The sequence below is a fragment of the Pongo abelii genome, chromosome 7 (assembly GCF_028885655.2).
Source record: "Pongo abelii isolate AG06213 chromosome 7, NHGRI_mPonAbe1-v2.0_pri, whole genome shotgun sequence".
In the NCBI taxonomy this organism is placed as follows: Eukaryota; Metazoa; Chordata; class Mammalia; order Primates; family Hominidae; genus Pongo; species Pongo abelii.
The window spans coordinates 152,875,392-153,019,570 of NC_071992.2; positions in this window are offsets into that span (position 1 = coordinate 152,875,392).

The window sequence follows — 144,179 nt, forward strand, 5'->3', positions numbered from 1 at the left end:
TGTTACACTCCAAGGCTAGCTCCCCCTACAAGTACCACTTCTTTCAAAAGCCACCCAGGTTTGTAGCTCCTGTCATCACGTTGTACTGCTCACTCTTCTTCTTTGACGTGGTCACCACTCTATCAACCAGGTCACTCCTCTCATTCTCTGAAGATTTCAGCACAAGGTTCTCTGCCACTCTTTTCCACACAGCTCTTACCTTAATTTTTGGAGATTCCAGTATCCACATAGGTAGTGTAGACCTGCCTTTTCATGAACTTCACCTCTTCATTTGCAACAAGGCAATGTCATGGTCATGCCCAAGCCCTATCATTATTTAACTTAACAATTTTCATAATCTCAATATCAAGCATCCCACTTTCTGAACATAGCCTCTATCCTTCCAACTCCCTTATGGTAATAACTAGTTGCAAAAGTGTTTGATCTCACCAGGTCTCAAAATTATTTATGCAATCACCTTTACTCTGTCCTTCACTCCTTTTATGTCCTGACTTTCCTCTCATCCAACATGAAGTAAATAGAATATCTTGCATATTCTCCATTTCATCACTTCTTGTTTTATTCATTGTATTGACTCAAAAATGCAATTACTTCTATGCTTTAACAACCATATTTTGAGAACCCAATGTCATAATATCATGGGCTGTGTATCTCCTGATATCATTATGCTACTTAATTTTAACGGCAACCTGAAGGCAGTTGGAGGTAGATATTGACATTTCCTTGAGCTCCCAAGACAACATGAAATTGCATTTGCTTCTTTACTTGCTCTTTCTTCGTCCTCTCCCCATTATAGCTTTCACCAACCTGAGATATATAAGCTCTTGAAAAGTAGTGACAACTCCTTTTATGTTTACATTCCAGTAACTAACAGATAGCCTGGAACATATTTAGTGTTTAAGTTTTCTTGAATGTGTTGGGTTCCAAAAAAGCAGGATTAATTTCTGTAGATCTACTAAATACACAAAATCATCCTCCATTGTTTTTCTACAAATTCCCAGAGTCATCTATCATAAAATTCTAGTACTTAAAGGGACTTCAAAAATAATCTAGCACAACCATTTTATTTCCCAAATCAGAACATGAGATACCATAGAAGAAACAGGAGAAAGTGAAATATTTTACACATTACATCTTTTGTTATTCTAATTAATTATATGTCTGTACTGTCAGAAAAATAATATTCGTACTAAAACAAGAGCTTATTTAATTTTGTTAAAATCATGCTGATCAGGTGAATTCTAAGTAGAATATCTGATTTCGAATTTTGACTATCTCTCATTCTGTATGATAATGAATTTACACCTTTGGAATCATTTTACTCATGTGTGAAATAAGAATGATGTTATTTGTATCATCAGTACCTTATCGAGCTATGCTACACATAATAAAGGTAAATAATTGAGAACAACTGGCTTGATTCATGTGGTCAACACATAACAGATCCTGTCTCCCCTTCCATTATCTCACCCTCATTCACTTTCTCCTTTCTCCTCTGTTTCTAATTCCCTCCCTTTATCAGACTTGCTAGCTTTCCCCAGGCTAACAAAAAGTCATTGTATATGATGTATTGAGATTATACAAGGAAAATAAAACCTCTAATAATCATGTCACATTCCAGCAAGTGACTTATTAAACAGATGCTGAGATTCAAGCTCAGAAAAATATTCAGCTGGCAAATGCAAAGAAAGAAAATGTAATATTGAGGTCAATAAATTCTGCTTTACAAATGAAAATATGCCTTTAAAACTCATTTAATATTTACAAAATTTGTTTATATAGGACTCAAATTCTGCCACACAATAATGAAGAATTCATTGATTTCCAATGTTGATTAAATAATATATATATAAAAGAATATGTGTATAATAAAGAGAAACGGCTGTTGCTATTCCTGAACTTGATCTTCAAGGAATGACAGTAACCCAGGGACTATACTAAGAATAGAAATAAATTGATGGCTCCCACTGTCTTGTAGAGAACTAAAGAAGTTGTATATCTGCATGTGTTTAGTGTATTCATTCTTGCTCTTTTTTCTTTTCATGGCATTGTCTAGCTACACTATACATTTTCCAATGATACATTGCTTAGCCCAAGTTTTGACACAGCTAATTTTGCAAGATTCTCATCAGTCCCTAATTAACAATATTTTTTTCTCTTTGCTTTTTCTTCCCAACATCTATTGCTCTTAAAGTTTCCATTAAGCAAAAAAGAAAATAATTTTGAAGTTGCTGCCAGGTATTTGTTCTCCAAAGCAAAGTCCTCCTGGAAATTTTTAGTCCTCTTCTTTCTTTTCCTTTATGGTCACATCCTTCAAGGACACCTTGCAAATTTCTTTTTTAGGGAGCTTGTTTCATAATCTTCCAACTGCTGTGGCCTTCATTTGATCTATTGAGGTGGTTATTTCCTTAAATGTTTTGATTTGGGTTGCAGAATTTAAATTCCTATGTAAATTGTCCTTGAATCACTAAGCTTTAGACACATATCTGGCATGCATACTTTTCCTTGAAGTCTTCCACTAATATTCAATTTGACTTTTATCTCCTCCTGTGTAAGAAATTTCTTGCAAAGGAAGACTTTATCATCTCCTCCTGTGTAAGAAATAATAACTCAGTTATTTCTAACTTACAGGATCTTTCTCATCCTAGCTTGTAGTAAATGTTTGCCTGTCTATTTTACATGTTTACGTTTGTATATCTAATTTGCACTAAACTTTAAGTTGTTTGAGAGGCGAACCAAGCCTTACAGACAGTAGCTTAGAGGGAAAAATGCAGCCAAACTAAAACCAGCAAACTCAATTTTGAGTTTTGATTCAGTCACTCAACATGATTCTAGACACTCACACTTTATTAGGGCCTTGTTTCCCTTTTTAGAAAATGAAGGTATTTCTATTAGTCTTGCTAAACCATGTCCCTTCACTAACACCTTCTGCCCTAGTGGAGAAGAGTAATGCTCTAAAGCTGGGCAAATTTCCTTCTGACCCAGGAGATTTGTACATAATGAATCCTTATTTCAGGAACACCATTTCCAGAACATTCTGTCCACAATATTTCAAGAACATTATTACCCGTTGGCCTAGTTATCAGTCTTATTCACCATTAAAAATCTCAATTCATGAAGAGCCTTTCCTAACTTCCTTCACTGGGTTAACAGGCCCTTTTATATAGGAATTTTAGCAGGTATAATTCTGTTTTACAGAACTTTTCCAGTTTATGTGAACATTTGATTTACGTTTTCTTTTAAAAAAAATACTGCATGTGTGTTCAACGTCATATCCTCAGAACCTAGCCCAACTCCAGGCACATAGTATTCACTTGATAAGTATTTATTAAGTGACTAGTTAAGAGTGAAATAGGACAGTTCATAAAATAACATATTATAAACTGGGAAAGTCCCTAAAATGTAAAATTTGTTATGATTCATTTTTGAATCATTTGCATTAAAAAGAGTATTTATCCAAGAATTCATACAAAATAAAATGCATATTTTCTATCCCTAAATTTTCTAATCTATAGGCTGTCTGGTAGCTAGAAGTTGGTCTTTCAGTTCATCCAAGTAACAGTTTGAGAATAGTCACTATGTTAGAAACAATATTAGATTCTAGGGTCACAAGGATTCTTACAGAAACAAGTCTCTCTTCAAGATTTTCACAGTCTGGTGAGGGTAGTGTATTAGTTTGTTCTCACACTGCTAATAAAGACATACCCAGGACTGGGTAATTCGTAAACGAAAGAGATTTAATTGACTCACAGTTCCACATGGCTGGGGAGGCCTCACAATCATGGCAGAAAGTGAAGGGGAAGCAAGACACGTCTTACACGGCAGCAGGCAAGAGAGAGCTTGTGCAAGGGAACTCCCATTTATAAAACCATCAAATCTCGTGAGACTCATTCACTACCACAAGAATAGTATAGGGGAAACTGCCCCATGATTCATTTATCTCTACCTGTCCCTACCCTTGATATGTGGGGATTATCATAATTCAAGGTGAGATTTTCCTGGGGACACAGACAAACCATATTAGGTAGCAAATATATAAAGAAGTTAGAGTTATTATAGGGGCTTAGGTGAAGTTAAGATATGTAAGCAAATCTGGACTTGAAGAAAAGGGAGTGTCTCTGTCTGTGTTAGATATAACTTTAGAGAAAATATGGCTTGAAATCTACTTTATAATAAAAATAATTTTGGCTTAACCAACATATAATATATTTGGTGAAGAATAGCAGAAAGAGAGGTTAAAGATATAGTCGTGGAGGTGAAGAAGGGCCATATCCTGAGAGATAATATGCCATTAATATGTTGTGGCTGGGGGCGGTGGCTCACGCCTGTAATCCCAGCACTTTGGGAGGCCGAGGCAGGCGGATCACCTGAGGTCGGGAGTTCAAGACCAGCCTGACCAATGTGGAGAAACCCTGCCTCTACTAAAAATATAAAGTTAGTCAGGCATGGTGGCGCATGCCTGTAATTCTAGCTACTCAGGAGGCTGAGGCAGGAGAATTGCTTGAACCTGGGAGTCAGAGGTTGCAGTGAGCCGAGATTGTGCCATTGCACTCCAGCCTGGGCAACAAGAGTGAAACACCATCTCAAAAAAAAAAAAAAATGTTAAGCACCATGAAGAGTTATTGGAGGAGACTGCAGTGGGCTCTCTTTATCTTCAGGTTCTGCATCCACACATTTAACCAATCACAGATCAAAAATATCTGGAGCAAACAGATATATGAAAAGGTGCTCAACATCATTGATCATCAGAGAAATGCAATTAAAAACTACAATGAAATAGCATCTCACCTCAGTTAAAATGGCTTTTATCCAAAATATCGGCAATAATGAGTGATGATGAGGATGTGGAGAAAGGTAAAACCTCACTTACTGCTAGTGAGAATGTAAATTAGTACAGCAACTATGGAGAACAGTTTGGAGGTTCCTCAAAATGCTAAAAATAGAGCTACCATATGATCCTGTAATCCCACTGATAGGTATATACCCAAAAGAAAGGAAATCAGTATGCTGAAAAGATATCTGCATTTCCATGTTTATTGGTTTATTGCAATACTATTCATAATAGCCACAATTTGGAAGCAACTTAAGCGCCCATCAACAGGCAAATGGATAAAGAAAATGTGGTACATATACACAATGGAGCACTACTCAGCCATTAAAAAAAGAATGAGATCCTGTCATTTGCAACAACATGGATGAAAATGGAGGACATGTTAAATGAGATAAGCCAGGCACAGAAAGATAAACTTCACTTGGTCTCACTCAGTTGTGGGAGCTAAAAATTGGAACAATTGTAGTCATGGAGGTGGAGAGTAGATTGATGATGGTTACCAGCGACTGGGAAGAATAGTGGGGTTGGTGGGGGGAAAAATGAAGATGATTAATAGGCACCAAAATATGATCAGATAGAATGAATAATATCTAGTATTTGATAGCACAATAGGGTTGTACAGTCATCAACAATTTGTTGTACATTTTAGAATAACTGAGGGGGTACAATTGGAATGTTTATAACACAAAGAAATGATAAATGCCTGAGGTGATGGATACCAGATTTACCTTGGTGTGATTATTACACACTGTATGCTCATATTAAAATATCTCATGTACCCAATAAATATATACACATACTATGTACCCAAAGAAATTAAAAATAAAATACTAAATGGAAAAAACAAAAAAGAAATAAAATTAAATTTTAAAATATGAAAAAATAAAAAATAACAATACAACAATAAAAGTAATACAAAATTTTAAAAATCATATGGTATAACAATTATTTACATAGAATTAACATTTTACTAGGTATTATAAGTGATCTAGAGATGATTTAAACTATGTGGGAGGATGTGCATAGTTATATGCAAATGCTAAGTGATTTTATATTTGGGACCTGAGCATTGTGGATTTTTGTATCTGTGAGGGGTCCTGAAACTAATGTTTCTCAAATATTAAAGGATGACTGTACATATAATCAGAATGCTTTTGGCTGCAAGTAACTGAAAGTTTAACTGTGAATGGCTTTAATGAAAGAGAGATACATATTGTTTATTATACTAGGGAGTCCAAAGTCATTAAAGGCTAAAGAAACAATATATTCAGATCTCTGCCTCTCTTCTTTGTGATTACCTTAGACCTGTGTCCTCCTTAGCATGTTCATTTACTAAGGATGTCGTCTTTTATAATCCCAATGTGCCTACCAGCAGCATTTAAAGCAAAATTCTTCCTGATTATGTCAAAAAAAAAAAAACACACACACACACAAAATATCTGGTTATCTGATCGATCTACCTTTACTTTATTGTTCCATCCTTGATTATACATACGTTCACTCCTGAGTCCGTACTCAGGACTAAAGGATAAGAATAGATGTATGTGTGTAGATCTTATTTCCTAAATGCAAATGTAATTACCTTCTTGTGGGCATTGTTGATGAGATTAAGCCAGTGTCCCTGGTCACATTATAGGCCACATCAATGGATTTGTGCTGTTTAGAATGATCGGAAATTGGGGAAGAGGTCTGCCTTCCCTGAGACATGTGGGACACAGAGGGTAAACACAGATATTTTAAAAATCATGATATTCTTAGGAAGATGACGAGAGATGGAAGTGGTAGGTGGGCAGACATCTTACTCAGCAAATTAGTGGCCAAGGTACCTCGGCTACTCACAGCTTCTAATTGCTTGGTGGAAAGTTGAATAAAAAATCTGTTTCTGCTAATGACTCAAACAACAAAAGAAGTCCTGTTTAAACTTAACGAAGAACAATTTTCTACCTCCTAACGAAATCCTGGATGCCTAATTCTCATTTGAGTATCAAAGAATGAAGAAATAAAAGTGTTGTTGGGATGTAAATAATCCATTGTATTTTAAAGATGTTGAGGCTGGGCATGGTGGCTCACGCCTGTGATCCCAGCACTTTGGGAGTTTAAGGTGAGCAGATCACCTGAGGTTAGGGGTTCAATACCAGCCTGGACAAAAGGTGAAACCCTTAAAAATTCGCTGGGTGTGGTTGTGCACACCTGTGAGCCCAGCTACTGGAGAGGCTAAGGCAGGAGAATCACTTGAACCCAGGAAGTGGAGGTTGTGGTCAGCCAAAATTGTGCCACTGCACTCCAGCCTAGGTGACAGAGCAAGACTCCATCTCAAAAAATAAAAAAAAAAAGATGTTGAGTTGCAAATTATAAGCACCTGAGAAGGTAGGACTAGCGGGCTTGTACTGACATATAGATGTAGGTCTTATCTCCAAAATATAGGCTATCATTAAGAGGTTCTTGAGTGGAGGCAACATATTATTAAATATTTAGAAGATAATATTAACAGAATGTAGATAGCAATTCAATGTTGAAATTTAGATTGTGGGATAATCTAGTAAAAAATAAAAATATAGTAAAATATAAGTAATGAAAACAGAAAGAAGGGAAAATACAAGACACTTTTGGCACACATATGATATCTAGATATAGACAAGATTATGAAAAAGAATATTAAACAATAGAATTTGAAGAAGACAAAGGAGAGGATGAAGAAAGAGAAGGTGAAAAAGAATGTGAAGGTGAAGGTGAAGGTGAAGACAAACAAGAAGAAAGAGAAAGGAATTATCTCAGCAGAAAATACAAGTTTCTCTTAGAAAAGAAAAACTCAGAACAGGACAAATTTTTAACATCTTGTTCCATAATAAAACCAGGAGACTGAGACGTATATAGCACTTTCGGTGGCATAAGGCCAGTTTGAATTCATTTTCTCAAACTTGCTAGAAAATTTGCCTTGTTCACTGAATTTTTTATTCCATTTGCTAATGTTAATTTGTCCATTAGCAACTGTGTTTTCTTTTTAGGACATGCAGCAAAAAGGAGCAAAGAAAGTGAGTGAAAATAATCTTTTTGACACTACCATTATATTGCCTGAAGTTCCAGGGAGTCAAGGAGATGTGAGCGATCTTCAGCACAGTCCTATAGAAGCATTCAATAATACAGAGGAATGGAATCACAGGGTCATATGCTCAGTGTACACTTAACTTTATAATAAATTGCCATTAGTTTGGTGCAAAAGTAATTGCGGTTTTCAACATTGCTTTTAATGGTGAAAACTGCAATTACTTTTACACCAGCCTAATAGTTTCTCAGGGTGGCTGTATTATTTATGTTAACAAAAAGCAATGTGTGAACATTGCAATTCTTCTACATCTTCATCAGCACTTGTATTGTTGGCCTTAACATTTTAGCCATTCTGGTGGATATACTGTGTTTTTTCATTGTAGTTTCAAGTTGCATTTCCCTGATGACCACTAATGCTACTTTTAAATATGATTATTGAACATTAGTATAGGTTTTGCTGCAGTGTATGTTTCTGCCTACTCCTTAGTTGGATTATTTGTCTTCTAATAATTGATTTGAAAGAGTTCTTTATTGATGGTTATGAATTTTTTGTTAGATATATGGATTGTATATGATTTTCTGTATTCTGCAGATTGCCTTCTAACCATGACTTTAGAAGGTCTAAATTTTTAAATTTTAATGAAATACAATTCACAAATTGTTATATGTGTTATGCTTTTACTTTTTCATTTACAGAATTGTTTCTCTCCACAAGATTGCAAACATTTTCTCCTATGTTTGCATCTGGAAGTTTTCTAATTGTATCTTTTATCTTAGGTCTATAATCCATTTCAATGTATTTTCTTTTTGCCTGCAATTCCAGCACTTTGGGAGACCAAAGTGGGAGGCTCACTTGAACCTAGGACTTTGAGATAAGTCTGCACAACACAGTAAGACCCTGTCTCTAAAAAAAAAAAAAAAATCAAAAAATTAGCCAGCTGTGATGGCATGTGTCTATGGTCCCACACTACTTGTGAGGCTGAGGTAGGAAGATTGCTTGAACCCAGGATTTCGAGGGTGCAGTGAACTGTGATCCACTGCACTCCAGCCTGGGTGACAGAGCTAGACACTATCTTAATTTTTTTAAATTGTTATTCTGTATGTTGTGAAGTTAAAAGCTTAAAATTTTCTTTCTCTGTGCAAATATTTAGTTTCTAAACATTTATTTTAAAAACCTCTTATTTCTGCTCTTACCATAGCAATTTTGTCAAAATCAATTGACCATGAATGTGTCTATTTCTGAAATTTCTATTCTGTTCTCTTGATCAATGTGCCTGTATTAACACCAGTATAGCATTATTATTATAATTTAGCTATATATAGTAAGTCTTGAAACCAGAGAGAGTGTTCTAACTTTATTCTTCTTTATCAAAATTTTATGTTAGTCTATGTTCTTTGCATTTCTACATACATTTTAAAAGCATCTTGTCCAATTTTATAGAACACTTTGAAAAACTCGACTAGTTTTGCATTGAAGCTATATAAAAAAGTGAGGAGAACTGACATTTTAATAACTTTTGAGTCTTCTAGTTCAAAACATGATCTATTTTCCATGTGCTTGGGTTTTATATACCTTCAGCAATGTTTTATAGTTTTGAGTTTCATGTCTTATGTATATTTTGTTAAATTTATCCCAAGTTTTCAAGAATAGACATTCTATTGTAAAGAGTTGTATTTTCCTTTTAATTCAGTTTTGCATTTTTTATTGCTAGTGTATAGGAATGCAATATTTTTAGTTTCACTTTGTATTCTGCAATCTTGCCACATTTACTTATTAGTGCTCACAACATTCTGTGTATATGCCTCAGGGGTTACTACGTACATAGTCATTTTTCCCACCAAGAAAACAAAACTGTTTTGTTATCTATCTGTCTGTCTGTCTATCTATCTATCTATCTATCTATCTATCTATCCATCCATCTATTTATCTATATATCTATCCATCTGTCTATATTGTGATAAGAACACTTAACATAGATCTACTATCTTAAAATTTTTGATATATAATACATTGTTGTTCACCGTATGCATAACATTATACAGGAGACCTCTAGAACTAAATTGTCTTGTATAATTTAACCTTGACACCCATTGAATGGCTATCTGACTCTTCTGAATTTGCATTTTGTGTTTTTTCTTGCTTCACTGCATTTGCCAGGACTATCAGTATAATATTAAATAAAAATAGTTAAAGATGACTTTTTATATCTAGCTTATAATGTTATTGGGGAGAAGTTTAATATCTTTCATCATAGATTATGTTATCTGTAGGTTTCTTATAAATATCCCTTATCAGGTTTATGAAGTTTCATTTTATTTCTAGTTTACTGAGGGCTTTTCTAATTTATGGGTGTTAAATTTTTTCAATACTTTTTCTGCATCTTTTGAAAATGCTATCTTATTTTGCTCATTTGTTCTGTTAAAAGAGCAAGTTACATTGATTGATTTTCAAGTCAAATAAACCTTACATTCCTATGAAAAACTCTTGCTATAGTTTGAATGTTCATCCCCTCCAAATCCCATGTTGAAATTTTATCCCTAGTATTGAAGGTGAAGCCTAATGGGAAATGTTTTGTTCATGGGGACAGATTTTTCATAAATAGATTACTTTCTCCTCTTGATGGTGGTATATGAGTGAGTTGTCACTCTATTAGTTCTCAAGATAGCTTGTTGTTAAAAATCACCCGGCACCTCCCCTGCTTCCACTGCTTCCTCTTTTGCTACATGAGGTCTGCACACCCTGGGTCCTCTTTGCCTTCCACCACTGGTGGACGCAGCCTGAAGCCTTAACTAGATACTCAATCTTACAGGTAGTGGAACTCTGAGCCAAATAAACCATTAAAAAATAAATTACACAGCCTCAGGTATTTCTTTATAGTAACGTAAAATGGACTAAGACACCCTATTGACCATGCAGAAGAAGTTAAATTTGTTATACATTGCTATGCTCAATGTGATAATGTTTGGGTAAGAATTTTTAGATATATGGTTATGACACATATTTGTTGATTTTTTTCTTGTAGTTTAAAAATTTTTTTTCATACTACGCAGAGGTATCTTGTAGTTTGTTTTTTGATTTTGTTAAAAGCATAATAATGGGCTCACTAGATGATTTGGGATATGTCTCTCTCCATCTGCTGCATCTCTACTTTCTGAAAATGATGCATAAGGATGTATTATCTCTTTCCTAAATGTTTCACAGAATTATCCAGTGAAGCACTCCATATCCAAAATTGAAATTTATGAAAATATTTTTAGTTACAAATTAATCTTAGTAATCATGGAATTGTATATATTTTTCTATTTCTTCTTGAGTCTGTTTGGTAATTTATGTTTTATTATCCTTTTTATGCCTGTAGTCCCTTTAGTGATTTCCTATTGATGCATCCTAGGATACTTGGAATATATTAATTGGGTAGACTCAGATGACACATGAATGGCAAGTTAGAAACATAAGCATTTTGGAACAAATAGAAATATATATGTGGTTTCTGAGCCAGAGGTTGGAAAATGATTAAAGTAGGTTAAACTCTGAAGGTTGGACGGATGAGAGAAAATATATTCTGAGACTGGTCCACATATTTTTAGGGAACTTCATCATACTCACAGTCATAGGAGACTGTATCAGTTATCTATTGCCATGATAATGCTAAGTAACAAGCATCCAGGGAATCTCAGAAGTTCAAAAAACATTTTCTATGGATCTGCATGTTGGCTGGAGTTCTCTGATTCAGGTTGTGCTCTGTTGAGCTAAATGGAAAAAACTTGGTCTGGTCAGCCTTTCTCATTTGCTTCCTTGTACCAGGAAGCATGGATGTGTTCTTACAGTTATTGTAGAAATACTAGTGGCCTTACTCAGGTACATGTCTATTTGTATACCACTGGCAAAGTAAGTTGCATGCTCAAACCCATCATCAATGGATAGAAAAACATGCTCTGCTCCTTTTGTGGGAGAAGATGAAAAATCAGTATTAAAAGCTACATAAAGGAAGAATTACGGACAGTAATGCCGTGCACCACACAGAGTATGGTGTCACAGGAGGGAGGAGCCACGATTTAGCTCTCACAAGTTCTTTGCTTCCAACATTGCATGAATGGGCTTGAAAACATCCCTATATTCTCAATGGATGTAAGAAAGAAGCTTTATCTATCAAGGAAATCTGCTAGAAAAATGGGGATGTGGGTCGCTGTAGAGAGGTGGTTGCTGTGGAGAGGTAGCTTGCAGGAATAAATTGAACCAAGGACAAAAGATGAAAGACATCCTGATTTCCCCAAGCTTAAGGGTAGTTACTCATCTTGCAACACCTAAAGTACCAAAAAGAGCTAAGGTGGCCTATAAATAGTATTCCAAAGATTTATACCACATTGCCATCCTGTTGGATACTATTTTCCCACTACCTGAGAATGTGATACTTACTGTATTGTGGGAGGGAAAACTATCTTACTAATAAGGTAACATAAATTAAGAGGTATTAAATGACAGGGTTGGAATTTGAACTGAGATTTTCTTGATACCATTGGTATTTTCATATGTTTGCATCACGATATTTTTGGTATTCATCTGTAAAGTGGAATATTTTGCTACATATACTATTTCCTGTGCTTATATTTTACTCTTAACCTAAGGAAAAGCCTGACATATCTTTGGGAAGTCTTACTTGACCCATCCAAATAATACAGACAAGAAATCACTTCTTTGTGGTATAAAACGGCATATGCTCCTCTTTTTGCATAAATAGCTCGGGCATGTCATTATTTATACAACTAATACTTTTAATAGAGTTCAATTTCTTTGCAAACAGTGATGGCTGCATATTTATTTTTATATGATGAAGACATAAAATGCTGACTTGAATATGGTAGAAAATAAAGGATAACTATATAGGTAAGTAAGTAGATAGATAAGTAGGTAGGTAGGTAGAGAGATAGATAAAGTGATTAAATGATTTATAATAGTCTTTCCATTTATATTTATAACATTTATTCCATTAGGAAATGAATGTTAGTGACTCTTCCTTTGGATTCAACTAGAATTGTTGCAAGTAGACAAGCTGTCCTAAGAAGTCATTGCAGTATTTAAAAAAATACTAAAAATTCTTAGATGGCAGTGTTCACAAGATTGGAATCCAATTTCATAGTCTTAGGAGGCTAAAATAACCTGTGGATGAAATTCTAGAGGCAAACTAGAAGGAATATAGTTTCAGAAGCAGGCTCAACCAAAATAAAAAGGGTATATACACACACACAGACACACACACCTGTGGAATGTTTTCTAACCAACAAATCTCTGATATAATTGACAGAACAACACTGTGAGGCAGGCATCATTCAAAGAAATGGTGTATAGTTGAAAAAATAGATTGTCTTCTCATAGAACCGTAGTAATCCCAGTGACTGAGGTCATGGTTGCTACAAAGTAAAGATAGATTATTTTCCTGCAGTCCAGTGGAACAACCAAGAACTACTGTTCTGGGAGATGGTTGCTGCAGAAATGCAATCTGGGGAACCAGGCAGTAGGTGACAGTAATCTTCCTCAAGGGAATGAACAAAATTATCCTTTTCCCTTTGTGAATGGCTCAACATTTGATTAATGATGCAGGAGTGCTAGTTAAGTGAGAGGGTGCTGAGTAAAGGGAGAGAATTCAACAGCTGCTTTTCCCTATGATGAAGAATGGGTTTGTGTTTTGTTCGTTTCATATTAATTCCCAATATGTGCTCATACATATTTTTATCGATATGGTTATTATCTGTAAACCCCATGGGAGCCCCATACCTTTTGCCTGTACTTGGGATTACTCATAGCTATTTCCTTGTTTAAGTTCTTGGAAATAGAAACTTAAATATGACAAAGCCGAATGCACTCTTAAGGGACCTGTGGTGCCAGCCTCATCAAATCACACTATTCCATTTTTTACAGAAGAAAAATGAGGACTAGAAAGTATAGTGAATAGTCTCAGGTTGCACAGCAGGTGAGTAAAAAGAAAGGATAAGAACTAATTTTACTGTCTTTAGATATTTCTGCTAGCACTCCCTGAACTCCTACCTTTACCCCACCTCAAATCCCACACACCTCTGCCATTGTCGAGGAGAGCTGTACTGCCATTAATGTGATAGTTCGCATTGAGCAGAGCAGGTGGCCCATAACAAGCTCTCAATAAATGTGAAATAATGTTATTAAAGCTATACATATTATTTATTAACATGCGAGCCATTTTCATTGCTTTTGAAGGTTTTTAATTTTTAGTTTCTTTGGTAGTGATGTGCTGATCAGTCTTTGATAACTTACTCTCTGTGTAAGTTTCCTATGGATGCCATAACAAACTAGTGCAGATGTGATGTGTTAAACAACAGATGGTTATTTTCTCACAATTCTGAAGGTGAGAAGTCTAAGGACCAAGGTGCCATCGAGGTTGGTTTCTTTGAGGGCTTTCTCCTTAGACGGTAGAGGGCTGTCTTCTCACTGCATCTTCACACGGTCTGTCCTCTGTATGTCTGTGTCCCTCCCCTTCTTAAACAAACATCAGTTACATTGAATTAGGGCCCACCCTAGTGACTTCATTTTAAATTAATTGCCTTTTGAAAGAGCCTGCTTTCAAATACAGTAATATTCTGAGGTACTGGGGGTTAAGACTTCAGTATATGAACTTTACGGAGACGTAAGTCAGCCTGCATCACTCTTAAAAAAACAGAAAAGAAAGAAAAGAAAAAGAAAGCTAAGATTCATGGCGCTCATTGATTTCTATGGTGGCAAATACTACTTAAAGACAATTTCAAGTCACCAGCGTGACATATCTAAACACAGCATCGGCAAAAGATGTGCACACTTGGCTTTTCTGAGCCAGTAAAAGCTCATTCCAGCACCACTGCTATTCAATCATTTTGCCCTCTGACTGATATTCCACTGTTATAAAAGCAACCCTTTTTACCTGAATCCCATTCTCAAGTTCTGTGTGAGCTTAGAAAGGCATCACTCAAGGGGGTCCCTGTGAAGGTTAGGAGTCTTGGAAACTGTCCTGAATTGAAAAGTGAAGCTAATTTAGAGGGCCTCAGGCAATAGTTCCATAATCATAATGAATATTGTGGTTATTCTGAGGAATTTATGTTGAGCCAAGAAGACAGAGTAAGGGGGGAGAGAGTATCTGGTCTGAATGGCCAGGTCATGTGTCAAATGTGAATCTCTCCCTCATTTATGGAACATTCTCTCTTTTTCTGTTAGCTTTTGTTTGCTTGTTTATTTGTTTATTTGGTAGCTTCTATGCCACCATTTTCTGCTGCTTACTGTTTTTCCTCTTAAAATTCTGATTGGAACTTCATAGAACTTTAAATGTTTCAATATGAATGCCTAATACTTAGGCAGGACCACAGTTCTTACATGCCATGCTCTCCCCTTAGAATTTCATCCAAATCGTCACGTAGAATGTCATTCATGCTCCAATAGCTTTATTGGTAGTCTTAAGCTCTTTTCTATACTTAAAACAGTATCTATATTTAGACGTCTCATTGTTACTTCCAGCTACATACCTGATATGTTTTGGCTGTGTCCCCACCAAAATATCAACTTGAATTGTATCTCCCAGAATTCTCACGTGTTTTGGGAGGGACTCAGCTGGAGGTAATTCAATCATGGGGACCAGTGTTTCCCTTGTTATTCTCATGACAGTGAATAAGTCTCATGAGATTTAATGGGTTTATCAGGGGTTTCCACTTTTGCTTCTTCCTCATTTTCTCTTGCTGTCACCATGTAAGAAGTGCCTTTTGCCTTCGGCCATGATTTTCTGAGGCCTCCCCAGCCATGTGAAACTGTAAGTCCAATTAAACCTCTTTTTCTTCCCAGTCTCAGGTGTGTCTTTATCAGCAGCATGAAAACAGACTAATACAATACTGCTAAAATTATGCACATGATTTATATATAACTCCTCTGCAAGTACAATTTGTCTCAGAAAATGATTTCATAATATCACTAATTACCCACTGAAGGTAGAACAATTTAAACTATGTGATTGAAAGAAAGAGAGAGAACAATAGTTTGAGAAAAAAAAATAAGCAGAATCTGAGTCATGTGTGATAATACCAAAAGTCTAAACTTTGTCCAGAAGAAGATAATATTGTCTGATGGGGTTTTCAACGCATGCAGGTGAAATACATGTGACAACCATAACACAAGAAGAGAAAGTAAAGGCACCTATACGGTGATAAGTCTTCTATCAGGAATAGTGAAGTATTGATTATAAGTAAACTGTGAAAAATTAAATATATAATGTAAACACTAGAAAATTCAATGAAAATTTTATTAAAAGATATAGTAGAAAATTAATAGATGGATTAAAATATAATACTAATAATTATTGAAAGCATTTAAAAGAAGGCAGAAAAGGAGAAACTGAGGAATTAAAATCAGAGGGAATCGACAGAAGCCAAATAGTAAAATGACAGGCACAAATGCAAACATGTAATTTACATTAAATATAAGCAAAAACTTCTATTAAAATTTAAACATTTTCAGGAAAAAAAACTTAAAAAAAACACAAACAAAGACATAAGACTAGAGGGTATGCTGTCTAAAAGAAACCCACTTCATATATTATTGTATGTGCTAGTTAAAAGTAAAAGACCAAAAACAATATACTATGCAAACACTAATCAGAAGAAACCTGGAAAGTTTAAATTAAGTCTATATTAAGTCTACATCAGACAATGTAGACTTCAGAGAAAGAAAAAATTACTAGACATAAAGATAAATGTTATATAATGTTTAAACAGTAAATTCACTGGGAACATACAACAATTCTAAATGTAAAGGCACCTAAAAATAAAAATATATAAAAATCAACTGATTTTACTGAAAGAAAAAAATAGAATTTCTAGTTAGAGGTTTCAGCATATTTATCTCAATAATTAATAAAAAAATTCACATAGATGTAAAATCAGCAAGCATATAGAAAATGGAACAAAACCATCAACAAATTGGATTTAGGGAACATTTATAAGTCATCCCACTAAACAATAGCAAAATACATATTCTTATAAAATGCACACGAAATATTTAAAAAGATAGACCATATTCAAAGTCATAAAACAAAACTAATTAAAACAATAAATGTATTTATTCTCATCATAGCAAACTTTAATACAAATCAATAACAGAAAGTTAATTATAAAACCTCTAAAATATGGTTTGGCTCAGTGTCCCCATCCAAATGTCATGTTGAAATCCCCAATTGTAATCCCCAGTGTTGAGAGAGGGACTTGGTAGAGATGATTGGATCACTGGGGTAGATTTCTCCCCTTGCTATTCTCATGATAGTGAGTGAATTCTCACCAGATCTGGTTGTTTGAATGTGTAGCACTTTCCCCTTAGCTCCTTCTCTCTCTCTCCTGCTGCCGTGTGAAAATGTGCTTGCTTCCTTTTTACCCTTCTGCCAATATTGTAGGTTTCCTGAGGCCTCCCCAGCCATGCCTCCTGTACAGCCTGTGGAACTATGAATCAATTAAAACTCTTTTGTCTATAAATTACCCCATCTCATATAGTTCTTTATAGCAGTGTGAGGATGGACTAATACACTCCAGAAACATGGAAATTAAATAACACAGTCTAAGTAATTTATAATTAAAAAATAAAATATTAATCAATTCATTAAAATAAAAAAAATTTGCCTTGTGAAAAACAGTGTTAAGAGAATGAAAACACAAGATACAGACTGAGAGAGAATATTTGCAAACCAAATACTCAAAAACTGATTCATGTGCAGAATTTGTAAAAAAAAAAAAATGCTCAAAACTCAACAATAAACAAACCACTCAATGAAAATTAAAATTAGTGAAATATGTAAACAAACATATCACCTAGGAAGACACAGAAATGACAAATATGCACAGGAAAATATGCTTATCTTCAGTAGACATTAGGGAAATGCAATGAAAAAATAAATAAAATACCGCTGCATACCTATAAGAATCACAAACAAAATAAAAACTAAAATTTTAAAATCACAGTATCAATTGCTGGCAAATATGTGAGGCAGCTAGAGCTCTTATTCAAACACTTCAATTAAAATTCTGACATTTTCTGGAAAAAAACTAAAATGCAAAGAAAAAGTACAAGATCAGAGGATATGCTGTCTGAAAGAAATCCACTTTGTATATTATCGTGTGTGCAGGTATGTCACTGGTAGGAATGTAAAATGGTAGAGTCACTTTGGAAAATAGTTTGACAGTTTCTTATAAATGTCAGCAAAGAGTTTTTGTATTACCAGCAACTTCACTTCTAGGTATTTACCTAAAATAAATAAAAGCTTATGTTTACAGAAAATCTTCTACAAAATGTTATAGCAGCTATATTCTTAACTGCAAAGCTGTAAACAACCCAAACATCTTTTAATGAGTGAATGGGTAAATTATGGTAGGCCTATGCAATTGAATACTGAATAATGATAAAAAGGAACAAGCTATTGATATACAGATGAATCTCAAAGACATATTGCAAAGGGAAATAAATAAGACTCAGTGACTACATACGTATGTTACATACTGTCATTACATTTAAATGACAGGGTTTTTTGGGGGTTGGGGTTCAAAGGGGTATGGTGTGAGGATTTGCAGTAATAGATGCAGCATGATGTAATTTCTTGGGGTGATTGAACCGTTCTGTATCCTCATTGGAGTTGTGTTTATACAAATTTATAAATATTTTATAATTCATACAACTGTCCACAAAATGTCAATTATACCATGTGTAAATTTGGTAAGTAATGACAAATCTAATTTAAATGGGTGTAAAAGAAAGCAGAAAATGGAGAGTTGAGGAGTTGAGTTGTACAGGTGGAGGAGAGAGAGTGGATTCGTATACTTCCTGGGGGTATGCATAAGACATACCCAGAGAGATCTATAGCAATATATTAAATAAATCAATCTGCAGCTTTTGGGATGATTCTGATCTATCTAAACAGATCTGTGAGTAATGGAATAAAAGTGGTCAGAGCATGAATGGTGTCTCCCGGGAAGAGTGTGTAGAGTTAGAAGAAAATGTGTTCAAACAGAAATACCAATATTTAAGAATTGTGCAGGGGTTGTGTATATCAGAAACATATAATCAAGCAAGCAAGATAATAAGGCAGAACGCAGTATAAAAGGCAGTCGAATGTTTCCAGATGATAAGTCTGCATCAAATGCAGCAAGTTGAAGAATAATCTGCCCATTGATATTTGTGATTAGCACTGAAATTTCAGTATCATGACACTTCACAGTAATTTCTCTTGAGGGGTAGAATGAAGGTTTGATCATTCTATAAAGTCTCAGGGTGTCTCAGATCTAGCCAGGGTGCTGAAGCAGCATATTGGAATATTAGGGAGAATGGAAGAACACAAAGCATGCATTTTTTGTATCCTCTCACATTTTTCTGTTATACTTTACCTTTCAGCCAATAAAGACACAGTTTTGCGGTGCTACAGAAACACATTTCAGTTAGCTTCCCAAAGAGGTTTTATGTTTAAGCCAAGAGAGAGAAATTTCATAAATTTATAAGTGGTACATAGAATCTTTACTTACTGAAAATTCCTTGATTTACAAAATGTTCTTCCAGTAGGATGAAGTTAATATTTTATTGAACTTCTACTGTGTGGCTGCCCCTTATTTATAGACATCATTCATTTACTCATCCAATCATTTATTCAATAATCATTCAATAACCATGCATTGAGCTCCTAATAGGAGCTGAAGAAGCAATGAGGAATGAGAGCATAATAGATTTTAAATTAAGGCTATTTTGTTTTGCAGCCAAAATGGGCTATTTATGACCCATAAGATAGTCAGTACTAGCAGAGTCACTTCTGTAGGTTTGACTCATCAGGAAACCAATGCTGTCATTCTCATGCTTAAAGTATAAGAAGAAATATTGTAGAAAAACATGGTATAGCAGAGGGAGAGTTTGGTATAAGAAAGTCATAACAATGACCTCAGCTGATTCCACAGGGAGCTTTGAAGCTGGATGTCCCTTAAGAACTGCTCTGCATTGAGGCAAAGAAACCAGGCTTGGGTACCCCTGCATGACCCAGTCATTTAAGGTGGGTAGCAGCTTCGCCCCTAGAGGGGCCATGACTTGGGCAAGGCAACTCTCTTTGGCTCCAGGCAATTTTTCAGGAGGGGTTTAGCTAAGATTCAGCGTCTTTCAATGCTCTGAGCAGGTGAGATAAGGAGTATTTCAATTCTGAATCAAGAGAACAAGTGTTATAGTATCCACCATTAGCACCAGTGTTGTCTTCAGTGTTTCTGAGTGCCTTGCACACATAGGTACTTAAATATTGGTCAGTACATAATCTCTACAACAAAATCTCACTGTTGAGAAAGAGAGAGAGAGAAACAGAGAGAGAGAAAGAAGTTTCACGCAAAATGCTGTAGTGAATGTATGAGCAAATCACTATCTTATGTAATCCTCATGTATCCTTAAGGCATAGAGTTGCGACATTTAGCAAATTAAAATTCAAGACACCCAGTTAAAATTTGAATTTCAGATAAGCAATGAATACTTTTTAGTGTAAATGTTTAATGCAGTATTTGGACTGTGTATATATGTACTTACTATGTATATATTATATATGTATAATACACAGATATATGCCATATTTTATGGATACTACTTATACTAAAACATTATTCATTGTTTACCTGAAATTGAAATTTAATTTAGCATTCTATATTTTTCTCGCAAATCTGGGATAGATGACTGAGATTCTCAGTATTGAACAAAAATTTTTAAAAAATAGTGATACCAAAAGGTACCAATGGTGCAAGGAATTAAACTAGCCTTGTTTAAACATTGTGATTATTATTAGTCTGTCATCTTTAGTTTCATTTGCATATTTTTATGTTTTCTGAATTTCAGCGAGCTAGAAGCCTTTTAATATTTTCTCCAGGTTCTGCCAATGGGACTAATTGATGGGAAGATAGAAGGCAGAGAGAGGAGGTTATTTCTCCCAGCTTCTGGTTGTGCCTTTGCTATCAGTAGCAACAGCTGGAGGCAGCTCCAGGCCTTTGCAGCAACTTTGGCATCAGCCGCAGCATCGCTGTTAGTGATTTCAGCAGCAATAGCATCCCTGTGGGTTCCTGGGACTCTGCTCAGCAGGAGTGTTTTGGTACCAGCAGCAGGAACAGCAGCAGAAGTACCACTGGCAGATTGGCTGTAAGCGTGGGTTCATAGACTCCAGCAATAGATATTCAGGGATGGGACTTTGGGATTGGTTATTTGACCAGATTGGGGAGCCTAGAGCTACCTTGAAATGCAGTAAGCAGCAAGAATGGAGGTAAAAGATGACGCTTGCTTTAAATTAGAAGAAAATGAGTCGCAACAAAAGCTCTGTGACCGCCTCTGGCGGAGAAGATGTTTATACAAGGCACGCCATTACTGATGTCTCCTGGGAAGGCACCAGGGAACAGCAAACAACAGCATTAGCAGTCACTTCTGTCTTTCTTAGGTTCTAGTGAAGGTCTGTTTTTACAACAAGTTTGAGTTATATCCCAGGGCTTGTTTCATCTCTCACATTTTATTCATCCTTGAACTGTATTTACTCCAACGGCAGTCACTCCCAGGGCAGCACCTGTCTCTGTGGTTCTAAAATCCGTGAATGCTGCCTTCACAGGCCCACTCGATTACCTGGGCACCAGTTCTACTCCTCAAATATTGGTACCTTTCAAATTTTCTCTAATCTCTTTGGAGTCGTGTATCTCTGGAGTTGAGAAGTCTCAGATGAGAAATAATAACTTTAACTAACCTCAGGTCAGGAATTCTGAGTTTGCAAATCTTGACTACGCTGTAAGCTGTTTTGAGTAGAATATGAGAACCTTGAGATTCCCACTTATAGACAAATCATGAAAAACATAACATAATTTCATTAATTCTCCATGAGTATTCAGTGAAATAGAATAAGTAATAGTTGTGTAGCTTAATTCTTGGAAAATAATATAGTCTCAATAAATATAATTTGAGTAATTTTTAAGTAAAAGTCCTGTCTTAGATGACCTGATGCTAAAAGACAATATTGGCAATATCATCGGTGATTATGAGAATTTAATAGGATAATAAATATAAAAATGCTCTTGAAATTATTTAATTGTAATGATTATTAGTCTTTATTATTGATTTGTTCACATGACAAATTTTTTTAGATGACTACTGATTTTGTCACTTTCTATTAAAGTAATTATTAACACGTATCCACTTAATTGTTTTAAATATGTGATTTTTCCAGTTCCGTTTCTCAATTAAGAAAGAAGAATAGAGAACCAGAGGGATTAAAGAAATAGTAAAGACATTTGAGGATTTCAGTCTTTCATTTATTGAGTACCTATTATGTGCCAGACATCCTGCTATATTCCAGGGATACAAAAATCTATACCATGCTGTAAATATCTTATTCTCCAGCAACAATAGCAATAGGTACAACTAATGTTTAAAGAGCACTTGTTCTGTGCCAACCCTGATTCTAAATGTTTCACATGATTTATATGATTTAATCCTCACATAATCACTCTACAATATAGCTACCATTTTTTTTTTCTGTACATAAAGACATGGAAACTTTTCAAATTTAAGTAAAAAGTCTAAGACTATATGATATGGTACAGTCAGATTCTAGCAGAATGAAGAGAGGAGTAATGTGACCAAATTATAAAGGCCAACGTGCTATGGAGGTAGCACTAATGACCATGTAGACCAATCTAATCTTCCATTCCAAGTGCTTTTTCTTCCTGACCAATCAGCAGCATTTGACAGTAAAGTCTCTCCTGCAGGCTTCCAGGATAAGGAATTGTCCTAATTTACCTCCTGCACCACTGGCTGTTCCTTCTAATTCCCCTCTGCTCCTTGGACCTCATCTCCCTGATCTGTTAATGTTGGAGCACCTGAACACTCAGTTTTTGGTCTCTTTTGCACTTCAGATTCCTTCCTTCAATTTTGTAGTTTGTATTCACAACTTAAAATACCATTATTATTGACTCAAATTCTTATCTCCATACTAGACTCTTATTCCAAAATGCATGCTCATATAGCCTACTGAATATCTCCAGTTGGACGTTAATCCGTCAACTCTTAGTATGTCCAAAAACAAGCCCTGGATATTTTGGTTCCAGCCTGCCCTTCCTTCCTGCACTCTGCTTTTTTATTTAATATAAACTGTATCCTGCTGCATGTTCAGGATAAAGCCTTGAAGCTTTCCTTGATTCCACTTTGTCTCATTGCCTTCACCTAATCTGTTAGCAAACTGGATGGAGTATATTTCAAAAATATTCAGAATTTGACCAATCCTTTCATTGCAAACACCCTGATCTAAACCATCATCATCTCTCAAATAATCTGATTGGAGATTGCTCAGGTTTGGAATATTAATTCAGTAGCAATCTGCCAGTTGTTCCTGATGCAGTCCTGTATCCACTTCGGACTGTACTCAACACTTCAGCCAGATTAAGGAAGCCTGGTCCTGTAAGCTCCTTCTTATAAATAGAAAAATATGTACATAAATACACAAATAACTCTTTACTCAGTAAGAATCAAAATTCTATTGACAATGAAGGAGGCTATGTATGTATGAGACAGGGTGTATATCAGAAATTTCTGTACCTTTCTCTCAATTGTACTATGAACTGAAAACTACTCTGCGAATATAGTCTATCCAAGAAAAAAATAAAAGGGCCCAAATCCTTGCAAAGGTCTGTCATGCCTGTCACGATCTATCACCACTCACTCTTTCCCTCACTCTAATTCAGCAATGCTGCCTTCTTGCTCTTCTGCAAAGAAATTCACTGTGATCCCACACCTGGGTTTTTGCAATTGTTTCCCACTTCCTGGAAACTTTTTACTCCATATACCCACATAGTTCAATCAATCCTAGGTCTTTGTTCAAATTATTATTTTAACTGTCACTCTTACTCACTTCCATATTTTAAACTGCAAGCCAGACCCAGCACTTCTCATTATCCTTCCCTATTTTAGTTTTTATATATTTATTTTTTGTAGAGATGGGGTCTCACTATATTGCCCAGGCTGGCCTCAAACTCCTGGCCTCAAGCAATCCCCCTCTTTTGGCCTCCTAAAGTACTGGGATTACAGGCATGAGCCACAATACTAGGCCCTGTTTTGTTTTTTCTGCATGCACTTTTCACCGTCTAATATACTACATATGCTATTTATTATTGTTTTTATTTTCTCTTTTTCTTCAGAAAATTATAAACACCTTTAGGGTTGTTATTTTTCTATATTTTTTCATTGTCTCACTCTCAGTGACTGGAAAAATATTAGGGAAATTGTACATGTTTGATAAATATTTATTAATGTAGTCATAAAGAGATGGACTATTTAAGACAAGTACATCTTGTGGCTTGGGAAAATCAGGGTACAATTTTACAGAGGAAATGTGGGGTAAAAAGTGAAAAGGCATTTCTCTCTCTTTTTTTTTTTTTTTCTGTGATAAAGTCTCACTCTGTTGCCCAGACTGGAGTACAATGGCGTGATCTCAGCTCACTGCAAACTTCGCCTCTCGGGTTCAAGTGATTCTCCTGCCTCAGCCTCCTGAGTAGCTGGGATTACAGGTGCTGCCACCATGCCCAGCTAATTTTTTTATTTTTATTTTTTTTAGTAGAGACGGGGTTTCACCAGGTTGGCCAGGCTGATCTCGAACTCCTGACCTCAGGTGATCCACCCTCCTTGGCTTCCCAAAGTGCTGGGATTACAGGCGTGAACCACCATGCCTGACCTCACAAAAACTAGGGTAGGAGCAAAGGTATGAGCCCATGCATGGATTTGTGTACAGATGAAATATAGTTTTTCATCAGAAAAAATTAAAAAGAATGGAAATTAGCAAATGAGATAGGATGCATCAAATGTTGACTTTTAAAATGTGCATTTCCTGCAAGTAATCATACTCCAACACCTGACAGATCTGAAACTAAGAAATTTCCAAAATATTGCTTCTCCAATGGTGAATATACAATGTGTTTCATTCCACTTCCTTACAGGGTTAAGCAATTGACTATCAATCAACAATCTTTTATGAAAGAAGAGATGGTACAGCACATGCATGCCCAATATTAAGAGACAGAAGACATTTATTGAGGCAAGCAGCTGGAGTGGACCTGCCTCCATCACCAGGCCAGCTTCCCACCTGCACCTGCAGCTCTTTCTTCTTTTGCAGGAGGCTTGCTCTGCTCATTAGACATGCAACAAAGAGCTGGCCTGTGGAGCACACATCCATATTCATAACTCAAGTCAGCTGGAAAGTTGTACATTTTTCTTTCTGGGAAATCATGGCGACAAAGACTGAAGACCCAGGCAGCACAAATGTGAATGATGGTTGAGTCCTTAATTCAACCTTCTCTCACCCTGACTGCAATCTCTGGTGGACTTTCTAGCAAGGAAATGGGACTGGGTCACTGCCCTGCTTAAAAACCTTTCAAAGGCCTCATCTTTTATAAAGTATAAATTTCTTTTATCTTATTATGTAAGGAACTGAGTTATCTCACTCCTGTTTAATTCTGATTCTTTTTCTTTATATTTTCTTAGATGCGTTTTTAACAAATGTAGTATAATTTACATACAACAAATTGCACATGTATAAACTGCACATTTTCATCTATGGATGTACTCATGAGAGCACCAGTACAATCAAAATAATAAATATTCCTCTATCATTCCTGAAATCGTACACCTGCCCCTTTGTTACTATTTCCTTCCTGCCCATGTGAAGCCAAAGGTCAGCCTTCTTTTGCTGTGGATTAGTTTATATTCCCTATAAATTTATAGAGATAAAATAATACAGTGTGTAATGAGAAGGAGTGGTCTGGCCTCTTTAACTCCGCATATTTAATTTGAGATTTTGTTGTTTGTATCAAGAGATCATTCTTTTATATTACTGACCCATATTCCACTGTATGAGTATATGACAGTTTAATTTAATGGCAGACATTGCTAATTTTATCTTATTAGGGGCTGGATATTTACACATTTATATAAATATCATTGAACTTTGTTTGGCATGTCATTAATTTATTTCTAAACAGTGTGATCTTTATCGGCCATTCTTCTAATATGTGGAAGATGGTAACAGAGGTATGTTTAGTCTAGGACTAATTATATCTCACTATGGAGCCAAGAATTCCTTGAATATTCCCTGCAATGTCCCATAAGTTATGAGGATTTCTAGTGCGGCTTGTGAAACCAACCACTATTTCTGGCTGTGAGAGTTCCAAGCCTTTTTCTGACTAATTAATTTAGATGATACTTTCCCCAGACTCATGCTGTTTCCTCAGACACATGCCCTAATCAATAGTCTGCTGAATCTCCAAGGGAGGCTCTCTGCAGTCTCTAGAAGATTTCTGTCTCTGCAGCTCTTTTATCTCTCATGCTCTGTCCTGTGAACTCTAACTGCCTCGATCTTCTCTGAGTTTCAGGTCTGTCTCAGCTCTGGGAGTTTGTTGTGCTCTGCCTGAAATTCCCCTTCTCTGTGCTACGGTCTTGAAACTACATGTAGTAAACTGGGTCAATAATCTGCTCACCTTGTTTGCTCTTCATTTCCACAATCATTCTCCTTTTATTGCCTGATATACAGTGTCTCAAAAATTGCCTTACATAAACTTTATTTGATTTTTAAATTGTTTTAGCTGAGAGGGTATTATCTGTTCCTTGTTACTTTACATTGTCAGGAAATAAAGTCTCTTTTTATTATTAAAAGATGTTTTCACGAGGAATAAAATTCTGGTTTGGCAGTATACTGCGTCCCCAACACCCCCATACACACACAGTTTGTTTTTCCTCTTACACATTTTAAAGATTTATTCCACTCTCCTCTGGTTTGTGTAATATCTGAAGAGAAGTCGGCTGTAATTCCATTATTTATTCTTTTGGATATAATGTGTCTTTTTGTTTCCCTGATTGACTTCAAATTTTTTTTTTGTCTTTTGTTCCCAATAATGTGAATGTAATACTCTAAGTGTTATGCAGCAGGGGTCCCCAACCTTAGGGCTGTGGACCAGTATCCATCTGTGGCCTGCTAGGAAGTGGGCCACACAGCAAGAGGTGCCTGCTGTCAGATCAGCAGTAGGCAGTAGATTCTCATAGGAGCGTGAACCCTATTGTGAACTGCACACTTGAGGGATCTGGGTTGCATACTTCTTATGAGAATCTAACTAATGCCTGATGATGTGAGATGGAAACTATTCATCCTGAAACCATCCCCCCTTTCTCCCAGGGAGTCTGTGGAAAAATTGTCTTCTACAAAACCAATCCCTGGTGCCAAAAATGTTGGGGACCTGTTATATATTATATTTCTCAATTACTATTTTCTTCAAATATTTCTTCTGACTTTCTTCTCTTTTCTCCTTTTGAAATTCCAATTATATCTTTATCACACTGAGAGAGATTGAGGAGGTCCCCATCTCTTAGATTATGTTATATGTTTTGTTGTTTTCTGGTATCCCAGCTACCCATCGTTTCATGCCTTGGGTTTCAGTTAGGACAAGTTCTTTTCATCCATTTTCAATTTTGCTGATTCTTTCTGTAGCTGATTGAATTGACTGATGAAGTCCATCAAAAGTATTTTTCACCTGTGTCATTGTGCCTTTTATTCCTAGAATTTTTGGGGCTTTTTTCTTTTTTTCTGAGACAGAGTCTTGCTCTGTCACCCAGGCTGGAGTGCAATGGCGTGTTCATGGCTCACTGCAATCTCCGCCTCAGCATCCCGAGTAGCTGCGACTACAGGCACACACAACCACACACAGCTATTTTTTTGTGTGTGAAGATAGGCTTTCACCATGTTGCCCAGGTTAGTCTTGAACCCCTGGGCTCAAGTGATCTGCCCTCCTTGGCCTCTCAAAGTGGGATTATGGGTATGAGCCACTGTACCCAGTCTTGCATTTTCCTTCTTTTTTTACTCACAATTTTATTACTCTGCTGAAGTTTCCAATCTAATTTTGAACAGTATCCACCTTCTCCACAACAACCTTTACCATATTAATTATACTTACTTTAAATTACCTTTTTGCTATTTCAACATTTAGATCAGTTTGTTATGTGGATAGCTTTTAATATGTGTGTCTGTGCAATTTTGTGATTATTTTGTTTTTACAATGTCTTATCATTTTTCATTGTTGTTGTTGAAATCTAGATCTCTCGGAAGAACAATAAAGACTGAAGCGAGTATATTTTACACTTGGAAATGAGCAAATCATTCCTTTTGACAGGCCATTAATGTTGGGGGAGAGTACCTGTCTATCACGAATTGAGCTAGATTTGAGATTTTTTCTTGTTATTGTTACTCTCGGTACTTCAGAAGCTTTAAATACTTTTAATATTCCCTGTTATAATAGCTGCTCTGCCAAAGAGTTTTTGTCCACATCTGCTCAACTCTTAGCTTTATGCTTTCCATTTGCTCAATGTCTCAGAGATTATCTTAACTCTCTTGCTTGTCTTTCAACATTGAAAGGCTATTACTGGCTACTTGATATTGGTTAGCCTGTTGTTGGAAGATGAAGTCTGTTCTTGTACTCTGATTAAGCCTCAGTTTTAGGCAGACACTTAATCTCAAACTCCGTGGAGAAAAGCCTTCTAAGTAATCCTGCTCCATCTTCCACCTGGAGTGCTAAGCTAAGCATGAATTCTTAATCATCCTCTAAGATTAGACAACTTTTTTTTTCTCCAATTGAAGTGAGTTTTTACTCAGACCCACTCAGTGGGTGACAGTGTTTGCAGCATTTTCCCCAGATCTTTAAGGTTGTATTCCATAAGAAAAAGAGCCCCTCTGGGATTTGTTACTTTCCCACAGTGGCTGCGATTTCCCCCCGCTGGACCTGAACTGCCAGGAAAGATTGCTCAAGACTTTTGTCAGTCTTTATTGTGAGGACAATACCTGGTGAGGTCCATGAAGAAGAGTCTGTTGAAGCCTTTAAATTTCTCTTGTCTCAGCCCCTAGAGGTTTTATAGTCTCTTTTGTGCTGACACTATGCCATTATCACTTGTTATACATTTTATCTGAATTCTTCTTATGGGTGTCTGGTGGTCCTTGCCCAGGTAAGCAGGTGCTTATGCACCATTTCTACTGAGTGGTGACTGACTTGTCTTAGATTTTCTGTTCAAGAAAACGTAGACATTTTCATATTATGCAGAATAGGTTCTGGGATCCAAGTGATGAAGTTTTAATTTTCTATCTTCTAAATAGGAGGTGGAAATTACACTTTTACTTTTAGAAACAGGTATGATTTGTTTTTTTGAATTGATATGTGTAGAGCACTAATATTTACTGTATTATATGATTTGGCTGAAATCTACAGTCTTATGAGTTGTTTTCTATTTTACTCCTTTTTAAGATTTTTTTTTCTTTTCTCTTCTTGTTTTACTAATCTTTTTTATTGAGATGACACTTATATAATATAAAATTAACCATTGTTTGAAGTAGATAACTCTGTGACATTTAGTCTGCTCACAATACTACGCAACCACTACTTTTATCTGGCTTTAAAAGCATTTTTGGGGCTTCAAAAGGAAACCCTATACCCTTTAAGCCATTGCCCTTCATTCCTCAAACCTCCTACTTTGCCCAAAGTAACCACCAGTGTATGTTCTGGCTGTATGTACTTTTGTATTTTGAACATCTCATACAAACAGCATCATGCAAGGTGCAGCCTATTGTGTCTGGCTTCTCTCACTCAGAATGTTCTGGAGGTTCATCCATGTCACAGTGTACATCAATACTTTATTACTTTTTATGACTGAGTAATATTCTATTTTATGTGTATATCATGATTTGTTTATCTGTTCATTCATTAATGAAAATTTCAACTGTTTTCACCTTTGGGATATTATAAATTGTGCTGCCATAAACATTCATATACGTGTACTTGTTTGTTAGCAGTTTCCGGTGCTATTGAGCTTGTACCAAAGATTTTCCTTGCATGATCATACACCAATTCTGTCTCACTTTTCGAGGAACCTGCAAACTGCTGTCCACAGTGCCTAAACTATTTTACATCTCTACCAGCAATATATGTGTTCCAACTAATCCACATGCTTGCAAACTCTTGAAATTCTTTCTCTCTCTCTTAGAGGTTGTAAGGTTCTAACTCATTATGGTTTTGATTTGCATTTCCCAATGACTGATTTTGAGTGTCTTTTCATGCATTCGTTAACCATTTGTATTCTTCTGTAGACAAATGTGTATTCAACTCTTTTACCTGCCCCCTGCCCCTTTTAAAATGGGGTAGTTTGTTTTGTGTTGTTAGTTGTAATAATTCTTTATATATTCTGACCACTAGACCCCTGTCAGATATATAATTTGGTAATATTATTTCCCATTGTGTAGGCTATCTTTTTATTTTCTTGACAATGTATTTCTATATATATATATTTATATGTTTTCATATATATTTATATATTTCCTATGTATTATACATAAATAAATATATGTATTTATTGATTTCTTTTTAATAAAGCCCCATTTATCCATTTTTGTTTTTCATGCTCACAGTGTTATATCTAAGAATCCATTGACAGATCTGAAGTCATAAAGACCTACCTCTAAGTTTTTTCCTCAAAGTTTGATGGTTTCAGCTCTTATATTTAGATTTTTGACACATTTCAGTATTTTCGAAATCAGACATTTATAAAAAAACATTAATTGAAAGGCTGAATTCTCCATATTACTAAGGCCAGAAAGAATACCTAAGACAAATAACAACTATGAGAGACACCACCATAAAAGGCACATAACAAAGAGGGCATAACGCTCCTCTTTGTTCACTATGGACTTGAATATTTCACAAAATGGATTAAATTTTAAAAAAGAAAAGAAAAGCCCTAGGTTGTTGGGTCATGCTAAGCTTTACTTCATAGCACCCATCCACAAACACGGGGGGAAGTTACAATGGAAATTATTTCGTTTCAAGCATAATAATTGCTGGTAGATATTTCCCTGAGTTTTTCATTTCTTCATTCACCACATATGTACAGAGCACCAACTCTACACCACGCCTGAGTTAAGACCTCATGGATGAGTGCCGCCGCTTGGCCTCTGCCACCTCAGGATCCAATTATTCCTATTGTATTTAAATATTGTAGTTGAGTGGCTGTAGTTCCCACTGTTGGATCTGACATACAGAGAAGAACAATTACAGAGCTCTTCAAAGATACAGGTTCTGTCCTCACAAATCTATTTCACAAGGCATTGGTCAAGAGTATATCTTCTGGACCCTCCCAGCTGGGATGAGTAGGTTTAAGGTGACTAAATGACTCCATCATCCCAATCTAAGCCTTTGGATCCCTTTCTCTACATTAAACCAAGGGAGGTTAGGTATTTCCAGCTCACTCACAGTGGTCCATCTTTTAATCCATGTTTCAGCTAACCAAGCAAATAAACTATGAGAACCCTTTTTAATTCCCTGGGCTGCAACATTAAATCTGAGTCCCTACTTAGTGGGCCCAAATCACTAAATTCAGCCTGATCCAACTCAATGTTCCTTCCACAATTATCCCATACCCTACTATCCATTCCCATCCCTGTCCTCCAGATTTCTGTTTATATAAATTAGAAAACTCAAGCAGTTCTTTTTAAGTGTAGTATGCCTCCTCGTGGTCATACTCTCAACCTCACCTCTAGGGGCCTGCAGGGACTTTAGTCTTGTTATAGATCTAGAAGCCAACAGGGGTGTTGGGGGTGGCTCCTGGGGAGAATCAACATTATCTTACTTGGTAACTGTCTCAGGGGAGGCCATCACTGTTGCCTCAGGCAGTGTAGGGTTTGTCTCCTCAGACAAAGGTGGAAAGGCTAATGGCAGCATGGGTTAGGGAGGAAATGTTGCCACTACAGGATATGGGGAAGCTGTTTCTTCTGGCAAAAAAATTTCATCAGAGTTTACAAACTTAGTGTGCCCAGCTTCATCAGGGTCTTCCTGAGCTGACGTTGATTCCAGGGGACCAAAACGTCATAGTGATCATCCAGTTAAAGTAGAGGCTTATGGAGGTTAGGTAATTAATGGAGTTTTAGCTCAGTTCCAACTTACAGTGGGTCCAGCGGGTAACCAGTCTTCCCACATGTCCCGATTTCAAGTTGCAGGTCTCATTCTTTTCCAATCAATGCCCTCATTTTAACAGTAGACACCTGGCGAGGCTGTGCATGCACCTTCCATTGCAGGTCAGTCACTCACATGATAAGAGCTTGTGTCTGTATTTCCACAACTTCAGCTCTTTCTTTATAGGAGATAAGACTCTCACTCAGGGCAACCTTAGCAGACTTGAGTCTTGGTATCTGCTTCTGATGCCGGGAGATAGAATCCCTGAGTTCATAATTTTCTTTCATCACTTTGCCCACTGAACTTAGGACCAACCAACTAGCTTCACTATTTTCCATTCTCTACATATGGTCAGAGTTATTATGTATAGGGTCACCAAACCCCTTGCCTCTCACAAGTAATGAATCAGGAGTGTCAAATGCATTTATTTTCCATAGCTCTCTAAACAGTTCACTTCAAGGACTATCAGTGTTCTCCATACTATTAGAAGTAGTGTCCTTAGCATTTTGGGGTCTAATCATTTTAAGCAGCCAACTCCAGAAACCCCCAAACCAGTGAAAGAACTCCATCCTCAATTCTGTTCCTCTAGAACCACTCCTGGCACCAAAATCTGTATTAGTCAGGGTTCTCTGGAGGGACAGAACTAATAGGAGATATATATATGTGTGTATATACACATATATATATCCTATTTTATATATATATATTTTATATATATATCCTATTTTATATATATATTATATATATCCTATTTTTTATATATATATTATATATATATCCTATTTTATATATATATATCTCCTTTTATATATAGGAGAGAGAGAGAGGAGATTATTAAGTATTAAGTTTAAGTATTAAGAGGAGTTTTTATTAAGTATTAACTCACATGATCACAGGTCCCACAATAGGACTTCTGCAGGCTGAGGGGCAAGGACTGCCAGTTCCAAAAACTGAAGGACTTGGAGTTTGATGTTTGAAGGCAGGAAGCATCCAGCACGGCAGAATGATGTAGACTGGGAGGCTAGGCCAGTCTCTCTTTTCACATTTTCCTGCCTGCTTATACTGTAGCCACACTGATAGCAGATTAGATTGTGCCCACCCAGATTAAGGGTGGGTCTGCCTTTCCCAGCCCACGACTCAAATGTTAATCTTCTTTGTCAACACCCTCACAGACATACCCAGGATCAGTACTTTGTATCCTTCAATTCAATCAAGTTGACACTCAGTATTAACCATCACAGAGCCTCTGCAGTATTTATATTTGACCAGGATTTCTCTTCCACTTCTTTGTCTAAATGATCAATCTCTGCTTCTGACCACCTTCTCAGGGTATACAATTGCCTCTCAGCTGCCTGAGGTTCTCCACTGCGGTGCCCTCATCCATGTCCTATCCCTCATTAAAACGATCATATTACATAGAAAAGAACTTAGTGGGACCTAGGAATAAAGTTCAGCAGAACATGAGTGGAGATAAATTCAGGAGAAGCCCTCATTATGGCCATTTCATTAACCTTACTGGCTACTCCAGCATGCATCCTTTACAGAAAAGAACTATATTGAAAGACTATTATATACTTGTTTCTGGGATATATTATTTTTAGAAGAAAGAAGGCACAAAACTCAGTGAAAAATATTTTAAAATATCTATCTCCAGAAATAACATAAATAAAGATGACAAAATGTCAAAAATAAATACTGTCACAAGCATATAATACACATATATGATATGCTTGTAGGCATGTGCATATTGAGTTAAGAAACAAAAACATCTTTCACTAAATATCAACCCCATCTTCTAACTATTTGACCTTGGAAAAAGAAACATCTCTCTTTTCTGAGCCTTGATATCCAATTACAGTCAGTATTGCCTATTTTCCAGGCTGGGAGGAAGTTTTAATGACAGCATGTATGTGGAAAGAATTTTTGTACTTGTTAGTTCCTCCTGGCTATTTCATACGCATCCTTTCTTTTCGTGTAAAAACATGACAGGGTGTAAGTTATTTAATTTTAAGTTGAGTAAGGTAGTTTGTATATTATGGACAGTATACACAGTCTACCATTGTGCTGGACCACTATGTGTTAATAAATCAAAATTCCTCTCTTTAATGACAAGATATTTTCACATCTCACTCTCACATTCACTCATGTTCCAAACCAGGCAAACAGCCACAGTTGCTGGGTAAAATGAAGGACTCCTGGACACAGCTAGAGTAGGGAGAAGAAGAGAGTGACTGCAGGCATTAATGAGCAATTGTTATTTCTCAGAAACTTTTCTAATAACTTGATATTAAATCTCCACAGAGACCTCATCAGACACTGTGTCAGTGACGTTCTAAAGGTAGTGAGGCTGGTGAGTGGTAGAACCAGGCAGTACGGCATGTTACTACTCTACATACAGATCTGCTATTCACCAGCCCTGAGAGCTCTGTTTGCCTCCTGCATGCACTCTCTAATTCATTTATGCATTCCCAAGGAGGGTTCCTATGTTTGGGAATTCATTTACAAATAAACTATGACCTCCTCTCTCAAACAGGTCACAATCCATTTGGAACAGGATACAATTTCCTTATCTGTAAAATGGGGAAAAATACTCTGCCAATCTTACAATGCTGTTGTGGGAGCTGAATTTACATATATGAACGCATTTGTAGATTGCAAATTACTCAACTAGTAGGAAGCATTACTGCTGTGGCTGAAATTCTTGGGCCAAACATTGAGATCTGTGCATTTGTCACGGGAAAGGAAAACAATGTCTTTGCCAAAAGCCCAAAGGAGCTCACAGCTTCCAAAACAAAAGAGGAGGTAGAGTCTGTCAATCAGCCCTTCTCAGTATAGGACGATGCCACACAGAATGCCAGTATGACATGGATTGGTAAACTCTGTGTGCTCTTTAATTACTTCGGCAATTAGTAGGCAAAACTAACATTAGAAGCCGTTCCATTTTTCCTCCTTTTTATATTTTTCACTTTTCTTTCTTGCATTTTAAGTGCACCCTGCTGTTTCCAGACACCCCTGCAGAGAACTGCAGTTTCATTCTATCTCAGGACCAGCGCAGAGGTAGGAGGCCCTGCAGGCTGCAGGAAAGACAAGGTGAGTCAGAGGCTGAAGAATAAGTCGTAAAAGAGGAACACGTAAAGATACAGGGAAATAGATAAAATTAATATTATTTAAATGTATATGACTCCTTTTTAGATACCATTTATTGAGCATTCACTCACTAGCACAAAGCTATAACAATGACTATTATCTCAATTAATTTTCACAATATCCCTATGAGGTAAATATTGTTAAAACCTCTGGTTTTCTGGTGAGGAATCAAATAAGAGAAGTAATGTGCCTAACCTGTGTAATATTTGTAGTTAGAAAATGATGAAGTGAAGAACCATTCTTAGAGAACCTAGTTCCTTACATTACACCTTTTCTTAGCTTCATCATACAACAGTCAGAAAAGTTTGTTTTGTACCCGTCTTAAAGAAGGAAACCAGTCTCAGGGGCACCTGTGTCTCTCATGGTCACTGCATGTGTTGATTTGCTCAGGCTGCATAACAAATGTCATAGACTAGGTGGCTTAAACAACATACGTTTATTGCTACCAGTTGTTCTGGAGGCTGGGAAGTCTAAGATCCTGGTGCCAGCAAGGTAAATTTATTCTGAAATCTCTTTCCTTGGCTCATAAGTTGTCACCATCTTTCTGTATATTCAATGACCTCTTCTTTGTGTAGAGTGGGGAGAGAGAAAGCAAGATCTCTGATGTTTCTTATAAGGGCAATAATCCCATTATAAAGACCACACCTTCATGATCTCATTTAATCCCAATCGCCTCCCAAAGGCCCTGTCTCCAAGTACCATTTCATTGGGGGTTAGGGCTTCAAAATATAAATGTTGGGGGAACACAAACATTCAGTCTATAATATTCTATCCCTAGGCTTCACAAAATTCATATCCTTATCACATGAAAAATATATTTGAAGTACTATGAATGAAAAATACTTTTGACTTTAGAGCTGATAATTGAAATCAGTTAAGACTTTTATGGCTCTTGGTACACACACACACACACACACACACACACACACACACAGATATGATAAGGAATTAGCTCATATGATTATGAAGGCTGAGAAGTCTAAGATCTGTAGTCAGCAAAGCTTGGAGATCCAGGAGAGCCAATGACATACTTCCAGCCTGAGTCTGCTGGCCAGATAACTAGGAGAGCCAATGGTGTAAATTCAACTTCAAGTTCAAATCCAAAAGCTGAAGAGAACTCTTGTTCCAGCTTGAAGATCATCAGGCAAAGAGATTGAACTGTTTCTTACTTAGCCTTATAGTCCATTCAGATGTTCAGTGGATTATATGAGGCTAACTCACAGGGTAGAACATTCTGTTTTACTGAATCTATTGACTGAAATGATAATTTCATCCAGCTACATCTTCACAGACATAACAATAAATATTATTAAATAAATATCTAGTAATCCCATGGCCCAGCCAAGTTGGCACATAAAATTAACCATCACACTACATTATTTGCAGACACCTAAGTCTGTAAGGTCCTACATGGCTCCTACCACACTTTTTATGAACCATAGCTATCTCATGGCAAGAATAAAACTAGAATATTTCCTGGCAGGTTCTACTTCTTGCTGCTGTCTCAGCCATCTCCTTCTGTGAATGGAAGCTTAACTTTGCTCAAGTCTGAGTGGGAAGATGGGCCACTTATTGTGATTCAGTTCATCTCTCACAGGAACTTGACTGGGTGGCGTCTATTCTGGCCTATAGACTTTAAGAGGAATTCTACTAGAAGCCTGTGCAAAATATTTCCTTTGCAGATTAATAGAGAAGACAGCCAAACAACAACAGCAACACAAAGTACCTTTACACTTTATTCCTGCCTTGGGAATGTTAATTAAATTAGTAAAAACAGACTTTATATTTATTTATTTATTTGTTTATTTTGAGACACGGTTTCACTCTATCACCCAGGCTGGAGTGCATTGGTGTGTTTACAGCTCACTGCAACTTCTGCCTCCCAGGCTCAGGCGATCCTCCCACCTCAGCCTCTAGAGTAGCTGGGACCACAAACGCACATCCCCACACTCAGCTAAATATTTTTTTTTTTTTTTTTGTAGAGACAGACTTTCACCATGTTGCCCAGGGTGGTCTTGAACTTGTGAGCTCAAGGGATCCACCCACCTCGGCCTCCCAATGTGTTGAGACTACAGACGTAAGCCACCACACTCAGTATCAGACTTTATTTTTAGAAGACTTTTAGGTTCACAGTAAAAGTCAGTGGAAAGTACAGAGAGTTCTCTTATACCTCTTGCCCCTACAAACACACAGCCTCTCCCACTATCGATATTTTACACCAAAGTATACATTTATTATCATTTATGAACCTACATTGACACATTGTTATCACCCAAATGCCATAGTTTACATTAGGATTCACTCTTGGTGTTATACATTTTATAGGTTTGGACAAATGTATAATAGCATCTATCTGTTATTACACTATTATATAGAATAGTCCCATGGCCATAAGAGTCCTCATGCTCCCCTTGTTCATACCACCTTCTCTCCAAACAACTGGCAACCACTGATCCTTTTACTGTTCCCATAATTTGCCATTCCAAGAATGTCATGTATTTGAAATCATACAGTATGTAGCTTTTTCTTATTGGCTTCTGTCATGAGGAATATGCACGTAAGCTTCCCCCATGTCTTTTCATGGTTTGATTGCTCATTTTTTTTTAGCACTGAATAATATTTAATTGTCTGGATGTACCACAGTTTATTTATCCATTCACCTACTGAAAGACATCTTTGTTGCTTTCAAGTTTTGGCAATTTTGAATAAAGCTACTATAAATATCTGTCTGTATGTTTTATGTGGACATAAGTTTTTAACTCATTTGGGTAACATGATTGCTGGATTGTATGATAAGAGTATGTTTAGTTTTGTAAGAAATTGCTGCCAAACTCTCTTCCAAAGTGGTTGTACCATTTGGGATTCCTACCAGAAATAAATAAGAATTTCTGTTGTTTCATGTTCTTGCCAGCATTTGCAGTTCTCAATGCTTTTTTAATTTTAGGCATTCTAATAGGTGTGAAATGTCATCTCATTGTTGTTTATTGATCTAATCAAACACGAATGAACTATTTCCAGATTTTCCTTTACATAACTGAAGTTAAAATCTTTATTCCTACCATTGTAACTCTTGCTTCAGCTCCATATGTATATAATATATATATACACACACACATATACACACACATATATATGCATACATATGTGTGTGTATATATATATGCATATATATGTGTGGGTATATATATATGCATATATGCAGCCAAATACATCCTAAATGACACACAGGTACTATGGCACGTTAATGATTGTAATTCACTCTGTTCTACTAATCACCTTCAAATTTATGAGCTCCTCTCAACAATTTCTGACACAAATGTATTAATACTATTATTAAGTCTCACCACCTTCATCAATATTTTACAGGGGATTAATTTGAAGATAATGCAGCTTACAGGAATTTATATGATTTCAAATTTTATCATTGCAGAGCAGATCTTGGAATTTTCCTGTTTAAATATTCTCCACCTGTGTATTAGATCTTATGTCTTCTTTTTAAGATATTAGTCCATGATTACATGTACACCTCTAATACATCACCATTTTCTCAACCTCACAACATGCTTCCTATTAGCCTAAAAATATATGCTATTCACCTGAGTTCACGTTCCCTTGAAAATAGGATCTGAAGTAAAGCAATTCTCTAATCCTTAATGGATGTTTTTTTTTGGTTACAGTTCCATGGAAAACAAGGAGGTGAACAAAAGGAAGAAATGCAGAGAAAAATATGGAATAGAAATATGAGGGAAGATATTAGCAAACTGGCTATATCTTTTATGACAAACTCAACTGATTACATCTTTTCCAAGAACATCTTCAGAGGTGTGCTATGAAGTATGCAGTCTCTGCAAATGGGCAGAATGTTTCTATGCAATAGACCTAGACCACCCTGAGGGCTGATGTCATAGTAAAGACTCAGATACTATGTTTGCTGCTAGCAGACTGTGCATTTAGCAGTGACATCCCCTAGGTCAGTCTTGGTGAGAAAAAGCTATGTTAAGAGCTGCCATAAAACCTCCATCCTGGCCACCATGGCCACTCTGTCTGTGTGTCAATTGAACAAGGCTTGAGTGGGGTAGAAGGGTGGCAGACTCATTGTTCTTCCTGCCCACCTCATTTGTCAGCCCCTCCATAGCAGCAGAAGCTCTCAAGTGGTGTGTTTACAAACCTTGAGCTAGATACAGAGTGCCGACTGGTGTATTTACAATCCCTTAGCTAGATATAAAGGTTCTCCACGTCCCCACCAGACTCAGGAGCCCAGCTGGCTTCACCCAGTGGATCCCGCACCGGGGCCGCAGGTGGAGCTGCCTGCCAGTCCCGCGCCGCCGTGCGCCCTCACTCCTCAGCCCTTGGGTGGTCGATGGGACTGGGCGCTGTGGAGCAGGGGGCGGCGCTAGTCGGGGAGGCTCCGGTCGCACAGGAGCCCATGGAGGTGGGGGGAGGCTCAGGCACGGCGGGCTGTAGGTCCCGAGCCCTGCCCCGCGGGAAGGCAGCTAAGGCCGGGCGAGAAATTGAGCACAGCAGCTGCTGACCCAGGTGCTCAGGCCGGGCGAGAAATTGAGCACAGCAGCTGCTGACCCAGGTGCTAAGCCCCTCACTGCCTGGGGCTGGCGGGGCCGGCAGGCGGCTCCGAGAGCGGGCCCGCCGAGCCTACGCCCACCCGGAACTCGCGCTGGCCCGCAAGCACCGCGCTCGGCCCCGGTTCCGGCCCGCGCCTCTCTCTCCACACCTCCCTACAAGCTGAGGGAGCGGAGCCGGCTGCGGCCTTGGCCAGCCCAGAAAGGGGCTCCTACAGTGCAGTGGCGGGCTGAAGGGCTCCTCAAGTGCCGCCAAAGTGGGAGCCCAGGCAGAGGAGGCGCCGAGAGCGAGCGAGGACTGTGAGGACTGCCAGCACGCTGTCACCTCTCACTAATATAGATTGCCAATCTATTTGTTGACCAGGTAGGCCTGAGTTCTTTTCCAATCTGTCAGCTGGTTGTATAGAAACCCCCACAAAGACAGAGGTTTCAGTGGAGAGAGAAGCGTCTGTGGAACCAAGAGAGGAAATGGGAGATTCTGAGCCATTTGTTTGTGTGTTTAGTTGTGCCATATGTTTGTCCCTGGCTCTATCCTCAAGGTATGTTGCCACAGTAAAATAATTGCTGTGCCTGGTCTAATTTGTGACTTAGCAGATTTGACAATATGCAGTTCTAGGGCAGGTTCCAGTCAGATTGGAGCTACATTTTCCAAATTTCAGTCTGTGCTGATTCTTTTAAAAGAGATGCTAGTTATTTCTAGGAGAAAGCATGGGCTTACCTCAGAAATCTGTGCAACTTTGTGTGACTTTCATGTCAGGACTTGCCAGAGATGCCATGTGGCATGCTTATTCACCTTGAAGACTTCTGGCTTCACCAGGTTCCTTGGTCAGTTTTCCCAAGTGTCAGAGGAGTTAATATGTGATCATAAATGTGTAGCAGAACACATTCTTCTAGTGCTGGGCCCAAAATGCAACTGTCAAACCAGTAAGTTACTTGGTAGAAGTATTACTAAATCTGATGTGTGCTGCCTCCGCATAGAAAGATGACCACGAATAGCTGTGCCCTATTTTATTGTTAGAAGGTATGAGATATACCATATTGCTCTTTATCTTAGGCTGTGCAAGCCAGCATACTCCAGAAAAGTTCATTAGTGTGATACGATTCATAATCTTTGAGTGGTTTATCTTTCACCCTATGGTGCATGTGTCTTACTGAAAGGGTCTAGGGTCTTTGACACTTTTTGATTAGTAGGTTCAATTGGCCTATTGCCTTCAATACACTGGACCAGTTTTACATTTTCCATAAAGTCCCGGAGGACTGCATTATGATAGAGAACAAGGAATTTGACATGGTCCTGTGGCAAGACTGTTAAGGGGTACTGCTATCTTTGCCCTGAAAAGGCAAAGCATTTTTACTTTCTCAACCAATGGGGCTTCAGATCATTAGCTGTATAGTAAGTATGAGAAGCAGTGTTGATCTTTTACAAAATGAAAGCACATTTAACCATGGAACTGCAATTAATGCTACTACTACTGGATTAATTTTTGAATATTCCATAAATACTTGTCAGGAACCATCTAATTTTATTATTATTAATTATTATAATTATTTTCAGAGTCTAGATGAGGGAATTAAATGGGAAAATGACATCATTTATCTTTCCACTTTTTGAGGATAGTGCTAATCTTTTAAATTTCTCTTCTGATGTATTTTTGCTTCTGGTTTGCTATATGTGGGGGGAGAGCTGTTTCAGGGATTACTTTCCGTATCCTACTATAATGCTCCTTACATTGAAGGTAAAGAAATAAAAGATGATTCTGTCAGATGCTAAGTACCTCTATCTCAATATGTATTTGCATACTACAGAAATTAAGTACAGTGAATGTGTACAGAATAATTTAACTCACTGTAAAATAGTTGGGTAATAACACTCCCCAAATAGTTCATCTGAGCAGCAGTAAAGGTTTCATATTCTATCATAGTCAAAGTTCATCTCACAAATATTCTCTGAACTTCAGTGTGCTTTCACCTTCAACAAAAGAAGCCAAATAAGTTTTTGCATATGTTGTGCTTTCTGGATCTGAAGTAACCCTAGAATTGGAAATCTAAGTGGAAGCCTTAGGCAGCAAAAACTACTTGAGATGTCCCTTGTGGCACAGCTGGGTGGTATCTGTGTAATGTTAATCTGTATGGCCAGGGGGCAAAGCAAGCAGCCAGGGTCCCCAGAGATAGGTAAGACTGAGGGTATCTGAGGCAGGATATAAATGGTATCTGATAATGTTGTTCTTCTATTATAAGATAATTTTCGTTATCTTGTCTTTACCTTTGTCCCTCAGTTTGTCTTTTGCCTACCCAGTTCACAGAAAAACATTTTCAAAACGTATGTAAATGTGTTCTGTTTTCTGCTCTTTTGCTACTATATCCTCTTAAATCTGTATCATTCACTCTTCAGACCACTCCACTGAAACAACTCAATTGCCTTCACCTTTCTAAATACAATGACTATTGTAAATTCTAATCTAAGTTGACTTACCAACATCATTTGACACAGCTGATTACCCTTTGCTTGTTAAAATTCTTTTATCACTTGACTTCCAAGGCACCATATTCATCTAGTTTTCAGTTCAGCATACTGGAAATTCCTTTATTTCTTTGAGTGGTTTATTTTGTTTACAGTGAATTCTGAATTCTGGAGAGCCCTAAGGCATTATCCCTTGAACATCTAGTCTTCTATGAGTTTCATTTCTATGATGATTTCCCTGGTATCATACTTTTAAGAAAATATATATATATATATATGGCGATTATCCCAAATTTCTATTTCTGTCTTTGAATTGACCACAGAACTGCCAATATCTTCAAATCTTCACTTAACAAACACTTAAAACTCCATATGTCCAAAACTAAATTCCAGATTCATTCTTTTCAAATATAGTATTCACCAACTCAATAAATGCAATTGAGTTTTCTCAATTTTTCCCATTTTCCCGTGGTTTATTATTCTGTTTTCATGCTGCTGATAAAGGCATACCAGAGACTGGGAAGAAAAAGAGGTTTAATTGGACTTAGAGTTCCACGTGGCTGGAGAGGCCTCAGAATCATGGCGGGAGGTGAAAGGCACTTCTTACATGGTGGCAGCAAGAGAAAATGAGGAAAAAGCAAAAGCAAAAACCCCTGAAAAACCCATAAGATCTCATGAGACTTATTCACTAACACAAGAATAGCACTGGAAAGACCAGCCCCCATGATTCAACTACCTCCCACTGGGTCCCTCCCACAGCACATGGGAATTCTGTGAGATCCAATTCAAGTTGAGATTTGGGTGGGGACACAGCCAAACCATATCACATGGTCACTCAAATTATTACATCATTCAAATTGTCGACATGTCTTCTTTTTCTTACAAACGCTGTATTTAATGCCTGTAACCATTTTTGCTCCTCACTATTTATTTCTTATCATCTCTACTGATATTATAAAGTCACTATTGTATACCAAAAATGAAATTCCAAGTCTCCCACCCAATTGCATGAACCCCTTCTTGGCTAAGGGCATTCCTAAATTAACCTGAAAAACTAGTTTAGCCATAATGGGAAATGGGGGTCAGACATGCCTCATTATACTCTCTTTCCTTTGGAGTTCAGGCACAGTTGACTAGCATTTAACATTAAAACAGAAACCTTAAGATTGACAAACTAGACTGTTTGTAGCAATAAGATGCCAACATGACAGGTAGCAAGCCCTAGAAGAAATAAAAATATTTTCCCCAAAATATATTTTTTGACATCTTTTGAAATAATCGTGCAAAGTTTTTTCTTGTGGAAAAAAATCTACAATCTTTGGAGAATCCCCTTACATTTATAGGTATTTTTTAATGACGCAGAAGAGAATTAACTAAGAGTCTGGCAATTTTTTTTTTTTTTTTGAGATGGAATCTTGCTCTGTTGCCCAGGCTGGAGTGCAGTGGCATGATCTCAGCTCACTGCAACCTCTGCCTCCTGGGTTCACACCATTCTCCTGCCTCAGCCTCCAGAGTAGCTGGGACTACAGGTGCATGCCACCACACCCAGCTAATTTTTGTATTTTTAGTAGAGACAGGGCTTCACCATGTTGGTCAGGCTGGTCTCAAACTCCTGACCTCATGATCCACCCGCCTTGGCCTCCCAAAGTTTTGGGATTACAGACGTGAGCCACCACACCCAGCCACTTGCGGGTTTTTAAGTCTGATAAAAAAACATTTACATTATGTTCCCTCAGAAGCCTGCTACCTGGATACTTCATCTGCATAATAAAAACCTTTATCTCCACAACCCCTTATCGTAACCCAGACACTTCCTTCTATTGATTCTAGGTATTTAGTCATCTCTTTCAAGCAATTGACAATCAGATAAGTCTTTGAATCCACCTATGACCTGGAAGCTCTCCACCCCCAGCCATTCCCACCCCACTTTGAGTTGTCTTGCATTTCTGGACTGAACAAATGTACATGTATTCATTGATGTCTTAAGTCCTCCTAAAATGTATAAAACCAAGCTCTAGCCTAACCACCTTGAGCGCACATTCTCAGGGTCATCTGACACTTTGTCACAGGCATGTCCTTAACCTTGGCAAAACAAACTTCTAAACTGATTGAGACCTGTCTCAGATACTTTTTGATTTACACCATCACATCTCTTCTAAATTATTGTAATACTTCCTAACTGGTATCTATTTTTCCTCTCTTCCAGAATTTCCATGGTCTATTATTGACATAACATTCAAATAATTTTTTAAGGGGATTTTGTTGTTGTTGGAAACCTACCACTGTATCTCTTTTTGTGCAAAGCAAAAGCTAAACTTTTTAGAGGTTTCTAAAATGTCCTATATAATCTATCAAGCTTATTCATTATTTCTCTGGCCTCATTTTTACTGCTTCTCATTCTGAGCCACTAAGCCATTTTGTAATATGTCATGTGAATTAATACTGTCTCTAGATAGCTATGTAGTTTTCTTCCTCATCCTCTCCACACTTTTGCTGAAATGCTATCTCCTCAATGAGATGAAGCCTGATCATCTCCAATTGCAATCCTCCTTTTGCTGATACATGATATTATTTTTCTCCTGATTTATTTTTTCTCCATGTTATTAAAACATTTTAAGATACTGTGATAATTCATTTTATGTGTCAACTTGACTGGGCTGAGGGATACTGAGGAATAAGCTCTTATTTTTTTTTTTATCTTGCCCAAATTCCTATGTAAGGGATCTGGGGAGTCATGCCCTACAAACCATAAATTCTCATCAGATGGTTTTTATTTAACCCTATATAGCATGTCTTACTTTCTAATCTGACTCTGGCATAACATTATGTGACAAAGAAGAAAGTCAAAATATTTTAGCCCAAAACATGTTTCTTTGCCATATTTTGAAACGGTCTTGCAAAGCTGTCCTTTATGGGGGAAAATGTACATCTGTAAAGAATCTCCATTAACATAGCTAGATCTTTTTCTTCTAGTCCCCACCAATCCTGAAAATATTGAGAGTCTAGTGTCTTTTAAAGGTGTAAAGAGGAAACATTTTTCATCCATTGTCTCTAAGGGCAGCCACTATAAGACTTCAAAAGAACCCTGGTCTCCACAGTCTTTCATCTTAACCTGAACATTTCCTTTCTATTGATCCCAGGACTTTAAACAAACACAGCCAATTGCCAATCAGAAAATGTTTAAATTTACCTGTTGCCTGGAAGTCCCCCACTTTGAGTGGTCCTGCCTTTCTGAAGTGAACCAATGTATTTCTTAAATGTATTTCATTGATGTCTCATGCCTCCCTAAAATGTATAAAACCAAGCTGCACTCTGATCACCTTGGGCACGTGTTCTCAGGACTTCCAGAGGGCTGTGTCAAGGGCCATGGTCATTCATCTTTGGCTCAGAATAAATCTCTTAAAATATTTTACAGAGTTTGACTCATTTTGTCAACAGTACCAAAATAGCTGGTAAAACATGATTTCTGGATATGTCTATGAGGGCATTTCAAATGAGATTAGTATTTGAATCAGTAGACTGAATACAGATTATTCTCTCCAAAGTAAGTGGGCATTATTCAATCCATTGAGGGCAAAGATAAAACAAACGTAGATGAAGGGCAAATTTGCTCTCTCTGCTTGAGATGGGGCATTCATTTTCTCCTACCCTCGGCCATCAATGCTCCTGGTTTTTCGGCCTTCAGACTCAGTTCTGTCCCTCTAGAGAACCGTAACTAATACCTTAGATATGGCTGTTTTGTACTTAATAAATGTTTTTCTATATAAAAGTCACTTTACAAATGTTATTTTTCTGGCTACAGAACATCCCATTGTGTACATGTACCATGATATTCTTAGATATATCATTGTTTCCAGTGTCTCTCTATTATAAATAATGTTATGATGAAGTTTTACATGTTTTTAGGTTTGCTGGAGTTTGGATTTACTACCAAGTCATATTTGGAGCATGCTGGAATCTTACAACTGAGATTACTGAGTCAGAAACTATAAGTGTTTTTAAAACCTTTTTGACGCCCTACATTAATGTTTGCAAAGCTGTTGCATATAGGCAATATAGATATGTTATTGTGCCACAACTTTTCCTTTCTCTAATTTTTAAAAATATACATCTGGGAAACTGGGAAAATCTGATGACCCTTTGCCTGAATCCCTTAACACGTTTAACTTTTGACAAATTTTTAAAACCTGGTTCTTAGGACTTCAGACTCAGACTGAATTACAAAACGGGCTTTTCTGGTTTTCCAGCTTGCAGATGGCAGCTCATGAGGCTTCTTATGCTCCATGATTTTTCTAAGAAATCTCTGTCTCTTTGCCTCTCTTCATATATGTATGCCTGACTTATTTTGGTGGTGGTTGTTTAGTCTTCTGTCTTCGTGTATATTAAATAAGGATGTAGCAATACATATCTACGTATCATTTTTCTCATTTAATCATTTTTGTTTCAGTGATTCATTACTTGTGTATTCATAGAAACAATAAGGTCATATGTTTTAAATTGTAACCATGTGCCTTATAGTAGAATAGTGTTCCTCAAATATTTTGGCCCAAAATTCTTTACTGAATACCCAAGAGAGTTTATGATTATATAAGTTATATCAGTTGAAAATTAGCACATTAAAATTACAATTAAGAAATAATTAAATATTTAGTAGTTCCTTTTTTTTTTTTTTGTTTTGATGGAGTCTTGCTCTGTCACCCAGGCTGGAGTGCAGTGGCACAATCTCGGGTCACTGCAAGCTCCACCTCTCGGGTTCACCCCACTCTCCTGCCTCAGCCTCCTGAGTAGCTGAGACTACAGGCGCGGGCACCACACCCTGCTAATTTTTTTGTATTTTCAGTAGAGATGAGATTTCACCATGTTAGCCAGGAAGGTCTCAATCTCCTGACCTTGTGATCTGCCCACCTCAGCCTCCCAAAGTGTTGGGATTACAGGCTTAAGCCACAGTAGTTCCTTTTTTAAAAAACACTGTATTAATCACATTATAGTTTAACTTGAATTGCATATATTTATTTGTTTATATTTTTCAAAATGTATTTTTCATGTTTATATTTTTCAAAAACCAATGTATTTCGAGAGAAAAATGGCATTACTTTACTTTTTTAAAAAAGACTGTAAGGCCTGGTATAAAAGTAGACAGCTTGATTTTCATATTTGCTTCTGCATCAATCTGTTATGAGCTTTCTAAAAATTTAAGTATACAGGAAAAATCTGTTCTTGCATGGATAAGGCATAAGTAGTTGAGAAAGAAAGTGTACTTTAATAACCTTTTAAGATGATTATGGATTTTCTTCTCTGCTAGTAAACCAAACTGATAAGTGTTAAGTTTCTTATAGGTGAGTTTCAGTGTGGAATTTAAAATTCATATAAAATATTCTTTACTGGGTTATGTAAATATCTGTTGATCTATCTTGCACTTTGAGTGGATCTTTTACCCATGCATGATTTTGTAACATCATGCACTAATTATTTAAAAATATTAGCTCACTTATTTATGCAGACTTTCCAACTGCTAGCATAGTTAATTATAAAACATACAAAACCCATTTGTTAATATCGCCAATATTTTAATAAGAAAGTCTTTAACTTTTGAAAAACAGCCAATCTCACATTGGGAGATAACAACTTCTCCAAAATTCGAGTTTTCATTTGTAACTTCATATATTATCATTGACAATACATGATGTCAACTGTTTTATTTGAAGAGACAAATGCATTTAGTTTATTATTGAAAAAATACCTGCCATACACTTTTCTGAACATAGTTTGTCTCTCAGTCCTGTATTTCAAGTAAAAATAGTATTTCATGAAAAAAGCAGCTCATCTGCTTGCAACTCAAACAAGCACAAGTGTTTTGTTTTTGAGGCAAGCATTTTACTTAGGTATGCATCCAAAATGCTTTATATGTCCTCCCATTTTGTCACATAAAATATTAAAAATATATGGATTCAACTCAAAATTTGACAAAAGTAGTACCTTTATTGCCTCATCAAAGGCATTTTAAAGTGAAACAGGCTTTTTGCCTTCAATTGTGTGACAATGAAGAGATAAATGTCTACTAGAATAGAAGGTTCCATTGCCTTGATTTGTACTAAAATGCCAACAGTTTTCACTACTGTTTCTTTTGTGTCATTACTGCAAGTGTCCACACATTGCAAAAAGGCAAGTAACAGTTATAGTATTATTATATAAATGGTATAGACATTGAACATCCATCAGGGTCTTGGAGATTCCTGTGTTCACATGAATCCTTCGAAAATTGCTGTATTAGAGTGAAATGATAATATTGCTTGCTCTACCTCTTTTGATACCTGTAAACATTGCCCCATCTTTGTGTAAGCCATTATTCATCGAATAGTCTATTAAATGTAGCTGAGCTTAATTACTAACTAATATAGAATTCAGTATCAGAAATATAATGTTGTTGTATGAGAATCTGAAATATGACATCAGCTTAGTGGAGGGGGTTTAGCTGCCAGAACAGTCTATCCATTGCCATCTGAAAAGCCTATGACTGCTGTTCCACACTGACAAATGATTTTGTCTAAATATTGTTTGCTTTATCTCTAGACTCAGACCATGCAATGGCCAAGGCTAGAGTCTTAGGCAAAATTATAGGTTACCTTTAGAATGGTGGTGTGTGTCACTCCCTTCTTAATACAGTCAGCAAAGTCCGACCAATAGAAAGGTAAATATCTTTTACCTTTCATATTCAGACTTTTTCATTGTACAAAGGGGAGCTATAAATAAATATGTATGGACAAGGAATGTAAGTCAGGATTATATCAAGCAAATGGAGTACACACTTCATACAAGAAGAAATAAACTCAAATTATAATATGCCACTCTGCAGGACGATATAGGACACATATCACAATGCTAAGGAATTTGCTGTGTGCTTGTACCATGTATTCTTAGTTCATAGAGTGTTATTTGGAGCCTGTGTGGTTGAAAATCAAACAATTGTTTTTATGTAGAAAATTTAAACAATCATAAGGGATCACTGCAAAACAGTGATCAAACACAGTGTAGTCAAAGTTAAAAATGTGTCCCAAAATCTTTTTCAAAAAATCCAACATTCTTTCAATACTTCTTGCTAGATTTTGGGATTAACTGCACTAAGTAAGTTTGTTTTTCATTTGAGTTTGTTTTTCCAAATGTCCTTATACCATAAAAGAAAAAAAATAAAAAGAAGGAATGAACTAATCAGAAAGGCTCATGGCTAAGGAGCAAACCTTATCATGTTTTAAAGTGTATGTTGTGACATCTTTGGCCGTGATTATTTGCACATAAAATTAACCACAGACAATCATATTGACAGCCTACTCAGATTTTGCATAATCAATATTTCCAAATAAATGTTAAGCTCAGGTAAATCTAGCAGCAGCCTATTCTAAAGTGATCCTTCTCCAAAAGATTATAGCTGGCAAGGAGTCTCATGGGATGCAGATTTGATAGAGAGGTTCACAAAACAACCAGAGATTCTGCAATTTGTGTTTCACGCAGTAAATTTTAACACAGGTTGTATTTTGGGCTGAAAGGCTTCTATCATCTTTAATTTATCACTAATTTATTTTTCTATCAACATGAAACCAAAGTCAACCTCTAGCTTATATGGACCCCTAGCTATGTTGACCGTCTGTAAAATTTGGCACTCATAATACCTGCTGTATCTTGATTTCTATGGATTTATATGGTGAAAAGCCAGCATATACCAATATTTGGTACCAATATCTGGGGTGCCAGAGTTTCCCAAATAAGCAATTTATTGTTCCTTTGTGTTTTTAAAATCACCTAACCTGCCCCTCAAAATAACTCTTTTTAGTAAAAAACCTTGTGATTTATAAGAGCACATCTGCCAAATTTTGTGAAAACTCTGGCATAACCTTGGTAGCACCCCTAATTTAATGCTACATGGTTGTAGCATTAATTCATTAATTAAATGAATTAATGTTTACATGCTCAGTGATCTGACTATATTTGGGTTTGTTCTTCAAGTTTTAGCATTTTAGGATTTCCTTTTTTTTTGCTCTTTCCCTGTCGTTCCCCTTCTCTCTTCTCTTTTTTGTCTCTTTGTTTCTGTCCAATCCTTCTGCTACTCGTTCCCCTCCCCCTTCCCTTTTCCTCTTATTCCTCCTTTTTCTCACTTTTCTTAAGATCCAGCTATGCTTGACTCTCCATTCCTGAGTTGCTTCACTTAAAATAATGGTCTCCAATTCCAAACATCATATGTGCTCACTCATAAATGGGAGCTGAGCTATGAGAACACAAAAACATAAGAATGATACAATGGACTTCGGGGACTTGGGGGAAAGAGTGGAAGGCAAGTGAGGGATAAAAGACTATACATTGGGTGCAGTGTACACTGCTCAGGTGATGGGTGCACCAAAGTCTCAGAAATCAGCACTCTATCACTTATTCACATAACAAAACACCACCTATTCCCCCAGAACCCATTGAAATAAAAAAATAAAAATTTAAAAAAATCCAGCTATGGGGATTTTAGGAAGAAAGGCAGGAAAGAACTATCGTAAGTGTGGTTTCTAGAATTTAAAATATGAAATTAATATTATGAGTTTCTGAGAAATGTATTCCACCCAATTTAGACAGGAAAAAAATATCTCACAGAGGTTACATAACTCTTCTAAGTTATGTAAGTGGTGGCTTTTAAAATTGTATAATAATTATCTAGTGATGCATTTATTCATTTATGCATTAAACACATGTATCCTCTATTCCTGGTATCCCAGCCCTGTTCTAGGTAATAAAAATAAGGGGCCAAAAAGACCAAATTTCTGCCCTGATCTTGATTAAGCATATATTCTTGAGAGAGGGATCAGATTGGAAAAAATGAAAAATAATACATAAATGAGATTATTTAAAATGCGGTAATGTTGTGAAAAACAAACACAGACACAACTGAGTAGACTCATTTGATAGTATGAAGTGCAGTATGTTGATGGGACGTGAAGACCGGGGTTTCAACTAGGATGTACATGGTAAAGGTATCTCTGAAAAAGCAATATTTCAGTTGAGCTGGAAAAGTCAGAGAAGCCCAAATATGAGAAGATTAGGGAAAAGGACATATGAGGCAGAAGGACAGCAATGCAAAGTCCCTGTGTAGAGGATCTAGGAGAGTGGTTGTGCTTGATGTCAGATCAGAGAGGCAGGCAGGGAGCTAGTGATATTGAGCAGAACACCATTGTCAGAGGTTTAGGTTTTATTTTCTTTGTAACAAGAAATGACTAAACAGTTTTTTAAGCAAGAGGTGAGAGATGTGGTTAATACTTAAAAGTTGTCCCATTTAATTTGTAAAAAGATTTGTAGAGAGAGGACAGTTAAGAAGGAAAGTATTTTTTTAAATGGCCATCTAAGTGCTCCAGGTTAAAAATAAAACAAAACAAAACAAAAAACAGGGATCTATAGACTGACTTGATAAACGCAGATATATTGAAAGTAGAATCCAGGTCCCATATCCAAGACAAAGAGACTTTTTAAATTTTAAAACTTAAACTGTATGAATAATGGTTATACAAAAAAGATATTAATTAAAATATGTTTATGCATATGTTTTTAATATAAAAATAATTAAATTCAACCTCATCTATGAGCCTGTATGTACTGTTGATTTTTTTTTCACATTTTAGACTATATTCTACTCTCTCAAAACGCTAATTTGTGGGAGGCCAAAATTCTATTTCATTGAAAGAAAAGTAAACATAAATAAAAGATGTTTCTGATTAATAAAAATTGTGTATTAAAATACTGAGACGTGTTTTGATCTGCATTAGTAAATGGATGCCTTTCATAGAGTTTGAAATAGTGATTTATATTTTCAAGAGCATATGTAACTATGTTTCATGAGACAGCATTTTAAAATAGAGATATACTCAGAATAGGCTTTTAAAGCTAAAAACCCAAAGGAGAAATGTATCAGAAAAACAGTTCTTTGACTTTACTTCATTACAACCTCCTGAGACTAATCCGTTTTATAATAAATGTAGTCATCGCTTATTTATCAGAGTAACACAATTTAAAAAACAAATGAAAGCCAATCTTGTCTTCTACTGAAGCAGTCTTGGACATTCTTCTGGGAAATGGCTGCTTATATTTTGCGTCCATTTTATAATTGAAATGTTTTTTTTCTTTGTTTTGTTTTGTTTTTACTGTTAGGTTTTGAGAATTTTTTTAAATTGGATGAGATACTACAGATATGTGGTTTGCAAATATTTTCTCCCAGTCTGTAGTTTGTCTTTTTCTCTTCCAAATAAGCTGTTTCACAGAGCTAACATTTTTTTTTCATTTTGATGAAATTAATTCATCGGGTTTTTTTCTTGTACGGATCATGAGTTTGGTGTTGTCTAAGAACTTTTTGACGGTTTTCTCCACGTGTTTTTCTAAAAGTTTTAGTTTCATGTTGTAAATTTAGCTCTGTAGTTCATTTTGACTTAATTGTTGAGTAGGCTTTAAAATTTAGTCGATGCTTAGTTTTGCCTGGGAAATGTGGAAGTCTAAGGCTCCCCTGGGCCTTTGTTGGTATGAGTGAAGGTGGGTACAGTTATTTCAGTGGTGTTTGGCTGGACTAGTGAGGTTGTTATCTGAAACTTTTCTGTCTTTCTAGACCGCCTTCCCTGGTCCTATAGCTGAAGAGAACAGGCTTTTTCTCGTTCTTTCCTCCTTTTGTGTGTGCCTTTGGTGTTTCTGGGTGGCTAGCTTCTTCAGCTCCAAGTCTCAAATATGTGAGGTAAAAAGCAATCCCAGGGCACTCTCCACTGTGCCACTTCTTGAGTCCCCAATACCTAGCTGCCATATCTTTGTCTCTCTAACTTTGGAATTAATGTTTATTTTAAATATGATATCCAGGGTTTTTAGTTGTACTTAACAGGAGGAATAGACAACATTACATTTCCTCCAAATTCACAGAAGGAGAAGTCTTAGCCACAGATTTTTATGATATTTTCTGGAAATAACCTTTATAATATTCAAGGAGACTCAAACTTCATTATATTTAAAGAGAATAATAAAATGTATAGCACTTAACATTTTTTTAAAAAATAATATTATGTTCATGACCTGTGAATGTAGGGCAGTAAGGTAAAGCTTTTCTTATTTTCAGTCATCCCACATCCTTAGGGCAAAATAAACAATGACAAGATTTAGAAGAATATTCCCATTAACAGACACACAGATGGTTAGTTTTCCTTCTCTGATCTAATATTTCTCTTCTCTTCCACAGCCTTCCTTTCTACCTCCCTACAACCCCTCAACTTCTGAATATTTTCTCTTGATATGATTCTATCAGGTTTCGTTCTGTGTCAATGAATGCAGATAACACTTATTCGTGTTTAGTTAAAGTAATACTTGCGATTTATTTTGTGTGTAACCCTGTTTCTATGTGGTTCAAAAGGAGCCAGTCCTACCTGCCCCACCTCCAAATACAGGAATGTCCCCAGCCACTTGATCAGGGTCTTCATTCTGTCTCTCAACAGTGATTGGTTCCACAATAGACCCTTGATCCAATTAGATCCCATCCCAGAGTTTTTCTGCTTGAATTAGCAAGGAAGGAAGGCTTTGTCCACTAGGATTGTTACACGGGAAAAATGAGTCCTGGCTTGCCATTCACTGTTTTGTCTGACATATGGCGGTAGTCTGCTCAAACAAAATCAAGCTCAGCTAAACAGAATTCAGAGAAGTAGAAAGAAACAAAACCCCTGCTTGCTATTTTAGCTACTGGATTTCATTTTTCTGGGAGCCAGCAGCCAGACTTAGGTCTCTCAGATTATAAATTACCTTTTCCCCTTAATAAATGTTCAGATATATGTAACTGAAAGTCTTATGATTTCTATAACTTAGTTTCTTCCTTTATTTAAATAAATTGTTGCTACATTTAATGAATACTAAGGGATAGTGACGTTCTAAAAGATAAAAATAGAAGAATAAGCAAGGTTCTGCCTTAATAAGCTTGTAGTCTAGTAGGGGAGTGCTTGCCAACAATTTTCAAATCAGGGACATGAAGAAAATATTATTTTTGACCAGGCGCGGTGGCTCACACCTGTAATTCCAGCACTCTGGGAGGCTGAGGTGGGTGGATCACTTGAGGCCAGGAGTTCAAGACGAGCCTGGCCAACATGGTAAAACCTCACATCTACTAACAATATAAAAATTAGTTGGGCTTGGTGGTGGGAGCCTGTAATCCCAGCTACTTGGGATGCTGAGGTCGAAGGATCACTTGAATGTGGGAGGCAGAGGCTTCAGTGAGCTGAGATAGCTCTACTGCACTTCAGCCTGGATGACAGAGTGAGACTCTGTCTCAAAAAGAAAAAAAAATATTATTTTTGTGTAAAGCTGGAGCAAATGCTGATCTTCCATATTGCATGATTTTAAAGAGAACTAATCCTATCACCTACTAAGAGGTACCCCAGTAGAATACAAAGGGTACAAAGGGGGCAGTGTGCCTTGAGTAGGAGACAACAGGAGTAAATGTGCACAGAATTTCACTCTTACTTTATTTATTATTAAATAAATATTTTAATGAAATCTAATACACACGTGTGTGTGTGTAGGTGTGTGTGTAAGAGACAGACACAGAGAGAGAGAGAGAGATGCAAAGATCTCAAATGTAAAATTATGTGTTTTCCAAAGGAAACATACCCATATAATCACCCCCCTAGACTTAACAACATATTTTAGGTGAGACTTACTGATGCTGTTGAATGTGGTAGCAGTTCATTTATTTACAATACTGTATAATGTTCTAAGGTATAAATGTTTACTCGATCCTGCTATTGATAGGATATATTGTACCTAATTTCCCTTTATTTTTCATGTTTCTATCTAAAATCCACTTGGAATAACTTTTGTTTAAAGTATACAGTAGGAGCCAAGATTTTTTTTTCCATATAAGTATCAATTGATTCAGCATCATTCATTGAAGGAATATCTTTCCCCATTTGTGTATATTTACCTGGGTTAATTTCAAATGTCGCATAAGAGTAGGTTTGTTTCTGAACTCTTCTTTCTTTTCCGTTATCTGTGTGTCTCTCTCAATGCCAATACCAAACTGTCTTAATTACTGTGGCTGGTGTTTGGTGGTGTGTGCCAATTGGCTCTATTGTTCTTCACAATTGTTTTTGCTTGCTTGGCCCTTTGATTTTATAGTTTACTGTTTAAATGAAACTTCATTGAGTTGGTAGGTCAAATTACGGAAAACTGAACCTTTAAAATACTGAGCCCTCTCATTCATAAATGTAAAAATTCTTCCATTCTTGCAGGTTGTAATTTATTTTAATAGTAATAAGTAGTTTTGTGCACAGAGGTCTTGTTGCTCCTTTGAAAGTAACATGTAGCAAAACAAAACAAAACAACAGGAAACATAGGCTCCTTTGAAAACATTCTCATTTCTTTAGTTTTTAGCAGTTTTGCTATGATCCCTGTCATTTGTCCCTTTTACCTATCCTGCTTAGTTTTTTTAAACTTCTTGTGTCTGTGCATTGATATCTTTCATTAGATTTTGAGAGCTCTCTAATCTTATATCTTTAAATATTTCTTCTCTCCTTTTATCTCTCTTCCCTTGTTCAGAAACACCAATTACAAATATGGCAGACCATTGGCTATGTCTCATATGTCCCTTACATTTTTTTGTCTGAATTTTTACTTTTTATTTTCTTTCCATATCTTAGTCTTGATATACTGACCTATTGGTCAGTTCATTAAGTATCTCCACAGTGGCATTAATTTATGTTAATCTCATATATTGAGTTCTTAATTTTGATGGTTTTATTTTACATTCTAGAATTTCAGTGTACTTCTGTCTTCCACTGATTTATATTTTCTGTTAATATTGCCCATCAAATCATCTATTCTCTTGAACATATTACATTTTTTCTTTCTCTGTCTGATAAAGTTAATATTTTATTCTCCTGAGGATTTTTTTTCTAATGTCAGCTTTTTTCCTCTTAATTTTAGATTTTTTTTTGGTTTCTGTATGCCTGCTGTTTTCTATTAAATGTCATGAAATACTTTAGAAACTATTTGAGGCTCTGAGTGGTGTTATATTCCTACACTTAGAATTTATTTTTATTTTTTTCATATAGTTGAGGTAGGCGTAGATCATCTTAATCCAGTCTGAGGTTTATCAGACTTGAAGCTGGGATTCAGTCTTTTTATAAGTGCTTTTTAATTTTCATATCATGCTTTCTTTACATAAGCAGTTTTTGAAAGGTTGCACATTTACTAAGGTTTCTTTCGTAGAAGATTCTGTCCTTCAAAATGTATCTTGGCAGAATATTAAATTACTGTTAGATTATTGAATATTATTCTTAGATTTTCAGGCTTTTACATAATTCTACTCTACCTTTCAACTTCTCGGCTACTGCTGATGAATTAGTAAATTTCCACTTGGAAGACTGGTACACATTGGATTATCTTCCTATGTTTCCCTTCTTTTTAGACCTTTTTTCTTTCCAGTCTTACAGGCTTAGTTGCCCTAGGGTGGCTTCGAACTCAATGCTTTTTAAAAACTTCACCTAGTTTATCAAGTTGTTCTTGTGAATATTAAGATGATACTATCCAGTTCTTCATGAATAAGCAGAATTCTTCAACCCTTTTTATTTTAACTCTTGTTATTATAGTTGTCCCAGAGTTATCATCTGTCATGGTAAAACTTTAAAATTCAGTGGTTACGAAAGGACATTTTCTTTACATCTGGCACCAATTCTGGCATATAGGTGTCTAGTGATCACAAAAGGATGCTATTTTCCAGATGATTTTATAAACAGTTCTGTAGTGCCTCTGTTCCTCTAGAAATGGATAAAGGGATTATATTTCCATTAATATTTGGAACTGATGTGAATCATAGTGAAATGTTTTAAAATTAGTATTCATTCTTTGTGCTTGGTGCCATTTCCTACCTTCTTGTATATTTTTAATTAAAAAGCCCGTTCCAATATAACTGACACAGTTTGTCCATTGCATTGCAGTGTTCTATTTATTAGGAGATACTGTCTCTGCAATAATTGTTTTCTACTGTGCAACTGTTTTTCTTAATAAAATGGGAACTATAAAATTGTAGCACATAGCAGTTCCCTTTCTGAAGGGACTACTAGTAAGGTTAGAACTTAATTTGTTGCCAGATTCTAACAAGTTTATAGAAAACTTTGAAAATATTTTGTAGACTATACACCTCTGATTTTTATTTATTTTTTACTATTTTTTATCATAATTTGTTTAGTTATGTTTAATATTTCTGTTCAATAGTACAGGGATAATTTTCTTTATTTCTGTCTATTTTGGGTTTTTTTGGTAAGCTAAACCTTTAAAATGTTGATAAGGCAATATAAACTAAATAAAAATAAAATATTTTTATCGCCCAAAATTAAATTGTAAATATTCAAAGATTAAGATATTATTTTATATATTTTGAATATAGCTACACCAAAAGAGAGTGCTTTAAACAAAATGAATGCCTAATAACGGAATTCACTCATATAATTTTCTCTATACTGTATTTAACTTTGGGCTTTTCAAAGATTAGGTGTTTAAAAATGTTAAATAAATTAACCACTATTTATTAAGTAATAATAAATTAAGTGAACTCGAAGTGCAATTAGATACACCAAACTCACTGATATTTCGGGACAGAGACTAAACTTACTTAATACGTAGGAAATTAATATAATTTTCTTCCAAATGGAATAAATTGATTATCTTTTTAGTACTCAACCATGTAGAAACCTGATGGACTAAAAACATTTGCTCTATTTTTAAACAGGCAGACTCTTTTGCTCCATGTCTTGCAGAACGTAAAATTTTGCATGACAATCATGAAAGCCCTCCATGTTCCCAGGTCAGGCAATAGAGTGTAATAAGCTGACTTTGCACTCACAGACCTGAGTCTTAGTGCTTAACAGTATTTCTCTGATACTGTCAAGTCATTTAACTACTCTGTGCTTCAGTGTCCTCAGTGACAAATTCACAGAGAAACTAAACTCATAATAGTATTTTTTTAGAAGCTTATCAGGTATTATGGGCAACATGAGTTTCTGAGGGGAGGGCAAGACTGAGATTCCCTGGCTTTGGTTTTCAGTCAGGTGCATCGTTCCACAGTTGGTGAAAGATCTTGGATTATATTAGTGTACAAGTTCAGAGATAACAGAAGTATTTCAATTCAACAAATATTTTATGTGACTTTCATGGGCAGGATGCTATTCTGGTTGCTAAAAACTGCAAAAAAAAATATGTAAAAGTATTTCAGCTTAAAGAAATGATACACAAAAAGTGAAGAAACATGAAATAGCATGGGGTGTTTCAGTAACAGCTAAGAAGTCAGTGTGTCAGCCCCAGGGGTAAGAGAAAAGTAGAAAATGTTATGGCTTGAAAACCTGTCAGGGTCCAGGTCACAAAAGGCCACTTCTGCCATGTTCCTGAGGTTGAATTTAATCTTGTGAACAAGAAAGGGTCTTTGTAGGATTTTTAGAACAGGAGAGATATGGGAAGATTTATCATGCCACTCACCAAGAGCAAGTCTAGTCTTAGGCATCCCCCACATACTGAAATAGGAGAACTTCCAGCAAGGAGACAGACCCTGTCTATGGGTGGCAGTGGACCTCATGCCTAATGGCCTGGAAGAAAATAGGCAGAGTAACCCATTCAGCCATCAACAAAGACTTTTTGTGGTACTATGTGGTAGATTATTCTGCGCTTAACTTTTTGGAATGCATGCTCCAAGGCAGAAAGACATGGAAGCACTAAATTGTTTAGTTCTTTTAAAAGTCTGAAATTGTCCCATGGCTATGCCTTTGTTTTAACTTGCATCTTCATATATAATTTTAAGAATATAATTAAATCATAAGATCAGTCTCTTCATTATTCTACTCTGTGTGGTCTGTGTTAAAAAACAACTTGTTTTTACTTATGTCTATGCCAGCTTTTCTAAATCTATGGTTTTGTTCAAGCCATTGTTTTTCTTGGAAGTTCTTCCACATTCTATGCAGTTCTTGAAATTCTATCCTGTTTTTCATGTCCTCTCTTTAACCAAGTGTACCTCTCCTGCACTCTACTATCATAGCATGGTATTTATTTATGCTCTCCCAATGACATTTGTTGCATGTATTCTTAAATTATTGCTTTTGTGAGTTCAAATTATTTGAATGGATGATGACAATAATGCCTGCTATTATGAACACCTACCATATGCCACTCATTTGCAAAGTTAATAACCTATAATATTTCTAACCTTTACAATGTCTCTCTGAGATAAGTATCATGGGCCCCATTTGCTTATGGTGACCATGAAATGCAGAGATAGTTCAGTAACCTCCTAATTTCACACAGTAAGTGGCAAAAACAATGTTTTATGTGCATATCTGACTTTAATGTTCATTGCAATGTATAAGGTCATTTTAAATTTACTTTCTCTTTCTGCTAGATTATTTATTCGTTGGAATCAGGGACAGAGGCTTGAATTCAACTGCACATATCTTCTAAGTCGTAGTCATGACACTTTTTCAACACGAAGCTGGACACTGTGCTATGCATTTTTATATGTTATTTCAAGTACTGCTGGCAAGAACTCTGTGAGATAGGTGTTACTATCACTATTATTTAAACTCAGATATGTTAGAACATGCAGTCTTTGGTTTTCTGTTTCTGCATTAATTCGCTGAGAATAATAACCTTCCAGCTGCAAAGGAAGGTTGCTGCAAAGGATATGATTTTGTCCTTTTTTATGGCTGTGTAGTATTCCACAGTGTGTATGTGCCACATTTTCTTTATCCAATCCAGCACTGATGTGCCTCTAGTAGCTAAAATAAAAGTTGAGACCAAAGAAACATACCAAACTTACTTCCATCAGCAGTGAGAGTATTTCATGATTCTCTTCTCATCTCCGGCATTAGCACACTTAAATATATTTGCCCCAAAGTATCACTAGTGATGTCACATTGCTTCAATTCAAACTTCTTTGATTATTAATGAGGATACATATTTTTCCTGTTTCTTAGCATTTAAAACATCTAGGTTCTGAGAACTAATATGTCCTTTGCATGTATTTTACTTTTCATATTGGTTTATTTAAATTCCTTAAGACTAATAATTTCAATATTTTATCTGCCATATTTGCCACAAATGTTTTGTTTGTTTTTTGTGTTTCTTTTTTTTTTGAGATGCAGAGATTCTAATATTTTTTGTGTGACATTTTAAAATTTTGCCTATGTGTGAAGTCCTTCCCCATGTCCAAATCAAATTTGTCTGATTCAGTTTCACTTGTGCAATATAAATAAATTCTGTCAATTCACTGGCACACACACAACATATTTGAAGTAACAAAATCATTTTAATTTTGGGAAAAAAAAACCCCTCAGTTATGAAAACTGAGACAGAGATATAAAGTGATAAGTAACTTGTAATAAATTATATAGCAAGTAAATGGCAGAAGTCAGATTTGAAGCAGGAAGAAAAAAATAAGAAACGTAGAAAGCACAAGCTGTGTGTTGGGTACTGGCGTAGACATGGTGGCTGATAAGAAGCAGAGCTGTTGAATAGCAGTGGTGAGAGTGGGCATCTGGTCTTGTTCTGAATCCTAGGGGAAAAGCTTCAAACTTTTCCTCATTGTGTATGATGTTGTTACCTGTGAGTTTGCCATATATAGCTATTAGTGTGTGAGGTACATTCCTTCTATACCTAATTTGGTAAGCGTTCTTTTTATCATAAACAGTTGTTGAATTTTGTCAAATGCTTTTTCTGTGTCTAGCAAGATGATCATATGCTTTTTGTTCTTCATTCTGTTAATGTTGTGTATCACATTGATCGATTTGCCTATGTTGAACCATCCTTGCATTCCAGGGAAAAATCCCACTTGATAGTGGTGAATCATCTTTTAATGTGTTGATGAATTTGGTTTGCTAGTATTTTGTTGAGTATTTGTGCATCAGTGTTTATCAAGGATATTGGCCTATAGCTTTCTATTTTGTTTCTGTTTTTGTGATATCCTTCTTTGGCTTTAGTAGCAGAATAATGCTGGCCTTATAAAAGGAGTTTGGAAGTATTCCTGCTTCTTGGATCTTTTGGAGTAGTTTGTGGATAATTGATACTGATTCTTTTCTAAATGTTTGGTAGAATTTAGTAGTAAAGCCATTAGACCCTGGAATTTTCTTTGATGGAAAACATTTTATTACCACTTCAACATCCTCTCTCATTATTGGTCTGTTAGTAGTTTCTATTTCTTCATGATTCAGTCTCAGTAGGTTTTATGTGTCTGAGAATTTATCCATATCTTCTAGACTATCCAATTTTTTGGTATGTAATTGTTTATAATAGTCCTGTAAGATCCTTTGTATTTCTGTGGTATCAGTTGTAATGTTTCCTGTTTCATTCTTAATTTTATTTATTTGTGTCCTTTTTCTCTTAGTTAAACTAAAGAATTTTTTCAGTTTTATTTATCTTTTTAAAAAAGAGCTTTTAGTTTTGTTTATCTTTTGTGTTGCTTTTCTACATGCAAGTCCTTCCAGATAGGGTAAATCATCCCATGTGTCTAACTCAAATATCCTCCAAGCTTTGCTGAATTTGTCTTCTGAGGACCCTTTTACAGAAACTTTTAGAGATAAAAGGAATAAAAGTTTCAATTATGAAGACAAAATAATTTGCCTTAATTTCTGACTTCAAGGCACTGTGGGTCTAGGAACAGAGAAGGACAGTGTGAGGAGGGCTCTGAAAGTTGTCATATAGACAAAATAAGAGTGAGCTCCAACTAGCAAATCCCCCATTTTAGCATAGGCTGCATCATATCAGGCCCATATATTCTGATGGTTCCACTAAATATTATCTAGTTTCTTCAGAAGTTTGAAATGTTCAAGATTACAAAGGGGATGTTATGAAAAATGTCTATTTTTACATTTCATTTGCACTTACAGAGCTGCGAATTTTAGGAGACCTAACTTTGCCTTATGGAAAATCCTGTCTGGGTTGTTTCAGGCATTTTATTCTTAGGAACCATCTGGTGAGAAGCCCGGGTTCTTAGTTTGAAACTTGATTTATCTGTTACTTTTCTTTCTTTTTTTTTCTTTTAAAACAACCTCTTTCTTTCCTTCATTTGCTTTTTTTTGTGTGTTTCCAAATAAACTTGATTCCTTCCTCACTTTCTTCATCCGTCTAATGATACTTTTTCTATTTATTGATGGTCCTGTATATATTAATTATGAGTACTGTCAGAGAATACATTAGTATTAAAAGGACACTCTAAAGAAATCCTGCAGACTTTGGATCTAAACAGACTGTGAGTCAATAGATATTATAATCTATAGATATTATAGTGGAGAACTTCCCCTTGTGTTAGGCGTATGAGACAATCAAAAAATAAAATATGTTCTTATCTTTATTACTAACTATTATAAACATGCAATTTATAAAATCCATGGAACTTCCAGATGATTCCATGTATTTCTGGACAAAGAGTCAAATACAGAACTACCACTGTCTGTGTTGTGAGTGACCCAGAGGAAAAATGTTTTATACGCAAATGCATGTCTTTATGGCCTCCAGAGTTTACCCCTAGAAGTTCTAGAATGATAGACTGAGAATTAAAGAAATGAATTTTTCTGTTTCTTAAACCGAAATAATAACTCAAATATGTCTCTTACTTTACAATTTATCAGGTGGTGCCTATCAGATAATCACAGAATTGTACTCTTCCTGAATAGCCCCTTGGCTTCCTTCATTGGCCTAAATCCACAGTGAGGTTTAAATAATTTTGTTTGTTTTAGAAGGATTCAGTAACTTTTCTTAAATTAATCTGCATCCTTGGCTATAGGTATTTGCAAAGTAGACTACTTGAATGCAACATTTTGCTGAGCTTCTCCTACCTTTTAGTCCTCCCCTTGGTCTCTTGGAAGCTAATTTCCTTCCCTCAGGACCTGTCCTGGCTCTCCACCAGGTAAGGGAAATCTAAATCTAGCCCTTTCTTGTCTTGCAAATTATTCTTCTCAAACTGGAGGATGCTGAATAAAATCTTACTTTGTTTAGGCTTTCCCCAATTTTACGGCAACCAAACTCTCTCCCTGAATGTGATACAGCAACAAATTTTCTCCTAAAACAATGAATGGAGACACAATTTTCCAGTATTACAGTTATTTTATTTGTAATAGAAAGAATTAATTAGTCTGCATAATATGTTTTCATAGAGTCTAGACAGAGGATTCACGTTTTTCCTATTAAATTGATGTTGATCTTATTTCTTACAAATTTATAACCCTAACTAATGGCATGTTTCTTCCTGCTCTCAGTCATCTGGTGTTAATGGTGCTGTGTCCAAACCGTTGATTTCTGTTTTCCACATAACTCGTCAGCTCCTGATAGCAGTGGTGACAGTTTTAGCTCATCTTGCTACATCAACATAATTCAATTAGGCAATATTTATTAAACATGTGCTATATGCCAAACTCTATGCTTTGCTAAGATATCAAGAGAAATACAGTATTATATCTCCCCTCAAATAATTAAACAACTCAGAGACTGAGAGGCCACGCACATGTCATGATGTCTGGGTTTTATAGAAGAAGAAAGAAGGGAACATTGGAGGTTTTAATAAAGAAGTGGTCCATTCATCAAAGAAGAGGTTCTCAAAAGGTTCACAGGTGGACAATGAATTTGAGCCTCAAAGCCCAAGTAAAAATTTTCTAGGTGGGAAAGGAAGTCAGGTGGTACAATGTATAGCATAGAACGAATTCAGCAAAGATAACTAAATAGATGAAGACATAGAATGTTGCAACATCAAGATCTATTCCGAAAGTTCCATGGATTTCAATGACTAGGAAACATGGCTGGGCAGTGATGAAAGGGAGAAGACTACACAACTAAACCAGAGTCAGATATGAGGGTTGATTAGGTTCCATATTGAAATTTAAACCTTAGTTCATTGATAATCCTTATGAAAGTGTTTTTACCTGGAAAGTAGCATGGTCAGATTTGCTGTTGGAAAACGTCGCTTGTCTATATAAACTAGGAGGGAAAAGAGGCAGTGAGCCCATACAAGAGCTTCTCATGGCCACCTGGGCTGGACATATAAGGGCCTAAAGGAGGTGGTGGACATCCACAGCTAATGACAAGACTTTAGAAGCAAACACATATGATGGATTGAATTATTGCTTCATTCTATCTACAAGCCTTAACAATGAAATGTGGAAAACGATACTTCCCAACTAAGAAAAATGTTGTGAAACCCAAATGATACAGTTCATTCATCCCAGTGACTGGTAAAACTATCATTATTACCAATATTATAGCTATTGAGGTATTTGTATTGAAAACAGAAAACAAGGGAGAATTACAGGATATACCCAAGATATAGTGGAAAGAGAGACAGACAGAGTGGGAGACAGGGTTTGAGATGTGAACAGTTAGCAAATTGAAGTATTTAGGAGACATTCTTGTGGAAGTCACAGCACTGGGTTTCACTGGTGAGATAACAATAGCATTACAATAACATTGATATAAACAGCTATGATTTATTGACAGTCACAGCCCCAACCACTTCATTTGTAATAGCCCATTTAATTATCATAGCAACTCTGAGGCAGAAAACAGTATTGTCATTATTACTGTGATCAGAGTAAACTGAGGCACAGAAAGATAAAGTAACTTGTTCAGAAACATATCCTGAGAAAGTGACATCGTTTGATATAAACCCTAGCAATCTGTGTCTAGAATCTCTGCCCTTCACCATGTGTCTGAGAGCCTGCTGTAGATGCTTGAAGGAAATCATTTGTTATAGAGGTGATCACTAACGAACAGTCAATTAAAGATTACCAGTAAAGAAGACTGTGCAGTCGTCCTCCCTTATCTGCAGTTTTGCTTTCCACAGTATCAGTTACCCACAGCTAACTGTGGTCCACAAATATTAAATGAAACATTCCACAAATAAACAATACATAAGTTTTAACTTGTGCACCATTCTGAGTAGGGTAATAAAATCTCACACCATCCTGATATGCCCCGCCCGGGACATGAATCAGCCCTTTGTCCAGTGTATTTATGCTGAATTTGCTACCTGTCCCTTTAGTCATTTAGTAGCTTTCTCACATATCAGACTGACTGTGGAAGTATTAGTAGTGCAGTGTTCATATTTGAGTCACCCTTGTTTTACTTAATAATGGCCCAAAGACCAAGAATGCTGATGCTGGTAATTCAGATATGTCAAAGAGAAGCTATAACGCCTTTTCTTTAGGTGGAAAAGAAAAAGTTCTCTACCTAATAAAGAAATAAAAAAATTGCATGCTCAGGTTGCTAAGATTTAGTGTATGAACAAATATTTTATCCATAAAATTATAAATAAGGAAAAAGAAATGTGTACAGAAATTAGTATATATAGAGTTTGGTATCATCCATGGTTTTAGGCATCCACTGGGCATATTAGAACTTATCCCCCACAGATAAAAGAGGACTACCATACTTGCTTTATCTGTGTCCCTGGGAAGACAATGACCCTTAGGCTCAGAGTACAGTGGGCCTAACGCTGTAGAGAGTGTAGACTGCATTTCCACCCCACTCTTGTGATTATTGCATCTGGGTAAAGTGGTGAGTGAGGATGGGGAGCAAAGGAGTATCAGTCACTTTCAAATTACCTCTGTGCTCCGTAGGTTCCATATACAATTCTTAGAAACACAGAGCAACTATGTTGTACTCAGCTCCATATTCCCCAGGGCTTATCACTGTTTTTGGTGCATTGTAGGTGTCTCATTCCTATTTTCTCAATTGAACAAACAGGAATTGAACAACGCTGGAGGGAGTAAAGACATTCAGTTACTCAAAATAGCCAAAAAGTGTTTGATTAAGAACCTTGACTACTAACACACCATTGATGTCCAAATCTGAATGTTATCCTGTACTGTTTCTTAAGATTTTCTGTAGGAGAATTCTTAGTATATACCACTTTGTGGACAGAGCATAGGTCCTCACTAAAACACATTGAAACATTTTATCAACTAACTAGTCAAAGACAGAAAATGCAACCCAAAAGTCTAGATGAGCTTGTCAAAAGGCAAAGTAATAATAATAATAACATTAATGTATGTGCTATTTATTTCAGACACTAGTATATGCCAATCATTAGAACATTTACTTTACACACCACACATATACCATTCTCCATAAATATTAACATTCTTCCATTCCTGGTATCATTTTCTAAGGAGATACCTGCTTCGTGAGACTGATTCTTAGACTTTTGAGAAGGAAAGTCAGGAGGGATGGAAGGGTTGTATAAGGCAAAAAGAGGCACGTGGATATATAAGCTTGAGGGTGAGAGCAGTAGGTATTAAAAATTTTGGGGGTGGAATGTTGAGAAGAACTATCAAACTATGTGTGTGTGTGTGTGTGTGTGTGTGTGTGTTTGTATAGGTATACAGGTACATATATATGTAACAACACTCAGATTTAGAAATTGATTATTTACAATTACCTTATTTGCACAAATTATGTTTTATTAAATTTATTAATGTGTATGGTTCTTAATTAACCAATATAACACTCTGGGAAGAGCCCCATGATGACAGCTCAGCATTCCACATTAATCATCTCTTTTCATCACAAAAGTCATGTATCTAAGGCAGATATTTGTGCCACATTTTGTGTCTAAGGACACTGAAGTTTAGGGAGACCAAATTTCTGCCTGAGAACCCATTGCTAACTATTCATAGTTCCAGTCCAAATTCAGATCTTTGGAATGCAAGGCTCTTTCAAGGCACAGCCTCTTTCTGCTCAGGACACACTCTCTAGTCATTTCCTCTAATAAGCTGAAATATCTCTATGTCCACGGCTGTTGGTGCTTCAAATAAAACCAACAGTAGCTTTAGCTGCTAGGGACACAGTCCCATTTTCTCCTATCCATCTTGAACTCGCTCACCCACTGGTTTTATTAGGTCCCCAGCCTGTTTAGATTTATAACCCACTAAATTCTCATTTGGCTATTTTTTGAGGGTTCAAAAATCTGCCTTCAGACTAGCTTTGGCAAGAGAAAGATGTTCTGCCTCTTAGCTTTACCCTGCTAAAGACCCTAGATCACGATCCAGCCAGCACTGTGTGCCATCAGATCCATCTCCTCTGGGAGGGGAGGAGATATTCCAGCTCTTGAAATATTCACTCCGTGTGTCAAACACTTATGTGTCTCCCATGGCATGGGTAATTTAGCCTGGGAAGTGCCCTACCTTTCTCACTTCATCAAAATAATCACTATCAGCACTCTTTACTTTGGTATGACACAACACATGTTGTAAACTGCTTTTACATACATTAGTTATTCCACGAATTACAAACACTCAAATATAAGGACACATAAAATTTGGAAAATAGAGTAAAAAAAGCTAATTATGCCATCTACCCTAATACAGCAGTAATGATAATGAGAAATCCCTAAATGTTTTATTCATGTGCATTCATTCAATTGATTTATTTTAATTTAACATAGGGTAATGGAATTCTTTCTTGGTACTCTACAAAAGTAACTTTAATCATGATTCTAGTTTTAATAAAGGCTACCATTCCTCAACCAACTATATTCAATGCACTAGGTGTTTACACCTATTATCAATGTATTTATTTTTTTAAAAAAACCTATTAAACTAGTAACATTTTTCTTGTTCTACTAGTCAGAAAATGAGGGCCCAGAAAGATCAAATTGAATTGCTTAAGCTAACTTGATACTTCTGTTTTATAAGAAACAATGTGTTACTGATGTTAATTTTTATATGATCTTAATTTTTTCTTATTATATGTGACACTGAAATAATATTCATATATTTTGGATTATTTTCTTAGGTTGGTTTTTGAAAATCAATACCACTAGACCAGTATACATAAACACACTTTTTAAGTTTAGCGATATAAGTTGAAGAATAAAATGCTCCAAAGAAACTGACAATAATTTACACTATACTAGCTGTTCATTTCACAGAACAATTGCTAGATTTGGTTGAAACATAGTACCTCATTAGTGTTCTAATTTCTTTTCCTTTATGGATACATTTTTTTCTCATATGCAGGTAAGAATTTTTATTTTCTGTTGTCTGCATATATCTGTTATCTCTGGCCTATTGGAATTTTAATGTTTTTTCTAATCATATATAGAGAAGTTGTAACTACAGTTTAAGGGGTGTGTGTGTGTGTGTGTGTTTATTAATGTGTGTGCATACACAAGAGAGAAAAGTTTGGGGAACCTTTAAAGGATGCATGTATCTGCTCAGCATCCATTCCTCCCTCTTCTGGTAATAGCACCCAATTTTCCTTTAGGAACCCATGATCTGTATGCTAAGTCCATCCATCTAGGTAAGATGAGGTGCCATCAACATTGGATACTACATCCTTCTGGCCATAGGAATGGGTTTAGGTCTGAGAACCAAATTTAAGATGAGGGCAATGAAAGAGCTGCCCAGAGTTTAGCTGGAACTCTTGAGAAAATGGTCCTCTACTTACTCTGGGGAACATAAGCCTGTGAATACAGTTTTGGTCCTCATGGTGATCACATTTTTTCCAGAGAAAGATTTCCTGAGAATAAAGTTACCACTGAGGAGAGCAAACTCAAACTACATGGAGAGATATCATTTCAGTTTCCTGATTCTGTTAAGACTAAAATGAATCCTAGATGTAATCTTTCAGTCATACAAGACTCTAATTTAAGTCAGCTAAGTTGAATTCCATCACTTGCTATCAAATACTGTCTGGTACACCTGTATTCACCTGCCAGTTGCAGATTGACAGATGACCAGGTTTCAGATAAACACACCCCATGCTGATTTCTTATATGTCTTGCTTCACATCCCCTTTATTAGCGTTCAACCCTTTTTTATTTGAGTACTGTGACTTCTGCTTGGAAACTCCCTTAAGCGGTACCTGAATGTCAACAGCAAATGTTCTTTGGATGCCTTTGTTCTCTGTTACTTTCCACTTTCCCTTGAGCCAAGCCTGTCCCTGAGCCTCAGTCATACCTTCAGTATGGAGTTCAATATCAGTGATCAAGACAGATGTTTACAGTGTCACCATTAACTTTAACTCCCAAGCACCATAGAAGATGCTCAAAAATGTCTGTTGACCGAGTGATTGCATAGATAAATTTTACCAATATTCTGACATATTTGAACCATCCCCCAAAGGAAAAAACATTTATTTTTCTTGTATTTGACACTTTCCTATGAAACCACACAAAGAACACCAGGTGTCCTTGGTGTTAAACTTTATTTATGTGAATTTTATTAAAATATATTATTCACTGCCTAAGTTCATAGCTCGCACAGCTAAAGCTATTGCTGAAATTTAACTTCCTAATAAACAAGATTTATACGATAAGGTCACAAGTGATCATGACAACCAAGATATTACAAACAAATAAATGATTCCATGTAATTATGGTCCCAAGCATGGTCCCAAACCAGCATCTATTTAACCTCAAGGATGATGCTGAAGGAGTTGAAGAAAATAAGTCCTCCTTTAGAATCATCCTTGGGGTTAAACAGATCCTGGTTCTGAGATAGAATTGTCTTTCTTACCAAATCCTACTGGGAGCAGAACAGGGCCTAGAATTAACCTAATATTGTCCCAGCCTTAATCATATTGTCTTCTTTTGATGTCGTTGTCTGGCTGTGTTAGAGATGTTAGCTGTACTCAGGCACACGTAATTCCTTCTTAACTCTTTTTATCTGTAGATTTCCATATCTTAGATTTTGTTAATTGACAGCAGGATGGCTCTTTTATCAAATGAAAATAATTGTTTTTTCCTGTATTTTCTTCATTAGCATTTCTGGTAAGCACATTAAAAAAAAAAAAAAGATAATTCCCTGTCTGCCCCTCACTTCCCTTTCTCTCCTACCTCTTGCTAAGCTGCAAGTTCCTTCCCTTTCTTAATACGTGACTTGAGACATAAGATGTTAACTTCTTGGTTGCTTTGGCAAGTATTTTCTAATTATTTTCTTTCCAAATAATTTGATTTACATTTTAGAATGGTGCGGTCACAAGAATATGTTATTTTAATTTAAAAACTCAAATTCAAAGCTCATAACATTTATGATTTCAAATTAATTTACTTACTAATCTCTAAACACACCTATTTGGAAAAATAGTTTGACAATAATATTTAAATTATGTAATAACATCATTTCTGTTCTCCAAATTGAATATGAACCTCACAATCCAGATGCTGTGTCTTCTTGCCATATCTGGTGCCTACAACATGCTTGCTCAAGCATAACAATATTGTATATGCATAACAATATTGCATATATCAATTATTGCCATTTTGTAAGTATAGCTACTGCTATGTATAATCTGAAGGCATGGAAAGTCAATGAAGAGGTTTCATCTAATTTCACTTATTTTTTAATAGCACTGAAAATTGTTTACACATGAAATCTACATAATTCCTTTTCTTTACTTATTAAAAGAACTTTGTTATTTCGGACTGCCTGAATGCACTTATACATATATTCACACATGTATACACCTTGCCTGTAAGTATATTATAATTACAGATTACAGAGTAATTAGAGTGTTATTTATGCCTGAAGATTACATACTAATTATACATGAAGTTATTATGGAAAACCTGGCAAAGGCTATGTGAGTAATTGCTATAAAATTAGAAGTGTATGCAATATAATTTTATGATTATTTTTACCATATGAAATAGTAACTTGCCAAAAATCAAACCAGAAGGGTGTTGTGAATCTGTTATCTATGTCCTTTTAATAATGTTGAGCCTTAGCAATGCCAAAAGCACAGCTTGCTTTGGTTTCAAGGACAGAGGCCTTGGGAGCAGAGCTAAGTACAAACTGCTGCGGGATGTGCTATAGATGCCTATTTGGAGTTTGTAGATAAATGGTGAACACAGAGTTAAGGGGTAATCATGAGTTACTCAGCAACATTTTTAGTATTCTAATATTATTATTATTAATTGATGAATATAGAAACAATGAATGAGAAATAACAAAAATAGTAGTAGTGTGTGTCACCTATGTTTCAAACATTGTCATAACACTTCATACATATGACTTCATCACATGGCCACATCAGCTCTGTGAGGTACAATATTTCTGTTAACTATTGCAAGGACAAAAAACCAAACACCACATGTTCTCACTCATAGGTGGGAATTGAGCAGTGAGAACACCTGGACACAGGAAGGGGAACGTCACACACTGGGGCCTGTCGTGGTGTGAGGAAGGGGGAGGGATAGCATTAGGAGATATACCTAATGTAAGTGATGAGTTAATGGGTGCAGCACACCAACATGGCGCATGTATACATATGTAACAAACCTGCATGTTGTGCTCATGTACCCTAGAACTTAAAGTATAAAAAAAACAAAAAATAAGAGATGAAGAGTCAAGACTCAGAGACACTAAGTATTGAGCCCCAGTCACACAATCACTAAGTGACAGAGAAGGGATTCATTCATATCTGAAAAGACTGCCTCTAGGACTTACGCTCTTTAACTATCCAATCTTTTTTAGAGACAAAGGATGCCAGTTGTTCATTCTCCCTGTATTTCTTTCTCTTTGGCTTTAAATGTATCCACAACAATGCACATTTTTAGTTCTTTTCCTCCGGCCTCAGGAGTGGGAATAGCTTCACTGACTTAAATTATGAAGACTTTCATTTTCAGCTACTTTTGACCTTGCTCCCTTTCCCTTTCCTTTACACTAGCCCACTCTTTTTCCTTTCATCACACACTTCTCTTGGCTTTCAAAAATAAGATTGCACCCTTATTGACAAATATCCTTTAATACTGCCTCTCCATAAATCTACTAACCTTTTATCCCTTTTCAGCATCAGCTTCATGAAGACTGGCCTGTGCTCAATCTCTCCACTTTAGCTGCTAATTACACTGCATCCTAGGGTGCCATAAAAGCCCCTCTCTTAAATGTCTCCATTGACCAAAAGATTTTTTTTCTCTCTCACTGTGTTAGTAGATTTATATTGATATATAAAATACTGCACATATTTAATATACACAATTTAATGAGTTTGGACATGTATGTATACCTGTGAAACCATCATCACAATCAAGCTAATAGAATATCCATCAACTTTAAAAGTTTCCTTGTGCCTCTTTGTTTTAGGTTGTTTTTGTTGTAAGAACACTCAACATGGCCACGCACAGTGGCTCACACCTGTAATCCCAGCACTTTGGGAGGCCGAGGCAGGTGGATCACCTGAGGTCAGGAGTTCAAGACCAGCCTTACCAACATGGTGAAACCCCATCTCTACTAAAAACACAAAAAAGGTGGGTGTGGTGGCAGGCGCCTGTAATCCCAGCTTTTTGGGAGGCTGAGGCAGGAGAATCACTTGAACCCGAGAGGCAGTGGTTGCAGTGAGCTGATATCACGCCAGTGCACTCCAGCCTGGGTGACAGGGTAAGACTCTGTCTCAAACAAACAAACAAGCAAACAAAAAAACAAAACAAAACACTCAACATGTCTATACTCTTAATAAATTTTTAAATGCAAAATACTATTGCTAACTATAGGCAGTATGCTGTACAGCATCTTTTTAGAACTTATGTACATTAAATAACTGAAACTTTATGTCTACTGAATAACAACTCCCCATTTTCCTATCCACCAGCTCCTGGAAAAAACCATTCTAATCTCTGCTTCTATTAGTTTGACTATTTTAAATACCTCAAATGAGTGAAATAATGCAGATGACATGATCTCATATGCAGAAAATCCTAAAGACTACATGCACACACACACACACACACACACACACACACACACTGTTAGAACTAATAAATTTAATAAAGCTGTAGAATGCAAAATCAACATATAGAATTTAGTTGTGTTTCTATATACAAAAAATATCTAAAATAGGTTTTTAGAAATCTCACTTACAATAGCATCAAAATGAATAAAATATGAAGCTAGGTGCACTGGCTCATGACTGTAACCCCAGCACTTTGGGAGGCTGAGGCAGGCGAATCGCCTGGGGCCAGGAGCTCGAGACCAGCCTGGCCAACATGGTGAAACCCTGTCTCTATTAAAAATATGAAAATTAGTTGGACATGTTGGTGTATGCCTGTAGTCTCAGCTACTTGGGAGGCTAAAGCAGGAGAATTTCTTGAACCTGGGAGGCAGAGGTTGCTGTGAGTCAAAATCATGCCACTGCACTCCAGCCTGGGTAAGAAAACAGGACTCCATCTCAAAAAAAAAAAAAAGAAATATGCAGAAATAGACTAAACCAAGAAGATAAAAAACGTTTACTGAAAACTGTCAAACATTGATGAAGCATTATGAAGAAGTCGCCAATAAATGAAAAGACATTGCATGTTCATGGATTAGAAAATGTAACATTGTTAAAATGCCTTTACTACCCAAGTTAATCTACAGATTCTTACTATCTTCATCAAAATCCCCATGTATTTTTACAGAAATTAAAAAGCACAATCCCAAAATATATATGAAAACACAAAAGATGAAAAATTGCCAAAGTGATTTTGAGAAGGAACAAAGATAGGCATCCCACTTCCTTAATTGAATATATATTACAAAGTTCCAGCATTAAAACAGTATGGTATTGGCATAAAATCTAATGGAACAAAATAGAGTTTCCAGAAATCTAGATCTATATTTATATATGTAGGTATACACAGACATATATTTATGTATGTGTGTACATATATATATGTTCATGCACCTACTACAGTCAACTGATCTTCAACAAGGGTGTCAAGAATACACAACTGGAAAAAGTAGGCTTCTCATTAAATAGTGTTGGGAAAACTAGAGATTCAAATTAAAAAGAATGAATTTGGACCGTTATGTTATAGCTCTCACAAAAATCCCTCATTGTATCTTATTCATTTGCTTTTTTTTTCAACTTTTATTTTAGGTTCAGCAGTACATGTATAGGTTTGTTACATGAGTAAATTGCATGTTGCAGGGGTTTGGTGTACAAATGATTTTGTCACCCAGGTGGTGAGCACAGTACTTGATAGGTAGTTTTTCAATGATTCCTCTACTCCCACCCTTCCCCCTCAAGTAGGTCCTAGTGTCTGTTGTTCCCATCTTTGTGTCCATTTGTACTCAATGTTTAGCTCCTACTTATAAGTAAAAAAGTGTGAAATTTGGTTGGCTGTTCTTGCATTAATTCACTTAGAATAATGGCTTCTAGCTGTAGCCATGTTGCTACAAAGGAATGATTTCATATTTTATGGCTGCGTAGTATTCCAAAGTATACATGTAGCACATTTTCTTTATCAAGTCCACAATTGAGGGGCCTCTAGGTTGATTCCATGTCTTTGCTTTTGTGAATAGTGCTGTGATGAATATACAAGTGCATGTGTCTTTTTGGTTGAATGATTTATATTCCCTTGGGTATATACTTAGTACTAAAATTACTGAGTTTAATGGTAGTTATGTTTTAAGTTCTTCGAGAGATCTCTAAACTTTCTGCAATGGCTGAACTAATTTACATTCCCACAAACAGTGTGTAAGCATTCCTATTTTTTTTCACAACCTTTCCAAAATCTGTTATTTTTGACTTTTTAGTAATAACCATTCTGACTGGTGTGAGATGATATATCATTGTGGTTTTGATTTACATTTCTCTAATGATTAGTGATGTTGAGCATTTTTTACATGCTTGTTGGATGCATGTATGTCTTCTTTTGAGAAGTTTCTGTTTATATAGTTTGCCTATGTTTTAATGAAATGGTTTGGCTTTTGCTTGTTGATTTGTTTATGTTCTTTATAAATCCTGGATATTAGACTTTGAATTTAATATCCAATATTTACAAAGTATTCATCCAACTGGATGAATTTTCTCCCATTCTGCGAGTTGCCTGTTTACTTTTTTGACAATTTCTTTTGCTGTCCAGAGGCATCTACTGAATACTCCTCACAACAACATAATATACATTCTTCTAACCTGAACAAAGCACATACTCTAGGATCAACCACATGCTCAGCCATAAAGATATCTCAATAAACACAAAAAAGAACCAAAATTATACCAACAACACTTTCAGACTACAGCACAATAAAATACAAATAAATACCAAGAAGATCTCTAAAAATTATACAATTATATTGAAATTAAACAACCTGCTCCTGAATAAGTTTTAGATAAAGAGTAAAATTAATGCAGAAATCAAAAAATTCTTTGAAGCTAATGAAAACAAGAATACAACACATCAGAATCTCCAGGACACAGCTAAAGCTGGGTTAAGCGGAAAGTTTACATTGCTAAATGCCTACATTCAGAAGTTAGGTAGATCTCAAATTAACAACCTAATATCACAAATGAGATTAATATGTAAAAATTCATACAAAAGGTCAGTGAAACCAAAAGTTGATTCTTCTAAAGGATAAACAAAATTGATAGACTTCTGCTGGATTAACAAAGAAAAAAAATTAAATAAACACAAAGATGAAAAATATAACATTATGACTGACTCCATAGAAATGAAAAAAACCCATAGAGACTATTATGAACACCTCTATGCACACAAACTAGAAATCATAGAATAATTGGATACGTTTCTGAAAACGTACAACCTCCAAAGATTTAACTAGGAAGAAATTAAATCCTGAATAGACCAATAAGAAGTTCTAAAACAGAATCAATAATAAAAAATCTATCATCCCGAAAAAGTCCTGGACCAGTTGCCTTCACAGTTGAATTCTACCAGATTTACAAAGAAGAGCTGGTACCAATCCTAGTGAAATATTCCAAAAAAATTGAGGAAGAAGCACTACTCCCTAGCTCATTCTATGAGGCCGCATTATTGTGATACCAAAATCTGGTAGAGATACAATGGAAAATAAAAATTTCAGGCAAACACTGATGATGAACATTGATGCAGATATCCTCAACTAAATACTAGCAAACACAATCCAGCAACACATCAAAAAGCTAACTCACCACTATAAAGTAGGTTTTATTCCTGGGATGCAAGTTTGGTTCAACATAGCCAAATCAATAATGTGATTCATCACATAGACAGAACTAAAAAGGAAGACTAGATGATAATCTCAATAGACAGAGGAGGCTTTCAATAAAGTTAAACATCACTTCATGGTAAAACACTCAACAAACTAGACATCAAAGGAACATATCTCAGAATAACAGGAGCCATCTAGAAAAACCAACAGCCAACATCATTCTGAATGGGCAAAAGCTGGAAGCATTTCCCTTGAGAAATGGAACAAGACAAGGACTCCCAGTCTCACCATTCCTATTAAACATAGTACTGAAAGTCTAGCCAAAGCAATCAGACAAGAGAAAGAAATAAAAGGCATCTAAATAGGAAGGGAAAAAAAGTATCTCTTTTCACAGACAATATAATTCTATACCTAGAAAATCCCATAGTCTCTGCCCAAAGGCACTTAGAACTGATAAACAACTTTAGTAAAGTTTCAGGATGCAAAATTAGTGTACAAAAATCAGTATCATTTCTATGTACTAAAACACCCAAGCTGAGAGCCAAATCAACAGCACAATCTCATTTAAAATAGCCAGAAAAAGAATAAAGTACTTAGAAATACAGCTAACCAAGGAGGTTAAAGATCTCTACCATGACAATTACAAAACACTGCTGAAATCAGGGATGACGCAAAAATAGAAAAAGATTCCATGCTTATGGATAGGAAGAATCTATATTGTTAAAATAGCCATAGTGCCCAAAGCAATTTACAGATTCATTGCTATTCCTATCAAACTATCAATGTCACTTTATTAGTTTGTTCTCACACTGCTATAAAGAACTACCTGAGACTGGGTAATTTATAAAGAAAGGTTTAATTGACTCACAATTCCACAGGCTGTACAGGAGGCGTGGATGGGGAGGCCTCAGAAAATTTACAATCATGGGGAAAGAGCAAAGGGTAAGCAAGCCTGTCTTCATGTGGTGCCAGGAGAAAGAGTGAATGGGGAAGTGCTACGCACTTTTAAAAACCCAGATCTCATGAGAACTCACTCACTAGAACTCAGAACAGCAAGTGGAAAATCTGCCTCCATGATCCAATTACCTCCCACCAGGTCCCTTCCATAACATTAGGGATTACAAGATTTGAGTGGGGACAAGGAGCCAAACCATATCAGTCACTTTTCACAAAATTGGAAAATACTATTCTAAAATTTATATGGAACCCACAACACGCTCAAATAGCCAAAGCAATTCTAAGAAAAAAAAATTGCTGGAGGCATCACACATCATGCTACCCAACTTTAAGCTATATTACAAGGCTACAGTAAACAAAACAGCATGGTACTGGTACAAAAACAGACATATGGGACAATGGAACAGGTTAAAGAACCCAGAAATAAAGCCAGATATGTACAGACATCTGCTAGTCAACAAAATCAACAATAACAAGCAATGGTGAAAGAAATCCCTGTTCAATAGATGCTGCTATGTTAACTGATTAGCCATATGCAGAAGATTGACACTGAACACCTTCCTTTCACTATATACAAAAATCACCTCAATATGAATTAAAGACTTAAATGTAAAATGTACAACTGTAAAAAACCCTAGAAGAAAACCTAAGAAATGTCATTCTGGACATAGGCATTGGCATCGGTTTAATGATGAAGTCTCCAAAAGCAATTGGCAACAAAGCAAGGGTAGACAAATGGGACCACAATGTGTTTTAAGTGCGATGTCTACTCTATGGCATATGCATTTGGATTTTTGAAACAATTTACTTTTACTCTCTTCATATTCAAGGCAAACCTGTCTCCTGCCTCCCTCCTTATTTCCTCAACCACTGTGAGTTTGCCCTGCTATGTTATTCATTTCCATTTTATTTTCAGCCTCTGGTGCATTTCCTGGGAGATTATAAGTGCCTAATATTAACTGGATAAATAAAGAATGGATTGAAAAATTCAAAGGTGATGATTCTTTTTTATTTTTATTATTTATTCTCTGAAATAGCATTTTTTGTCTACTGATTTTTGCCTTTTCTATTATCTTCCACTAGAATGCAAGCTCCAAGAAAACAGGAATTTGGCTGACTTGTTCAATATTTTTACCCTTGGTGTCAAATGCCTGGCAGAATGGTGGGTGCTTAATAAAAGACTATTTTATAAATACATGAATGAACATATGCACACTTCAGAATGTCAAAAATGTGAGAGTAAATGATGAGAAAGACATTGACAAAACAAGAGAAAATAACGATGAGGTAGAACAGGAAGGAAAGAGTGCTATACTCTGTTAAAGAGCTACATGTGTTTAACTGTATATATGGATGTGACTGGAGTCAAGCAATGATGTGTTACTCTGTTTCTGTGTGTGTGTTTGTATAAAAGAATCATTGTATGTTAGACTGTGTTTGCACAAAGGCATTACCACATGTCAGACCACCCGAGTGTTTGTTATATGCATAAGAGTCTAAATGTTAATGCAATATATTTTATGCTACCAAGATAAGGGAAAAGAAAGGCAGTAAGGAAATATTGTTCTTTATTTAATGTTAAATATGTGCAAGCAAAAATAATAGAAGACAAGCAAAAATGTCTGATTGTATCTTCACATCAATATTTTAAAGTTGCTCATTATGGGAAGTAATCAAATCTTAAACATTCTTTTTCATCTTGCACAGTTTTTTGAGGGAAAGTAGGGAAAGCTCAGTAAATCACAGGTCCATATACTTTCAGGATGTGAAGTGGTTTCAAGGGACATCTACAGTTTTTGACTCTTTGACAGCTAAAGGGATTGGCAAAACAGTTGTTAATCATTATTAGAAGTATCTGTTCATTCCTACTCAATATCTGTACTGTAAAGATGATGAAGGAAAAGAAAAAAGAACCTTCTGATATTCTACTTCATGTAATGGAAAGTAATAGAACAGTGTTACAACATTTAGGTCTTGCTACTATAATAAATAAATGTCAGAAATAATGCGTTTAAACTCTAAGGAAGACAGTAAAAGGGCAGGATGTAAGTCAACCAGGAAGGACAGGTCTGTTCAGATAATTTATTAACCCTGTTTGATAACTGGCATACAGTCCTTCATCTAGAATACCCTTTTGCATAAATCCTCCTGCCAGAACTGTCTCACAAGTTAAAACTTCAGTGTCCACACAATTTAGTAGCCAAAACCTTGAGCTTTGGCATAAGAAGTTCCTGGATTCAGATATTAACTCTGATACCGACTAGCTGTGTGACTAATGATAAGTGACGCAGCTTCTCCCTGAGCCTACTTCTCTGAGGATAAACAGCATTCCTATGTCACAAGGCTTTAACAAGGTAAGCTAGCATTATGTTTTGGAGAAATAGATAAAATAAATGTGTGAAACACACTGCATGGCATACAATAAAATACTTAATCATATTAATTATTTTTTTTAATTAACACAATTGTTTACATCAATTAGTTCATTTTATACTTATAATTAAAGTTGAAGAGTGTCTGATATGGTTTGGCTGTGTCCCCACCCAAATCTTATCTTGAATTGTAGTTCCCATAATCCCCACATATCAAGAGAGGGACCTGGTGGGAGGTGTGAGTTAATTAAACCTCTTTCCTTTATAAATTACCCAGTCTTGGGCCATTCTTTATAGCAGCATGAGAATGGACTAATACAGTAAATTGGTACCACAGAGAGTAGAGTACTACTATAAAGATACCCAGAAATGTGGAAGTGACTATGAAACTTGGTAACAGACAGAGGGTGGAACAGTTTGGAGGGCTCAGAAAAGGAGAGGAAAATGTGGGAAAGTTTGAAACTTCCTAAAGACTTGTTGAATGGCTTTCACCAAAATGCTGATAGTGATATGGACAGTGAAGTCCAGGCTGAAGTGCTCTCAGATGGAGATGGGAAATCTGTTGGGAACTGGAGTAAGGTCACTCTTGCTATGCAAAGAGGCTGGTTGCATTTTGCCCCTGCCCCAGAGATCTGTGGAACTTCGTACTTGAGATGGATGGTTTAGGGTTTCTGGTGGGAAAAATTTCTAAGCAGCAAAGTATTTAGCATGAAGCAGAGCATAAGATTTTGAAAAAAATTTGCAGCCTGACAATGCAATAGAAACGAAGATCCCATTTTTCTGGGGAGATAATCAAGCCCTGCAGAAATTTATATAAGTAATGAGGAGCCAAATGTTAATCACCAAGGCAATGGGGAAAGTGTCTCCAGCTCATGTCAGAGACATTCGCAGCAGCCCATCCTATCACAGACCTGGAGGCCTAGGGGAGAAAAGTGGTTTCCTAGGCCAGATCCAGGATCCCCCTGCTGTGTGCAGCCTTGGGACTTGTTGCTCTGCTTCCAAGCCATTCCAGCCATGACTAAAAGGGGCCAATGTACAGCTCAGGCTGCTGTTTCAGTGTGCAAACCCCAATCTTGGCAGCTTCCACATTGTGTTGAGCCGGTTGGTGTGTGGAAGTCAAGAATTGAGGTTTGGAAGCCTCTGCCTAGATTTCAGAGGATGTATGGAAACACCTGGATGTCCAGGCAGAAGTGTGCTATACAGGCAAGCCCTCATGGAAAACCTCTGCTAGGGCAGGTTGGAAGGAAAATGTGGGGTTGGGGCCCCCACAGAGTACTCACTTGGGCGCTGCCTAGTGGAACTATGAGAAGAGATACACTGTTCTCCAGACCCCAGAATGGTAGATCCACCAACAGCTTGCCCCAGTCTCCAGGAAAAGCCATGGACACTCAACACCAGCCCATGAAAGCAACCAGGTGGGGGCTGTATCTGCTAAGCCACGGGAGTGAAGCTGCTGAAGACCACTGGAACCCACCTCTTGCATCGGTGCCCCTGGATGTGAGACATGAAATTGAAGGAGATAATTTGGGAGTTTAAGGTTTGACTGCCCCACCGAATTTGGGAGTTGCATGGGGCATGTAGCCTCTTCATTTTGGCCAATTTCTCATATTTGGAATGGCTGCTATTACCCAATGCCTGTACCCTCATCATATCTAGTAAGTAACTAACTTGCTTTCGATTTTACAGGCCCATAGGTGGAATAGGTAGAAGGGACTTGCCTTGTCTCAGATGAGACTTTGGACTTGAATTTGGGTTAATGCTGGAATGAATTAGGACTTTGAGGGACTGATGGAAAGGCATGATTGCTTTTGAAATATGAGTACATGAGATTTGGGAAGGGCCAGAAGCAGAATGATATGGTTTGGCTGTGTCCTCACCCAAATCTCATCTTGAATTGTAGTTCCCATAATCCCCATGTGTCGTGGAAGGGACCCAGTGGAAGATAATTGAATCATGGGGGTGGTTAACCCATGCTACTGTTTTTTGTGATAATGTGTGAGTTGAGTTCTCACGAATCTGACTGTTTATAAGGGGTTTTCCCCTCTTTTCTTGGCACTTCTCCTTCCTGCCTTCATGTGAAGACGGATGTGTTTCTTTCCCCTTCCACCATTTTTGTGAGGCCTCCCCATCCATGTGGAACTGTGAGTCCATTAAACCTCTTTTTTTTTAATAAATTACCCAGTCTTGGGTATGTCTATATTAGCAACATGAGCATGAAGTAATAGAGTGTCTTTATTTATCTTTTTTATTTTATGGGTAAGAAAACTGTGGTTCAAGGAATTGGATTGTATTTCCATCATTATGCAGGGTTTATCCCATCTCTTTGCCATTAAACAGCTGAACTAAATTTGAAAAATGGTCCAGTATTTGACATCCACACAAGCCCAGTGTTCTTATGTCCTTAACATTTCCCTTTTCACATAGGCCTCCTGTGAAGCTCTCTCCCTTCCTTTGATACCCTTCCCCACTTTCTGAACCATTCAGTGCTTTAGATTCTGCTGACTTTGCCTGTATGCTCATTGTTTCAAACTTTTTTGTGCTTCCACCAAACTGGCTGATTGTGTTTGACATCCTGACATTCTCTGTATCCTCTTACTAAACTTTCTTCAGGGAGGGACTTCCCATCACCCACTGTCCCATGTTCTTCAATTCTTTTCCAGCTCCTCCACTATTCTGGGCTGAGCCCTGCTTTCAGGACACAAGCCCACTCTGGAACACAGGATTTCTTGGGGAGAAAATAAAGTCTCCAAATTATATCATACTCTTCACAGTTCACTTTAACTGATCATGGTCTACAACTTCGGCTGTTTAGCTTTGTCTTCTAGCCATCTCTCCCATCAACCCTCAGTCTGTCCTCAGACAACCTTTCTTAATAGACTCATTTCTGGTCTCATACACAACAGCTGGTTCTCAGGCAGAATTCTTCAGTTGTCCCTTCCTCTCTCAAATATGACTCACATATGCCCCTGGATTTGATGTACCACTTCCAGTTACAAAGAAAAAAATCCTCTTCTGTCTAATATATATCCACCTGCTATAGTTTTTCAGCATTATGATTAATTAGTGGTGCGTCAAGCCTTGAACTTTTTATTGCTCCATTATATTTCTTTTCAACTGATTATTGACCATCTTTGTACATATTATGGAACACATAAACCCACAAAAGAGGACTGACTGGCTCACAGACAACAGAGGAAAATGCAGTACAATGCCAGCATAAGATTAACTAGTGAATTACTTGACTTCAAGAGCAAGGATACTTTCAAAGGTGTATGGAGAGATAAAAAATGGGGACCCATTCAATCTCTGTATTTTTCTCTAGGCAAGTCAAAGCTTTGGTGTTTTTTTGTTTATCTGGGTTTTTTTTTGTTTGTTTTTGTCTGACCTTCTCACATGGGAGGGGAGAGGCCAGATGGTGCCAGATGGGGTTGTAACAGTGTTACACAAAACACAGCCTCTGGGGACACCCCCACACATATCCCACATCATGAGACAGCCACCAGACTTTTTTCAAAGGGTCCATCCCATTCTCTACTTGAGTGTCACAGCTGAAAGGGATTACAGACATCTTAGGGGAGAGGAATTTTGGATTGTGAAGGGTGTTTTTTTGCTCCACTTTTTAATTTCCCCCTTCACTAGTTAAATCTAAGGGACACTTAAACTCAGAGCCTGCTATTATTTTGCCTTGACAACTGCGTGACCTTCATTTCCTGGAGCTGATTCAGATGAAGAATTCTAGAACAGCGTTAGAGTTTGTTGATCTTTTACCCTCTCCTGCCTCATTACAAATGCTGTGAAATTTATCTTGGGTTATCTTTTTCCAACGTATAAAGCCTTTGGTATCAATCAAACTGCACAGCTTGGGGATGATGCAGAGTGCTGGCATGATTCACTGTGAGAAACACCCTGAGAAGCTTCCCCTTTGGCTCTTCTCTTCCCACATCAGCCGTGACCCTCAACCCAACTCAGAATGGAGAGGAAACAATCAGGCATTCCCTAAATGTCTTTAGGCCTTGTCTGATTCTTGATGATGGTGAAAGAAGGATAGACTTGAAACTACAGCAGTTCCAATACAAACCAGGCACAAAGGAAAGGTTCCTTTCATCCAAGAGCGATATTATGGCTGGACTGCTCTTGCCTTAGTGACACTGATACACTCTCATCTCCTTCCTCAATCTTCAAGAAACGCACATACAGCAAAGCAGGATCAAGAGAGATAAACAGTTTTAATATAGTTTTTCAGTAGTATATGGTTGCATGTGTTTAAGGTGAAAAAATTGCAAAAGTGGCCCACCTCTTCACACCTCCACACTGGAAGGCAAGCTTGCAAAGAATGGTGATGGACAGCCATTTTGTTCTGCACTTTCAAATACGTTGCTTGAGGTCCAAAGTACTTAAAATGACTTGCCTAAAGCCACACAGAGAATTAGCACAAAGAAACAGTGTCACATCATCAAAGAGAAGGAGGGCTTTGATGTTCAACCAAACAAAGTGTCTGATCCTGGTGCTGTGCCCAGTGCAAGCGATTATAAGCACATTTTATAACTCTCTCAATTCCAACTCATTCTTTTCTTAAAGTAGAGATGAAAATACCTATTTCACTGGGTAATCGTGAGAATTTTTTAAAAACGAGAATTAAAAACATAAAAGATACAGTGTTGTTATAGCCATTCCTGGAACATAGTAACTTTTATGTTAATTTTCAAATGTTCACATTCTGTCAGTCAATGGTTTCTTACAGCACAATCACCATGGTCTCTGAAATAGTTACCCTAACTGCTCTGCCCCAGCTCTGGGTGCTCTGGTGCAGCCAGTGCAGTCAGGATACAGTGAAAGAATCACCTCTTCCCTGCTTTGACAGGGATGCAAGGGCCTCCTTTTATTTTTACAGATGTCCTTGGCATCAGAAGGGGGCAAGCTGTACAGAGTCATTCTCAGAAAGTGCCTTGAGGGATGAGGAAGGTACTGTTGCATCATCCCAGAATCACTCCTACTCCTGAAGTGACTGTGGTTGGTGAGGGCACTTATGCTATCAGCAACATGGGTTTTTCAGCCAACATAAACCTGTGCTCAGATGAACGTGAAACCCCCATTTCCTTAAAGAGAGAACACCAATCCATTGTATTTCTAAGCAACTGAGTGACACACCTCTTCTGGGCCCTCCTGCCAACCCACCATAAAGCACCTGCCAGCAGGCATTCACACCCTTTAGGCACACATTCAGTTCTGACACCCCTGGCATCCATCTCTCCCAATTTTTTCCTCCTCTCCAATGGTATTAGTCTGTTTTGACACTCTTATAAGGACTTACCTGAAACTGGGTAATTTATAAAGAAAAAGAGGTTTAATGGACTCACAGTTTCACATGGCTAGGGAGGCCTCACAATCACGGAAGAAGGTGAAGGAGGAGCAAAAGCATTTCTTACATGATGGCAGGCAAGAGAGCATGTGCAAGGGAACTGCCCTTTATAAAACCTTCAGATCTAGTGAGACTTATTCACTATCATGAGAACAGCACAGAAAAAAACCCACCCCCATGATTCAATTACCTCCCACTAAGTTCCTCCCATGACACTGAGGATGATGGGAGCTACAGTTCAAGATGAGATTTGGGTGGGGACACAGTCAAACCATACCACCAATATCTCAAACTTTGGAAACAAACCCATTATCCTACCTTAAAAAACCTTATTTTCTTCTTTTCTTTCATAGCCCTGATACCTGATTCCAGGCATCACTCAGAAAAAGTCCTGTTTATGTACAAAAACTGAAATATAAACCTTGTCAAACACAAAGGCTGTTTTTCTTCCCTATTTTCATGGTCAGAAAGTATTTTTCTTCAGAAATGCAATGGCCAGGTATCCACTTCCAATTAAAAAATGTGTGTCATCTAGTCCAGACAAGATTCAAATACCTCCCTGCAAGAGCAAAAACAAAAAAGTTGAGTTTCTATTTTAAAAGAAGATTGAAAGTCTGATTTCCATTGAAAATCCAAATTGAGTTTCAGAAGCAATGGAAATTAATAAACACTTATGGAATTAAAATGACTTGAAACAGAAGCAATAGCTACACAAAAGGAGAGTGAGTGATTCTCTGTTTAATTTTGAGCATTACAAAGAAATAGCAGTGAGTCCTCAACTAGACTCTCACATGTTTCATATCTAGTTGTTAATCGGTTCGGAACTGACGAAGAGCATCTCAAATTCAGCATTTCCTTGCAAAAGCGTAGCCTGTAGAAGCCACCTTCTGTCAAGCCTTATTTCCAGTCTCTGCTGATACACATGAGATCTTTCACCAACAATATCAGAAATAGCTAGTAAGCATTGCCACACCTTGGTAAGGGTATAGCAAGATACAGATGAGAACTTACTAAATTTAACACTGACTGGAAGTGGTTTAAAATTCTGGCTTGACTACATATTGATTTTATGATCCTTGGAAGTTAAATCGGGGAAATAAATATATTTTCAAATTTACATATAGGTAAACTGAGACAGAATTTCACTTAGACTCTTTCTGACAGTTTGCCAACACATAAATTGAAGAATATAATTACTCTCTCACTATTTGTGTGTCTAGGGATATGTGTAAGTAAAGACCAAATCCAAATTGAGTCATAAAGCACTATTGTACAGACACACACACACACACACGCACACACATAATCCCCACTATGAAATTGATCAAGAATGGTACCATGCCAAAGCATAAACTATCTAGGTGTTCATTTATCTTAATTTTATATTAAACTGTGTGACCAGTTCAACTTATTGATTGTGTCTTGTTTTACATGTGCTGAATTGGTTTATTAACATTTGTCCTCATTTTACTGTTACTCTTGAATTTCATATTCTGCAATGTGTTTTTCAAACATCAAGTCATTTGGCCTAAATATTTTTTACCTAACATACTTTTGATCTCTGTCCCTTAAGTGCAAGGTACTAGTACCTTCAGTATAGTCTTTAAGAGCATGGACTTCAGATCAATATAGGTTTAAATTCATTTCTAACACTTAACAGTTGTGTAAACTCAGGCATGGCTAACCACCCTATACCTCAATGTCTACATAATTTTAAATGAGGCTGGCATCTATCATCTGCTCAACAAAGATTAAGCAGATTAACATATGCATGTGTATGTGTGTATATACATGTATATGTGTGTGTGCGTGTGTTTCAAAGTTTGAAATATAAAAGATAGAGCACTTGCAACCTAAATCATCCTAATGCACAAGGCCATAAAGTATGGAGTACAAGATAGTAATACAAGTTACTATGGTGAAATTACTACAACTAATGTACTAATTGTAAATATGTTTTGTTTAATTTTTTTCTAGTAACTCAAAATCACAGCACAGCATGGTGATCTGCTACATTAAATAAGAACACAGTGTGTCCTCCATCCCTCAAAACATTTTCTAAACCAGCTCTTTTCCCTCCATAAAGCAGTTCACCATATGCACATTCATGTCTGAAAGATTGGCAAAGGAAAAACTAGCTGTGTGTTCAAAGTCATTCAATTCTCCCGCCTGATCTGGAAATGTAAGTGAAGGACAGTGACAGATCTCTGAGATAATAGCAGCCGGCGGGATCATGGAGGTGAAGAATCTGTTATCTGATGTAAACTGCTCATCCATGTGAGGTGAATGAACTCTTTAAGGGGTGCCAGTTAATTCATGGGCAAAGATAATTTACTGAACACTACCCAGTGCCAGAGACTGCTGAATTCGTTCCATTCGACTAAACAGACTGTTCTGATGTACTTGTTTATTCCTTCTTGTTCATCCAAGGCTGTGTCTAACTCATTAGTAAGAAATGACCCCGTGTTAGCCAGGATGGTCTCAATCTCCTGACCTTGTGACCCGCCCGCTGCAGCCTCCCAAAGTGCTCTACTAAAAATATAAAAAATTAGCCGGGCGTGGTGGCAGGTGCCTGTGGTCCCAGCTACTCGGGAGGGTGAGGCAGGAGAATGGCGTGAACCCGGGAAGCGGAGCTTGCAGTGAGCCGAGATCGTGCCACTGCACTACAGCCTGGGCGACAGAGCGAGACTCCATCTCAAAAAAAAAAAAAAGAAATGACAAAGGATTCATTCACACTCTGTACATTGTATAACTCTGATAATGACTGCTCCACATTTCCAGTGCATACGTTTTTGTTTGGGGGAAGTTGTTTCTGCTTTGCTTTGTTTTCAGATGGAGCAAATGTCTTGCTGGCAGTGTGAGAAGGTCACAGTCATTGGAGCCCCTCAGACTCAGATTTTCACCTGCTTAGCCATTCACTTTCTGTGTGACTTCAAGAAAGTATCTTCCTGATCTCAGAAAATGAAAGGCTTGTCACACAATATGTGATTCCAGTTGGTAAAGGAAATTATTGATAAGGTTGCCTTCATCAAATTAAGAGCTAATGTGCATCAAAATATAATCTTAAGAACAACCGCTGTTATACAGATACATACTTGTCTAGTACAAACCAATAAGAAAACAACAGATAATGTGCTAGAAAAGGACACACTTCACAAGATGGAAAATACGAATGACAGATAAACTTATGAGAAAGTGGTCAACTTTATTAACAATCAGGAAAGTACAATGAGATAACACTACCTACTCAGTAGCTGTTGAAAATGAATAATGAATGAATGAGTAAATGCATTAGTGCCAAAAGTTGTAGAGATGTGGAGTAATAATACACTGCTCAGACTATATTGATAGAAGGTAAATTTTGTATAAATATTTTAGAAAAAAGGTGGCATAATCTACTACATCTGTGGAAACTTATATCCTGTGGCTGTGCCATTCCAGAACTTCTTCATAATCAATAGAAAAATACATGTTCGTCCAAGGAGACGTATGCTAAAACTATTCATGTTAGCACAAAACTGGAAAAAACCCAGGTATTCATAAGTACTAAAAATGTGGTGTAATCAAACAGTGGAATAGTAACTAACAGTTAGAATATGAATCACAGCACTTTCAAGCAACTTGGATGAATTTCATTAGCATCATGTCGAGTCAAAGAAAAATAAGGCAAACTAAAGACTCAGAGTGTGTGATTGGGTAGGTCATGAGGAGGACTCTTGAATGATTGTTAATATATATCTGGACTGGAACTGTTACATTAGTTCTCAAGGTATACAAATGTGTTAAGTTGGCTATTTACATTATAGGCACTTTTGGAATGTGTTTTTTTCTTTTTTTACAAGAATGAGATTTAAGTTTAAAAAAGTAATTTCAGTGTGCTCAATATTGTTCATCTATATCATTATTTAATTTAAAGCTAAGTGTGGTGTCTCATACCTGTAACCCCAGCACTTTGAGAGGCCAAGGCAGGAGGATTACTTGAGCCCAGGAATTCAAGACCAGCTTGGGCAACACAGTGAGACTTGTCTGTGCAAATAAATAAATCAATAAAATAAAATAAGTAAAAAAATTAGCTGGGTGTGGTGGTACATGCTTGTAGTCCCAGCTACTTGGGAGGCTGAGGCAGAAAGATTGCTTGAGCCCAGGAGGTCGAGGCTGCAGTGAGCCATGAGCACACCCATTGCATTCTACCTCGGGCAACAGAGCGAGACCCTGTCTCAAAAATACTCAAAAAATTTAAAATAAAAAAAGCATAATGTAGAAATAGTGGCATTGGAATTAAGGAAGAGCAATTTTTATTTTTATGAGTTTTGTTATATTTTAATATTGCCCTCTCTGTTGATGTATGCACCCATGTCCATCCTTAATACCATGGTCAAAAATCGAGAAGTTAGCATCTCTTGTGTTCTGAGAGCGCCATTCACTTCTCACCATCCAGTTATTATTAGTGGAAATGGAGAAGTGGCCCTAGAACTTCTAGTCACTTTAGCATGGACCCTATCACCACATCCTCTAATACTGACAACCTCACTACATCTGCTTGACTTTTGAATCATCAGAACTAAACACGAAGTTTTCATCACCTGTTTTCATGAATCAGTAAAATAAACCAAAGACGCCCAGGTCAAAACTCATTTCTCAGAATCTAATTCTTATATATTGTAAATGCAATGAGGCCAACCTTGGTACTCCCTTTCTTTCTCCTCGAATTATTTTCTAAAGCATGTATCACAATATAATTCAGTATATGGTTTGTTAATTTGTCTTGCACAATTATAATGTCTTAGGAGATCAGGGACTTATTTTTTCTGTGTTTGTGTTTTCATTTTTCTTTGATATGAGCATAGCATTTAATAGACATTCAATAAATATTTGTTGAATTAATTAAATACAAAGAAATAAAAAGCTGCTATAGCTATGTTAACACTAAGGAAATAGAATGCAAGACAAAAATCATTACTAGATCTTAAGAGGATCAGCAAAGAATTTTGAAAAATCTATTAAACACACTTGAAACATAAAAAATTATCAGTATTAATGTATGGCATGATATAACCTCAAATTATATGAAACAAAGCTTGATATAAGTAAAAGAAGACTTTGACAAATCCAAAATCATGGGAAAAGCTTTAACATTCTCCTCTCAATCACAGATCAAGAAGGCAAAAATAATATAGAAGCTTAGAACAAAATTAATAGAATTGATTTAATTAACATTGCCTAATTTAGCAAAGAAAAAACAAAGCAGGATGTTTACTTAATTTTGAATTTAGTTAAATATTTTGGGCTGTATTAGTACTAAAAATATTTATTCAAAATTCAAATTTAACAGGGCATTATATATTTTATCTGAAAAACATGATATTTAATGGACATATATGAAACATCTAGCATTTGCCTGATATATGTTATTTTCAGTACATATAAATCATTTTCAAAATATGGGCACATAGTAGCCATATAGCTCACCTCATCTCAAAAATGTAAAATGATTGGCATCTTACAGAATATATTTCCTGAGCACATGTAACTTTGACAAAAATTTGTAACAAAAATGAAGTTTAAAATGCACCTATAAATCACAAATACATCAGGAATTATTTATAATATAAATTGAAAAATATTGATCATATCATATTTAAAAACTCCGTGTTGGAACTAAAACAATGTTTTAATTAAAAAATTTTAGTGAGTCCTACAGGCTCACTGTAGTTTTAGTATTTTTATTAGAGGATACAGTTTGAAATTAATGACCTATGCATCTGATTTAAGGAATTTATGTAAAGAAGAGAATAAACTCATCATAAGAAGGTAGAATAAAATAATGTGCATGAAAACCAAAATTAATAAAATATAAATCTAACAAACATTTGAAACAATATACAAAACCAAAGTTGTTTCTTATGAAAAACAAATGCGTTAAAATTTGATTAATATATAAAAGGTGAAATATCAATATTAGGATTTTAAAACTAGATAGAAATGCAGATACAACAAACATGATAGATTTAATAAGAGGATGTTATAAAAATATGATAATAATTTGAAAAAAATTACACAGAATCAACTGTCTAGAAAAGTGAAACTCAGTAAAATTGATTCAAGAAGAAATAAAAATGTGAATAGTCCTATAAAAATAAAAACAGACAGTAGTTTAAAATATGCTCATAAAAATAATAATGTGCAGAGCTTTACTGTTACATATTACCTTCATAAAACAAAAAATCCAATTTATATAAATAATTCTAGAAAATGATTGAAAATAAAAATGGCAATAACACTCTATTTTGATTTATATGGTTAGTATATCACGTTTTAGTCAAAATCTGATAAAGCTTTAAGAACAATGAAAACTGTACACTAATCTCCTCATGAATCCAAAACCCCTACTAACTAAGTTTTATTTTCCGGCTGAGTCTAGCAACAAATAAAAAGCACAATACATTATGACTAATTTCAGTTTATCTCAGAAGGTCAAGAAAAGTTTGATACCAAAAATATTAACAATGTTATTTAGCATATGTATTAGTCTATGTAACTGTAAACACAAGAATAAATCAATAAACAAATAAAGAAAACACATAATAGTTCAAATAATACAAAATTTATTTATGTTTAACAGTGCAAGGTATATATTCTATTTTAGAAAGCACAATTTTTCTCCATACAGCCTAATTTTTATTATTATAATTATAATCCATAGGGGATTATAATTATCATAGCTTGAAAATAATCTAGTTTAGATTAATTATATATTAAATTCAACAGTATTAAAAAGTTGAACCAATAAAATTTTATTGCCTTTTAAGTTATGTTATTTTCAAACAAATTGCAGTTTGTATATTATAATACCACCAACATAATTTTATAATTATTGCTCTATACAGTGTATCTTAAAATCAGAGAGAAGTCTTAAAAAATACATTATAATGTCCTCCATATATACCTATGTAGTTACCTTTATTGAGAGTGTTAATTGCTGTTCTTTATTCCTTTATGTGGATTTGAGTTACAATCCAGTGTCCCTCCATTTCAGCCTGTAGGATCACGTTAGTATTTCTTGAAGGTCAGGTATGTTAGAAATGAGACCTAATTAAACTAAAGAGCTTCTGTATAGCAAAAGAAACTATCAAGAGAATAAACAGACAAACTGCAGAATAGGAGAAAATATTTGTGATCTATGCATCTGATAAAGGTCTAATATCTAGAATCCGTAAGGAACATGAACAAATTTACAAGCAAAACACTAGTAACCCCATTACAAAGTGGTGAAAGTACATGAACAGACACTTCTCTTTTTTTTTTAATACGTTTATTTTAAGTTGAGCCATACATGTGCAGGTTTGCTACACTGGTAAATGTGCATTATGGGGGTTTGTTGAACATATTATTTTGTCACTCAGGTATTAAGCTTAGCACACATTAGTTATTTTTTCTGATCCTCTCCCTCTTCCCACCCTCTGCCTTCTGATAGGCCCCAGTGTGTGTTGTTCCCCTCTATATGCTCATGTGTTCTCATCACTTAGCTCCCACTTATAAGTGAGAACATGCAATATTTGCTTTTCTGTTCCCTCTTTAGTTTGCTAAGAATCAGACACTTTTCAAAAGAAGACATATATGTGGCCAAAAAGCACATGAAAAAAAAAAATGCTCAACATCACTAATCATTAGAGAAATACAAATCAAGACCACAATGAAATACTATCTCACACCAGTCAGAATGACTATTATTAAAAAGTCAAAATATAATAGTGGCGAGGTTGTAAGTACTCTGTGTTTGCTGAGGCACTTCTTTAATGCTCAGTCAGGTTAAACTCAATCTTGGCTTTCACACCCTGCTTGTGGGTAGTGTCAATGTCAGACACAGATGAGAAAATAGAGCTTTCTCAGGCCTTTCCTGAACAAGTATGCATCCCTGCACATGTGCTTAGTCTTCTAGATTCCAGGAATATGCCAAAGCTTTTCAGATTCCTTGGATATCTCATTACACAGGTTTTCTTTTTAAATGTTTTGATCAACCACTTGTTTTTCACTGATTTCGTTTTACTGTTCCAAACAGTGAGGGTGTTAAATAATTGCCTGGAATCATTTTTAACACACACATGGGGAGGGCATTTTTACTGAGTAAGGTCTGACTATGGTCAAATAAGGCAAGTCTCAAATAAGTTTTTTCAGGGAGTTACTCTAGGTAGAAGAGTGAAAATTCTTTGGATTGGGACTTCTGGGAGGGCCAAGACCCCCTCTACCCACCTGAGAACCTTCTTGGCTGCTTGTTGCCACAGCTGCCATGATTGTGAGGCTACTGGTAATCAATGCCACTTGGAGCTGTAGAGAGGCATATAAGGCAATAAGGAAATATTAAATGCCACAAAGCTCACTGTTCCAATAGGGATTCAGCTAATTTTCTTGAATCAGCGCTTCTCAGAGAGTTCTGAGTCTTTGATTAGTTTTCAGAGTTCTGAAAAAGTGGATTTTGTCAATTTTGCCAATTTTCTCATTGCTCTTTTGAGGAATAAATTTTTAGAGTTTCTTACTTTACCATTTTGGAATTATTTTTTCATATCATCTTTCAGGGAGTAGGCCTGTGGGAGGCTCTGCTACCTTTGCTTTGAATATGTCACAGACCGGAAATGAGAAAGATCATGGAGGAGAAAGCACAACTGATTTCTAGTGGCCAAGTCTGACAGTGATATGGTTTATTGCTATTCACATTCTGTTAGCCAAATCCCAACCATCTGGCCATTTCCAACTGACAGAAAAACAGAAGTGGAGTTTAGCTGTGTGCGAATGATGAAGTTAGTATTTTCTTATGTGGATAGGGGTCTCCCTAATATCACCTTTACACACTAGCTGAGAAAAATAATATGATTATCTGAATAGATACAATGAAAGTATTTGATAAAATTCAACAGCCATTGATTGAAAAAACAGAAGTAAAATAAAATTCTGGCTATTAAAGGAATAGAATGAAACTTCATTAACCTGATGAAAAATATCCACAAAAATAGATACACAAACATATTTAGTAGTACACACTCACTTTAAGATTAGAAAAAAGCATGAAGGTTTGCAGTATCTATACCCATCATTGTATTGGATATCCTAGCAAGTTTTATGGGGAAATAAAAAGAAAGGCAACATATACAAAATTTTCAAAGCTTCTCATTTCTAAGTGATAATATGGGTGCTTAAAATAATATAATCCATAGGTATACAATTCGAATTAAAAGACATTATTAACTTAGGTGAAATATTAAATAAAAAAATCACATCTCATCAGCAAAAATGCTTTAAAATTTAACTTAGAATGATACTTTTAAAGTGACATTAAAATATATGCACACAATTTAGAAATAAATCTCATGAAAGTTTTGTTTGTTTATCAGGAAAATTATAAAACATTTAAAAAGATATCAGTAAAGACATTAATACACATAAACAAGAATAAAATTCCATAATTAAAAAGTTAAATATTTAAAGCTATTAATTTTTCCCAAATAAAACCACAATTTAAAAAAAATCGACAAATTTCAACAGGTTTTTTTAAGAAATTGTCAAGGTGACTATAAAATACTCACAGAAATAAAAAGGGTCAAGAATAATAAATACATATTTTGTAGCAAAGAATATGAGAGATTTTCCTTTTCAATAATAAATATTATTGTGAACCTAGCTGAGTTATGACACTAAGTTTTTGACATAAAAGGAAAAATAAGATTCATAGAACAAAATAAATGCAGAAGTCAAGTTTCCTAATTGTTTGCAAAGTCGACTCATAAAATCACTGACATTTCCAGCCTAGAGGGAGAAAGAATATTTGTATGAATGGTTCTGGGTAAGTTGGTATTCCATATTAAAATCAAATGAAATCAGAGCCCTACTTCACATGGTGCAAAATGATTTGTTTTAGACGTAATGGAAAGTGAAGAGCAAAATTATCTAACTTGTAAAAAGTAATATGGAAACTATTTTTTACCTTAAAAATTGTTTTGACCGCATTCTAGGAGGAAACTTTTTTTTTTTTTTTTAAGGAATATTGCTCTGTCGCCCAGACTGGAGTACAGTAGCATGATCTGGGCTCCCTGCAACTTCCGCCTCCCAGGTTCAAGTGATTCTCCCCACTCAGCCGCCTGAGTATCTGGGATTACAGGCACTCACCAACACACCCGGCTAATTTTTGTATTTTTAGTAGAGATGGGGTTTTGCCATGTTGGCCAGGCTGGTCTCGAACTCCTGACCTCAAGTGATCTGCCTGCCTCAGCCTCCCAAAGTGTTGGAATTACAGGAGTGAGCCACTGCGCCTAGCCGGGAGAAAGTTTTTAAGTCAAGATCCAAGATAATCCAAAAGCAAAGGAGCATATTAATAATTTTCATGGCAATAAATATGATACACTAGCTCATCAAAATATAAAGAGGGAGAAAACATAAGTGCACACTATGAGAGGATGGTGTTTCAACTGTAACACAAAAAATGTCTATACCTAAAATGTATAAATAATAGCTTCAATTCCATAAAATGTCAACCACGCAGACAAATGTTCTAAATGGCTACCAAAATGTGTGAAAAGGGGGCCATCCTTGGTTGTGCTCAGGGAAATGATTAATGAAAAATCACGTCCAAACTGTCAGATTGGTAAAACTAGAAAGCATAGCACCTGACAGTATTATATTTTGACTGAGATGCAATATCCTAAGCACTGCTGATTAGAGTGTAAATTTTTCAATAACATCTGAAAGCAGTTGCCTTTATATGGTAACATCAGAGTTATACATACCAGGTGAGTGTTTTGGCCTAAGAGAGGCATATATACAGGAAAGTACAGTGAGTGCTGAGCAGGTTCCTGCAGATGTCTCATGCTGATTCTTCAGAAAATTCCGGAAGCAAGAAATGAGAGATGTGTGATGCCTCTTTAAGGTGACATGTTGTCAACACAAAGCAGATTAACTTGTGGGCCATTTCCTTCCTTCCTTCCTTCCTTCCTTCCTTCCTTCCTTCCTTCCTTCCTTCACGGAGTCTCACTCTGTTGCCCAGGCTGGAGTGCAGTGACGTGATCTCGGCTTGCTGCAACCTCCGCCTCCCAGGTTCCAGAGATCCTCCTGCCTCAGCCTCCCAACTAGCTGGGACTACAGGCACCAGCCACCATTCCCAGCTAATTTTTTGCATTTTTAGTAGAGACGGGGTTTCACTGTGTTATCCAGGATGGTCTCGATCTCCTGACCTCGTGATCCGCCTGCCTTGGCCTCCCAAAGTGCTGGGATTACAGGTGTGAGCCACCGTGCCCAGCCCTGTGGGCCATTTCTAGAGCCAGAGGTGACACCAAGAGTTTGTGCAGTATTGAACAAGGTTTCCAGTACACTTGTCACTCCACGCTTCCTCTTCTATGGCTACGACTCTAGAGAAACTCTTGCACAAATACAGCAAGAGCCTTGCACTTCTGAGTACAGTGTGCATAGGATACAGTAAAAGCAGTGTAGTTCTCAGTAGTACATGCAAATGAAAAGCATGGATGGATATTGGAATCATAAGGTCAGGCAAAGAAAAAGAAGCATGTTGTAAAATAACAGATAGAATATTCTACCATTTATGGAGATTTTAAAAACATTAGTTATTTATGAGTACAAAGCAAGAGAATCATAAATGCAAATATCAAGACAGTGGTTATTTTTGAGGGAGGCAATTAGTAATTTAATTTCAAAAAGGCATAAATAGAACTTTAAAGTCAACGGTTACATTTTTAACTGGACAGCTTGTTTCACAATGATTTTTATGACTTTAATGCATTTTATATATTTACCATGGTATCTCCTTCTTATTTATAAATATATAATTAAAAGCAAAAGAAGGAGAAAGAAGTAGTAAGAAAAAAATCAAGTATCAATAAGTTGCCCTTATACGTGTTATATTGCCCTATTTATCTATTTTTCTTTGTTGACCCTCTGTGAATCTTAATTCATTTATTTCTCTAAACTATCTTTATTTTTATCACTTTATGCCATTACAATATAATATCTTTTATTTCTGATTTTAGAGATTACAGAAGAATTTAGGTAGATGAGCTAGTCTTTGTTTGCAAAATAATGATATAGGGGATCAATCTGACCATGAATACACTTTGTTTAGCCCATAAAGTGTTTAAAAATGAAGTGGGGTGTAGTCAGAATAAACATATATCCTTTAGTTAGCTGTGAACTCACACCCTATTGTCTTGGGCCAGTCGGCTTTGCTCATTTACTTTTCTCTGATAATGGTTGGTTATGTACATTTGTGTATACACATTGTAACCCTACTTTATACAAACATGAAGGTTAGGAGGCAGTAGTTCAGTGCCACGAAAAGAGAAGGCTCTTCACCTCAAAGTAAAAAGAGAGGCTTCATTTAAGTCGGCTATACCCTTCTCCTCCATATGATTCTGGCTTATACTGTACGTAGTCTTTAGTAGATACTACTTCTGTTTTTATTTATTTATTTATTTTTTGAGACGGAGTCTTGCTCTGTTGCCCAGGCTGGAGTGTAATGGCACCATCTTGGCTCACTGCAAGCTCCGCCTCCTGGGTTCACGCCATTCTCCTGCCTCAACCTCCCGAGTAGCTGGGACTACAGGCGCCTGCCACCACGCCCGGCTAATTTTTTGTATTTTTTAGTAGAGACGGGGTTTCACCGTGTTAGCCAGGATGGTCTCGATCTCCTGACCTCGTGATCCGCCCGCCTCGGCCTCCCAAAGTGCTGGGATTACAGGCGTGAGCCACCGCGCCCGGCCTAGATACTACTTCTTACCTACATCTTCTAAGAAGAGGATTCTAAGAGTTAAGTATGCTTTGTAATTCTTGAGGCCAGTGACATTGTGCATGGGAGTTTGAAGGGAAGAGGTAAACAGAGCAAGTAAAGGCAGCAGGAATGTGCAGCAGAAATTACAGATTCAAAGAATGTGAATAAAGGCATTGAGCTGCCTCTTTGGAATAAGCAATGAGGCATGAGTTGATGTAGTTTATGTGCATTCACATCTTTTAGGGTTGGCAGGACCACTTGCAATTACATTACAGAATTCATAATGGAAGTCAGGGCAAGGCTTGCTTGTGAACAATTTGTTGAATATTAGTCACATTTGGACAATATCCTCTGAGGAAATCATACATTGGCCTGATACTTGTCATTGAAGAGGAGAACTGACAGGTCCTTCTAACTTCACATTACGACAGCTCAAATGGTTTTATTAAAGACACAGAAAAAGAAATACAGTATCAGTATTCGGTTCATGTCAGATAATCATGACCTGGGAACCTACCATCTATCAACTTGCACTAGAACTTCTATTAGGTATAAGCCAGGTTCAGCTCCTGCCTTCAAAGAACACACAATGAAATGAGTCTGACAAATGCTTACTCACAGTTGTACTTATGTGAGAAGAGTACTAATAATGATTGATAAAATATTGCATCAGGATTCCAGAGAATTCAACCATTTTAGTCTGGAAGCTGATTTAATTGTGGAAACTGTCAGTGTAGAGAGAGAAAAGAAATAAGGAGAGGAGAGGAAAGGAAAGGAGAGAAAGGAGAGGGGAGGAGAAGAGAGGAAGACTCTTGCCAGCAAAATAAATAAAAGGTGCAGATATAGAATAATAAATACAGGTGGTAAGTTTGGGAACCAAAGAATGTAAGCATATTTGAGTGTATGCATGAAGGATGTGAAAGAAAGGAGGGAGATCTTTCATGTTTAAATAAGCATGGAGGAGGAAACACTGGGACATTTTAACATGATATAGATGAAATTTTCCTTTGTGAATATTTAACATTAGTTTACCACCTTTAAATATTCTGTTTAATCTAAATTTGGCTGGGAATTGCAAGCCTTTTTAAAGCTTTAATTTAAAAATTAAAAAATTTCAGTCTGCAAGGCACAAAGCCTGCAAATTTAAAACATTTCAACTTTGAAAATATTTAGATTAGATTCTAATGAATGGATTGCAGCACTACACCTGTTGGTAGACTACATGAACTACAGACTGTGCAATTTTATAAAGAACCAGATAAACAGTTCAAAAGTTTTGTAATTTATCTGCATAGTGTTTTGTAATCATCTCTAAAAGCCTATCAACAAATTTCTTTCTACTGAAGCAGTGAGATCAAACTATGGAAGACTTTACAGTATTTCCATTGTTTCTCATTCCCTGATGCACTATATCTTTCATTGATGTTTTTTACCCTACAATGAACAAAAAGCCAAATTTCAAAGCTAAATTTAAATTATGGATCCCTTCCATAGCAACTGTGTAGCCAAGATAAGTCACTTAACTTTATTGAGACTCAGTTTTCATATCCATAACATGGAATGATGATGATACCTGTCTTATATAATTTCCAAGGTATACAAGGGTTAAAATCAGGTCAATGTTAGAGAAAAGTGCCTTTAATGACCATAAAAGTAAATATGAGTGTAGGTTACAGTTATCATTAATGTTGTCATTTTCACACTCTTTTCCTCTTACTTGGCTTTTTTTTTTTTGATGCCTGGTAAATAAATCATGCTGTAGAGTTAATAAATATTTGTGCCTCACAGAATACCCTTCCCTATGTGTGCATTATAACGTGTATCTTGAGTGCTGATATGGTTTGGCTCTGCGTCTCCTCTGAAATCTCATCTTGAATTGTAATAATCCCCACCTGTAAAGGGTGGGACCAGGTGGAGATAAATGAGTCATGGGAGTGGTTCCTCCCATGCTGTTCTCATGATAGTGAGTGAGATCTCACAAGATCTAATGGTTTTATAAGGTACTTCTCCCTTTGCTCAGCATTCATTCTCCTGCCAGCCTGTGAAGAGGTGCCTTCCGTTATGATTATAAGTTTGCTGTGGCCTCCCAGCCGGGTAGAACTGAGTCAATTAAACCTCTTTTTTTTATATATATATATAAAAATTACCCAGTCACGGGTATTTCTTCATAGCAGCATGAGAGCGGATAAATACAAGTGACCTCACAACTACCATGATACATAAACAGATTAGGCATTGCGATAAATAATTTTAAGGGAGAAACAATGTAGTGTTTTGGTTTAGAACATGGATTATGGAATCTAGCATCTTGTATTCAAATCCTAGCTTTTTCACTACTAATTATGTAACCTTGAAAAAGTTACTTAACCTCTCCTTGCATCAAGTACATCACTGTCAAAATGTGGTTAATGCTATGGTTAACAATTCTATTTATTTTATTGGGATTTTATGGATTTAAAGATAATTAATACACGTAAAGTGGTTAGAACAGTGCCTGGCAAACAATAAATATTCAGTAAATATTAGCTATTAATTTTCTGTGATGATTATTTTGTCAAGGTCACTGCTGAGAAAGTCAGAATCAGTAATTCTAGGTGAGGTTTTATAATCTGCATTACAAACAAGTTTCTCTACTGATCCTGGGGCAGGTGCCACAGGGCTTGCATTTTGAAAATTAGAATTAGCTAGCATAGCCTAATGGGCAGACTCTTTCCTGATTTAACATGAACTTCATTCATATAGTTGCATGCCAGCTATATGCCACATGCCATTCCCAAATCTGGGATATGTCTGTTACTACTTTTTCATTTGTGTCCATGTGTGCTTCCTCCTAGATGCAACCCAGTAGCTTGTCTTAAGCTTTTCTGTGCTTAAGATTTTTTTTTTCCTTCTTTTTAAGAATCCTTACTCTCAGTGTTAACTGAAGAAGGTGTAAAATGAACACCCTTTATCACTTGACTTTTATTGATGTTTCATTTTCCTCTAATTTGTTCTGCAAAGTGCTAGCTTCCTGCTTTCCCTATTAAGGCCAGAAATTCCTTTGGCTTGACCCTACAGTTGTCTTTCTAAACTGAGTGTGTATTCTATCCTGTCTCAATTTTCCTGGATCACTGGATTCTTTCCTGAATGACATTCTGCACATTATGGCAAGAAGAGAGGTATTTTAAAATCCTTTGGAACTGAAGACTCACTTTCTGTTTGAAGTTTAAACTCAAAACAGATTCCCCATTGCATGGCATCATGGTACCCTCCTACCAAACACTGTAGGAAATATCCTGGAATGTCATATCAGTGCAATTGATCGAGGATGAGGGTCATGTGGGTAGAGAATGACTATTTGTTTTAGGATGAGTTATTCCAGAAGTAAGTCCTGACACAAGGGTTTCAGTGAAAGAGAAGTTAGAAATTTCTGGTAGAAAAGTGAAGGGTAAGACAGGGAGACGACAGCAGTCAATACAGAGTATTTAGCAGGTTACTGCTTTGGAAAACAGTCTCAATCACTCTGAAAACCTCTGGGAGATAGCATAAAATTTTTTTAGTGTTGTTTCCACTGAAGGAAAAGGAGGCTGGAGTATTTACACAGCAAATCCCTATTCTTGATGGCTTAAAGCTATTTCTTCAGGAGTCGTCTCCTTGCCATTCTACTGTAAACACTAAGTATGTTGTTATGACCCCCCAAAAAATCTGGAAAACAGTTGCAGGGATTTGCCATAGGAATCCATTGATGTGTATGGGAACACTGTATTGAAATATGAATGGACACATTTGGTAGCTGTTGCACACCTACATAGCACTGGGTTGGATACTTCTCAAAATAAATAGTTGTTTACAGGTATTTATTAATTGCATTTATAAATGTTTATGTGCAGCTATATACTGATTCCACCTTATTCTGCTCTAGGCATTGACATCCATATAGGGGATCTGAAGGTGAGTGAGATGCAATATTGCCATAAAAAAATTAAAGTTTAACAGGGAAGATCATAAAGCAAACCTATAAATAATAGCAAAATTTCAGTGGGTGGAAAGAAACACACACATACACACACACACACACACACACACACACACACACACCAGCAAGCAAATCTTCTGCACTAACAAGGTGATCTTTGAACAGGGGTATTAAGTCTGAATAGCAGTTTTCCAAGTTAGACACAGAAAGGTGGAAAAGAACATAGCAGGCTGAAGGTAGGATGCTCACAGGAGACGATGGGGGAAATGTTCTGTTGTGTGTTTGAAGGAGAAGGAAACGTTTAATTTGGTAGAAATATATAAAGCAGGGTTTGAAGTGGGGGTAGGGATCATGGATGGAAGAAACGTCAATCAATGTGGGCAAAATTTATGTTGAGGCCACTTTAGTTAGGGTGCTTCTGTCCCAAGCAAAAGTCTTTGTTGTTCTGTGGCTCTATAAATAGGTCAAGAAATAATTTTAAGTAGAAAAGAGCCATGTTTAGAAAAATCTCTTTGGCTGTAGGTGAATATTGGATGGGTAGAGGAGAGATATGGGGGCGGGTCTCTCAGGCTGTTGTAACAATCCAAAGGAAAGATTCTGGTGATAGCTCATTGATAATGGAGAGGAAAGAAAGTGTTTCCAAGACAGAGCTTAAGTAAAGTCGACATGTTTTGCTTGAATATTGGATATAAGGAGTTGCATTCATTATAAAAAGACTTCCTTATTACTAATCCCTGTCTTCTGATAAACCTTTTTGCTGTCTGTTTACACAACTTGTCTCTTTTCTCTCTCTCTTCATATTCCTTTTTGTATTATTTCACAGAAAAGTTTGGCATGCACAGAAACTGAGCCCTTAAATGTAAAGCTTCTTAAATAACACTTCCATTCATAGGCTTTTCATTCTAGGCAGAGCAAGTTGTAATTGCAGAAGAGCGGAATGGAAAATTGGGGTGTTCATTGGGCTTGTGTATATATATAAAATACATAATAAATGTATATAATATATAATTACACATTTATTACATATAATATATAATATATAATATATATTTACTATATAAATTATATGTTTATTATATATAGTATATATTATGTCTATTATATATAGTAAATATATGTAATAGATATATGTAGTAAATATATATAATAGATATATATATAATAAATATATAATTATATATATAATAATATATGTATTTAGCTTTTCTCTTTCCCTGTTTGTATTTCTGCCTCTCCAGCTCAAGTGAATTCTAGCTGCCTCAAAGGGGTGTTGAAATAATAAATGCAATTTCTTGAGGATGACTTTGAATTCCCAGATGAAAGGCGCTACATCACTGAAAATTATAATTCAAATCGAAGCACTCAGCCTTTCATCCCCACATGCCTTTGAGGTTTAGAGCCCTTATGTGGATTCCAAATAAAGTAAGAAAACATCTCTAAAATGCCAACAAAGTTTCAAAAAGCAAAACATGGGGAGGAGATTTTCGTCCTTGCCTTAAAAACAAAGTTTAAATAATAGCACTTTCTATTAATAAAATTTCTATGAATTTAACTCTTGGATCTTTAATTTCCTAAAAGAGAACAAATATAAATAGAAATGCCTTTTTTCTACCATATTTCAGTTGAAATAATGGATTTGTTTAAGCTACATATTCCTATATATCAAATAATAATAAAGTATGATAAAGTCATAGTTATATTAAAATTCATAATTTTATTAAGATCTCCACTTTCTGAAAGGGAACACACTTATGGAGCTTCATTTGGATGTGGAGAAGAATTAGAGAATCTCAAGGCATCAATTAAATTATGGGTGGCAATATTTAAAATTTGAAAGCTCACAGTTGTTAGAGATAGCTACATTTGAATCCTGGTTTAACCACTTCATAACTGTGGAAAAAGATGGAGTTGATTTTCTTTCTCATATTCAGGTTTCTAATTTCTAAAGTGGGAGAAATAATATTAATACCCAGTGAGGAGATAGTCAGTTTCTGATCCTGATGCACTCCTCTGCAAGTGGTTTAGAGAGTTTACGCAAAAAAATTAAAAAAAAAATAAATAAAAAGAAAAATCCTGGGGAAAAAAAAATTTTATTTTTCATTAGAGTTCAGCCTCACAAATCCATATGGGACTCTAGTCGAAAGTGCTAACATTTTTGTAAACAAATGACAAAAGACAATAATTCTTATCCAAATCAATCCCACAAAGAAAAGAGATAGATGAGTAAAAAAGGACACTTTATTAATAGACATTATGTGTAAGTCTGTGACCCCAGACTCCTTCAAGGGCTCCAATGATTGAAGCTCTCTCTTTCATCCTGATCGAGATGAGCATGAGAGGCCTGGAACAAAGACAGGTGGAACTCTCGCTCTGCAGGTTTCTCACAGCCCTGTTCAAACTGTGTGAACTTTTCCCTCCAATAGAAGGAGACACAGGCATAGACTTCAGGGAACAGAGGGACTACAGGAAGAAAGATGCTCACTTTCTAAGATCTTAGCAGGCCAGAAGAGCTGCCCCATGGCCCAGGAGCTGTACCAGAGGGTTTCAAGTGAGAAGGTCTGGCCTCTTCTGGTATAGACTCATTCTCTGGCCATTGTAACTCTGACCACCACAAAGAAGAGAGAGAAGCAGCAACTTGAATGTGTGTTATGCTCTGGTATCTATTCCCTCTAAATATTTAATTTCTTCGAGAAACGTACCAATATGTGTTTTTAAACTTGGGGCAGAGGTTTGACATTTTTGGCCACTCCCTTGTACAATATAAAATAATGGGTAGAATCCAAGCACTACTAATTCAATGTATTTCCTCTGTCAAGTGGATGCCAACAGCCATGAGCAGACTAGACAAAAATTAATTAGTCCGAAACTTGGAATTCTTCCAAGTTTAAAACCTAATCTTTGTCCTAGAATTCCTATCATTCATATGATTAAAGAAAAAAGAGGAAAAATATAACAAATCAAATATAAGATGTGTAACAAGGTAAAGAAAACATTTTTTTTCATCTAAATCTTAAGGCTTATACTTAATCTAACTTTCTGTTGGAAAATTTTCCCTTTTTATCTTCTTCCACACAGCACACTCACAAGCCCATTTTATGACAACAGATACATAGTTGCTAACTACTACAAACATATGACCAGATGATATGAAAAATAAAAATAAAATAAGCTATTCACCATAAAGTGACAATCATATTTTGTGGTATTATTATGTTAGTCTTGAGCCATAACAATGATCCTCCTCCTTCTCTAAGGTGAGTGGATGGTAAGATTATACGCATAGTGGGAAAGCTTTACCATTCAGGATAAACTAAGTCAAATGCTCAGTGTTGACCAAGGAAACCTTAGGCTAATTATTCTGATTCATAGGTTCAATTGTGTGATGTCAGCTTGTCTAAAACCCGGAACTGTTTCCTAGATTTCCGACTTCCCTCATCTGTAGCAGGAGTAGGAATCTAGTTCAGAATTGGCCAAAAGAGTGATGTGATTATGTTTTAGAAAGATGAAACAAAACAGAAATCATTAATTTCAGAGGATGTAAAATTTAGATGTAGCAACAAGAAGATACAGAAATGCCCTGTGGCTCCCAACTGATGATTGCTTTCCTCTACTCCATGTCCAGCTCATCTTCCAACAGCTGCACCCTCCAAAACTAACATTCCCAGGGCAACAAGCGGGCATTTGGACGCAGACTCACAGAAAAGGCAAGTTCTCTTCCTGTATTACCAATTAGAAGAATAGTAGATGCTTTTGGAAATTTCACTGTGGGGAGGAGTTTATCAAATTTATTGAAAAGTGAATGACTCTAAAACTTTAAATATAAATGGATCTCAAACATATTAGTGTAACAAACATTTAAAAATATGATACCAAATCTCTACTATCCCTTCTAAAAATATAGAGGCAGAGGGCACACTTCCTTACTTATTTTATGAAGCCAGAATTACCCTAATAGCAAAACTAGATAAGAGTAATAAAAAAGGGAAACTATAGGATGATGTTTTTCATGAACATAGATTAAAAATCCTCAAGAAAGCCTGGATGCAATGGCTTGTACTTGTAATCCCAACATTTTGGGAGGCCAAAGAAGGAAGTTCGTTTGAGCCTGGGAGTTTGAGACCAGTGTGGGCAACATAATGAGACCTTGCCTCTACTATACACACACACACACACACACACACACACACACACACACACACAGAGATAATATATATTTAAAAAATATATATTTTATGTATTATATATTTAAAGTATATATTTTATATATTATATATTTAAAATATATATATACACCTACATATATGTACACACACAGAGAAATTTATTTGCTAATATATTTCTCTGTGTGTGTATGTATGTGTATATATATTTAAAAATCCTCAACAGAATATTAGTGAACTGAATCAAAAAATGTGTAAAAAATTATACACTATAACCAAGTGTAATTTTTTGCCAGATATGCAAGGGTGTTTGAACATTCAAAAACCAATTACTTTAACCTATCGTATTAACAGGCTAAAGGAGAAAAATTGCAAGATCATGTCAGTATATACAAATTAAAAATTTGATAGTCCAACACTCAGTTACGATAAAAACACTTAGCAAACAAACAATAGAGATAAATTTTCTCAACTCCATAGGGAACATCTACAAAAATCCTATAGCTAGCATCAGATTTAACACTGAGAAACTGGATATTCTTCCCCTAAAAGTTGAAAAATGGCAAGAATATTCACTCTCAGTACATTATATAGGAAGTCCTAGCTAGTGCAGTAAGAAAAAATAAAATAAAGGTGTACTTATGGGAAGAAATAAAGCTTTGTTCACACTTGACATAATTGTCTATATAAAAAAATTCCCAAAGAATCAAGAACAACAACAAAAAAAACAAACTTCTAGAGCTAATGAGTAAATATAGTAAGGTCACAGGACTGAGGTTAATATAGCAAAAGTAGCTAGCATTCCTACATACCACCAATGAATAATTGATATTTTGAAATTTAAAAACACACCATTCATAATATCACTAATTTTTTTTAATTAAAAAAATACTTAGGTGAAACTAGAACTGAGAGATTCCATGATGCCTGAATGCTCAAATCTCTCCTGCTGAGAGTGGGGTTGGTTTCTCTGTCAGCCTGGAAAGATTGTACCCAAATCTAATGGACCAGGTGCAGGGTGGCCACCCTTACAGGCTATAATGTAGAAAATGATGTGGACTTTCCTTTGAAAGAAGGAAATAAAAGCCTTGGAGCTCGCATGTCTCAGTGACACTCAGGGTTCCCTTTCTATCAGCAAACAGAGATTTAGATGAGATTTGGAAAGTTGGCCTTTTGGGACAGATGAAAAACAAGAATTAGATTAAATAAACACACATAATATCTCTGTTCTGCTGAGTGGCTAAGTGACTTCAATAATACTCATATTATCTATCTATCTATCTATCTATCTATCCATCTTCTATTTACCTATTTGTCTATTATCTATCTATAGATATCACAGTGTTGGTACTATTTTTGTGTTTGGGGTTATTATAAATAAAGTCACTAAGAGAAAAAAATAAAATGAATTCAACAAATCACAGAGTAGAACGAGTATCATAGTTCTACTTTCACGCTTACAAATGGGTTCAAATTCCAGTTATAGCTTTTCATAATTGTAATCCAGAGCCAAGTCAGGGTCTCATTACGGCTTGGGAACTTGATCATTTAAAAATGACTTATTCAGTAACTAAGATAGAGAATTTTTTTGCATTTTTTCAACTGTTTTCCCCCAAATAAATCAAATTATCACATGAGAATATATATGAATTTAAAGAAAACTATTTTCTGATGAAGTACAATGATCATGATGGTAGAACTTCCTTCTTAATTCCTGACAGTTGCTGTTGGATAGTGTCAATATTGCTTTATAAGGTCAATAGAGAATCAGTTTATTTCACTATAGTATATTTCCTGAAACATTTTTCTGAACATCATGTTTACCCTCCAGAAGTATCCTGATATGGTTTGGCTGTGTCCCCACTCAAATCTCATCTTGAATCATAACTTCCACAATTCCCACATGTCATGGGAGGAACCCAGTGGGAGGTGACTGAGTTATGGGGGCATGTCTTTCCTGCTCTGCTCTCATCATAGTGAATGAGTCTCACGAGATATGATGGTTTAAAAAAAAAAAAGAAAACAAAAACAGGAATTTCTCTGCACAAACCCTCTCTCTCTGCCTATTGCCATCCATGTAAGACATGACTTGCTTCTCCTTGCCTTCCACCATAATTGAGAGACCTTCCCAGCCATGTGGAACTGTAAGTCCATTAAACCTCCTTCTTTTTTAAATTGCCCAGTCTCAAGTATGTGTTTTTCAGCAGCATGAAAACAGACTAATACAGTAAATTCATTCCAAGGGTGGGGTGCTACTAAAAAGATAACCAAAAAATGTGAAAGTGACTTTGGAACTAGGTAACAGGCAGAGGTTGGAACAGTTTGGAGGGGTCAGAAGAAGACAGAAAAATGTGAGAAAGTTTTGAACTCTCTAGAGACTTGTTGAATGACTTTGACAAAAATGCTGAAAATGATATGGACAATGAAGTCCAGGCTGAGGTGGTCTCAGATAGAGATGAGGAACTTGTTGGGAACTGGAGCAAAGGTGACTCTTGTTGTGTTTTAGCAAAGAGACTGGCAGCATTCTGCTCCTGTGCTAGAGATTTATGGAACTTTGAACTTGAGAGAGATGATTTAGGGTATCTGGCAGAAGAAATTTCTAAGCAGCAAAGCATTCAAGATGTGACTTAGGTGCTGTTAAAAGCATTCAGTTTTATAAGGGAAGCAGAGCATAGAAGTTCAGAAAATTTGCAGCCTCACAATGCGATAGAAAAGAAAATCCCATTTTCTGAGGAGAAATTCAAGTCAGCTGCAGCGCATAAGTGATAAGGAGCCAAATGTTAATCTCCAAGACAATGGAGAGAATATTGCTAGGGTATGTCAGAGGTCTTCACGTCAGCACCTCTCACTATAAGCCTGGAGGCCTAGGAGGGAAAAATGGTTTTGTGGGCTGGGCCCAAGAACTCCCTGCTGTGTGCAGCCTAGAGACTTGGTGCTCTGCATCCCAGCCACTCCAGCTGTGACTAAAAGGGGCCAAAGTCCAGTTCAGCCCATGGCTTCAGAGGGTACAAGACCTAAGCCTTGGCAGCTTCCATGTGGTATTGAGCCTGCAGGTGCAGAGAAGTCAAGAATTGAGGTTTGAAAACCTCCACCTAGATTTCAGAAGATGTATGGAAATACCTGGGTGTTCAGGAATAAGTTTGCTGCAGTGGTGGGGCCCACATTGAGAACCTCTGCTAGGGCTGCACAGAAGGGAAATGTGAGGTTGCAGCTCCCACACAGAGTCCCTACTGAAGCACTGCCTTGTGGAACTGTGAGACAAAGGCTACCATCCTCCAGACCCCAGAATGGTAGATCCACTGACAGCCTGCACCATGTGTCTGGAAAAGTCACAGGCACGCAATGCCAGCCTGTGCAAGCAGCCGGAGGGAGGCTGTACCATGCAGAGCCACAGGGGTGAAGCTGCCCAAGACCATGGGAACCCAGCTCTTGCATCAGCGTGACCCAGATGTGAGACATGGAGTCAAAGGAGATCATTTTGGAGCTTTAAGATTTGACTTCCCTGCTGGAGTTTGGACTTGCATGGAACCTGTAGCCCCTTTGTTTTGGTTAATTTCTCTCATTTGGAATGGCTGTGTTTACCTAATACCTGTACCCCCATTGTATCTGGGAAATAACTAACTTGCTTTTGATTTTACTGGCTCATAGGCAGAAGGGACTTGCCTTGTCTCAGCTGAGATTTTGGACTGAGAACTGTTGAGTTAATGCTGAAATGAGTTAAGACTTTTGGGGACTGTTGGGAAGGCATGATTGGTTTTGAAACGTGAGGACGTGAGATCTGGGGGGAGCCAGGGGCGGAATGATATGGTTTGGCTGTGTTCACACCCAAATCTCATTTTGAATTGCAACTCCCACAGCTCCTACATGTCATGGGAGGAACCCAGTGGGAGGTGATTGAATTATGGGAGCTGATCCTTCCTGCACTGTTCTCATATTGAATGAGTGAGTCTACAAGAGCTGATGGTTTTAAAAAAACAGGAGTGTTCCTGCACAATCTCTCTTTTTGCTTGCTGCCATCCATATAAGATGTGACTTGCTTCTCCTGCATTCTGCCATGATTGTGAGCCCTCCCCAGCCACGTGGAACTATAAGTCCATTAAACCTCTTTCTTTTGTAACTTGCCCAGTCTTGGTGTGTCTTCATCAGCAGTGTGAAAATGGACTAGCACATATCCCTTCTAAATGCAGAGTTGAATCTTTTCTATTGTGGTACTTTAACGTTTTGTCTAGTGGTATTGTTTTATTTGCATATTTCTGAAAACTCTTAACTATAGATTATTTTCTTAAATCTGTTCATTTCAAAGCCAGAAATTGTGCCCCAGTCAAAATTGGACTTGATGTTTTAAGATTGCTTTTCATCATAGGGATATAGTGTTCTTATTAAATATAGTTCTTTATTCTTCCTCATCAATCTTATCAGTAACTTTGAATGTTAATGTACATTTCTCATGTTCCAATGTAATAAACAGACACATAAAAGTCAGTTGATTTAGACCATTTACATGAACAAATTAAGATTTCTTCTTTATTATAGTACATCTTGATATAGGCCAGTAAGAATGTCTTCTGATGCCTTCTTGTTTAGATTTGTGTCCACAGCACATGAGGGCTTAGAGAGGTTGTATGCCTTTCTAGTTCTTTTAATTGTGATGTTAGGGTGTCAATTTTGGATCTTTCCTGCTTTCTCTTGTGGGCATTTAGTGCTATAAATTTCCCTCTACACACTGCTTTGAATGCATCCCAGAGATTGTGGTATGTTGTGTCTTGGTTCTCGTTGGTTTCAAAGAACATCTTTATTTCTGCCTTCATTTCGTTATGTACCCAGTAGTCATTCAGGAGCAGGTTGTTCAGTTTCCACGTAGTTGAGCGGTTTTGAGTGAGATTCTTAATCCTGAGTTCTAGCTTGATTGCACTGTGATCTGAGAGACAGTTTGTTATAATTTCTGTTCTTTTACATTTATTGAGGAGAGCTTTACTTCCAAGAGCAAACACATTCAAAAGCTAGCAGAAGGCAAGAAATAACTAAAATCAGAGCAGAACTGAAGGAAATAGAGACACAAAAAACCCTTCAAAAAATTAATGAATCCAGGAGCTGGTTTTTTGAAAGGATCAACAAAATTGATAGACCGCTAGCAAGATTAATAAAGAAAAAAAGAGAGAAGAATCAAATAGATGCAATAAAAAATGATAAAGGGGATATCACCACCGATCCCACAGAAATACAAACTACCATCAGAGAATATTACAAACACCTCTATGCAAATAAACTAGAAAATCTAGAAGAAATGGATAAATTCCTCAACACATACACCCTCCCAAGACTAAACCAAGAAGAAGTTGAATCTCTGAATAGACCAATAACAGGAGCTGAAATTGTGGCAATAATCAATAGCTTACCAACCAAAAAAAGTCCAGGACCAGATGGGTTCACAGCCGAATTCTACCAGAGGTACAAGGAGGAGCTGGTACCATTCCTTCTGAAACTATTCCAATCAATAGAAAAAGAGGGAATCCTCCCTAACTCATTTTATGAGGCCAGCATCATCCTGATACCAAAGCCTGGCAGAGACACAACAAAAAAAGAGAATTTTAGACCAATATCCTTGATGAACATTGATGCAAAAATCCTCAATAAAATACTGGCAAACAGAATCCAGCAGCACATCAAAAAGCTTATCCACCATGATCAAGTGGGCTTCATCCCTGGGATGCAAGGCTGGTTCAATATATGCAAATCAATAAATGTAATCCAGCATATAAACAGAACCAAAGACAAAAACCACATGATTATCTCAATAGATGCAGAAAAGGCCTTTGACAAAATTCAACAACGCTTCATGCTAAAAACTCTCAATAAATTAGGAATTGATGGGACGTATCTCAAAATAATAAGAGCTATCTATGACAAACCCACAGCCAATATCATACTGAATGGGCAAAAACTGGAAGCATTCCCTTTGAAAACTGGCACAAGACAGGGATGCCCTCTCTCGCCACTTCTATTCAACATAGTGTTGGAAGTTCTGGCCAGGGCAATTAGGCAGGAGAAGGAAATCAAGGGTATTCAATTAGGAAAAGAGGAAGTCAAATTGTCCCTGTTTGCAGATGACATGATAGTATATCTAGAAAACCCCATTGTCTCAGCCCAAAATCTCCTTAAGCTGATAAGCAACTTCAGCAAAGTCTCAGGATACAAAATCAATGTGCAAAAATCACAAGCATTCTTATACATCAATAACAGACAAACAGAGAGCCAAATCATGAGTGAACTCCCATTCACAATTGCTTCAAAGAGAATAAAATACCTAGGAATCCAACTTACAAGGGATGTGAAAGACCTCTTCAAGGAGAACTACAAACCACTGCTCAAGGAAATAAAAGAGGATACAAACAAATGGAAGAACATTCCATGCTCATGGGTAGGAAGAATCAATATCATGAAAATGGCCATCCTTCCCAAGGTAATTTACAGATTCAATGCCATCCCCATCAAGCTACCAATGACTTTCTTCACAGAATTGGAAAAAACTACTTTAAAGTTCATATGGAACCAAAAAAGAGCCCGCATCACCAAGTCAATCCTAAGCCAAAAGAACAAAGCTGGAGGCATCACACTACCTGACTTCAAACTATACTACAAGGCTACAGTAACCAAAACAGCATGGTACTGGTACCAAAACAGAGATATAGATCAATGAAACAGAACAGAGCCGTCAGAAATAATGCCACATATCTACAAGTATCTGATCTTTGACAAAGCTGACAAAAACAAGAAATGGGGAAAGGATTCCCTATTTAATAAATGGTGCTGGGAAAACTGGCTAGCCATATGTAGAAAGCTGAAACTGGATCCCTTCCTTACACCTTATACAAAAATCAATTCAAGATGGATTAAAGACTTAAATGTTAGACCTAAAACCATAAAAACCCTAGAAGAAAACCTAGGCATTACCATTCAGGACATAGGCATGGGCAAGGACTTCATGTCTAAAACACCAAAAGCAATGGCAACAAAAGCCAAAATTGACAAATGGGATCTAATTAAACTCAAGAGCTTCTGCACAGCAAAGGAAACTACCATCAGAGTGAACAGGCAACCTACAAAATGGGAGAAAATTTTCGCAACCTACTCATCTGACAAAGGGCTAATATCCAGAATCTACAATGAACTCCAACAAATTTATAAGAAAAAAACAAACAACCCCATCAAAAAGTGGGTGAAGGACATGAACAGACACTTCTCAAAAGAAGACATTTATGCAGCCAAAAAACACATGAAAAAATGCTCACCATCACTGGCCATCAGAGAAATGCAAATCAAAACCACAATGAGAGACCACCTCACACCAGTTAGAATGGCAATCATTAAAAAATCAGGAAACAACAGGTGCTGGAGAGGATGTGGAGAAATAGGAACACTTTTACACTGTTGGTGGGACTGTAAACTAGTTCAACCCTTGTGGAAGTCAGTGTGGCGATTCCTCAGGGATCTAGATCTAGAAATTCCATTCGACCCAGCCATCCCATTACTGGGTATATACCCAAAGGACTATAAATCATGCTGCTGTAAAGACACATGCACACGTATGTTTATTGCAGCATTATTCACAATAGCAAAGACTTGGAACCAACCCAAATGTCCATCAATGATAGACTGGATTAAGAAAATGTGGCACATATACACCATGGAATACTATGCAGCCATAAAAAATGATGAGTTCATGTCCTTTGTAGGGACATGGATGAAATTGGAAATCATCATTCTCAGTAAACTATCGCAAGAACAAAAAACCAAACACCACATATTCTCACTCATAGGTGGGAATTGAACAATGAGAACACATGGACACAGGAAGGGGAACATCACACTTCGGGGACTGTTGTGGGGTGGGGGGAGGGGGGAGGGATAGCATTGGGAGATATACCTAGTGCTAGATGACGAGTTGGTGGGTGCAGCGCACCAGCATGGCACATGTATACATATGTAACTTACCTGCACATTGCGCACATGTACCATAAAGCCTAAAGTATAATAATAATAATAATAAAAGAAAAAAAAAAAAAGAGAGGTTGTATGCCATTTATATAACTTTTGTGGTCAGCTTGCTCAGATAACTGTATCTGCTGGATGTTAGAAAAAAATTTACTCTTTGAACAACAATAACATTAAGTTGAGGGTTTATTGCAGTGTCTCAGAAATATGTTAAGACTACCTCATCCTTTTCAATAATGTAGATAAAGGATCGGGATGCCGAAATAAAGTTATTTATTTTTATAAGCTGTCAGCTTTGGCAGTTAATAAAATGTATTTTTTGAATATGAATTCGATTTGGATTCTAATGTGTATTTTCAATTCATAATCATATGTATTTCTAATAAAATTTGTCGTAAGTAATAAAATCACAAAACCTTCAGAGAAATCATGTATCAATTATTGGAGTCTGATCAAGGATGTTATCCTTTCTTAGCCTCACACTACTTAAAATAAAATTGGCATATAGATTAAAAGTAATTGTTATGTATCTATCTACCTATCCATTTATCTATCTATTGATCTATCTATCTACCTACTCACCTACCTACCTATCATCTGTCGCCTATCTAATCTTTATATAAATATGCTCCATCTGGCATAGAGTTGAGGCTCTCAACAAATTCATCTATTCTTCATCTAACCTAGAAATGGTTGATTTTGTGGTGGAGCAGAGAAATTGCATAGAAAGCCGACTAGCAGTTATTGAAGTCTGAATTTATTAAATATATTAGCAAGCAAAACCTTTAAAAGTACCTCCTCTGCTCAGATATTCCTTCACTCTCATTTTTCCAATTAACTCCTATTTTTTCATCAAATCTCATGGTTAACATAACCTTTTCTCCATTTTGAGGCACTTGCTCATTTCTTGGTGTTAATTTGTGCTTCTCTCTTTGTGCTTTCTCATCAGTTTGTATACATAGCACATTACAATGAAATCATCTTTCTTCTATGGTAAGGAATTAACCACCTAAATAGCATGCACTTCCATAATTATATAATTAATTACTTTATATATTTTAGGGAAGTGATATTTGTTTAGAGCCACCTGTTTTCAAATCATTTTCCTAGTATTGGAAATAAAAAATAATTCAGAGAAGGGAACTGCCCTCATGAACTTAGAGTGCTTTAGAAAGATGCAATCATATAATCAAGTAGTGATGTTTGAGCTGAGTCTTGGAAGATAAACAGGTACTTGCCTATCTGAGAGAAAAGAAACATAGTCCTCAAAGAAAGAGCAACAGAAGCAAAAGCATTATGAAGTAAAACATCTGGTCACTCATTTTGCCTCCCTAAAATGATGCACAATGCCTATAATGCAGAATACATACAATATTGAAAGTAATCAATGTTTTAATAAATAAATGAAGTCAAAAATGATTGCTATAAAAACACCTGTCAGAGTGCCAAAATTTTAAGACCTCAATACTCAATGCATTAAATAACTTCTGCATATTAATTTGAACTAAACTAAGTGTCAAGCAACATGATAATTTGTAATTTGAGTATTAAAATTACCAGATGGTAAGTTTTTAAAGATGATTCTAGACACTGCTATAAGGAAGGATTGGTGACTCCTTTTCATTTAATTTAATCTCTCAGGAGGCATTCATTCTTATTTTTCTCCTGATGCCACACTGTAATGAAGTTTCTACAAATGAATTAATACAACAGATAAACAAATGCTAATACAAAATTAGAGGGAACTTTATTTAGATCCTAAATCACCTGCTCTTAGCAGTTGCCCTCCTTAGGAATTTTTTTTTTTTAATTTTCTGAAGTCTATGTGTTGTTTTTCAAGTATTACTCAGGTTGATGTCTTTTTTTTTTCTTTTTTTTATTATTATTATTATTGTTATTATTATTATTATTATTATTATACTTTAGGCTCTATGGTACATGTGCGCAACGTGCAGGTAAGTTACATATGTATGCATGTGCCATGCTGGTGCGCTGCACCCACCAACTCGTCATCTAGCATTAGGTATATCTCCCAATGCTATCCCTCCCCCCTCCCCCCACCCCACAACAGTCCCCGAAGTGTGATGTTCAGGTTGATGTCTTGTGATCTCATCCTTTACTATTTGCCAAACACAACCTCCCCCAAGCTCCTCTCATATCCTTCATTCCAATGTTCACTTCATATTTCCTATTTTCCAAATTTGCATGTGACTTTTCTAACTATAACCATTCAGCTATATAGTAACTATATACAACTTTATTTAATATATAACATATTATATATGTACATATATATTACACATATATGTAATACAGACATATATATATATATATATATATATATATATATATATATAAATACAGATGGAGTCCTTGTACCTTTAGATTCCTGGAAGTAGAGTCTTTACAGTTCAGTCCTAGGCAGTCTCAGCCCTATTGGTTGGGGTCCAAATCTGCCTCTCCTTCTCTCCTTCTATTTGTTTATATTAAAACCCTTTTACTCCATTTACTCGCATAACAGGTCTTATTTATGCTAATAAATATTCTTGGTTATAGAACAGATGATTATTGGAATAGTGGCTAAGTATGTGAGCTCTTGCTTTTGAATCCTGATTCCTTCACTTAGTGAGTGACCAGGGAGGGTAAGCTTTCTTATGTATAGAAAAGCAGAGTAGAACCTACTTTATTGGATTCTTAATAGCACTACATGCAATAGTACATGGAGCACCAGTGCAGGAGACCTTGCTCAATGCCTCATTATCACCCAAAGCCCCTCTAACACCTAGCGTACAGTTAATGACTTTCTTCCCTTCCTTGGAAGAAAATAAAGACAAATACCACCATTTTTGACTTTTAACTGTTGTTCTTAAGTTATAACATGATTTTTGTATTTTTTTCTGCTCAGAAAAATACCATTTCACAAATTGTAACCTCATTGTCCTAAGAGTTGTTTTGAAATGGAGGGGGTTTTTGCTGTTGTTTGGCTTGTTTTATTTTGTTTTAACTCTAGGAGAAAAAAGGTAGGAGCAAGGGAGACAGTTAAATTAGAATGGCTCAAATCTTATACTAATCTTTTTGGTAATATTGTGCTTAGAGTGTGGTTTGATATTTTGAATTCCCTACACCTATGATCCCGACAGGAGCTAGGGGAACAGAAATGTTCTCCAAAACCTATTAGACAGGCTTGTCTTGCTTTTATTATTTTATCAAGAAAAAAGGCCCGAAGCTACTAATTGGAAGTACATTCTGGCCTCTGTAACAGAAACATGCTTTAGCTAAGATCATAGCGGTGATGAGGAGGAGAAGAAGGAGAAGGATACACATAGCTTGTATCTCTAATGTCTTAAGAAAATGAATACTGTGAAGTAAGTAAAAACAAGCACCTCAATCTTTCTGTACTTAGGGCTATTATCCTCTTATTGGTACAGCAACATGTACCACCATTACCCTGTTACACTAGGCCCCTGAAACTACATTTGTGGGTTGGGGTTCCCAAAGAAAATACCAATTTACAACAAAATTTTCTTTCTCTGGCTACTAGACATGTCACTAATTTAGTTGCAGCATGAGTACCTGAACTATAAATCCAGCTGACAAATGTGACCTAAACCACACAGGTAGAATTTATGTTTAAAATAGATGTATATGATTTATTGAGGACCTTGTAGGCTATTAGAAAAATACTGCAACCCTTCTCTACTATCAGCTGCATGACACACACCTGAATTGGAAAATGCTGTAGAATTTAATTCTTCTTTAGCCAGGTATTCTCTTCTTTTCACCCACCCTCTACTTTTATTTATTCATTTTTTTAATTTGAACCAGGGAAAGTAGGAAGTAGTATCAAATCTTGCCAGAATTTTATCCGCTCATGTAGAGTCAGGGCTGTGTTCTATAGGGAAGCTTTGAGTATGATTCCTTCATTCCAGTGGCCACCATTTACATAGACTGTGTGTGCTCTACTATTAAATTGCACATGGAACTGTGTCAAGAGCTCCTTCCTCTCTTTATTTATTTATTTTTAAGAGAGTGTCTACTTTGAGTTCTGTTCCTGGGAACAGAAATAAATTTCATTATTAGACTATCCTGCAAATTCTTAGATTTACCAGGATTGGACTGGATCTAACAGGTGTCCAATAAAAATCCATTCTTTCCATTTATTTGATCATTCATATAATTACCCAAATATTTACAAAATTTACTGTGCTAGATTTGTAAACTGATAAGGAAACAAAATATATGTATGTCTTGCTTTCATGAAACCTACAGTTTTAATCTGATATTAATCAGGTTTACTAAACTTTATAACAGCAAATGATATACTACAACTGAAATAAAATCACAGAGCTAACAGTGTATGTTAAGAACTGAATCTTGTCTGCAGGTGTAAGAGCCACATCTCTTGTAAAATATTTTCCATGCTCATACTGATTCCCTTTCTCTGCAAGGTCTACTCAGCTACTGCTCACACAGTATTAGCTATGCTTAAAATATAATATTGCTGGTCACAGTTACTGGCTCAGAGGTAGACACTTCTTGCAAGTTGAATCTGAAAGATTATCTTTCTAGAATTTTTGTACTTCTGATTCACAGCATGAAGTGTGAGAATTTGAACAAAACTAAAATATTTTGGACTTTGTAGCCAAAGGCTATGTTTTTATGATATTCTGAATTTTTTTTCAAAAGAAGCTGTTGAAAATGTATACGTATAAATAAATTTTCTATTTTTGAAATATTGAAAGTGGCATTTCTTTCTCATGGATATAGATACTTAGTACTCTAGTTGTCACACTGAAGATTACCTGTTGTTTCTGTTTTGTGGGAAAACAGAAATTGCTCATGTGGGCATCTGGCTGGGTTCGAATGTGTTTAACATCATCTTTAGTCATTGACTTTCACCTATCTTTCTAAGTTTTGTGGGTTTTAGTTCATTTTGGTTGATTTTATTTTGAATTTTAATATTAAAATATCCATCAATAAATAAAACTTTTTATTCAGTGGCATAAAAAATTAAACCTCTGAAAGTGCTTTATATTTATAAAATGAAAATCAAGTTTACTGGAAATAAAATTGGAGATGTATTTTGAGTCACACAATAAAATTTTAAGGCATAATTATTATTCTTCATAAAATAACTGATGTTCAGGTATCCTACAAATCTTTTGTGTGTATAATTATCTTTGTAATCTTAGCCTTAAATATGTCTCCCAAAACTAAAATATTTAAAGCATTATATAATTTAGTTCAATATTCATATCTTCAACTTTCTTGGAATTTAAAAACTACTCACATTTTCTCAAAATATATTTATACCCATAAACATTGTTGTAAATTAATTTTTTATTAGTATTTACATTGTAATTTCCAAGAACATATGCTACAATCATCTCAGTAAAATTAACAATGATAAAATTAGCTAAAGGGCAGATAAAGAAAGGTGTTGGGAAATACTATTTTGATCTAAAATTCTAAGTGTCCTAATTTGCACAATGGAGGTGTGTGTGTGTGTGTGTGTGTGTAATAGTCAGGATGATAAGTTATTCTCAATTTTCACATTTCTGCTGGGCTCAGTGGATTATATAATGTGAAAATAGGCCAGTAATTTCCAGCTTTCTTATTGTAGCAGTAGCATCTTTATTGAAAAAAAAATTTATATTAAGATATAGTATCAAAATGCATAAGGGTGTCTTTGCTTTGGCTTGGCGGGGTTGGTGTCTGTAAGCCTTGTTCTCTTGACTCCTATTAAACTGAACCTTTGCGTGACAGCTAATTGTCTGTGGAGCCATTTTAGTAAAACCATTACTGGGAATATAATATTCTTTGGAGCTTGGCTGTCTGATAATTAGGGTCTAGTGCTTGTCTTCAGCTTTCTCTAAACTTCCAATGGCAAAGAGAAGAGTCTATTTGTATGCTATAAATGAGACTCTATGGCTTTTACACACAGCTCACAGCCTCTCCTTATTTATTTATTTTTTCCTAGAGTATGCATCACGTCTCTCAACAGCCACCCAATTCTACTTTCCTGGCTAGTATTTCTCTCATATTTCTCATGTGGCTAAAATACTGCATCAGGTAGGACATTTGCTTCCACAGATATTATGTCCTATTTCACTACAAGTGAAAGTTTGAGCAATTGGACCACGGCCTAAGGCAGTGACCCACTGTGCTCCAGCAACCACGCTGATGGAGTTCTCATTGCCGGCCAGGTGATGAGTGATCCATCTACAATGCACCGTTTTCTTGCCTGCTTGTGGACTCCAGCACTAACTTTCCCTGGCTTTGCTCTTTCAAGGGCAGAGTTAATCTTGTAGTATATTTATTAGGTAGCATCCTTGGACTCAACACCAGCAAAAGGAAGAAGAAATTGGGTTTGGGCAGAGGGAGAAGTTGAGCTTTCAGTCCACCAACAGCCTCAGCCACCTCCACAGGCAGCTCTGGAGAAAAGCTGACTCTTCACTGTTGTTTAGAATTGGTTTGAAATATGGAAGTCTTCAAACTTCATCACAATTAGCCATTAGCTCTGTGAGTTGTTCACAAAAAGCGGAGACCATGTGTGCAGTAGTTACCTGCAGCTGAAGCCATCTCTTAAAGTAGCTGGTACATGTAGCCTGTTGCTATAACTAATTCTTTTTTGAAGGGAGATTTAGGGGGGAACATAATTATGCTGACCACTTCGTGATTGATCCATAACTACGCCCACTGGTGAACAATATATAGACCCAAATTCTAAAATACTTTATGGGACTTTGTCAGGCAGGCAAGGCTACACCATAGTAATAGTCACTCCCAGAGTCAGAAGTTAGAGCAGAAATATTTTACTTTCCACTAATGCAATTTCTCCATTATGAGTCACCCAAGGTTTTTACTTACTATATTTGCTCAGGAAATTTGGTTAACAAATTTAGCTAAGCCACTGTCTAGAATGTCACTGTTTGCCAAGCCAAATAGAAATGGAGTTCTAAAGGTTCTCAAACCAGAAACCAAATTCTCTGTCCAGGTATTCCCAAATGTCACTTCTATTCACCATTATTAGTCAAGTCTACTCCCATAGAGTCAGAAAATGAAATCCTACTGTGTTCAAAAGAGAGCAGCTGGTGGTTGAGTGAGCAGCTTAATGACTGCCACTGAAACTTATCAAATCTCCACCTGCGCCTCTAACCTCATTCTTCTACCTTCATTCTTGCAAACTTTGGGAACTTCAGACATATTGACATTTTTTGAATTTTTCATTCTCTCTCATCCTGAAATATATTTACTTGTGCTCTTTCCCTTGCTTTCGCCGAGAAATGAATTTTGAATGGGTCAAAAGGATTACTTTTTCATCAACTAAAGTTTTGTTGTTTTTTTTCCTCCATTAGTAATGTCATTTTAACTCTAAGGTGAGTAGTCATATGCCAAAATATGATCTCAGTCAAGCAAGAATATATGCCTTCCTCATTCCTAAAACTCAGCTTCTTCTTCCTAGAATATGCACATCCCATATGGCCTCTACCCAACTTGCCTTTCCTTTTTTTTTTCCTGCAGAGCACCCTTTAATAATGCCACCTTTTAACTCAAAGCAATTATTTTGTGTGCCATTCATTAGGGAATTATTAAATAGTAAGCAAATAGGAGAAGTTTTAGAATGTTTTCATGTATTTCAATTTGCATGTATTTCATTGAGGTTTTACAGGTGTGAATTATTTTATAATGACCTCTTCTGCTAATTCAGAGAGAAATAGAGAAGATGAACTTGTTTTATGGGAGAAACAATATTAGAAGAAGCCAAGATTTTTGAAGTTCTTGTCCAGGCTCAATCTTAATTAGTCTTCCTTAATAATATCATCTAGCTTCAATTTCCTCATCTTTTTTCTGCATAACATAGGTTTCACTAGAAAATCTCTAAGGAATTGCCCACAATTAAAATGAAGTGATTCAGAAACTAGATTAACCATTCTCTGACACCAAAATTTTTGAATAGAAAAAAATTCACTTGTTAAATATTATCATTGTTTAGCTTTCAATTCACTAAAGTCTTTGTAAAAAACACCACTCCATTTTCTGCTGTGAAAGGGTTGTGGGGAACTGGGGAAGATATAATGTTGAATTTACAAATTGGGGAAAAGTAAGCATGTGTTTCAAAATTGGAAATAATCTTTTTAATTACTATGAGATGATGGCCATCAGGGAAAGTCCAGATACTGAAATTAGACCCTCTACCAGGATAAGGAGCAGGGGAAACTGTGAGTCTCACAGTTATAGCCACTAGGATAAATGATAGCTGTGGTAGACAGCAACTTCAGAGTGACATCTATAATTCATACATAATCACATGCAAATGAACACACATATACTCTAGCATTTTCAACCTCTCTATTATCATGACTTCACTGCATTTTGCTTTAGTAAATAAACCTTATGACTCAATAAATGTCTATTAACCACTAAAGAGATAATAAGGATATCCAATTTCATGTTAATGCCATGAATGGGTGTTGAATTTTAACAGATTCCTTGTGTTTCTTTTGAGAGGATCAAATGATTTTTCTCCTTTATTTTTTTAATGTAGTTCCTTGATTCCCTAGTGGAAACCAATGATAATTACTGGAATAAACACAGCTTGTTTGTGGCTGATGAATGATTTTTTTTTTGTATCTCTGAATTTGGCTTATTAATATTTTGTTAAAGAATATTTCATTTATATTTATGAAAGAGTTGGGCCTGTAAGTTTCCTTCTGTAATATTCTTGTCATATTTTTGTACCAGTGTTATAATAGCATCATAAAATGAATTTGATATGTTCAACTTTTCCAAAAGAGTTTATTTAAGGATAAACTTACTTCTTCCCTAAGTTTTTGGAAGTATTTATTCTTGGCAGCATGCTGGATGGAGTGATACTGTTTAGAGACAGAATGGTTAAGCTTTAAAGTTGTTAATACATATGACTTTTTAGATATTGCAGAAGTTCTTTTGTCAGTTTTAAATTAAATTACACAGAGATTTTTGTATTTATTTAAATTTTCAAATTATTGACATAAAATTATTTTAACAGTATTTTAATATATATAAGATCTGTACTGATGTATCTTTTTACATTCTGGATATTGATGCTGTTTTTCTTTTGGTTATATTGCCGAATACAGCCAAATTACCTGTCTTTTCAATGAAGAAATTTTGAGTCGGTTGATTGTCTCTGAATATTTGTTTTCTGTTTCATTCATTTCTGCTCTTATCTTTATTATGTCCTTCTACTTTTCTCCTTTTGGGATCATATACTAATATTTGCTGTTTTATTAAGATGACTTAGATCATGAATTTTGGCCTTTATCTTTTTTTCCTTCTATTACAGCCATTTAAGGAACTACATTTCTTTTTAAGAAGAAATATAAAATTATATTTTATTTTCATTTACATTTATATTCATAGTACATATATATTCATAAATGTCAAATTATATTTTATCACACAGATTTCAAAATGTCATATTTTAATTTTTATTAACTAAGAGCGTTGTTTTTTTTTTTTTTAGAGATGGAGTCTCGCTCTGTCCCCCATGCTGGAGTACAATGGCACAATCACAGCTCACTATAGCCTTAACCTCCTGGGCTCAAGCAATCCTCTGGTCACAGCCCACTGAGGTGCTAGGACTATAGGCAAATGCCACTACACCTGACTAACTATATTTTATATTTTTTTTTTTTTGTAGAGACATGGTCTCTCTATGTTGCCTGAGCTGGTCTCAGAGTCCTGGCCTTAAGTGATCTTCATGCTTCAGACTCTCAAATTGTTGAGATTACAGGCTTAAGCCAGGCCAGAAACTCTTCTAATATTCGTTTGGTATCTTCATTAATTAATAAGAAAATTATAGAAGAAATGATTAAATAAAAAACATGAAAGTTCATCTAGTTATTTTTTGTCACTTATTTCCAGTTTAAATATACTGTATACAGAGAATATGTCCTAATTCTTTGTCACTGAAATGTATTGAAACTTGCTTTATGACCCAGAATTTGCACAATATTGGAAAGTATTATATTCAGTTCACTTTAAAATAAAAGTGTGCTCTTATTGCTTGTCTTATTGTTATAACAAAATACTTTAGAATTTGTAATTTATCAATAATAGAATTTTATTGTTCACAGTTTTGGAGTGTGGGACATCCAAAATCAAGGTGGCAGCGAATTCAGTGTCTGGTGGGGAATTCACTCTCTGCTTCATAAGTGGTGCCTTCTTGCCTCATGCTCACATGATGGAAGGGCAAATAAGCACCCTCTGGCCTCTTTTATAAGGGCACTAATCTCATTCACAAAGGCAACACCCTCATGGCTTATCACTTCCCAGAAGCTTCTACTTTCTCATGCTGTCACGTTGGATATTAGGTTTCAACATATGAATTTTGGGGAACAAAAACATATTTTAATGTTTATCAAAATAGCATTTTAAAATATTTTTAGTACTTAAAAGTGCTATTTTAATAGCAGACCGTAGCATTTTTTTAATTTTTTTAATTTGATTTTTACATTTACATATAACAACTGTACATATTTATGGGGTAATATGAAGTTTCGATATATGAAATGTATAGTAATCAGATCATAGTAATTAGCACATCTCAATAGCATCATCTCAAACATCTATTATTTCTTTGTGTTGGGAACATTCAATATCTTTCTTCTAGCTCTATGAAACTATATAACATATGATTGGTAAATATAGCCATTCTGCAGTACAATGGAACACTAGAACTTATTAGCTGTAATTTGGATCCTTGAACAAATCTCTCCTTATCCTCTTCTTGCCCTTGCCCTTTCCAGTGTCTAGTATCCTCTGTTCTACTGATCTTTAATTGAATGTTAGATCTTTTTAATTAAAAAGTAAACCAGTAATTTATTTCTTTTTTTTATTTTTTTATTCTTTTTTTTAATTATACTTTAAAGTTCTAGGGTACATGTGCACAACGTGCAGGTTTGTTACATATGTATACATGTGCCATGTTGGTGTGCTGTACCCATTAACTCATCATTTACATTAGGTATATCTCCTAATGCTATCCCTCCTCCCTCCCCCCACCCCATGACAGGCCCCAGTGTGTGATATTCCCCTTCCTGTGTCCAAGTGTTCTCATTGTTCAATTCCCACCTATGAGTGAGAACATGCAGTGTTTGGTTTTTTGTCCTTGTGATAGTTTGCTGAGAATGATGGCTTCCAGCTTCATCCATGTCCCTACAAAGGAAATGAACTCATCCTTTTTTGTGGCTGCATAGTATTCCATGGTGTATATGTGCCACATTTTCTTAATCGAGTCTATCATTGATGGACATTTGGGTTGGTTCCAAGTCTTTCCTATTGTGAATAGTGCCGCAATAAACATACATGTGCATGTGTCTTTATAGCAGCATGATTTATAATCCTTTGGGTATATAGCCAGTAATAGGATGGCTGGGTCAAATGTTATTTCTAGTTCTAGATCCTTGAGGAATCGCCACACTGTCTTCCACAATGGTTGAACTAGTTTACAGTCCCACCAACAGTGTAAAAGTGTTCCCGTTTCTCCACATCCTCTCCAGCAGCTGTTGTTTCCTGACTTTTTAATGATCACCATTCTAACTGGTATGAGATGGTATCTCATTGCGGTTTTGATTTGTATTTCTCTGATGGCCAGTGATGATGAGCATTTTTTCATGTGTCTGTTGGCTGCATAAATGTCTTCTTTTGAGAAGCGTCTGTTCATATCCTTTGCCCACTTTTTGATGGGTTGAATTTATTTCTTTTGATAGTGTTTTGATTTTCCTCCAGAGGAAAAAAAAAAAACAAAACTTGTTATACTTCTAGAAGCTAGATTTGATAAACAAATTACCTAATACAGTTGAAAATATAGCTTGTTTAAAATTTTAAATTTTCATGAATGTTTTTATTCTTTGAGAGTTCTGGTCTGATTCAGTATATTCTTATTGAAGACCTAGTGTGTTCGCCAATTTTCCTCTTCTACAATGGGCCACATGTCCATTCTTCCACTAGCCCTGTTAGATTGCTGAGTCTGTGCTAAGTTCTTTGGACTCTTGGTTCTCATTATGTTCAACCTATCACTTCCTACCAATGAACTTTTCATTGGCAGGTGCCTCAATGAGAAGAGTAACACGATGTCAGCTCATCCATCTCGAAAGTTTTCTTTTTGTAATTTTGGATACTTGAATTCTAGCAAGCTTGAAATAAATGTATAAAAATACATCATCAATTATTCTAATTGAACAGAAAGTAAGTGATGATAGTCTAGTCTGACATAATGAAAAGCTGAAGTTCAAAATGTCACTGTTATTTCATGCATTGACGTAGCATAAAATACAGCTTAAGATAAAATGTAAAACACAGCAAATAGTAGATAATAAATAAAAAAGGAAGGAATGAATATTGTCACACACACATACATGCAAAGAAATGGAATCATTTCAGCAAAGTATATAGGAAATATAAATATATGCTAATAAGCTAACTGAAGCTACTGACTTGTTGGGCTCTGCATCTTCGAAGATGAAGAAGGAGACAAGACCTTGCATTTGAGGAGTAACTATGACTGAAGCTTTGCATGGATCATTGGGGAAGAGAGTTGAGAAAAACTATAGATGATTGCCTGCTTAAACCTGCCTATCTGCTAAGGCAAGGGGGCGAAATAACAGAGAAGCTCATACACTCTGGCTCACATGACTGTGACTAAGCCAAATGGTTTCAGTGAAGCTATTATAAAACCAAGAAGGATACTGAAGACCTGGGAGGTAGGAGAACCGTAACAAAATATTTGATACAGAAAATTGAGCCAGAAATAGGAAAGAAAAACATCATACACCCACTCAAAATATGTTTGCAAATGGAGAGTAAATAAGAAGAGTAAGAGATAAATGCAAAAGGAAATAAGTTATTCAGAAAGAAGTTCATGTAATTGGTGATAAAAAATGATTTTAAGGTAAATATGCTTAGAATCTCAAAGACATTAAATAATACAAATGATTCACCAAACAAAAAAATATATAAAATAAAACAGGCAGATAGTAATTAAGAGTTGAAAGACTTAAGCAACAATCAACTAGAAATCCTGAAAATGAAATACAGAATCATTGACATTGAACACTCAAAACCTAGAAGAATAAAACCCTGACAGGATATACTATACTATTCATGGATATATTCTAATCTATTACAAGAAGGTTTAATGAGTAATAAATACTCAACATATATTTTCCTTCCTGAAAAATTATATATTCAATAATATTTGCATTAATAAATGAAATATTTTTAAAGAATTAAACTCATAAAGTAAAGATAATGGATGAAAATCTGAGCAGAAGATGCACATCTTCTAGAGCTTTTCTAGTATTACTGTAGATCTCTTGTCTTGAGAGAAAGCTTAGATGAGTAGGATAAACCACAGCCTTCATCTTGGGGCCACGATTTATATTCACCCTCTCTCCTTCAGCATTGATTCCAAATTTCCTTTGCCCTAAATTATCATTTCTACTGACCTTGGTGATTTACCTCGTGATGTGAACCAAACTCTCATTCCTGAAGTATCTGAGCTACTGAAAACCATATTCAAGTTAGGGGCGTTGCACATATCTATTTATTGACTTTACATAAAGGAGAACTGAGCAACATCCAAGCAAATGACTTAGCTGGCAAATATGCCTCTCCCTGTTTCTAGTGTATAACAGCAGTCCTACCTTCTCATGCTAGCTGTGGTGCATTATTCATGTCAAAATCAGATTCTACTTTTTTTGCCTACTGGTACCTGGACACTAGAATTCCCAGAAGCACAGGCAGCAGCTGTGCTTGTAGCTAAATGGAACTTTTGATGGGGCCCTGTCAAGAGGGTTCTCCATTTGAGGATTTTAAACCTTAACCCTAAAGATTCCAGAGTTATGGAGATGGAAAAGACAAAGTCTCCCAATAGGTCACTGGAAATCATGGTAAATAAATGCACATGTGCATTCATACCTTTGTTCCCAGACCCGTACTTTCTTCCTTCTGAGGAAACAGTGCTGAACACAGTTTATATTTCAGTGCATAAGCTGCATCCTTAACTGACTCTAAGCTGAAGCTTTGGCTGAACTTTCAGCAGGTTGTCCCAATACCGTTTGGCTAGTTGTCTTTGCTTGGGATAGTGTGTGACACAACTAGTAGGTGCCAAGGACTCATTCCCAAACTTCTCACTGTGGAGTGGATTCCTAATCTGACAATACTTTGCGTGACATCCCATGCCTGAGCATCAAGCACTCCATACACTCCCGGATAACAATACTTGGCTGTGACCCCTTAGGAAAAAAAAATAAACCATGCCTGGAATAGGCTTCTGCTCTTGTGAGGATAAAACACTGATCCTCTCAGAAAGAAAGAGACCCGATGGAATCAAACTGTCACCAAGTGGTTAATTGGTCACCTTAAGAATTTGTGCCATATTGAGAGCTCAGCTTTGGTTCCTGTTGCTGGCAGTGTGGACATTCAGACTTGACTGCTGCTAGAGCAGGCTTGTTCACTGGGGAGTCCATGCTGTCTGGCTTGTGGATTGCCTCCATCTTCTCTATGTTCTGCCGCGTTGTCCACTCAGTTCATGTGCATATCAAGCCAGTTCAGTGGTGGTTGATGATGAAAGCTAGCTAACATGAACTGGCTGAGTCATTTGTCTAGCTGTTTATGTAATGCTTCTTCTATGGCCGATGCTTTCTTATGGACAGTCACATGTAATGCAAAGCTCTTCATACTTCAAGTCCACATTCATACATCCAGGCATGTGCTTCAACCTTGAATCTCACTGTCTCACTTGTCCACTATTTCTGTTGTTAAGCATTCCATTTCTTCCAGAGCACAGTAGCCAGCCTGGAGTTTCCCCAAAGGCATATAATTGTTTTATACAATGCATGGTAGAGTAAATGGATGCAGCTGGAAGTTGAATCCCTGGACAAGTGGGAAACAAACTTTCCACGAATAAATTGTGCATAAATTTGTTGCACAACCCATTAATCATCTCCATACAAAACTTGCTAACCCGTAGCAGGTTCCAATTGCCTTTACAACGAGTTAATCATGGATTATCTTAGAAACTGTCACTAAAGTGGTCTGAGGAGGTGAAGTTATTTTTGTTATAATCTCAGTAGGAGAGATAAACAGTGTTTCTAAATTCAGTGACCATTTAAAAGGTTTTAATTTTGTAAATCTATTTTGAAAAAATACTTCTGTAAAACTCCAATGATGTGAGATATTTTGTTTGTTTTTAAACCCTTATTTGCAGAATTTTTTGAAAACTAGAATTTTTATGGAACATTACATTTGAATAATTTTTTTTTTTGAGACAGAGTCTCACTCCGTCACTCAGGCTGGAGTGCAGTGGCATGATCCTACCTCACTGCAGCCTCAAACTCCTGGACTCAAACAATCCTCCCACTTCAGCCTGCAAGTAGCTAGGACTCCAGGTGCATGCCACCGTGCCAGGCTAATTTTTGTATTTGTTGTAGAGATGTGAGACATGGTCTCACTATGTTGACCAGGCTTCTCGTGAACTCAATGAAAATATTTTTATTAAAAATAAGTCAGTTTTAGACAGATATACAATTTATTGAGAATAACAGATTATATATAGGATGTGTGTGTGTGTAATGACATGTTAACTTTTTTTAGTGAAATAAGTTTAGAATTCTTATTCATCATCTGAAGAAAGCAAAATGACTTATTTATTTCTGGCAATCTTTCTTTTCCCTTTAACCTTCTTTTTACCAGTATTCCTCTTTTAGCTTTTCTTAGCAAACATCTCAACATTTTCCTTTTACAGATGGGAAACATAGAGATAATGAAGTAAAGTGACTTTCCAATGATGTGGAGCTGGTGGAAACAAGATCTGCTCCTATCTAGCCTGCTGTTTAACCCACAACCCATTTGTCCCTGTCCTTTTTTCTACCACCATATTTTCTTATCTGCTTAGTCCCTCCAGTTGATAACTAAAGTGAAGTCTTTTATTCCCCAGATTTCTGTGAATGTATTCTTACTTTTTCTTACTCCACCTTTTCTCCATTCTTACACAAATATCTTCTATTTTCTGCTCTTTCTGGTTTCATGTGCTATTCCGTTTCACTTCCTTTAACTTGCTTTTATTTCTAGCCCCCTTCATTTTCTCTCTCTTGTCTTTCTTGTCTCCCAACCTACTGCCTTTCTGATGGCAGTAACACACTGCATTTATACACAAAGCCATTTGCTTGATGTGCTCAGAGCACTGTATGTGTATTACCTTATTAATCCCCCTATCATTTCTGTAAGGCCCATTCATTACCGCTTGTTGACAAATGGGAATGAGAGACCCAGGAAGATTAATTGAGCTACTCAAGGATAAACAGTGAATCAGTGCCAGAACCATAAACAAAACCTAGTCTCACTGACTTCCCTCATATCAACTCCTGTCCTATTTCTCCTTTTCTTTCCAAATCTGGCCTCATTAAGTCGTATTAACTTATCCCTGAAGTGCTTTGAGGCAATCTGCCACAGCTGAGTGGAGGACCAGGATGGTGCTTTTGTTTTGTCTCTGATCCTGCTTGTGTGAATTTTGCCATGTCTATCAAAGTTGTTGAGCCTCATTTTCCCCACTTATGTCATGGAAATAAGTGGCTCATCCTAGGACAGTGTTTTTCAATGTATGACACTCAGATGGTTTTATTATGAACAGGAGATGATTTCAGGTGGTACAGGGAGAGAGTATTAAGTAAATCATGACAGTATCCTCACCATTCATTTCTTTTCAATTATCCTAATAATACCAAAGAAAGATTTATGTTATGTTGCTATAGCACTTGCTAATTACATATTTAACAAAGGGAGATTCAGCACCTCTGGTAGTCACAATGTCTTGCAATAATTTAAATTAAATTATTTTTTTGTACAATTACCTTCTATTAATAGTGAATAAAACAGATTTTTTTTTGTCAGTCAAGTTAGTGAAACAAAGCTCCATTTTAATATAGATTTCTGTAAGTTTCCAAAATGATCAGTGGAAACAGAAATAAGTATCAAATAATGATATGGGTGGCATAAAGATGAGAAAAAAATATCTTGTAAGTGAGATTGATATGTCCAAATTTTGGGAAGAAGAGACTAGAGGACACATTCCCCTTTCTACAATATTGATCTGAGCCAGGAGTGCTTGATGCCATTATTGGCCTCAGTTCTTTCATCCTTTCCTTTACCATGTGACATTGCAGTGCCTCCAACTGGGATATATATTCTCCTCCTACTGATTTTAGGCTTGTCCAAGAGACTTACTTTCACGAATGAAATGCTCACCTACACGGTCTGCCTTAATCTTCTTGTTCTTCAGCCTTTCTACCATGAGAAGATAAGCCACATTGCTGCTGGCCCCAGAAAGATGAGGCCTTATGGTGCAGATCTGACCCTGCACCAAATTAGAGCCTGGACCTTAACCTCACAGGCCCAGCCCAGGAAAGACTCACTGAGAGCAGCTCAATCACTGTCACATGGATGGGCCCAAGACACGTCCTTGGCCAAAAAGAGCTCAAGGGAAAAACAGACAACGCAAAATTAAAAGAAACAGGAAAAACATGTTGCTCCTATTTTATCTCTGCCCTCCTTCTCCAGCAGGCAAGCAGCTCCTGATGTCACTTGTCAATCTAAAGGCCTGTAATCCCAGCTAGCACATTTGTTTGTTTAACATGCTTCTGCAAGACACTATTTTCTCACCACTGCCCTGGTGTTTTCCTGTCAAGCATTAATGAAGGCCCAGGGTAGGCCACCTGGGGAGATAAATGTCTAGCAGAAGCAAGTGGAACCCAGTTGGCCCCCATCCAATTTGGGAACATGACACTAAACCCTGGAAGCCTGGCAGCTTCCAAAAGCCTTCATATGTCCCTTCCAATCTGCCTGCCTATAGAGTCTCACTTCATTACAAACAGCACATTAGATTCAAGGAGACAGCTCTTTATCCCAGCTCTGTGCCTGGTAGGTTTTGTGATCGCAGGTAAGTCACTTAAACATTTTAGGGCTTAGTATCTTTATTTGAAAAGGTGGATAATTCTGTCAAAGTGTTTGTTGATTAAACAAGCTAATAGTTATAAAGCAATTTGCAATATGCGTGGTGTCACACGCGTCTGTGTGAAAAGACCACCAAACAGGCTTTGTGTGAGCAATGAAGTTTTTTAATCACCTGGGTACAGGCGGGCTGAGTCCGAAAAGAGAGTCAGGGAAGGGAGATAGGGGTGGGACTGTTTTATAGGATTTGGGTAGGTAGTGGAAAATTAGTCAAAGGGGTTGTTCTCTGGCGGGCAGGGGAGGGGGTCATAAGGTGCTCAGTCGGGGAGCTTCTGAGCCAGGAGAAGGAATTTCACAAGGTAATGTCATCAGTTAAGGCAGGAACTGGCCATTTTCACTTCTTTTGTCATTCTTCAGTTGCTTCAGGCCATCTGGATGTATATGTGCAGGCTTGGGCTCAGAGGCCTGACACATGGCTCATAGTTAGAACCCAAAACTTGATAGTCATAATGATTATTTATTTAACCTCATCGCCTACAGTCCTGAAAACGTGCCCTAAATTCAATCACGCTGAGCAGCTTTCTTAACACACTGGGACAAACCGTAAGTTTAACATATTTATAATTCTAATTTAGATTACTGTTTTTTAAATCTATTTGTCTCATTAAGTTTTCTTTTGATAGAAATTGTTTTTATTTGGTTCCTGAGCTTTCTACATATGCAATCATATCAACTGCAAAGGGATATATTGTTTCCCCTTTCACAATATTTATTTCATGTTTTGTTTTTTATCTCATTGTATTGGTTAGATACTTCAAGATAATGTTGAATAATAGTGTTGATGATACACATTTCTCTAATTTTTTCAGTAATCAAAGGCTTCAACATATTACTATTTACTCTTGCTTGCTTTTACTTCTTGTAAATAATTATTGCACTGAGATACATATCTTGCATTCTTACCACTTACATAATTCATAAGGATTTTCAATTTGAGGTGAATTATTCATATTTAAATATGTTTTCCTTTTGTTGTGTTGAACAATTATTTTGCTTTACTGTTGGATATGATTTGATAATATCCTATTATGAATTTTTTGTATCCAAGGTCATAAATAAAATTTTTCTGCTGGCCTACTCTTATTTCTATCATTCAACAAATGTTCATTCAATATATATGAATTGGTAGATGTATTCCAAAAAATTGGGAATTCAAAGGAATACAGAACATACATTGTCTCTGCTATTATGGAGCTTACAATGTAAAAGATACAATTAAAATTGTGATAAATGCTAAAACTAAGATGAGCCCTTAAGAATGTTAAGGATGAAAGTAGTTAACCAAGTTTAAGCAACAAATCCACAGTGCCATAAATTTTATTGGACCTTAGATTTAAAGGATACTTAGGAGAGAATGTGATAAAAGAGAAGTAGAGGGAAAATGGTTGGGGGATGTAGCCACATCCTAGGTGGTATGTTTAAGAAAATACAAGTAATCAGCTAACCAAAGCCGGCTTCTGTGAAAGGGATGTGAGGAATAACAGTGCTGAGAAATAATACTGCAAAATATACTGGAGGCTCAGGCACAGAGGTGATACTACCAAAAAATGCGACCAGTGTGGATTTCAACCTGATACAGAAGGCACTAAAATTTTTGAGTGAGGGTTGAGTTGGCATCAAATATAAGGTCTGTAGCCCAAAAAAAGATGTGCATTAATAAAAAACAAGGCAGTCTTAACATGGATAACATTAGATATCTTAACACACTCAAGTATGGTTATTGTAAAGTAGGAATTTTTGTTGTAATTGGCATGACTCCCTAAAATCTGGTGCCTTTATCTGGTGTCTCTGGGGAGCTAACTGGCTACTAAATTGGTTCTTCAGATATTTGTTCAGGTGTGCCAGTAATGAGGTCATTATAGTAAAATGGTTAATGCCAGTGAGAATTAAATTTTTTTTGCTTGAATTATCTCCTAAGAATACCAGAGAAAGCAAAGAAATTTAGAGTAAAATCTCTCTGCCTTATATTGAAAGTCACAAATGTAATTTTGTGGTCTTACCTCAATGAATGCCTATTGCAGAAAATTATCCAAGTACCTGTTACCTAAGAAAAAACCAAAATGTCATTCTGTGATTATTAGTGGATTTATTCAATAGCCTTTATAAAAAGATGCAATTGTCACTATTCTACCACACACAAAGATATTGCAACTCTAAGATTACTCCTCCCACCAACACTTTATGGGATTATTTCATTCTCTTATGGTAGTTATCACTTCCACCGTAATTTAGCACTAAATGGATGCAACTTCTCTCACTAAGCTGTAGTGTTGGAAGAACACAATCATGCCTCTACAGCTTCTTGAGAAGGAGTAGTGCTGGGATGGGTCGTCTGCAGAGAAAGATGCTGACAGGCATTAAGGTGGCAGATTCTAGAAAGAGGATTATAAGTAAATATATTTAAGATCAGCTGACTCTTTCTTTCATTCGCCATCCAACCACAAGCAGTACAGAAAATGCAGCCCTACATGTGTCCAGGAGGGAGGAAGAAAACTTTTAAAACACTGTTTTTTTCTTTTATAGATATATCTTCATCACCATTGATGTTCCTCAAAATTCAACCCTTGGGTCCTTTTTCTTATCTCTCCGTGCATACTAAAAAGAAAAATTAAAAAATAGCAACAAAATGGCAATAATAACTTTAGTGCTAATAACCCAAAGCCTTATCATCACTATCATAAGAGTAACAGTAATCGTTAATATTTATTGTTAAATAATAGTTATTCTAACAACCATTTCGAAAAGCAAAACTATCATCTCTTCAGCTTAGAATCTCCAATGTCTAGCACAGTAACTGGAAAAAATATACATGGTAAAATATTTGTTAAAATTTAACTCTAATCATTTCTTTCTCAGGATAATTATTGAAATAAACTGTTCATGGTAGCAAACACCTGGTTCCAACTTCTTTGCAATCATGCATTTTTAAAAATCCTCTTTCATTTGGACAGGGAGTAATGACTACTTCTTTCTCAAAGCCTAATTTATACCATAAATGTATTAGAAAATTAATTTCATAAAGGAGAGAAGATGATTAAGCTCCAATAAATGTCCAGCACACCTAGGAAAATGTGAATTATTGAAAATAGAGTCTGCATTGAATCTTAAAAACCTGGAACAACTGCTTGTTACTGTAGTTTGTTTTATTGAATTGCTGTGATTAAAAAGGAGAGTGGCTTAATACAAAGGCTTTTCCATTAAAAAAAAATATACCCTCCACCTCTCCCCACCACACACAAAACCTTGTCAGAAGCACAGAATTTATCACCTTGATTTGCTGACTTAGAACTGCCCTGGTGCCAAAAAGAACTCTGCAGGGTAAACTGTGAGTAGTCTAGGCTGGGCAGTGTTCTTCTATTGAATTGAAAAGTTATACTTATTAGAGTACACTAAATTTATATATATATATATGTATATATATATGATATGAAACATTATATATATAACATATATATGATATATACGTAATATATATCATATATATAACATATATATGATATATACGTAATATATATCATATATATAACATATATATGATATATACATAATATATATCATATATATATATATATATATTTCACTGAAAGAGAGAGAAGAAGGAGAGAAAAGAGAGAGAACCAGCAGAGAAGTGTTTGGAGCAACTTTGAGAGTACTATGTAAAACATTAACTCAAAGGATAACAATGTAACTTACACAAAGCTTATGAAGCTTCATAGTTCCACACCATTCTCACGAATGCATTAAATGCCTAGTTTAAGCTGCCATCATAAACTCTCCCTTGCATCCACAGAAAGCTACTCGTTCCTTTTCCATGGGACGCAAAACACTGAATTAGTCCAGTTGTGGCACTATTCCCACATGCTCATTGTGGCTGGAAGAAAAAGACAGTCTTGCTGTTATGGATTGAATGCTGTATCCATCCCCCCATATTTGTATGTTGAAGTCCTACTCCCCGGTTTGATGGTATTAGGAGGTGGTGTCTTTGGAAGGTAGTTAGGTCATGAGGGTGGAGCCCTCATCATTGTCATTAGTGCTCTTAATAGAGGAGACAAGAGAGTTTGCTTTCTCTCTTTAGGCCACATAAGGATACAAGGAGAAGACAGCTTTCTGCAAATCATAGCTGGCCCTCATCAGACACTGAACCTGCTAATGACTTAATCTTGGACTTTGCAGCCTCCAGTACTGTGAAAAATAAATTGCTATTTAAGCCACCCAATCTGTGGCATTCTGTTACAGCAGCCTGAACTGACACATACATCCTGAATCGTATCCCTTTCAATTTCAGTCTGCATGTTTCACATAGGTCCCGTGCACTATCCTGGGATCTTATATTCACCCAGGCCATTTTCTACTTAAGTCAGTCACTTCTGAGGTTTGTCCTTCCTTTCCAGATACTCTATTGAGAAGCATGCTTTGTTTATAATAACATTTTTTGAAGAAATGAAAATTATAAAACTCTCCTCAAAACTTAACGAATATATCTGATTCTTAACCCACATAAACCAACGTATAAACAAGCTGAAATATGTCCAACAATAGAAACAATAAAACAAATTTAAAAATGATCTTTTTCATTCCAGCCACTGCTACATTTTCCTGCTCTCTGTTAGCATAAAACTTAAGAGTTGTCCATTCAATTTGGTGTCACTCTTTACATTTCTTTCTCTTTAAACTCACTCAAGCCAGGTGCCAGCAGACATTACCCTAGGAAAGTCATTTTTGTTAAGCCGGGCAATGAACTCCATGTTGCTGAATCTGTGGTCAGTTCACAGAGCTCCTCTTACTAGGACTTCGGCATCGTTTCACATTCTTGAAATGTAAGCTCTGATTTCTGCATGCCACAACGCCTTGTTTTCTACTATGCATCGCTGACTTCTTCAGCCTCCTCTGAAGACTTCCTGTCTTCCTAACTTTTAAACATTGGAGTGGCATTGCTCTCAGTCCCCAGATGCCCCCTGTCTATCCTGCCACTCCAGAGTTCTCATCCAGTCTCTCAGCTTCAATATTACCAAAAGAGAGACCACTGACAAAACATCATATTTATTCCTCAGCCTTTTTCATCAATTTTAGATTCCCATAGTTATGTCTAGACATATATCTATATGGGTGTTTGGTAAGTGTATTTTTTTAAATCATGGTATTTTTAACAGCTTTATTGAGCATGAAGTGGTATCAAATAAACTCTAGACCCTAAAGTGTACAGTTTGATAAACCTGCAAAAAATCACTATACTAAGGATAATAAACATCTTTCACCCCAAAACTTTCATCATATACCTTTATAATTCCTTACCTTTGATTCCTGCATGCAAATTCTCCTTCCTTTCCCTCTATCCCTGGGAAAGAACTGATCTAGTTTTTGTCATTATAGATTAGCTTGCATTTTCTAAAATGTTAAGTGCACAGAATTACAGTATATTATTTTTAAAACCTGACTTCTTTTACTCAGCATGGTTATTTTAATATTCATCCATGTTTAGCATATATACATAGTTCACTTATTTTTATTGCTGAATGGCATTTCATTGTATGGCCATACCAAAGTTTGTTTATCCATTCATCTGCTGCTGGGCATTAGGTTTGTTTCCAGTTTGGAGCTACTACAAAGAGAAATACTATAAATATTCTGTACACATTTTTACATGAACATATGCTATTATTTATCTTGGGTTCAAACCTAAGAGTGGAATATCTGGACCATATGGTAGATACATGTTTAGCTTTTTCGAAAACTTTCAAACAGTTTCTCGAGTGGTTTTGCCACTTTACATTCCCATCAGCAGTTTTTATGAGTTCCTGTTTTCCATATCCTCACCAACACTTCATGTTGAATGTCTTTTCAGATTATTTGGTGTTCATGTATCTTCTCTGGAAATGCTTCTGTAAATCATTTTGTCAATTTTTTGTTTAATTATTTTTTTCTTTTGACATAGTTATAAATTAACATACAGCTATAAGAAATAATATAGGGGAATTCCATGTATTCTTTATATAATTTTTTCTAATGGTAACACCTTGCAAAACTATAGTGAAATTTTAAAACCAAGATACTGACATTGATTGATACAATCCACTGATCTGATTTCAATGTTCTCAGTTGCACTTGTGCTTCTAGGTATATGAGTGTGTATGTAAGAGTGTGTGTGTTGAACCATATGCAATCTTATCATATGTAAATATAGGTTGATTTATCCATCACCATTGTCAAAATGTGCCTATTTTTTTCTCATTATTGAGTTTTGAGAGCTCTTTATATATCATGATTTCTTTAACAGATATATGCTTTATAAATACTTTCTTCCACTCTGTGTCATGTCTTCCTGTTCTCTAAATACTATGTTTAGGAGATGAGCACTTTTTTGATATTAACTAGGTACAATTTATAAATTTGCTGTTTTGTGGATCATGCTTTTGGTGAAATATCTAAAAATCTTGCTATATGGGGTGTTTAGAAATATGTGTTTGCCAGAGTTCTATAACACTACTCTACTACGATAAGGAACTATTTATAGTACTACTGCTATACTATTCTATTATCCATAAAGCAATTATGTAGTTGCATTTCTCCATATCTTAAACTCCCCTAAGCTGTTTGAGGGCAATTACCATTATACCTTATTTAATTTTGTAGCCTTAGTGTCACATGTTTGGAATAAAGTAACTATTTAAAACTATTTATGAAGGAAAAGAAAATATAATAAGAAATAAATAAGGGAGATGGGAGAGAGAAAGAGAGGATATAAGAATGACATTTTCATGTAATTAGTACTCATAATTGAAAGCAACACTTTATGTTTTTTATCAGTTACCTCCTGTTCACTACAATGACTATTGCTATCCTTAAAACATATATATGATACTTTAAGAACTTGCATTGTGGAGGATCACCTGAACTCAGGAAGTTGAGGCCTGGGTGAGCCAAGATCATGCCACTGAACTCCAGCCAGGAAAATGAGAGTGAGACACTTTCTCAATAATAATAATAATAATAATAATAATAATAATAATAATAATAACTTGCATCCTTGCATTGCGTTAGCATAGAAATTCAAACTCTGCTTGGCTGAATCATGAGTAATTGTTCCATCCTGCACTGATAGATTTCTTAGCCATTTCTAGATGTTTTAATTTTAAAAGAAAGTAACATTATAATCAAGTAGAACAGATGAGTCAGGATCAAAATAAACTACACATACATCTCATTCATGCACCATGTAAACCAAATCGTGAGATTCGTGAGTCTCAGGATTCTCCCACTTCCCAGTTGAAGCCCCTAGGGAAGACATTCCCAGTCATTCTGTTTCTAAAACTAAAACCACATATTGACTTCAAATCTGTCTGTTGTCACTTTAAGCTTTATTTATTGACCCAAATTATCCCTCTTTTCCATGACAGTGCTTCAGAGGCTACAAAGCTAATCACAGAGCATGTTTTAGTAAGTTTGATAAATAAAAGTTATCCAATGCCTAGTGGTCTTGTTCTCCCGACAAACCAATGTTTTCATTCAGGTAAGCACCTCTCCTCCTACGTGTGAGCAATGCCCTTCTGGGAAGGGGAGCTTGATTGCAGTAAGGCAAACAGTATTTTCTTCAATGTGGAAAGTTACTGGCTCAGCGAGGAAGATTAGTACAGCATTAAATAAAAGTTGTCCACAGTTAATCTGCTGTGTGGGACAGAGCTGAGCTCCTTCACACTCTAAATGTATTCCTTGGTCGTGGTCTAGCATTGTAATATCTCTGTGGCAAACATTTTTATTTATAAAATGGGAATAACTATAGTCACTGCTTTACATATTTTTTGAGAAGAATGAAGTCTTGTTAAGTACTAGAACAGTGCCTGAAACATAGTAAGTACTAATTAAAATGTAGCCTTAATTATTGTTGTTATTAGGAACTGATCTTTGAACTACCTGTCCAGTTCAAAGTAAATATAAGAACTCTTGCTTTTAACACCATAACAAAAGTATACTCTCTTTTGCTGACTCTGAACAGTCTTATTTGCTGCTGGTAATTAATTGATAAGAGAGAAACCAGCCTTGAGGTAAAAAAAGAGAGGAAGAGACAAGGTTTTTGATTCTATTCATTGAGATGCTGAATTGTATGGCTTGAAGTCTACGCACCACTTTAGACACAGTGGCATGATCTAATAAACGCTCATGATTGCAGAAACTGATACTTTCATCATTTAAATAATAGCAAGAAAATGCTTAGCTAAGACTTTGAGATTTTGATCCCAATTTTTCTAACAATGCATTGAGTATTAATTTTATTATACCCTATCTAGATCCATAATTATGGTTGCAAAGAGCAGAGAAAGCTTTTCATGCTATTTAAAAGCAACAGATCCTAAGAGAGTGTCATTCAGTGTCCAGAGAGGAGAGCATTTTCTGAAGATGAAGATGAAAGGCAGAAATTTCAAGAGGTTGAGTGTAATGTAGTTTACAACAAGGGCACTTTGTGGACCCAGAAGTGTGTCATTATGTGTACATGTTTAAAGGACCATTATAGGTGATTTTCTATCATGTTAAGCTCTTAAATCTAGTGACTCTCTCTCTTTCTTTCTCTCTCTCTGTGTGTGTGTGTGTGTGTGTGTGTGTGTGTGTGTTTCTAACAGTATTTGGCAGATTTGTTGATGTTTTTCGAAATTCATGTCTTTTGATTTGCTTTTCTTCTTAGGTTAGGAATTTGGGGCATATTTATTCAGCAATCACTATGAACTATAATAAACCCCAGCTGAGATTTTATTAACCATGTTAATATTAATAAATATGAAACAGGAAATGGATACAAAATATAGATATACGTCCCAAAAGAAATTGAGATTTGTAGCACACCCACAGCTCCTTAGACCTTTACTCTGTTTTACATGGGAATTTCTTGTTAGCTGAAAACATGTGTTGGAAAATAGCTATGTCTAAATTTCAACAATGGATACTTTGAAGTTAGCTTCTTATATGATAATATAAGAAAATTCAAATGTTCTTCACGCTAATATAATAATTATCACAGACAGTATTTATTAACTCTCCTCTGTGCCAGGTCTACTGTGATAGGCACTGCACACTTGTGATCTCATTTAATTCTCATTGTAGTCTTTGCAAGCAGTAATAATAGAATTATTTTCTATTTCACTTGCATTTAATAGAAGAGAAAACTGAGATTCAAAGAGGTTAAATAAGTTGTGCAAAGTCACAAAGCACAAAGAAAGTGTGTAAATTTAAAATTTTTGACCTCTTCCTTTTAAGAGCTTGGGTCTCTGTCTTCTGTCCTTGGATCTGATTGGGTTTTCTGTATGTTTTGAATAAGAAAATACAAAGGAGGCAATGCTGCCTGTATCAGTACCCAGGTAATTCGGAGACCAGTAGTTTCAACTTCCTGTCTCTTAGAAAGTTGCCTTTTGGAAAACACCTCTAGATGCCTGGCCCTAGAGGAAGCCAACACTAGTCTAACAGTCTTGGGAGAAAGTGAAACCATAACAGGTGGTTCTGAAAGATGAAACATCCGGGGGAAAGAATGAGAGGGCAAGGACACCAAGACAGTAGGTCCATGAGACAAGATGCCATCTTGGAAGAGGATACCTTAGCCCCAGATGCTCACTCATCTTATGTGAATCAAGGGTAATCCACCTAATTGACGTATTTTTGAACATCTGAACTACAATGTCAGGAGGACAATTGAAGTTTATTTTAAGCCATTAAGTTTTGAGGTATTAAAAATGACATAGCATTGGACAACTGGAACACAATTTTGTCCCTAGAATCAGGATGCTACCTTAACAAAACATTTTTAAAAATTGGCATTGGTTTTCGGTCTGGTCCATATACTGGAACTAGAGTAGGCTTGAAGACATTGAGAGCTTGGGGGGCAGCAAGCAAAATGCCATTAGAGAAGGGAGAAAGGAGAAAAGATGAAGTATATTTTGCAGTGGTGGTAAGCTCAGTGAAATTGCTGCTTGTAATAATAATAATAATAATAAAAAGGAAAAGTAGAAAAGGAACTGGTATATTGGCTAATGATATTTTTAGGCAAAATGTTGAAAGTGTTAAATGATTTAGATGTGTATGAAAATGTGTACCTAGTGACAGATGAGTTGAAAAAAAACCTGTTTGATATTTTAGTAGTAGTATGGGAAATACAAATAATACAGGACTGGCCTAGTTTGAAAAATAGAGCTATTTCTCATGCACATTTCTACAATTAGCAAATGATTCTCAAAGCAGGTCACAGCCCCAAAGAAAGAAAACAAATGCAGAGTACTGCCACTGATTTGACCTGTGGCTTCACAGTAAAATTCAAATCAAAGATGTTCTGTAAGATCTTGATTAGACCTGGGAAAAGTTTAGAGTTACTTCATAGACGCTCATAATTAAACAAACTAGCCCATAAAGATGGTATAGTCATGACATGTAAACTCATTCAAACTGTAGAAACTCTAAGAATGCTAAGTGTGATCTCATAGTAGCTTTACAATGGTTCCAGGTCTTGGAATATAAATATGGGTGTGGTTAATAAAGTGGAGTATTGATAATATAAGATTGCCGTAAAAGTGTTAAAGGAATTATACCAGCTTACATTAACAGAAAGATGAATACCCAAAATGTGTGTGTATACATACATACATGTGTATATATATATACACACACACACATACATAGTTTTAAATATATTAAAAACATATGATATACTATTATATAAACACACATATATATGTATATATGCCTTTGGATTTCAAATTATGGGCAAGAAGCTGGCTAAGATTACTTAACTGCAAGTAAAAGATAAATCTTATAAAAAGAAAGGATGATTTGGAGGGTGCAATCCAGAACCCAGAAGTTATAGGCAGTAGTTGCAGGATATTATTTCCTAATCAAGCAGTAGAATAACATGACAATGTGGTTTCAGAATTGGTATGGCTCATTGACCATTTCATGACTTCTTTACTCCTTTATTTGAGGAGAACTGTGTATTTCAGTTTCCCTATACCTCTCTCCTCACTGAATACTGTATGTGTTGGGTGGGGTGGGGAGAAATAACGTCTCTTTAATCCACAGGTTTTAAGTTTAAGAAAAACTACACTCGAGCAGATTCCTCCAACATAAATTCAATGTATATGGCAACCGTGACTTCCATTTTGAGCATGAAAAAGTAAGGGGATGAGACTTTTAAGTATCTTGGGAGCCAATTATATATTTTCTGTGATATAGCAAGGCAACTATTCTGCGACCAGACGGTGTATGGTGGCAGAATAAAGACAGTCACTATATTAGTTTGCTAGGGCTGCTATGAAAAGGTACTACAAACTGGGTTGTTAAAACTACATAAATATGTTGTCTCACAATCCTGGAGTCTAGAAGTACAAGACGAAGGTGTAAGTAGGACTGGTTCCTTATGAAGGCTTGGGGGAGAATCTCTTCCATACCTCTCTCCTAGCCTCTGGTGGTTTAATGGCAATCTTCCATGTGCCTTAGTTTATTTCCTAACTTCTGTCTTTATCTTCATATAGCATACTGAGTGGAAGGATATTTGTGCCTATCATGTGACACAGCAGAAAATCTTCCAGACAAAAGATCAGAACACTTAACTAAATAAAATGCAAATAACACAAAGAAAGTGTATGAAAGCGATTTGGAAGTCATCTATCAAAAGGACACAGCTCAAGATATCCCAGGGATGGTGTTTAGATGGTATTCCATATTAAATCATATTTTTATCTTTAGACTGATGAGCACTGCTGCCTAATTGGAATTTCTTGTTCAGTGTGTGTTAGGAGACAATTGTATAATAATATTTTGCTCCTCTTTCTACATGGGAAATGCCTGAACTGCATGGGTTAGATAGAATTTCCATTTCATTCTTCATATTCAATTGGAGCTCAGTCCTGCTGGGGCCCAGTGAGGAGCCAAATACTGTACACTTCACAATTGTATGCCCTCTGGACAACAGAAGGAAACATATATGCACCAGATTCCACATAATTCTGTTCCCATTGATCCAAGGGTTGCCCCACAAGGCATTAATAAATGTGCACTTTCAGGTTCTGTCGCAATTTTGCATTTATAGGACATGGAAGAACTAACAACTAAAACCTTCCTTGATTAGTCATCTGAGTTTTAGTTTTACTTCTTTCTGTGACATATGGCACTGAGATTCAATTGCCTCTAACAACATGAGAAACTAGAAAATGACCATGTGTAGCTGTTGTGTTAGAGTCAGTAGAATCGTTACTACATCATCTGGTGAAAATCCAGTTGATTCTGTTGGACAGAGCCTCAAGCTGAGGGTACACAAAGTACAAATTCCCAAAGTGGGTCACTAGAGCAATGATCAATTCATCTCTTACATCTCAGTTCCCAGATCCTTTAATCCTAATCTTTGGGACAGAGGACCATATATTGCCTGTTGATTCTGTCCATATACGTGAGGGCTATGCTCCAAGACCTCCAGTGGATGCCTGAAACTGAGCATAGTATGAAGCCATTTGATGCCAATCAGAACACGTTTCTGCTCATGTCTTCCACTCGCAAACTTTTCTTTCTAACTAAGCAC